The 144,179-nt window shown below is 47.2% G+C and overlaps 1 protein-coding gene and 1 long non-coding RNA gene across 2 annotated transcripts; both read left to right on the top strand.

Annotated features, from left to right (window-relative positions):
* The first annotated feature begins 23,806 nt into the window (after positions 1 to 23,806).
* On the top strand, positions 23,807 to 42,594 carry LOC126522360 (uncharacterized). The gene is made up of 3 exons (XR_007597401.3): positions 23,807 to 24,213; positions 37,326 to 37,458; positions 41,202 to 42,594. It is a non-coding gene; the product is annotated as an uncharacterized lncRNA (long non-coding RNA).
* Positions 42,595 to 71,870: 29,276 nt separating this feature from the next.
* Positions 71,871 to 138,563, top strand: Notum (palmitoleoyl-protein carboxylesterase notum). Its single transcript, XM_050170912.2, has 14 exons — positions 71,871 to 71,999; positions 86,116 to 86,375; positions 100,644 to 100,696; positions 103,210 to 103,305; positions 105,542 to 105,602; positions 106,083 to 106,141; positions 109,927 to 110,029; positions 113,369 to 113,557; positions 114,039 to 114,139; positions 121,389 to 121,527; positions 122,209 to 122,256; positions 123,540 to 123,686; positions 133,325 to 133,479; positions 134,050 to 138,563. The coding sequence occupies exons 2-14, from the start codon at positions 86,131 to 86,133 to the stop codon at positions 134,361 to 134,363; spliced, it is 1,710 nt and encodes a 569-aa protein (XP_050026869.1). The 5' UTR covers positions 71,871 to 71,999; positions 86,116 to 86,130; the 3' UTR covers positions 134,364 to 138,563.
* Positions 138,564 to 144,179: the final 5,616 nt, after the last annotated feature.

Raw genomic sequence — 144,179 nt, 5'->3', positions numbered from 1 at the left:
TCTCGAGCTGGTTGTAAACTTCACTAGTAAGCAGCTATGCCGTCGTCACCTAAAAATCTCGTATGGATTTTTCGTGACAATTGTCCCAGCTGTCTTAGCGCTATTCTGGCGAAATATCATTCTGATTTCGATTCTCCCTTGGAAAAACGACCAAGGAGCCAGTTTAAATGCTCAATAGCCGTACATATGTTCTCGAATGATTTGGGCAATTTTAAAAGGAGACGAAGGCTTTAAGGACTACCCTCATTTTGGCTGGCCTCCAGCCAGCTTATACGTACAAAATTGACAAGAGGATTCGACAAAAAGCCAGAAAGAGACGTCGCCCTACAATTGTCAAGATTTCAGAAGCTGCTAGCGTCAGTTGGAGGTATTTGAGTGAATTTTGTATGTTAAAGTAGGCATGGTAGGCGTAGCCGCGATATTTGTTCATCACCTGCTTACAGAGGACGAAAGAACAAAACAAAGAAAATTTCTTTCGCCTTGTACCAAGACGTGAAAAATCTAATCGAAAGCGACCCGGATCGTCTTTCAAAGATCGTCACGGGAAACAAAATGTGGTGCTTTGGGCAAGACTCTGAAACCAGACGAGTTTAGAGCTAGTTGATGACGCCTTCTTGGTCTTTCGCCAAGAGCGATAAAAATTCAACAAGAGTGCTTAAATGAAGACAATTGTCACCGTTACAGTTGTTGTTGTTGTTGTTCGTTCGTCTGTGGAATCATGCCGCGGGAATTTTCTCCTTGAGAGTCTGTCAATGAAAAAAAAAAATACTTCGAAGTGCTAAGAGGCAGCTTTAACTCGGCGGCTCCTGACTAAATACATGGTAGCAGAGAATTACTTTTTCCGTGGCAACCACTGCCCCAATATTCATGCAGTGATGATCGGGAGTAGCCGCGGTGTCGGTAGCTCCCGAGCTAGATCCCGCTGCACCATGGCTAGCCAGCCTAAATAAACCGTGGCTACGGCGGCTAGCACTTCGTCACGCCTCCCATGATGTGGTAACCCGTACGAGCGAGCCCAGCCATGCAAGCGTCAGAGCACTGACTCTACCAAGGCGAGTGCTGACGTGGCCTCACGCGGTCCGGCAGACGTCCCGCGACTGTAAGGTGTCCGGGAATTCTACATCGACATGGCGGACATCTGAGTCATCCAGCTGGACTGCCATTTCCTTCTCAACAAGGTTCCAGGCTCAGGCTGCGTTCTGGGCTCCGGCTGTTCTCCCCCGGCCCCGACTCCCAACTTCGCGGACTTGCACGCAGCCGTCCTTATTCACTACGTCACGTCAAGCACTCACTCGCAACAGCTCTGGCCATTTGAACTGTCTCGTTATTCCGCGTCTTGTCGTCCCACATCCCCTGCGACCCCCCCCCCCCCCCCCTCCGTGCTGCTCGTCAGCACGCGCCGGCCCCAGCATCAGACCTCTACTCGGTTCGTGAGCCTCCTCCCCAGCTCAAAGGCAGCTGCGCGACGACTCTTTCCAAGGAATTCACTGGGCCAAACGTAAGCGCTTTCGGATATTCTGCGGCCTGCCGCTCTCCTTTCTTGGACGTGCATGCTGTCCGCATTCCGTTGTGGGGCACCTCACTCATCACCGATAAAAAGGCTCCACTGGGCGCAAGTTTCACTCGCGCAGGCACGAAGACGCCACAAGCACAACCTTCGCGATGCATTCAGTGACCACCGCAACCCTGATGCTATCGGTTACCGAGATTTCGCCGGAAGCAGTAGCAGGTGAGCCTTCCGGTGTTCTGTGCTCACACCTTTCTGCGGATACATGGCCTGCCGAAGTTTTGCAGGAGCAGTTCTGCCATCTTGTGCCTTCAACCTCAGAATCACTTCTACGTGAACAGCATGACTGACCAACACCTGCGCTATCTACACGCAAGTCCCGAGCTTCCACGTGGTCTACTTTTGAAGCTCCGACTTCTACAGGCCCGGCCATTGACGAGAACCTGCGGCAGCTCGCGGTTTCGCACTGCGGTATCCCTGTGGCTGCGCCTCGCTCGCTACCTACGCTGCCAGTGCTGCCTGGTACATCTCTCTCGCATTGCGCGAATCGAACATTACCAACGACGACACCATCTGCACACTTTACCTGGACTTGACCATTCGACTTTATTTCAATAGCACTTCGTACTAGGACGGGGGTCCTATAGTGGCGCGACTATCGCCTCCAAAGCAGGCGATGATAGGCTTACGTGCAGGTAGCGCGAGAACAGAACACGCTATAGCGACCTCGACCTGAGCGGCCGCGTTGGCAGCCGCTCCCGAGATCCCGCCGCACCGTGGCTGGGCGGTGTAAATAAACCGTGGCTACTGCGACTACCTCTTCGCGCCGTCTCCCACTTTGATTAGGCAATTCTTACGCTGTATATATATATATATATATATATAATTAGTAAGAGCGTGCGATGCTCTTAGCAACTGAGCTACCGCAGCTCCTTTTTCCCATCGACTTTCTGGAGTATTCTTAACATATATATATATATATATATATATATATATATATATATATATATATATATATATATATATATATATATATATATATATATATATATATATGTATATATATATACATATATATATATATATGTATATATATATATATATATATATATATATATATATATATATACCCATGTTTACTCGCACGCGAATATCCCGAAAGGTCCCAGACTTTGTCTCGAGCCCACGTACGCGTGAGTAAATAAATACTCTGAAATAAGTACTCCAGAGTTCTCCGAATGACTACTCCGGAATCAGCTGTCCCTCCCCTCGTGGCATCGTGGCGTAGCAGTCACAGCATTGCGCACGTGATTGGGAGGTCCGTCGTCACAATCGCGCAGACGTATGTTTATTTATTGTATTTATTTTCGTTCATCTGTAATATTTTCTCGTTTGCCCCCTCTGATTTCTGCAGTCGTTGTTCATTGTGCATGCTTCACCACAGGGCCTAACACGGAAAGTTCCGACCAAGGGAGCGAAGGGCGGTGGGGAGGTGCGGTTAAATTCCGATGCACTGGGGGGAAAGGGACCGATAATATTACTGGCGATACCTTAGAAATGCTTCATGTGGTGTATATGCGGTCAGCGGGCTTCCATATTCACGATTTCGTTTATCTCGAAAATGAATTTATCTTGAGTTTCTTCTTTTCTGGTTTTTTACACCTTCGAATCAGCGGGGAGTTGCGTGCTTATTTAAAACTGCCGCTGAAAGCTATCTTTTTTGCCTAATTTGCATTGTTGCTAACCATATCTTGCATTTCACTGAAAGCTAGGTTTCTTTCATTAATCTGTACCATACTGTTTTCCTTTTGCTGTATTGTGACTTTCTTCTTTTATTCCACTCCGTTCTGAGCCTTAAACATGTTGAAATAATTAAATAAACAAATGGATAAATACCTAAATGAATTATAATTAATTAATTAATTACTATAGTGTGAGCGAACATGAGGGGCGTCGCGCACGCCAGAATCCTAATACAAAGAAGTCAAGGAAGCTGGTTTTCGCATCCTAGATTTTGGAGCAACGCAGCAAACCTGCGCCCTCAGGTGTTGCGAGTGAGGCATTCCTCGCCCCATCTCTGGTAACGCATGCTTAACGCTATAGCTTTTTTTCGTGTTTGCCCGACCCTCGTATAGGCATTCGCGTGTTGGGAGAGAGACCTCTATGTAATTTTGCTTCTTTTTGATGGCGCTTTAGCGGCCGCAGACCATTGAGTAACGACAGGCTGTTATTGAGAATTCGTTTTGTTGTAAAATATCCATTTCCAGGTCACGCATAAGATTAATCCTCGTGGCTGGTGTATAACCGGCGACTCAGGCACTACCAGTAGAGACAATGGCAAAGTAGTGAGTGCTGAAGGCGCACCGCCAAGTGGCAAACCCTATGTTACGCGCGCCGCAGTCACGTGGGCCAGCCACTGAAAACAAAAGAACAACAAAATCCGCTTCGTCATTAGAGACTTCATATGTACTGCTATAATCGCATTTGGAAGGAAGTTTAAGCGGCGGGTAAACAAGGCGCAAAGCACGTCATCCTCTGTAGGGCTTTGGCAGAAGCAGATGTTGAGAAGCAGAAGTCCTCAGAAAAAGTCTCCAGATATCTCTCTTGGGATTTTTGGGTAAAGCAAACGGAGAAGAGAAGCCCTCGTCTGCTTCACCGTGTCATCGGCGGCCGCTGTCACTTGAGTTAAGCGGGAGAGCCAAATGTCAAGGGCAGTGAGAGCCGAACAAGAAAAACGAATGTTGGGGGCACGAGTTTCTTCACAATTGTTCTCAAATTATGCGGTTGGTTCTGAAAAGCAATTAATGGTTTATATCAGACTGTAACGAATCATTGCTTGGCACGGTTATATACGTTCGTTTTGAGCGGCACTTACCATCGGGTTGTTCACTTGTCACTTGTAGCATTGCACATGTGCGTCTCTATCGATTTCCGACACGATACACAAATTTTTCTTTGCCGAAGAGATAGGCACAGTTGCAAAGTCATATTGCAGGCACACAAAGAATCTGGTTCCCTGTGCTAAACTGTCTGGTGGTCTAACAAAAAGTATAAGAAAGGTTTCTGCGTACAATACAGCTTCTGCAGGGAGTACATTCGAGGGTACTAATTATTACACACAGTAAACGCTCATGCGTTTTGAATGATCTGCAAGCTCTCGCCAAACCAGCAGTTGTGCTTTCATGGGTCACATGCCGACTTCACTTTATAATTTACAATGTATGCTTGAAGAAGCAGAAAAGAACATTCGGTGGCTATTACTAATGTAGATCTTTATATAGTGTGCTTGGCACAACTGTATGTGTGCAACTGGATGCAATATTGTGTTCCACAGAATAATATGGTACAGAAAGAAGTTGCCCATCTACTCTGTCGCGCCATGCTCATAAGTGTTTGTTGAAATTCAGAAGCAACGAGAAGGACCGCGAAATGTTGAGAGGGAAGTGCATAACTGCATTTTTTTCTTTCTTTTCTCGCCCTCCGTGCAGCTTTGCAGCGTCAAACGGAACGCAACAAACGTGAAATACGGGATTACAGCCGCACGATTAGAATATGCCGACTCATCCGAGCAGTGCAAGAACGGGACGTTTCCGCTGCTCCGCGCGGTGAAGCAGATCGTGAAGTTCTTCAGCGACAGCTACAGATCAGAGGCGGACTTTGACAAGTGCGTTGCGCTAAAGACGTAACCGCACCTTCGATACTCGTAGATATGGATTTATTAGGCTGTATCATAAAAAGCGAAATACTGCATGATAATGAACTTGTGAGATGTTTGCAATAAATCTGTGATGCATTACCGGGGTCCCTCCTCAACTCACTTGTTTTATGCTCAGCGGCAGCGTCGGTGTCCGAATAGAAGAGGGTCATTCTGCTGGACGACGGTAAGGAACAATCGAAATGCACCATGAGATGTGCCTTCAGGAGGATTAGGTGCAATCGGATGTAGATTTTACTAGGCTAAACTTCGATCTGAAGGAAAAAAAAAAGTGTCCTGATATGTGCGGCCCCGTGTTCACAAATTTTAAGTTGTCACTTTTCTGTGTCTCTTGTCCAGAGCGGACAAGAACTACCTGCTTCGTCGCGTTTAGGGAGATTCTAGAGGATGCAATGTCCAGAGTATACAGGGTGGTTCAGCTTACTTGTACCAAAGTCTAAAATGTGTACGTGTGCATTACTAGGACGCAATTACCTTAGTATTGTCCACTGCCTTCGTGAGCATCTGAAAGTACTTTTGCTATTCATAATTAATATTTCGAAAGCATATTTATCGCCAGCGAACAAGGACAGAAGGGAAACGACACCACAATGCGCCATCAATAACTTGATATTCAGGAAACACCCTCCTGTTTATTTCAGTGTCGTCTGCCTCCTGTCCTTGTTCGCTGGCGCTAAATATGCTTTCCAAGTCAGTTTACCAACACGCCCAACAAATGGCAATCCATAATTAATAGTTCTTAAAGTAAATTTTAAAATATTGCTTTAAACGCAACATATATGCCATGTAAAAAGTTGCGGAGCTTATTGATAAATCTCAAAATAATTTTTTTGTGAAGGTAGCTGCTTTGGCTCAAGTTTTCAGGGCAGCAAACAAGGCGTGCATGATTCGGAAAAAAGTACTGCGAGTCTATCGGCGCTTTCGCGCAGCGACATTTGTGCCCTCAAACATGTTGTCAATGAGTGATCGATTCCGTCAGCAAACGGATCGCATGAAAAGGCCTTAAAGGGCCCCTCACCGGGCCCCGTAGCAAATTTTGGTTATACGCTGGACTTCTTTATGTGTCCTCTAGGGAGCGTTCTCCCGCAAATTTTTTTTTTTCAGATCAGCCCCTTAAGAGCCGAGATAGAAATATTTCAGTGTCGGAAACCCATGATTTCAGGAAGTGAGCTCCACTGCAAAGCGAGGCACTCTCTCCCCTCGCCCCATCTAGCCTCCGCAAGGGAAATTCCTTCCCTGCGTTCTCCCATACCGGACCTCGCAGATCGCGTGACGCATACGTCACGGGCGCAGCCTTCTCTCTTTTTTTTTTCTCCCCGCTTTTTTTTTTTTTTTTTTTGCAGAGCGGCGCACTTCATTTGACGGCGATGCGCGCGAGCTGTTCTCAATGTCTCGCTTTGCGCAGCGCACAGTCTTGCGCGCTGTGCACAGGACACCTGACTAGCGGTATAATTCAGTGCTACAAGAATACTGAGGCTAGACGCAAGCGGATCACAGAGCATGATCCCGTACTGGAACACAGTGAAAAATTACATAGTTTCGGTGTCCCCGCGCGCGACTGCATGACTGGGAACACGGAGACGAACCGAAAGTACATCTCTCTTGCTGCTGTGCGAAGTAAAACAAAAACACGGAGACATTCGGTTTGTGTGTTTTATTATTTTCCTAAGCATGAAGTCGTCTATTCAAGAAAATATTACACAAATGAGAGATGTTGCTAGAATAAGTCTCGGACTAGCGTGTCACCACGAGCGACGTCACAGCGCGAACACGTGTACGTAGGCGCACTAGCACGTGTACGTCATCCTCCGGCTTCAATCGCGGCGGCCGCTAGAGAAGCGAAAACGGCGTTCGATGTGAAATTTCAGACCTTTCCGCGGCGCGTTGCGATGTAATACTTTACAGAGACGATCGTTATCGCCCACTGTATACTCTGCGTTTGTCAGCTCAAGATGGCCAGACCTGGCGAGGGGCCTCCGGTGTACTCCGGTAGCAACTGAATATTGCGCAGCCGTGCATTGCTGCGCAGGCTGTATCTTGAAAGTGGCCTGCGTTGGGCGCAGTGCCTGGGTGCGCCAATGGCTCGCACCTTTGTGTGTGTGCTCTTTTTGTTCTCGCCACTCAGTTTGGTTAAAGCGACAGACACCACGAAAGCCACTTCGCTCGCTGCTGCTGCCGCGCTTCCTCGCGTCAGTGTTTTGACAGCCAGTGTTCGCGGTCATCGACTGTGATGTGTTAAAACGCGCCTGTGCGCATATGGGGGGGGGGGGGGGGGGAGGATTCTACGCCGGCGGCTACTGCGTATGGCGCGATCTGCGATACTGGCAGTCTAGGAGGGCCAATAGCTTCGTGTGCGTCATAGCACCCATACGCTTGCGCGCCACTCACCATCACGAAGTCAAACGTCACCATCACTTTTTTATTTTGCTGCTGCGTATACAAGATTTTACTTCATTTCATTTATTTATAATCTGAAGGCCCGAAGGCATTACCCGCCAAGATAATGAAATCATCAAATGAAGAAAATACAAGCTTCTGCACAATGTAGGCCAACAGATTCAAACCAGCAACTTCTAGTCAAACATTTTGTTGAGAATACCAAATTGAAATATAGGCCTGTGAACTGTCAGCGTGCGCCCCTAGTGTGTCTGTTCAGACAGCATTGAAATGATGGGGTGCACAAGGATTGCGCTACACTTCGTACTTTTAGCCTGAAATTGGCTTTGTAGAATTCCATATGCGCTCTTACCTGGGTTGTTTCTCATAGCAAACTTGTACTGTGGCAACAATAAGTCATATTTATCCCCTAATTTGTACCACTCGCTGGCTTCCAGAACAGTGAAAAGAAAAAGTCATGCCTATATATTATGTCACTTCTGATTACATGTGCAGAAGCTAACATCACCTACAATCGACGACCCCCTATATATTAAATTTCATGGTCTGTCTATGGTTGTGAGGTTGCTGTGTGTTGGACTTGTTTGTATACGAACTCGGATAACACCTTAGCGCCAGCAAACAACAAGGGGGACGTGGACATCATCATGGGCTTCGTTTAAGAGTTTATTCCCCGACAATTTACACGATTGTACACAGCGCACAGCCGTGTTATTCATGGACATTACGTCATACTACTACTTCAAAAAATTCACCGATGATTACGATACTTCCTAAGGCGAAATTTGAGCGCAGTTCTATACATGTTTTTATTTCGCGATATATTGCCTGGCGTGCACAATCTGTGTCGTGCGCCACGACTGTCTCGCTAATCGGGACATCGCGAGAGGCAGCGCGTGGCTGACGCGTGGGCTAGATTCACAGCAGCCGCCGCAGACAGACGTCCGCTCATGCAGCGCTTTGTTTCCAAATGCTTGACGCACGCTACTCTTGATCTACGCGGGAGATTTGGGCACACCATGCTCAGATACACCTTCCTCTATTAATAAAATATTGGATAAACTCCCTACTAAGAATCATCAGATAATGCGTAAGCGCGATTTTCAGTCTCTCATCTCGCACACATGCAACAAACCATTGATTGAGTGGCCGAGTTACGCACACCGCAGCTCACTCTGTCAAGGAAGACGGAATGTACTGCATGTATTGCAATGACCTGTTATAATTGCATACTTTGTGGGCCTAATTAGTCGGAAAATGTCTAATGGGACGAAATTATTGTAATCGTATTTCATTTCAGTTATGATAAAGTAATCAAATATGAATTTTTTCATTACTGGTATTATAACTGATTGGGCTTAGTCAATCTAACCATCCTCAAGTAAGCCTGAATAGGCATCAGTCATCTTACTCCTAATTAATCCTGATTAGCCTTTATACATATGATTTTAGCCAATTGAAATGAGGCCTAAATAATCTTACATCATCTTTATTATTCATAACCATGTTTATTAAATACTGTCTTAATTAAACTTAATTACATTTTGCAGGAACTGTAGTGGACTGCTTTATTTCTGCAGTGACATTATGGCATAAACGACAGTATAGTATACTTGTTGCCTTTCTACTTTCTACCTACTTTCTTTCATTTGCTAACTGTATGATCAGTTACTTGTGGCAACTGTAGGGGCCTGCTTTCTTACTGCACCAACTGCATGGCCGATTGTGTAGTGTACTCACTTGCTGCGTAATGGCCTAATTTCTTTCTAGACTAACTGTATGATGTAGTTACTTGTGGCAACTATAGGGGCTTACTTTTTTCTGCACTGCCTGTATGGTATAGCCTACTGTATGGTATACCTTCCGCGGCAGCTGTAGGGATCAGCTTTCCTTCCGCCCTAACTGTATGATATATTTACTTCTTGTCGCAACCATAGTGGCCTGCTTTATTTCTGCACCGACTGTACGGTATACTTCCCGCGGCAGCTGTAGCAATCAGCTTTCCTTCCGCACTAAGTGTATGATATACTTACTTCTTGTCGCAACCATAGTGGCCTGCTTTATTTCTGCACCGACTGTATGGCATACTTTCCGCGGCAGCTGTAGCGATCAGCTTTCCTTCCGCACTAACTGTAAGATATATTTACCTCTTGTCGCAACCGTAGTGGCCTGCTTTATTTCTGCACCGACTGTGTGGTATACTTTCTGCGGCAGCTGTATCGATCAGCTTTCCTTCCGCACTAAGTGTATGATATACTTACTTCTTGTCGCAACCATAGTGGCCTGCTTTATTTCTGCACCGACTCTATGGTATACTTTCCGCGGCAGCTGTAGCGATCAGCTTTCCTTCCGCACTAACTGTATGATATATTTACTTGTCGCAACCGTAGTGGCCTGCTTTATTTCTGCAGCGACTGTATGGTATACTTTCCGCGGCAGCTGTAGCGATCAGCTTTCCTTCCGCACTAACTGTATGATATATTTACTTCTCGTCGCAACCATAGTCGTCTGCTTTATTTCTGCAGCGACTGTATGGTATACTTTCTGCGGCAGCTGTAGCGATCAGCTTTCCTTCCGCACTAACTGTATGATATATTTACTTCTCGTCGCAACCATAGTGGCCTGCTTTATTTCTGCATCGACTGTATGGTATCCTTTCTGCGGCAACTGTAGTGGCCTACTTTTTTTCTATCCTAACTTTATGATATATTTAATAGCGTGATGGTTTAGTATATAGTTTATGATATAGTTACTTGTTGCTGCAGCTATAGTGGTCCGCATTCTTTCAGCACCGACTCTATGGTATGGCCACTGTATGGCATACCTTTCGCGGCAACAATAGTAGTCGGCTTTCTTTCTGCACGGACTGTATGGTATGGCCGCCTGTATGCTATATTTGTTGCAGTAACTGTAGTGGCCTACTTGCTTTCTGCACTGACATCTTGGCATGGGCACTGTAGGGTATACTTACTTTTGGCGGCAGCTGTAGTAATCAGCTTTATTTCTGCACCCAATGTATGGTACAGCTGATTGTACAGTATGATTGCTGCGGCAACTGCGATGGCCTACTTTCTTTCTACGCTAACTGTAGGATAGGCTGTAGGGTCCTGCTTTCTTTCTGCAGCAACTGTACGGCATGGCCGACTGCATGGTATAAAAATGACGTACAGCGCGAGGGACACGGACTGCGAGAGACGGCATACACAGCGCAGTATATGTCGTCTGTCGCAGTCCTTGTCCTTCGCGCTGTACGTCATTTTTTATCATGAATTACCAACTAGCCCAAGCAACCACCCTAGTTCACTGCATGGTATACTTTCTGAGGCAACTGTAGTGGTCTACTTTCTTTCTACGCTAACTGTATGATACAGTTGCTTGCTGCCACATCTATAGTGATCAGCTTTCAGCACCGATTGTATTGTGTGGCCGATTGTATGGTATACTTGTCGAGGCGACAGTAGAGACCTGTTCAGTTATGTACCGACTGTATGGTACAGCCGATGGTATGGCACACTTGTTGTGGCAACTGTAGTGGTCTACTTTCTTTCTACGCTAACTGTATGGTATAGTTACTTGTTGTGGCAACTCTATGGCATGCTTTCTTACTGCACCTACTTTATGCCGACTGTATGGCATACTTACTAGTTGCGGCAGCTGTAGTGATAAGCTTTATTTCGGCATCGGCTGTACAGTACAGCCTGCTGTATGGTATACTTGCTGTGGCAACTGTAGTGGCCTACTTTCTTTCTAAGCTAACTGTATGATATAGTTACTTGTTGTTGCAACTTTACTGGACTTCTTTATTTCTGAGCAAACTGTATGGTATAGCTGACTGTATGGTATACTTGCTGCGGCAACTATAGCGGCCTACTTTCTATGCTGATTGTAGGAGCCTAATTTCTTTCTGCACCGACTTTATAGTATGGCCGAGTGTATGGTGTGCTTACTTGTTGTGACAGTTACAGTGCTCAGCTTTCTTTCTGCACCGACTGTATGCTATGGCAGACTGTTCGGTATATTTGTTCCGGCATGAGTGCTGGCAGGCTTTCTTTCTGCACAGACTGTGTGACATGGCGACTGTATGCTATACTTGGTGCGACATTTCTAGTAGACTACTTTTTTCTACGTTAACTTATTATATAGTTACTTCCTATGGCAACTGTAGGGCCCGCTTTCTTCCTGCACCGACTTTATGGTATGGCAGAGTGTATGGTATGCTTGCTTGCTGTGGCACTTGTAGTGTTCAGCTGTCTTTCTCCACCGATTGCATTCTATGGCAGACCGTTCGGTATACTTGTTACGGGAGCTGTAGTGGTCTGCTTTATTTCTGCACCGAGAGCACGGTATACTTGTTGCGGCTACTATAGCGGCCTACTTTATTTTATGCTTACTGTATGATATAGTTACTTCTAGTGACAGCTGTAGGGGGTGTTTTCTTAACCGACTTCATGATGTGGCCGACTGTATGGTATACATACTTGTTGCCGCAGCTGTGGCCATGAGCTTTCTTTCAGCCTCGACTGTATGCTATATCCGACTGTATGGTATCCTTGTTACGGCAGCTGTAGTGGCCTACTCTCTTTTATGCTTACTGTGTGATAGAGTTACCATAGGGACTGTTTTCTGAACCGGCTTTATTATGTGGCCGACTGTATGATACACTTACTTGTTGCCGCAGCTGTAGCCATCAGCTTTCTTTCAGCACCAACTGTATGCTATAGCCGACTGTATGGTGTAGTTGTTGCGGCAACTATAGCGGCCTACTTTCTTTTATGCTTACTGTATGATATAGTTACTTCTAGTGACAGCTGTAGAGAGCGTTTTCTTAACCGTTTTCATGATGTGGCCGACTGTATGGTATACATACTTGTTGCCGCAGCTGTAGCCATGAGCTTTCTTTCAGCCTCGACTATACGCTATATCCGACTGTGTGGCATCCTTGTTGCGGTAACTGTAGTGGCCTAGTCTCTTTTATGATTACTGTATGATATAGTTACCATAGGGACTGTTTTCTGAACCGGCTTTATTATGTGGCCGACTGTATGATACACTTACTTGTTGCCGCAGCTGTAGCCATCAGCTTTCTTTCAGCACCAACTGCATGCTATAGCCGACTGTATGGTGTAGTTGTTGCGGCAACTTTAGCGGCCTACTTTATTTTATGCTTACTGTATGATATAGTTACTTCTAGTGACAGCTGTAGGGGGTGTTTTCTTAACCGACTTCATGATGTGGCCGACTGTATGGTATACATACTTGTTGCCGCAGCTGTGGCCATGAGCTTTCTTTCAGCCTCGACTATACGCTATATCCGACTGTGTGGCATCCTTGTTGCGGTAACTGTAGTGGCCTAGTCTCTTTTATGATTACTGTATGATATAGTTACCATAGGGACTGTTTTCTGAACCGGCTTTATTATGTGGCCGACTGTATGATACACTTACTTGTTGCCGCAGCTGTAGCCATCAGCTTTCTTTCAGCACCAACTGCATGCTATAGCCGACTGTATGGTGTAGTTGTTGCGGCAACTTTAGCGGCCTACTTTATTTTATGCTTACTGTATGATATAGTTACTTCTAGTGACAGCTGTAGAGAGCGTTTTCTTAACCGTTTTCATGATGTGGCCGACTGTATGGTATACATACTTGTTGCCGCAGCTGTAGCCATGAGCTTTCTTTCAGCCTCGACTATACGCTATATCCGACTGTGTGGCATCCTTGTTGCGGTAACTGTAGTGGCCTAGTCTCTTTTATGATTACTGTATGATATAGTTACCATAGGGACTGTTTTCTGAACCGGCTTTATTATGTGGCCGACTGTATGATACACTTACTTGTTGCCGCAGCTGTAGCCATCAGCTTTCTTTCAGCACCAACTGCATGCTATAGCCGACTGTATGGTGTAGTTGTTGCGGCAACTTTAGCGGCCTACTTTATTTTATGCTTACTGTATGATATAGTTACTTCTAGTGACAGCTGTAGGGGGTGTTTTCTTAACCGACTTCATGATGTGGCCGACTGTATGGTATACATACTTGTTGCCGCAGCTGTGGCCATGAGCTTTCTTTCAGCCTCGACTGTATGCTATATCCGACTGTATGGTATCCTTGTTACGGCAGCTGTAGTGGCCTACTCTCTTTTATGCTTACTGTGTGATATAGTTACCATAGGGACTGTTTTCTGAACCGGCTTTATTATGTGGCCGACTGTATGATACACTTACTTGTTGCCGCAGCTGTAGCCATCAGCTTTCTTTCAGCACCAACTGTATGCTATAGCCGACTGTATGGTGTAGTTGTTGCGGCAACTATAGCGGCCTACTTTCTTTTATGCTTACTGTATGATATAGTTACTTCTAGTGACAGCTGTAGGGAGCGTTTTCTTAACCGACTTCATGATGTGGCCGACTGTATGGTATACATACTTGTTGCCGCAGCTGTAGCCATCAGCTTTCTTTCAGCACCGACTGTATGCTCTCTCAGCACCGACTGTATGAAAAAAAAATAGTTTGAGTATCTCCAAGTCACGGCAAACAACATTACCTTTGTTCTGTCCAGCTGCGTGGCACTTGCATATTTTTAAATTCTGGCTAAAGTTAGCTGGGACACCCTGTATAGTGTATCGTGTCACAGGTTACAGACGGACGTACCGATTTCCGAGGGAAGTAGCCCTACAATGCTTAGCATTAAAACTACAGCCAACATGTAAACCATGACAGGGTACATTAGCCGTTGTGCTCATAATAATTCCCGACCCGCAGTAGGAAATGGACGGACTAAAATTGTTTAACATAATTTGCAAATACTGTGTAAGTTGTCTTTGTGCACCATTACTTTCGGACTAACTCGTCATGAAGAATACCTTTATGACACTCGCAAACAGTGTTCGTCCGACATGAACTGTGGTCAAGGAAAATCTCCCATTTAAAAGCTCGAAATTTTAAGCTGTTTTCAACCTTCTAAATCCACCCGTTAATAATGCACCTGGAATGGGCGTCCTAGAGCCGTGACAGCTGCTGCGCTGACATGATGTAAATCTATTCATTCGCGGCGTGCGTGACGCTGACAACGACCGTGTACTTCTCTGCGATGAGTTATCTGCGTTCCTTTGCAATCGCTGACTAATTTCCCCGGTAAACCTCGATGCCCGGTAACAGCGCTCGGTAACCGCGCTTCTCTGGGACTGCGTGGATGCATTCGCTTGCAGGCTGCGCCACAGAGATGGGTTTTGTTACATCTACGTTATGGGAAACCACGCACGGACGATATAGCTCGGGAAGTCGATTATGCCGCGCACTCGAGCGCGATGGCCACGATGCGGCGATGGAAGTTGGCGATAGCGGAACGGTTTTCTCCGCGCGTTTTTGGCATTATGAACTACACGTGTATACTACCTCGCCGTTGTTGAAGGCAGTGGGTTTTCCTCGACGATGCTGTGTTGAAAACATGTCGTGCGACCGGTAGTCAGTGCCGATTTCGGTCGATCTGACAAGGTGTCTTGGTGCGCATACTCGTACAACTGGCTCGAATCACGACACTACGTCATTAAATGGGGGACTTCAAACATTGCAGCAAACTTGTTACATATTCAACCCGGAGGGTCACCGGAGGTAATCTCCATTTGTGCTCTTTAGTGAGAACTGCGGCGAAAAGTTTGGTAGGCAATACTTTCGGCTTGTCTAGGAGCGCAGCCATGCGGTGGGAATACGCGACTTAAGCCGTGATACTGCAGCGAGCGAGTGAGTGGCATCTAAGTGGATTGCACCAAATAAGAATGCATTTGAGGTCGTTAAGGTTCAGCCTTAGATGACTTGCCGGAAATTGAGGAACTTTCTGCGGAGGGTGGAGACGCAGTGGAAGCGAAAAAAATAATAATATCATCAACTGTTTCCCTTTCGTTACAAAAAAAGATGAATGGTTAGTAATAAAAAGATCATATTCATGTATACAAAAGTTTCGGCACAGGTGTATATAAAAGCAGCTCGATTAGTTTATCTCACCTTGCGGGGTCACCTAGAAGTAAAAGTATTGGAATGGGGGCTTGAGTAGTTTTCAATGATACAGCAGTTTCAGGATACTCGTCATGGTTACATTGTTCTAGAAACACGCATCGGTGCCTCTGCGGTGAGGGATTCCTTGTGGTGTTATTATGGCCACGGTTTGGCTTCCGATTTTCTCTTCCTGCAGAATAACAACATCATGTTACAGTGCCTGACCCATAGATCCTCTACATCGAGTTCTGGGCGGTCACTCAGAACATTATTTGGCGGATTTTCTGCATAGTCGTGTGGGCAGCTGTGACACAGTGGCGTGCCTCGGCGACCCAACTTCTGTTCTAAACGGCAATGATTGTACATGCTCTGACTGGTAAAAAAGATCGTGACGAAAAGAACTTGGCGAGTTACGATAAGGACAAAATACCACCGGAAAGATACAATACCATCAACTCTGCACAACGTGTGTACAGTGATTGTGTTCACAGACTTGTTCTAGTCAACACAAAGTATACTAAACATTTCTATTTAAACAGATAACACCAAACCGAGGGCCGAATAAGCAAATTGTGAAATTTATTGGTGCGGTAAGTATTACGCGGTAAGTCTTACTCTCTTTCTCGCGGTATCATTTATGGCCAACACCTAGGTCGCGGTAAACATGCGCAGGCGCGCGCGGTCAATCGCCTTTCAAGAAGTCGTCTTCTTTAATGGAAGTGGCGCTGCACAAAGGTGATGAAGAAGCGGATACATGGTTTTTTAATGCGGAGATATATTTCATTGGGATTTCTTCATAGGTTCGGCATCAGGTTTTAGAGCCTCAATGTGGTAGTAACAAATCGAAGTATGTGTACGATGGTGGTAATTAAACCAAGGACCCCCAGTGCAGCAGCCCAATGTTGTAACTGCTAATTAGGCCACTGACGCATTGACAACGCAAGAGCATAACGTTACCAGTCCTCTCCTCGTGCAAGCGAGTGCTTTGGGACACGTGGCGCCTGCGTCCCCTAGCGTAGCAACAATTATAAATAAGTTGGGAGGCGATGGAACCTCCATGCTTAAGTTGATCAAAGAGCGAGTTGTGAATGCGAATGGGGTAGGGTCACATGCCACGGTGCTCTATAGCGCCACTCCTCGCGACAGGGGAGTCCGAGGAGCGTATAATTTTTTTGACTGCACTACCTGCGGGATCGGTCCGAGTTACATTGCGCAGTCTACGAGAACTGCCCACATTTTTATACTGTGCTATCTACGGGATCAACCAACATGCACTATCTACGCGGATGGCCCATGTTTTTAGACGGCACTACCTTCGGCATGGGCCAACGAAGCAGGATAGAAACACATATACCCGATACGTAAAAGTGAAGGAAGCTGCGCTAATAAAGACAGTGACTTTAAGAAGTCGCAGTTTCGCCCGAAAGGATAAGAATTGACAAATGTACCAGACTATTTGAATATTACGCTAAGTAAAGCTCTTACTCGTTTGGACAGTATAAATTCCAGTAAACGTTCGCTAACTAAACAAGCGTAGTGTCACCACCCAAGGACACACATGAAGACATTTGACTCGCTGACTGCAAGTGCTCGGTCACAACGCTGGCGCGATAAGGAACGGTGGCAGCGAGAGTGTGCGGGTTGTTCCAAACTAACGTTCCGTGCTGCCGGGTGCTTTACCATTGCAGTGACGCGCCTACAAAACTCAGCAGGTCACGTGACCTTCTACAATGGGCACGCGGTAAGGCAGCGCCCATCAGGCCACCGGCCTTCTCGGCTCACTTGCCCCTGCGGTACAGCGTTACGGCCGTGGCAGTGCTTTCGAGGCATCGCGGGAGGAATCCCCGAGCTGCCAGCGTTCGCAGCACGGGCTACCGGCTGATAGCGTCCAGCAGCTCCCACGCGATGCTTCTCGCACGTGTGAAACAACTCCTAAAGCAATCAGGCATCGGGCATCGCCACCCGGCTGCTGTATGTGACGTAATAGTGCCGGTACATGGGGCCACGTGACAAACCCTTCTCGAGGAACTCCCTGCACAAGCGAACTATAGATAACGTTTACCTTGTCATTGTATATATGTTCATAGTTTTCTTCTTGACTCTCTCCTCTCTGCTATACGCCCTCCCTGTTCTCCCACTAAGCCCCTGCCCGTTCCACTGCTGGCTGCTGTTCACGTGTCAGCGGACTGCGCTAGACAGTTACTGCGGGCGGCAGTCATTTCCTTCCTTTTCGTAGATGTCGTTATATATTTATTGCTTTAAATAAACAACCAGCTACTACTACCGTCACATGGTAGTCCTTCGCCCTCGTAAGTAATGATGTTGCCGAATAGTCTACTTCATTAGACTTGTGCCAGCTTGTTATAGGAAGAGCTAGAATAAGCAAGTCTGACCTATGCTTTATGATTTCAAGGCCTATGCTTTCGGTTACCGTTCATATATGAGAGCACTTGATAAAGCAAGACAGCCCGCCGTGGTGGCTTAGCGGCGATGGTGTTGCGCTGCTATGCGCCAAGTCGCGGGATCAAATCCAGGCCGCGGCGGCCGCATCTGGTGAGGGTGAAATGGAAACACGCCAGTGCCCCGTGCGTTAAAGGCGCGTTAAAGAACTCCGGGTAGTTAAAGTTAGCCCTCGCGTTGTTATTCTGCCATCTTGCCTGCAGTCGTCTGTCTCTGTATATATTTTCTAAATGCAATTTCCTATCCCATTTGGCTACTCTCAGCCCCGTGGCAATATGATCACGGCCTCCGATAACGGGGGGTGCGCGGTCATTCCAATACAGGCGCACCGATCTTGGAGGCTCCGATATGATGTTTCAAATCGAGACCCCTTCCAAATTCTTCTAGCGATATTTTTTTTTTTCGTGTAACGTGCGCAATTCTGTAGGCCAACATGATCACACAAAGCAGTGTTTGTTGAGTCAAGGTTTAAAAGAACTTACTCAGGTGCGACGATCCAGACATGTTTAAACACAGCTGGCAGCAGCGCATGCAGCTGCATTGGACGTATGATTTCTTATGAAAATAATAAAGACAGGTGCTCTTGCTATACGTGCTTGGGAGAAAAATGTTTGCTTAATTGTAGGCGTGCTATTTTCACTTTAGAAGAATGTGGTTGCGGTTCGTACTTTTCTCAGCCGAAGGTGCGACAGCCGATACGGGAAGTCGTAGCCCTGTAGCAAGAATTTCCAGTTGTTTATTTATTGTTTATTTATTTGTTAATTTGTGTATTTGTTTACTTGCGTGTTTAATTGATTTATTTTTTACATTTCACAATGTTAGGACACTTCGGCGTGCGAAGGTTCGAGCAGCTTGAGGTCGACGAGATGAAAGAGTGGAAGTGTTTAAGCTTTATGATCACTGTGGGGTGAAAAAGACTAACGCATTTGATAATTTAAAAAGATTACTACGTCTGCTTTGCGGTCTCCGTGCAACAGCCGTGTGATCAGGCAGCTTTACTCTGCCGTTTTTAGTCGTTTCCTTGTCTTACCAGCACTAAACATTTGGGCAGGATTACATGTCTGTGTTTTTCAGTGTTATTTCGCTGATTATGCAACGTATCTCGCGGCACACGTGGTTTGTATTTGCGTGAATAACAATGTTGCCGGCTGAGGCACCCATTCTTTCTCTTTGTGGCATTGTTCTTTCGGTAATAAATAAACTGTCACGCGTGGAGGAATGCAGCGTGCATGAAGGTTGGTTTTAAGCAACCGGGGCGGTACTTGCACGTATGAAAAGCAAAAATGCTACTACTACGAGAAGATATAGAATAAAAAAAATAATTGTTCAAAGCACGGCAGTTCGCTAGGACTAACCAGCGCTGTAGAAGTAGAAATACAGCTTTCACTGTCGACGGCATTCAATAAAAATGTCAGTTGGGTCCACAGTACACAACAGTGATTCTCGTAATAGAAAAGGCCAAATGTAATTTCACGATGACAATTAAGCACAACTCACCTTCCTTATTTGTTTTTCTTCGTTTCATTGTATTTATTTCGATAATGTCTGCCAACCATTTGGGTGAGCCAACAGAGATTGCTGCTGTCTTGTTTAATAATTTTCTTAGTCCCTGTGCCGTCTTGCAAGTTGTCGCACTATGTTAAAGCTTAAAAAAAACACTCATTTGAAACATCAGAGTATGTTACGAACTCATTATTTAAAAGTAGCATTTCAACTTTGGCGTAATGTGCATGTTTCAAAAATGCGCTTCCTTATACAGAAGCACTTCCTTCTTCAATCCGAGGCTCAGCATAGGCCAGGGTGATTATTACACATGTTACTTTATCTGTATTACAAGGGCTGTGACCAAACAATGGTTACCTTTTAGTGAGCGACACCATTTTACTTTTGGCCACCGCGATAGTCCTGTGTCTATGGCATTGTGCTACGGAACTCGAGGTCGCGGATTCAGCTCCAACCGCGCGGTGCGTTCCCATAGGGGTGGAATGCGAAAATGCTCGCACACCGTGCGAGCACAGTGCTCATTAAATAATGGTCAAGATTAATGGTCAAGATTAATGGTCAAACGTGGCCACAATTAATCCGGAGCCCCCAACTACGTCGTCTCATAATGTATATCGTGGTTCGGGCACGTAAAATACAAGCCTTAAGCTTTGACGAATAGACTTCGTTCTTAAAGCACCCCTCGCTAGGCCTCATCGGAATTGTCGTTTATATGATGATGATGATTTATTGGTATCTCCTTTGAAAAACCGCGGTGACAAGTATAGTGACCGAGCCTGCTTAATATAATCGGGTTATATTAGGCATTGTGAAGCGCCGTCTAGGGGAACGTTCTACCTAGACAATTTTTTGAAAGTATTTCGTTAACAGAGGAGATAAGAAACAAAATATTGCGTCGTCATGCTGTTGGATGAGGTATCGAACCGAAAACTGAAAACTAAAAGAAAGGTTCATTTGAAATCCATCCCGAACCGGAACCTTACAATTTTCTTTTATTGTCGCTCTAGAACGAAAAATAAAATTTAAAGAGAAAGCTGTTTTCCGTTGCGGTTGGCCCGATGCTCGTAAAAGTTTCATCCACGTATTGCCAGCAATTGTAGCTGAACTATACTAAGTAGTTTGCCCGCCTGAAGTGCGCACCCCAGATCCACACAACCTTGCTGTCATTTTAGGAGCTTCAGCAAAGTCATTGCAATTTCCAGCGTGGCGCGTCGAATGGCCAGCATGTTAGTATTACACTCATCATCATCATCATCAGCCTGGTTATACTCGCGGCTTTTTAAAACAAGCGCCGGTCAACTGGTTGTTTGGGAGTGGGACTGTCATTTATTCGCCGAAGTACAAAAGAAAGCGCATCCCAGCCGATCAGTCGCTTTCGATCACCACTTGTATGCAAACTAAAGTACGTGCCATAGAAATGACGTATTGGTTCTGAAATATTGCATCTGAGGTGCGCCTCTAAAAAAAGAAAAAAACATAGGTGTGATTTCGACCACTCCGGTTTCAACTAATTCAGGTTCTACAACGTGCGTTCAAAGCACAGTATCCGAGCGTTTTCGTCTTTTGGTATTCCATCCTCGTTAGGAGGTGACCACAGCAACGGGCAGTCGAACTCGCGACCTCATGCTTAGCAGCAGATCACCATGCAGCCGCTGTACGACTGCGCTAAATTCACTTGGCGTTATCATATGTTTTTTTAGACAAACATAAAGAGAAGTGTAAAAATATATTATTACGATACGATCGACAGACGCTGAATAGACGAACCGCCGCGGGGAAAGCCGATGAAGCGGCATTACTATTATATACAGTTGCAATTTGCAGCAGCCACTCGGAATATTGTATGCCAAATATGAGCTGCTTTCTTGAGGGTGATTCTTTTAGGAGAAAGAGAATTTATTTGAAAGAAGGCAGAGAGGTAGGCCTGATCTAAAGAGTGCTCAAGTCTGCTACTCTGCTACTCTGCACAGGGGGAGAGGGAAAGGGTACGCTGACATAGAATGATGATGAGGAAAGATGGTGACATATAACAGCGATGCATAACGAACGAAGGCAAAGTTCACCATTCTGATAGTTATCAACAAAGTCAAAATAATGTCACTCAGGAATGTCATCCACCTTCTCGAGCTTGACTGGAGTCACGAATCCAATCGAAACTTCACAAAAACGCTCAACGAAGAAGCTTGCGTGTGGTTTTGTCCTGTTGGAACAACACAAGTGGCAAGGAGGGCATTTGCAGTATGTAAAGAGCAGCGATAAAAGGCTCCAGTGTAGCGATGATTTCTTTCTATTGAGAGTAAGCATTAGGTCAATGCAAAGTATGATTGCATGTTCCTAAGGACATTTAAACGCCATCACTAGACTAACCGTGCAATGAACGTCATGAAATCTTTTTGCATTTAAATTGAAAATTTGTGCAGGCTGATGCCTGCATAATTTACAATTAGACGTTCACACGTTCTCTAATAAATGACAAAACTCGGCTTCTCCTGAAGTTTTCAGATTTCTTCGGTTTTTTTTTTAGAAGTTTCTGGAGAGACTGATATTTTAGGGTTTGAATTTTTTCTTGAGCGCCAGTCACTCTCGTTGAGCAAGTGCCTAGCTGGGCCATTGCCGTAGTTTGCGTGTAATTGAACAAACAAAGTTGGGGGCACTAGGGCCCAACTAACGTCAATGATACGGGCCACTTAATGACACACGCGCATTGTCTTTTTCCGATGACCCAATGTCATTGGCTTACAACTGCTACAATCTTATCGGTAGGCGCAAGACCCGCCTTTGTGTATCGGAACAATGAACGTTCGGTGAGTCATGCATAAATAAGCGACGCACTTGGCCCATAGATCAGATTTCGACGACCGACGACCGCTGTTGTTGTTTGTCGCTTCAACTCCTTACCTCACGCCTTCGACGTGAGGTAAGGAGTTGAAGCGACAAAATGAATAGCATTGGAGCACGATAGTTTTTTCCTTAATTAGGGGTTTTACGTGCCAAAAACCAATTTATGATTATGAGGCGCGCCGTAGTGGAGGACTCTGGAAATTTTGACCACCTGGGTTTCTTTAACGTCCACCTAAATGTAAGTACACGGGTGTTTTCGCATTTCTCCTCCATCGAAATGCGGCCGCCGTAGCCGGGATTCGATCCCGCTACCTCATGCTCAGCAGGCCAACACCATAGCGACTGAGCAACCACGGCGGGTGGAGCAGGATTGTTGCATCAACCGTGGCCCTGAGATGTGTCACATGCAGTTCTTTTTTTTTTTTTTGCGCTTCCAGTCGGTCCCGCTCTGCAACATGACAGCCTGCCGGTTAGCTCAGATGGCAGAAGGACCACCCCAGAAAGGCGTTGGTCTCAGCAGCACTCGACTGCAGGGCGCGAGGTTACGGGCTCGATTTCCAGCCTCGTATGCCGCGTTCCGATGGGGGCGGAATGCAGAAAACGCTCGTGTACCCCGCTTTGGGTGTGCGGTAATGAATTTCGGGCGAGAGAGAGAGAGAGAAAGAGAAATAAAGTTTATTTAAAGAACAGACGACGATGGTCGTCCCCAGGTGGGCGGCGCCCTCAGTCCAGGACGCCGTCGTCCTTCGAATTTCGGGTGACCGAAGTTTATCCGGTGCCTCACATCCCATGACGCAATTTCAAGGTTCCAGCATTGCTCTAAGACGGAAACTCTCCCAATCTATACTGAATTTACAGTGTGACAACTAGTGCACGATTATGCCAAAAACGTTAATGAGAAAGCACGCGTGAATGCTGCAACTCAGTGACAAGTATATTCACACAAGATATTTTTTTTTTGATAAAAGGTAAATTTTCATGTAGCCGCATTCTTATAAATGCTTGCGCATGCTTTATAATATGTTTATAAACAGAAAGGGAGATATAAATATTCATTAAGCAATGCTGAACGCCTATGTCTAACCGTGCAACTCAAGGAGGCAGGGATAGTACACAACATGACGCACGAGAACGCTATTTAAAAGAAAATACATGAAAGAGTACAAACTACAAAATGCAAAAAAAAAAAAACTTTTCGATATGGGGCGCACTGGAGCGCCCTGCCTTTGCCCGCCCATCTCCCCTCTGTTCAACCCTGATTTACGTTTCGCGCGTGCCACATCTTGCTCTGTTCCCAGTTTCTTAAGTGCAAACAACGACCTATCGCGCTGCGGTGTTTTGCCGCGACGCACGCACGCGATCAAAAACTGCGACGCGGCTAAAGGATGTGGACACCGCTGCGAGTCACTGCGTCTTTCGAGGTCGCCGCTTTCGGCGAAGAGCGAAGCACTTCTCGAAAGAGACAGCGGCAGCGGACTGTACGCGGCGGGACAAGCGTGATCAACCGGCCGTGTCCTCCTCGTCGCCGAGTGCCATTGTCGTTCCGGTCGAGTAAAATTGCTTATCTGACGCCCGGCGAAGGCCGCAAATGAGGAAAGCCGGACGCCGCAGCTGACGGCGGAGACTGCACGGACGAAAGAAATCCTGACCGACTGCGCTGCCAGAAGCCAGCGGCCCGTCGTCGTTGTTTACCTCGTGCCGAGAGAACGCCCGCGTCTCAGCGAAGGAACGGCGCATCAAAACTCGCACTGCGCTACGTTCTTTTTCCACGGCTTATTTCTTGGCTTTCGAAGACGCAAAGGTAAGTACAAACCAGTGTGCCAATATGGGCTCGTTGGTAGTTTGTGGTGGCATAGGCTATAGAGGAATGGTGAACGCCGGAACAGGGACACGTAAAGACACAAAATGATGCACCTAGCACTGTGACTCGTTCCGCGTCTTTAAGTGTAAACTAAATTTTCTGGTTTTACAGCCGTAAAGTAACTACGACGTGATTATGAGGCACCATTTAGGGGAGAGACTCCGGACCTTTTTTCTTTCTTTCTTTGGACCCCCAGGCCACGTGCACCCAATGTATTGTATGGTTTACGAGCATTTTAGCATTCGGCCGCCGCGTCCGGGGATCAAACGGCCGACCACGGGTTTAGCACCGCAGCGCCAGAGTTTTGTCACCACGGTGGGCTATGTCTTCATGCGTCCGCGTTACTGTGGGCTCTGTTCTTCTAGATCACAGGCATAAGCCTAAATTTCACGCATTCGTATAGTCTGACTTGTTTGTTTTTTCCGTAATTTTTTTTTCTTAAGAAGATATATTGCGCTTACCATTGCGTCTGTTAAAATTTCGCAGACAGATGGCATTTTATGGTTCAGGTCATTCGCTATAAAATATAGCACTGTCTTTTGTCAAGAATCACGAAACGCGAAGTGGCGTTCTCCTAAGCCTCTAGACGCGCACGACACAAGCAGATGCATGGCTTGTCTTGTCACTGGGTGTTTTTATGTATGGTTTGTTGTTTGCTTGCACAGTTCAATATGTTGCGAAAGCTGACCGCTTGCTCCACTCGCGTGTCCTATTGAACGGATCCAAACATAGTAATTATTCATAGGAGATGCGCAAGAAAAACGGCTAATACGTGCTCCCAGGGGGATATTAGAGAGTTTTAGTATAGCGCGAGCTAGCGTGTAGCGCATGCAGTTCATTGCGTGCGCCCTAGTGCGCATGCGCAGTACGCTAAACGAGAGTGCGTTTTGCGGCCGCGTGTCTCCCGCGGAATTAAGCGGGAGACACTAACGCTCGCAAAGCACCAATGCTAAGAAATAGCGTAGTCGAACATGGCGGTACCCATGGCTCCCGCTTCCCTGTTAATTCTCGTGATGGCTACGCTTTCGCTGTCGTTGATCGCAAGCAGCTATTGAAATGAGCTTTCGCTTCATCTAAACTCACCTGAAACGCTCGTTATGAGCGCATAGCGCGTCCAGTTTTTGAGATCGTTATGCGATTCTGGCGTCCCTGATGAGACACGTCCGCATAGCAACAACAGAATAGTTGCTAGTGGATTGTCTTGGCTCGGATATGTTTCTCACGAGGTACCAGTCGGCGCCCTGTCGTTGTGCGTCTTCTTTACGTTTGGTTTGCGTTACGGTACGTTAAACTAAAAGTCTTGAAGGGGCGGACATGAGGTGATAAACTATATTCTAAAGCTGTCTACTGTCCGAAAATGCTGCTTTGACTGCTCCTAATTAGAGGGCGAGTGAAAAAGCTTTGCAGCTTTGACAACTCGCACGTAGATCGCATGCTAGACCTTTTGCACTTTGCGTCGCGTCGTTGTTTTACGCTATACTAAAACTCTCTCGAATAGCGTCCCGCAAAGGTTTAGCGTGCGGAACACGCTAACGCTAACGCAAGCATTTTACGCTATACTAAAACTCTTTATTAAGGGTTCCAGAGGGGTGTATAGAAAAAAAGATATAGCATTTTGTGTGCATGTGCACAAAAGAGATAGCTTTTGCTTTTTTAGCTCTCTCTCCCGTTTAGCTCTCTCGTTTTAGCTCTCTCGACTGTCGCGACAGCAGCAGTCTATATGCAGATTTTCTTCTTTAATTTTGTTTTTTAACATAGATGCACATACATATATGCAAGTATGTAAAATAATTTCTAAAAAAAATAATGTTCCCTGATCGTAAGTTGTGTTTATTGTACACTTCTGTGAAATTTGTTATATATATATGTATGTGTGTGTATGTATATATATATGTATACATTGCTTTTGCATTCTTATGATATATGCGACTGAGTCTGTGTAAATAATGATATCCAAGATAACAGATTGTAATTGTATACTGGGAGTTATTTGACACAACTGTATTATACCTAGTTTCTATGTAATAACATGAAAATGTCTATGTATTTCTGTTTAAAAATACTCTTATATCCACACTTTATGCGTGATTGTATTGCTACACCAGCCGCTACCGTGCTTGTCTGGGAGACCGGAGCTTTGTCAAGCCGAAGAAATTTCGGCTTTTTTTCCGGCTCTCCCTTTTTCACCTTGTATCCAATGGTGAAAATAAAAAATCATGATGATGATGATGATTACAACATAAGATACACAATTAGAATATTTCCTCAGCCCGCAAAAAGCAATGATGCTTTTGAGCGGGACTGGGGAGTGCGTTAGCCTGTATCACACAGTGTTGTGTCTTACGAAGTAAGGAAACAATAGGGAAACTAGGTACAACAGAAAAATTAAAATTCTTTAGGTGCCACTAACATGTATTCCCAAATCCGCAGACCACTGTACTGCTATACTGTCCCTTAGTTTGGCATAATACAAGCACGGGGTTTCTTTCTTTTCCCCCTTCTTTCATTTCCCTTTTCCTCCACCACTCGGCTAATTTCTTAATGTTGTTGCCGCACAAGCAGTAGTGTTAGCGATGCCATATTTAAGGAGGCAAAATGTTATATGTACAGCACAACACCCCATTTCATCTTATACAATAGTAAAATGTTTTCGAGAAATAATAAAGTCAGAAAATACAGATACAAAAAACACTATACTATATTCTGTTTTGTACAATAGCGAAACGTCGATAGAAAAGGTCCCCTCACATCGTTTTTTCTGACTATTCCTAGTGGTTTGTCAGAACCGTGCGGCATGCAAAAATATTTTATTTTCGTAATGGCGATACGCTGGAAACTTCTGGTGTTTTATTAAAGTAGAACGGTACATAAAATGTTGTCGTTCTCTTACCATAGTTCGCAAACGCCTTAGGCCGAGCAAATGTCTGTCTCGCGCAGTGCCATTTTTTACATTTGTTGTTTTCAAAAGTTTATAAAAATAATGCTTTGTAATTACTACAGAAAGAAAAAAAATGTTTTATATCGATTATACCATGTTCTTCCATCAGATCACTGTGGCTAACATCATTGCTGTTGGGTATATATATTATGTAATTCGTTATTGCTTGTAATATAGTATTTAATACATGGTAGCCTATATGGCGAAGCGCCTGTGTAGGCCTTAACGCGATAAGTTGATACGGTTTCACCCAGAGCCTTATAGGTGATTCTTAAGCTGAGATAACATGCTCATATCATTTTGAACATGACTGCACATAGTACGCGGCGTCATTTAGCTACATACTGTATGTGATGAACAAATGAGAAAGATTAATGAAAAAATATTACCAAGGTATGTTGTTTCGTGGCATACTCCACACTCTGGCAGAAGCACCAAATGCATCGCTCGCTATTTAAGTAGAGATGTTCCGTTGAATTTTTTTTATGAGGGCTATGAAAGAAGATTAACTGTTTTTTTTTCTTTGTTCACAAATATATAGTTCATCTCAAACCATGCCATTATTTTGTATATACCTTGTAGAGGCTGGAGGTGGCGTTGTGACAAGGAATCCACCAAGCCCATCGACGAATACGTCCAGTTGTAGGAGAGAAGGAAAAGGGGTTTAATTGACAGTAGTTACACGGCTGCAGTTACGAAAGCTCGCTCCATGCAGGAGCAAGTTAAACGTCCGAGTTTACACCAGGAAACGTCGGCCCTTCTGCCCGGGAAGCCTCCGCTTTTAATGCCGTCATCATCCCTAGGCGAGTCGACTAGGGAATCTGAAGACTGTCTCGCAGCAAGTCACAATCGTCGGATCCGTTGCGATACCACGCACATACTATCGCAACGCTCCGCAGTAACCCCGCCTCCGAAGCCCGATGGTATGGAATATGTGGCAGGATAACAATCTAGGAATCCACGGTCGGCAACGGGCTTCGGTAGCATTGGACGTTGGGCTTTTTAGTCATTCAGTTCTTGGCCTTTTTCAGTTCATGCTGTCCGGTAGTGGGGGGGGGGGGGGGGGGTGCCCTTTGTGAAACTGTCAGCCGTCGGTGGGTGTCAAAGCTGAGTTGACTTCTTGGTAGGCGCTGATGGATGGGGGGGGGGGGGGGGGTTGCCTTGCGGCAAACGTCTAATTAACGCCTCTGGCCGTGTTGACACGTCAGAACCTTCTTGTCATAAAGTAACACTTTCATTATAACTTTGTAATATCAAAGCAGTACCATCCGTAAATCGCGTGCGGACAAAATGTGAGTGTACACATACACTGCGTCCAGTTATCCATAATTTATCATTGGAGTCTAAGCATATCGAAACTTTCCTAATGAAGCCTACTCTTCTCTTATCTCAAGAAAAGTAACAACAGCATAGTTGCGCCGTGCTGGTTGCCCTCCGACACGGGTGCCGGGTCCAGAAATCAGGGCTTACCAATCGACTGCATTCTATCAGGTCTCTTATTCACCATAGCACGAGCGAACATCGTAGTACTTCAATCACGTATTTGCCACTTCAACGACAGCGCACGAAAAAGATGGCACATCGACGACAACACGAGTCGAACTTCTTGGCTGTCTTGTGGACGTCATACCAGTGAAGGTTTTGCAAATTTTTTTAAGGAATCAGTTCCAAATGGTACAAAACTGGTAGAAATAATACTTTGGAGAGCTTGGACAAGCTTGTACTGATGCGACGTCCGCTCTACAACCAAGAAGTATCATCCGTGTTATCGTCAATATATCGTCATTTTTCTTTGTTTCATTTTAACGACAGTTATGTCTTTCAAGAAGCACCAGGCAACATGGTCAGGAAGAGAGAGATAGAGATGAAGTGGAAAGACAGGGAGGTTAACCAGATATTAGTCTCTGGTTTGCTACCCTATACGCTGGGGTTGGGCGATAGGCGTTAGAAAGAGGACAGATAGGAAAGGGTTAAAAAAGAAAGAAAAGATGCACACACAGATACACACACACAATTGGCGTTCCAATAAGAGAGGTTCACAAAGGCCGGTAGATCACAAGAAGCATATTAGCGCTTGCACGGCCTTCTTCTGTGACGCTGGGTCCTGTCGATGGCGTAGAATACCTTCTTCCGATAGTGGTTGGTCGTCCGGCTGGTCGAGTTCGTGTCGAAGAGATTCCATCTGTGGACTGTACTGCGGGCAGTTGCACAAAATATGGCCAATCATATTTCCCGACCGCAGTGGTCACAGGTTCCGGTGTCGGCCATCCCTATGCGGAACGCATAGGATTTCGTAAAAACAACGCCCAACCACAGTCGACACAAAAGCGTGGAGTCTCCACGGCGAAGCTCTGATGGGACTCGAAGGATTAATGTGGGATCCAGGGAGTGTAGTGGGGAATTACTGAAATGTGGCTGATTCTATGGCCACGTGATGCACTGGCGAGCAAGCAGGCGGAGCTTCTGTGCTGCGTCAGTTCTAAAAAGTGGTATTGGTACGTGGTGGTCCTTAGTATGAGCTGAACAGGCAGCTTGATGGGCCCATTCATTGCCGATAATCCTGCAGTTACTTGGAAGCCATTGGAAAGTTATTTCATGGCCTGCCTCACTTATATGACGCATCGTCTCAGCAATCTGAAATACTAGCTGTTCGTGCGGTGCGCATCGTAAAGGTAACAGTAAAGACTGCAATGCCGCCTTTGAATCGCAGATTGTCCACTTGTGTGGAGCTTCATCCCCGAGGTAATGAAGGGTGGTAAAGAGCGCTGCGAGCTCTGTTGCCATCGATGTCGTCACGTGAGAGTCTTAAATTTGATGGTTTTAACTTTCGCTGGTATCACGATTGCCGCAGCGGAGCTGTTTGACAGGACAGATACATCAATGTAGATATGCGTAGAGTCACGGTAGTTCTCGTAGAAAAGTAGTAACGTGAGCTGTTTAAGGGCTGCTGATGATAGATCACCTTTTTTCGTGATGTCAGGTATTCTGAGGTTGACATTTGGCTGACCGAGGCTTCTAAGGTCTCGCAGCCAGAGTGAAACAAGCTGGCAATGATTCATCGTGTCCGGTTATCGATTGGCTGAAATATGTGCGTGGTCTGTCCGCAAGGAGTCCGGGCACGATGCCTCATAGGGGTCCTCAGAGCTTCAATTTCAATGTGGGTCTTGACAAGGTGGTCTCTAGCGATTGCTATAGTAGCTGCTGTTGATGCTCTCTGAGCGCTTGAGCGTTGATGCACTCTGAGATCCAGAGTGCTTGAGCCTGAAAACTTTGTACAGTGCGTAGATTCGTTTTGCCTGTGTTGGTTATTCTGGCTGCTCAAGAAAGTTCCCTTTGAAGTAATAGGTAAGTTCATGGTAAAGATCGTGTGTGCGTGACACAGACACAGTTCACAGTAAAGAAAATAACAAAAAGAAGCGTGGCTAAGTGTTTTAGTAGAATGCGGATGGTGTCGCCATCGATCTCTCACGATTGATCTGACTCCTATCCTGCGGCTTGTGAGGAAACGCACCCTAGCCGTTTGAGGGCTCGTGCATAAACAAAATTAAACAGCAACAAGGAAGAATGGATAGAAGGATTTTGTGGGCATCCCATTTGAAGAGTACTGGCGCCACTGCCACCGAGCTTGATTTTATTTAAACATTTGGCCCTGCGTAATATTGGCCTTTGAAAGGAAGCTTCACTACGAAGTTCCTATATACGCAAACACATGACAGCGAAAATACTTTACTCGGCAATTATTTCTCGCAATTAAAGGAGCAACTTCAAGTCTACCATTTGTGTGGGTTATAACGTTTATATGTTAAATAATTTCTTAAAGAGACGTAAATGAAAAAAAGAAAGCTTACCAAGAAAACTTAAAACAATAGAAGTCTTTCACGCCCACACATTAGCGAGCTGCGCCACGAATGCACCAAGTAGGTGCCGTCCTTCAATTAACTACTCGCGCAACTTCGGTCACTAAGTGTGAGCCACTGAGTGTGCGGCAAGCGAACGAACAACGCTCAGCGTTCGCAGACACCGAAGCACCACTCTTCTCGTTGGCGGAGCCATGCGCCGACTTTTCGGCAGCGCCTCTAGATGGCGTAGCGTGTCCAGAAAGAAGCCATAGAGTTGTTTCTGGACAACCCGGTTGCCGTATGACGCTTTTCTAAGCCTTCGCACGCACCAGCGCGCCATGAATTTCAGAGTCCACGCTTCGCGGTGGTGGTGGTAGACGGCGCCGTGTGTTCTAAGGGCCTCACTCGTTTCTATGGTGCCAATACGTTGTGTGGCTATATTGGTACAATGCAAAACGCATTACCGTGAGCAATCATCGTGAGATGGGTTCTGCGGAATTTTTCGTGCAATTCGCATTTCTTGGCAGCTTCGTGCAGTTTTCGGGTATCTTTGTTTGTCCTCTGCTAACCTCTTTCACGCCGACTTGGGTCACTGATTGTGTGCCACTGGTGATGTTCTGCTCTTCAATGAACCTCTTTCATGTGAACGTGGGTCTCAGGCTAAGTACCACTTTTAACGCGACAGCGTTAAGGAGCTCGTGTCGCAGAAAAGCCGGTGTCATCGGCGTCGGCGTCAGCGGCGTTGGCCGTGAGCGATAAATCCCAGAAGGCACTTCATAAATAAAAAAGACATCTTGCAAGATGGGCTGGTGGGAATCGAATCAGGGTCTCCGGAGTGTGAGACGGAGACGCTACCACTCGGCCACGAGTTCGTTATTTCAGAACGGGACAAAATCGCCTCTAGTGAATGCGGTGTTGCCTTAGAAACGTGCCGTAGAAAGTTGTACTGCGTTGTATATCGGTAATTATGACCATGTAACTTACAGAAGTCGCAGTTTCATGAGTAGCGAAGTACGTTTCCTCTACATTTCTTCTGCGCTCTGCGCACACGCAGAGCCATCTTGCGGCAAACACAGATGACCCCCTCCTCGCAATGTACGGCACTGCCCCGACACGTAGCGCGCCACTCGCCCCATGATCGCGTCCGCCTTCATGGCGCGTCCGGGCCCGGTTATCTGTGCCGATCGCGACGTTTGGCTGGCGTAGCGCGTTTGAGTAGACGGTGCGAACGCGGTGCGATAACGCTATCGCGTTCCACTCTTGAAGGCGAAGCTTAAGCGTCCTCCAATTTTTTTAATAAACCTCTTAGACACCTGTTGAAGTCGCAGGGTATGACAACTACGTATGCGTCATTCTTGGATGACAAAAATGCTTTCGAAATATATCCGGTGCTTGGTGGACTTAAATATATATTCAGAAATCTTATCTGATTATATATTCAGACACGCGCTACAGTGGACGCTAGGTGGCACGGCGAGTCGAAGGGGAAGCGTGAGATAGGATCCCTATCTGTAGTACTCGCTTTATACGTGACGAGTTTCCATTGTCGCGATGCTGTGCGTCGCTAATTCCCTGAATGCCAATCGCATTAATGTCCACAGTAATCCTGAAATACCTTCCTCCGTATTTTTGTTATTATTACTATTTTCGTATTCCCCACAATATCATCAGAGAACAAAGATCTTTCCATGTTACTGCTTGTCATAATCACTAATACTCAACCGTCAACAGAGTGCAGAGTCATTATGCGGTCTATTTTCATGATCTGAATATTTTTCATAACCCATGGTCATCGTTTTCCGAGTTTTGTGCTGTTGTTTGAGCTTTACACATTAACTACGTTTCTCGCCCTTTTAATGCGAGTAGCATTCCTTGTCTACTTCCGCCGTTTTTAGCCTATCTATCTATCTATCTATCTATCTATCTATCTATCTATCTATCTATCTATCTATCTATCTATCTATCTATCTATCTATCTATCTATCTATCTGTCTGTCTGTCTGTCTGTCTGTCTGTCTGTCTGTCTGTCTGTCTGTCCGTCCGTCCGTCCGTCCGCTTACGCAGACCTAATGGCCCAAGTTGTCTACCTACTTGGGTAACTAGGTATGTGCTCCTGGTCGTGATGCCGTCGTGGTCGTTGTATTGTCGTTATTCCAGCTTCGTCATCTCTCTCTCTCTCCACGCCATCGTCGTCGCGCCTTCTTTCCCGGCCTAGTGGCTGAAGTTGCGTAATAGCGTAGGCCACTAAATGTGCGCTTAAGGTAGAGATGCCGTCGTAGTCTTTTTTGCAACGTCGTCATTCCAACTTTGCCGTCCGACACTCATCATGCCCTGGTCGCCATGCATTCGCGATCACATCGCGTTCGTGATTCTGTCACGGTCTTTCAATCGCCGTCTTTCCAGCTTCGTGATCTGACTGTCGTCATGCTGTCGTCATTAAGCCTTTACTTTCACTCCAACTAAGTGGTGGAAGTTGCTTAATAGCTTGGCAAACTTGACATGTGTTCGGGGTCGTAATGATGTAGCGGTCTGTGCATAGTCGTCTTTCCAGCTTTGTCATCCGAATCTCGTCATGCCGTCATCACGCCATCATTGTCGCACTGTTGTCGTCATGAAGTCATCGTCACGCTGTCGATTTATCATTCTCATCACTTCAGGAACATCGTCATATTGTCACCATACCATCATCGCCATACCGCCTTTGTCCTTCCATGAACATCATTCTTCCTTCATCATCGTATTGCAATTACACTGTCATCATTCAATCGTGATTATGCCGTCTTTGTCATGTCTCCATTGTCAGACCGTCGTCATAATGTAGTCATGTTGGTGCCCTCATCGTCACTCCAGCTTCGTCAACCGACTCTTGCGACGCCGTCGCCTTCATGCCATCGCCGTCATACAGGTTACGTAATACTCTCACGTCATTGTCACCATACCCTCGTCATTATCCCATTGTCATCATGCCATTGTCATGCCATCGTCATCAGGCATTCGTTGTCCCACCTCCGTTGGGATGCAGCCGTGATCATTTCATTGCTCTCATAGCAAGTTCTACATCTGAAGCTCGCCATGCCGTCGTCGTGATGCCATCGTCTTCGCGCTGTCGTTTCATAATCGTCGTCACTTCGGTAATGCCATCCGATCGCCTTGAAGCCGTCATCGTCCTACTGACTTCGTCAAACCACTGACGTCATTCCTTGTTCTTCATTCTATCGTAATCGTACTGTTGTCATTCAATTGTGATTATGCCACCGTTGTCATGCTATAGTAAACGCGTCGTCGGCGTGTCTAAGTAGTGCCATCGTCGTCCTTTCTGATTTTTCATTCGGTTGTCGCTATACCCTCGTCGTCACGGCTCGTCATCATATAATTGTTCTAATGTCTCGTTGACGTCGTAAACACTAAACTGATTTAGTGTTTCTATTTAGTGTCCCTTGAACACTAATGCGACAGGCTCTTAAAGCGCCATTGTAAATAGAATCGCATCACAAGAAGGCATTTTGTTATTGGCTATCCTTTCCAATACTATACTGTCACACATTGTGAGGCACTGTCCTTCTGCGCTGGTTAGTAATATGTTTAGTATGGTCCTATGCAAACACCTACGCCCCGAGTCTCGTTTTTCTTCTAAAGTCAAAGATCTGGCGGTATGTTTACTATCAAAATACGGGGGACGTTGTAGATACCATGGAACAATAGATAACCTCTACATCCCTCAAGTAAATAAAAGTGTACATTTTATATGCGGGGGAGGGGGCATAATTTTAAAGTTTAACGGAATTTTAAAAGGTCTCCTGTTGGAGATAAGGTAATTCTGCTCCTTGAGCGGGATCATTATGAGAGGCGGACGTTACTTGGGTGAGGAAGCAAAACCACCATGCAACTGATTAGCAAAAATGCATTATCTTATTTATTAATTAATTGACGGCACATATGGCAATTAAGACATTGTAGGCAGCGAGTTTGCAAGACGTATCCCCTTGGAACGAATTGCCGTAATGACACCAGTTGGAGGATATGCGCCATTAAGCTCACCGTGAACATGCACTGTAGTTCCAGTTCTTTTTCAAGAAAACGCTATTTTATGCATTGAAGCACAAAAGCAGCCCGGACGCACATGCATTTCATTCCTCACTTTGACAAATGTCTCAAAACTAGTGTCATTCTTGAAATTCATTTCAAGTGCCTGTGCTCACCTACTCGTCTTTTCAATATATCGGTATCCATTTGTGTACGTCGACTAAGCTCACTAACCAAGAAGCTTTCATTGGCTATTTCTATAGCACAGTGGGATTTTTCTTTAAGTTTTACTCCAGAGACAGAAAGCTGATACCAACCTCATTGTGCGTCGCATTGTACTTGTAGTGCATAGTTCATACCTCGTAATATACCGTCATCTCTCTCTCAATTTATTCTCTTGTCTCTGTAATGTGTATAAAGTTAAATGTAATAACCTCGCCCAGCGTGAATGTTTATGAAATACGTGTCTCTAGTACAGGGAACTATATCGTCATTGCCGCTTCTTGGGGAGTACTGGCAAATAGCGGCTTGTATCACGGGAAGCAGCGTGCCACGTGATGTGATGCCGGGATGCCAACCTTAGCCCCTGTCCTGTTATATTCTAAGTGAGCGGTCATTTCATTTTTATTGCACTAATAGGTACATTATAGAGTTGTGTTGGCAATGCCGTACTCGTTCTTTTTTTTGTCATTCTTTCGCCTGCTCCCGGAGAGGGCAACGCGCTATAGCACTCATTGAAACGCTGCTTCCTGCAGCTATGCAAAAAGGTAAGGCGTGCAGACAGGACACAAGAGAAGAGAAGGGGACAGCACGAACGCCGACTATCCACGGAAGGGAGCACTTAGGCGAAAAGAAGAAAGAGGACACAAAACTCATCTGCACAAGCTTCTTTCTTCTTTTCGCCTAAGTGCTCCCTTCAGTTGACAGTCGGCGTTCGTGTTGTCCACTTCTCTTGTGTTCTGTCTGCACGCCTTACATTTTTGCATAATGAATCCTTACCAACTAGCTCAGCTTTCTGTCGTTCTCTCTGCAGCTGACGGCAGGCTGCGACACAAGTTTATGCTTGCGCAGTCACGGCAGCAGCTCGCATCCCCATAAGCGCAAGCAAATTTACACATTTTTCTTAAAAACCAGGCAATTAACTGCGCCAAGTGTTCTACTAAACGAAGTAGAAGCCAAAAAGCGATTGTTCTGCAAGATTTGAGCAAGAACACTGCAGCGGTGTCCGCAAAACCATTTTTCGAACACGCGCAGCGATGTATTCAAGACCATCCATGTATGTATGTATGTATGTATGTATGTATGTATGTATGTATGTATGTATGTATGTATGTATGTATGTATGTATGTATGTATGTATGTATGTATGTATGTATGTATGTATGTATGTATGTAAGTATGTATGTATGCATGTATGTATGTGTGTATGTATGTATTTACAACTTTGTGTTCATTATCAGTAGAGAAAGCCGCTTAACAGCAGCTACAGGCACCTATACGCCTATGTCTTACGGCCAAGAGACGTGAGCGAAGGGAGCTACGTCGCGCCCGCGTTTTGGGTATTGCTCTGAGAACCATGACGCCGGTGCTCCGTTTTCTCATAATGTGGCACTAGATTGAAAGCTACGAGGCCGCCTTTGAAGCAACCACCACCCAGCTACTTTTTCATGCGTTAACATTAGAAAGGCTGGAAGTCGGTCACGGGGTAGAGGTAGAGAGGGAATAGGAGAGCTTAGAATATATATATATATATATATATATATATATATATATATATATATATATATATATATATATATATATATATATATATATATATATATATATATATGTGTGTGTGTGTGTGTGTGTGTGTGTGTGTGTGTGTGTGTGTGTGTGTGTGTGTGTGTGTGTGTAACTGACGGTAGTCATACGAAGGAACATATGTCGAGTGAGCTCCTGAACAATACTTTTCAATTCAGAGTACGCGATATAAATAAAGGATTCGGGACATCAAAGACGTATGGCGTAATGCTGACGCATTTCTCTAGCATTTACCGCTAAATCGCAAGTAAATTTGTTTTCTATCCCTCTCAAGTGATGCGGCGTTTCAGACTACGCTCGAGAGTGGGACACGTGCATAGCATCCCAGACTTGATTGGCTATGCCGTCAGCCGCAGCTTTCACTTGATTTTCATAATATTACGAGAGAAAAAAAATGAAATGTTTTATCAATCTTCACAACTTCTCCGCTTTCCCCGCTGTCCCCACAGAACCAGATCCAGTCTGCACACCGTACAGTGCTGGAAGACCGGAGGCTACAAGGCAAGGCTGTCCGAAGTCCGGCCAACCATCCCGCAAGGTTGATCTCAAAGTGACTATGGCACTTCGAGCAAGGACGACTAGGTAATCTTCCCGGCGATGCTGCCCTTCTAATGGAAACATTATCTGTGCTACTTACAGTATAGATCTGTAGGTAATTTTTGAGCTTGAATTGGCATGCAGCCGCTCTGGATTATTTGCAAAATAAAAGAGCTTATTTTATTTCAGGGCTCTACTCCACACATACAAGCATTTCAATAATTAAATGATTTTTTTATTTCGACAAATTACGAAGTAGAGGCAACGTAGTTTTGCCTGCTTCCTTCCAGAATATATTTCGTCGTCCTAGCAACTACAGAATAATAATAATTTAAGCTGCGTTAAGCGCTTTACACATATTCACCACAATATGAGACCTGCTATGGTCTCAGTAGAGACCGGCAGTATTGCAAATAAAATAAATAAATATTAAAGTACAAGCTTCATTTACACGCACCAGTATAATGACATTTCCCTTCTTAGATCTTGCTGTGAATGAGTGGAACAATCTGCATTACAAACAATGAACAGTTTGTACAAGAGTTAAATAATGCCGAATCAAATAATTAAAACTAATCATGTACCTAGCTATGTTCAGTGGTGAAATACAGGCTTTTATAGTGCGTACTATGGTGTGCTACGTGTCATGCACATGTGTGCATTCCACTTCTTGTATATATTCAGATTTCTTGTTTGTATATTCTATGTACAGTTTGCCTGCGTATAGTGAGCTTGTTATATTTACTGACTTGTACCTATACTTATGCTTTAATCAAACCTCATCTCTCTTGTGTTTTATGTCATATACCTACCTTTGATCAGGTTCTTTCAATGAAGTAATCGCTGTGCCGGCACAGCCTCAGCGCATCAAATAACGAAGTCATCCGTTACCACACAACGAGGCATTCGATTAAGAAAACGCAGCACAACTAGAAAACGAAGCTCAACGAGCTAATCAAGCACATGCACACAAGTCTAGAAGGAAAAGTTCGAAAGTCAAAAGCACCTACAGTTTCTGGGTCTGCATTGGAGCTGCGCGATGGACTAGAGGTGGTGGCGGAGGCAGCGCTCAGAGCGGAGCTGCGACGGAAGAAGACAGCACTGTAAGTCTGCGCTCGTGTGTCTAAGCCTCTTCTTCGTCCTCGTCTTGTGCACAAAAAGCTGCGTTCATGTCCTACCAACATTCCCATACAGTCGTCTTAGTGAAGAAAAAGTCCTCGTCACATCCAGGTGAACACCAGGGATCCAACGATGCAGCAGGAAGCCCGATTTTGACCTCGAGAACGTGGACAGGTAGCCTTGGCATGGTAAAGGTCTCGACGCCGGACAGAAAGTCAAATGAATTCACATCTGCTCCTGGTGCATGGGCTTCATTTCTCCGATGTCGTTCGGCACCTTCCTGCGTGCGATCAGGAGAATGTGGCGATTGTCTCTATAAGGTCTTCCTGGCCAAGAAGGAGCTACGAGGCACGGGCCCGACACCCGACAGCTTCACTCCTGCGCCTGGATCACTGGCGAACTCCTTCCTCCCCGCTGGCTTACTCTTCTCCGTCGCCCCGGATTCATTTTTCTTTTATACGTTGCATATTGCAATCACTCGGTTCAGCCCTTGGGCGCGGCCGGGCAGCCACCATTGACCTTTAGCGCAACCACGTGACGTGACGTCACGACAGCCGGAGGAAAAGCTGGGCCCCAACTCGCGCGGTCGCGCGCGGCCGCAGCCACCACCTGACTCCCGCTCCTCCCGCTAGGGGCGCTGCGCTATGATTGACGTCACGGCATATGTATAAAAGAGCTGCGCTCCTTCGCCGGGACAGTCTTACAGCCAGATGCCGCCCACGGGTAAAGCAGTTCGACAGAGCGCAAAGCGAAAGCTTCAGCGGGCCACGGAGACAGAAGAAGAACGGGAAGAACGACTCGATAAACGGCGCGCTCAGTATGCAGCTCGGCAGCAACGTTCCTCTACTGAAGCAACGCTGGGAGCGAAGGAAGAAGTTATGAGTTTACCCGACAGTGCTTCTACTAGTTCGGAACGGCGGAATGCTACCAAGCGGCAGATGCGTGCACAAGAAACTCCCGAACAGCGACAGCAGCGACTTGAAAAGGAGCGTGCAACCAAGTATTACCGAGAAGATCGAGTGCCGCCAAGCAATACCTCGCCCTCAAAAAAAAGGACCGCGCAATATGCAACGCATTCTTGGCTTAACCAAGCTAAGCCTGGCCATTTTTTCTTTACGCCTTCAGCTCTGCCGTGATTGGCTGAGTGCTTCATGTTTGATTGCATGCCTCGTGCTACCGTCGTTGTAATCGTGAAATTATTTGTTTCAGCGATCTTACAACCCCTGCAGCGTCTCGTCGTCGTCTTCACAGGGCTGACCCATTCCGCTCACGGCATTCACGCACTTGACACGACACCTCTGCCCCTCCCTCCCCCCCCCCCCCTAAGTAATGTTTGTGTAGGTCTTTGGGGTAAATAAAGGAAATGAAATGATAGGAACCTCGAAGGAATCCGTCTATGACGAAACCAAAAACTGAACACCGTCAAACTCGCGTATCCAAACTGTTAAGGTCAGTGCAGACGCCAAAAGATGTAGGCCTCACCGAGGAGTTCTTTGAGCAACGTTCAGCTGCAAATGTTAAAAATAATTTACTTTTTCTAACGGTATTTAGGTTCTCACGGATCCCATTCTTACTTTTATTCACCCCGCACAAGCGCGCACCGTGGAATCCCAGCGCGCACCTTGGAATCCATGTGAAACTGTGGAATCCATGTGAGCTTTCGTGAAACGAATAATCAAATGCTACAACTTTGCCCATTTCCATCATTCATCTTCTGCGTAAAGAAAACTGGCTAGTACTCATAGACTTTCGCACACCCGTGCTGCAGAATGCGGCACATACGGCGATCATCTGAAAGGGGTAGTTGGCATTAGCACGATAGAAGTATACGGGAAATTGTGGCTTAAGATGTATGTCGCACGTTCACAATGTCTCATTGGAATTCTGTGGTCATCTCTGTGTGTGCGTGTGTGTCCGTCGCTGTGCAACTGGAAGAAACTTCTTAGCTCGTTTATCTGTTTATGTATCCCGTAGGGCCTTCCGGTTGTGCCTGAAGAGTCTCGTCGTTTACTGTGTGTACAAATCTTCTAGTGCACTTTGTAGAAACTCGCAACGCATCAGTATTGCTCCGGCTTCCCGACCGGACGGTATTCCAGCTATAGCTTCTGTCACGTGATGAAATTCCGTTAGATTCCATTGTACCAGACAGAGCGTAGCGATCAGATGGGTATAAGTAGCACATCCTGCTTTTAGTGGTGCTTAACTTGAATACATTGCTTCCCAACGCAATTTTTGCGCACATCATTGCGCGTTCTTTTCGAATGCTATTGTTCTCCATTGTACGTATTTCTGAACCATCTGTTGCGCATATATTATTTTCTTCGCAAACAACTTTCCTGGGTGCCGAGGCTATTCATGCGGCACTGTAACGTAGCTTTTCTTTTTCGCCGCCCTTATTTTTCTAGGAACTGCAATAAAAAGATTGATTGATTGATTGATTGATTGATTGATTGATTGATTGATTGATTGATTGATTGATTAATTGATTGATTGATTGATTGATTGATTGATTGATTGATTGATTGATTAATTGATTGATTGATTGATTGATTGATTGATTGATTGATTGATTGATTGATTGATTGATTGATTGATTGATTGATTGATTGATTGATTGATTGATTGATTGATTGATTGATTGATTGATTGATTGATTGATTGAATCGCAGGGGCTCGGCACGGATAGACGAGCCGGGCAGCAGCGGCAACCACGTGAGCGCGCTGACCGAAGAGCGGCCGCGCAGGAGCCTCTCCTTGGCCATCAAGGTGGCTATCGTTATTGCCGTGATCGCCATCAACCTGCTCATCTACGCCAACCTGGAGTATTTCAAGTCGGACATACCATTCAAGGACGACCAATGAACTCTTCCTTCTCGTCACCGCTCTTTCGGTCACTGCTGTTGAGGACTCTATGACGAATCGTTTGAAAGCGAACGCTGTAGAGGCCTGCAGCGTGGTCACACAGGCGTGGCCACAGCATTAAATGAAATACCAATAAAAGTCAAGCAGGGGCGTATTTTCCTGCGTTTAACGCAATGTATACGTTAAAAAAGCGTTCAATATCATCGCACGTTCCGGAAATAGAACAGCTTAGCGACTGACATTACGCAGCTATAGATTACGCGCATGAAGATGAATAATACTTTTTCGTTCACGTTCCCAATGGTGGCTAGAGTATCTATTCTAAAAGGAGAGCCGGCTATCGTGTAGGTGAGCGTATTCTTCATTTGTGCAATTTTAAAACAAAGTGTTGCTCGAGTTGCCAAGACGCTATACTCGCGGACAACTTTCTGGCTATCAAGGGAAAGCTACGGAGGCAAAGCGCGCAAAAGTGAGAGCGCTTCTGCAAAGAGTCCATGTTAGATTAACCTGGGGAAGAGAAAACATAAACACCTTATTAGCAACAGTTAAATAAGGCCAAACACATTACTGAATGTAAAAGCTTACTTATTTTGCGGCTTTTCCCTTCTGCAAACGGCAAACCGTCGCACGGGGAAGCTGCGCCGATTCAGCGTCTGTTCCGAGCAACCAAAAAGCACTGTCAAACGCTGCCGGAGTACTTCGCGCGGTAACCCATGTGTTAAGCTCCGCCCGGTAGCTTTTCCTTCATAGCCACAGAAAGTTATCCGCCAGTATACCAGTACGCTGCGAAAGAGAGAGAGAGAGAAATAAACTTTACTGCTAGACCAGGCTTCTTGAGCACAGAAGTGGGTGGCCCCCTCAGTCCAGGTAGCCATGGCTCGCTGCCGCCGCCCGAGCCCTGTTCACCAACCGTATAGCTGGTTGTCAGGGTCTTGCGTCAGCAGCACGGTTTCCCACTGGTCTTCGAATTCTTCCTCTGAATTCACTTCTTCCTGCATGTTATCGCCTGATGGGGATGGTGACGGTGCTACTTCTCGGTTATTCCTGCCCCCAGTACCATATGTCGCAAAGTGTTGGCTGTGGCCGGAGGGCAGAACTTGCAGTCCGTACAGATGGTGAACCAGCGAAGCTAAAACATGCGCCCCTGTGTTTATGAGTGGGCTAATCCCGGTGGTTCATTAAAGTGTTTCTTAATTATTGGCTACGTCTTTGTGTTTCTTAATGAGGTTACACACACGTTTGGCTGCGAAGGAGACAACGACATCAGTGACGGTATGCCCGCAGTCCGCCGTTGTCGCTTGCGTTCGATGTCTCGAGTTTGCTAGGCAGCGTGTTTAGCAGCATCCACCCGGCATTGCCACTTGCGATTCTTCAAACTTAAATTGCTGCAAAGTTAAATCTGTCCGTCACGTAAGACAATGAATGGATAATACCCCCTTAAGCAATGGCTCATACCCCAGTGAATGTGGCCTCCCCATTACGACGACAGAAGTAAAATTCTGCACTCGAATGACGAGAGGTAACGGAGTCAGCTGTGGTAGAAGACGACGATGCTCGAACCATTACTGATAATGGTAGTTTTGGCGAACGCCGACAACAACGTAACAGGGTCCGCATAAAGAGCTTCTCTAGAAAAAAAAAGTAGGAAAAGTCATTGTCGTGTGCTGCGATTCATGTTTTCTGCGACGTCTTCGGAATCGCCGCCAACGTCGAGTTCACTTTCCCGTAGAATTCAAACGAGTGAAACGTTAGGCCGCATTATATTTCACGTGACCTTGTTTCTACCCAAGGGAAAAAAAACGTTTAGTGCTTATGTGCACACCACAATCATAAACAGCCTGGGGAAATTGTGGAGAGTATAATGTAACAGTTGTTTTTAGTATTCCGCCATTGGCGGCTGCTCGTACCCCGAGTTGAAATAATTGAATTCTGGGATTTTACCGGCCAAAACCAGGATCTGATTGTGAGGCATGCCATGGCGGGGTGGGACTCCGGATTAATTTTGATCACCTGGGGTTCTCGAATGCGCACCAAATGCACAGTACACGGACGTGTTTTCATTTTGGCGCCATCGAATACGGCCGCCATGGCAGGGATTCGATGCCGCAACGTTTTGCTTAGCAGCGTAACGCCAAAGCCTTTGAGGCCCCACGCCGGGTGTGGTTTGCGATAAAGAGGTCATTGTTATTCAGCTACAATTTGTAGCTCCCACTACTGTTGGAAAACGTTCATGAAACGCCCCCGTTTATGGTGCCGCAATAAAACGTTTTGTTGTTGTTCTGCTTCGTTTGTTGAGCTCAGGCTAGTTTTATGCAACTGAATTTCAATGATGCTAGAGTACAAGTAATAGTGCTGACTGTCCGTCTATTGGCATAAAGATCATGAACCTTCAGCCGGTGCAAAAAGCACACTATTTAGCCGCTTGGACCATAAAAATGACATAGTATTAATTCGCCGCGTAAGTAGTGCAACCTGTTCGGCATTTATGACAAATATGAATTCAGACAGCAGAGCTGTCGTGCAAACTGTGGCACAACAATGACATACGCAGTTACATATTAAAAAGTGCGTAGACTGTACAATAATCTACACCCTTAAAAGTGAAAAAGGGTGTAAATGTGTCTATAACTCGCACCCTAAGGGTATCAGTTGTATAAATCATACCACAACTGTGTGAGTTGTAGACACATTTAAACCCTTTTTCATTTCAAGGGTTTAAGTTATTCTACAGTGTAATGTTTTCGCGGCCACAAAATTAGAAACCTGTTACTTCGTGAAATAGCAGGACAGCTTCATTTCTGTTCGCCCTAGGGAATTATTCAGGCAACACGTCCTTTGCTGTGGAAGCGCATGTCTGATATTTCTTTTCTTTTGCTTCTTTTTCCTATTACGACAAAGGCTTGCCCTTAAGGCATAATTCTTGATGTTTATACGTGTATTATGTGCTCCCGATATTGCAATTGATAGCATGGAATATGAAAATAAAAAGAACATTCCATCTTCTCAAACTTTATTGTTCAATTTAATGTCGCATCACAGCACAATGCCTCGCGCGTACCGGAGCAGAAGTAAACGTACGAGTGCGGATCATACTAAACCGGAGAAACGAAGACAGACCTTGGGGGCCCTCTGCCGGCGTGGTCGTGATTGCAGCTTGGGGGCAAGATTTTAGATTTGGCCCTCACCGAAATGCGGCAGCCGCGGAAGGGATTTGATGCGGCGACCTCGCGCCTATAGCAGCGCAATAAGGCCACTAAGGAACCACGGCAGGTGTGCAGGTTAAGGGCATTTCGCTTAGATAGAGACAGACGGGCTGGGAATGGCAGGGAGCTTAAACCGAAAATAGTCTGGATTGCTCCTCTGCACAGGAAGCGGTGTAACGGGTAATGAAAGACGGAACGAATAGCGGATAGATAAAGCAAATACACGAGCAAACGAAACAGAAGTGGTTGGGAAAGTCCGTGAGAGCTATAACCTCTTCTAATAGACCACTCCAATGCGAAAATGTTAAGATTACCTCGTCCGACTTGTGGTGCGAGGACTGTGTGGGACGGCGTTCCAGGATTGCCTGCTCCTAAAGCGGCCGGTCGTCAAGACGCGCCCGCGTGGTCTCGAGTGACTGCCTGTATGGGATGTGCCGCGGACAACGGCAAAGAACATGTGCGATAGTCGCCTCGCTGCCGCAGTGGTCACATGCACCACTACCTTTCCTTCTGATGTGGAAAGCAAACGATTTTGTAAAAGCAAAGCCAAGCCATAGTCGGTAAAGCACCGTTGTCTCGGAGCGGGACGGTCCAGGTGGAGGACGAAGTCGAAGACAAGGGCCAGTCGATGCAGACGTGCGCAGCAAAATAGGTGTGTTCCACAACAATTGTTTGGCCTCATTTCCAAGCCGCTTGGGTTCTGGACACCGCTTGCATGCTTTACCGTTTACCGCTCACCACTTCTTTACCGTGTTGATGTTGTTACTTGGTGCACGTCTGTAGGAGCGCATCGTGTTCTGTGTTAGAGCTGCTGAGGCTTGCAATAACTGATTTTGTTCGTTTTATGCGACCCGTTAAATCGCTCATTTAACGGGCCGCAAAACTAACCAGCTGTCAAGCAGTTCCTATTTTTCGATGCATCTTATGCGTGTCTTCGCGCATGTTGTACTGTTGCTAATTGCTTCATCCAACACTGTTGATTCTTCTTATTTTTGTATTATATTTATTTCAAGCACCTGCAGCGCACGAAGTCATTATTGCAGGGGGGATACACAGGGTTACATATCCTCGGATAAAATACGTAACTGATCAAATGAAAATAACACAATAGAAAGGTTCACGCCGCTATAAGTTCCTCTGAACGATGCTTTAGTGCGAATATCGGCAATTTCTTGCGATAGCTAATTCCACTGGGATGTTTTGTGTGGGGAAAAACGTTTGCTGGGAAAGTATGTTCTACAAATAATTTCTCTTATCTTGAAGAATGGTCACTTCTGTGAGATAACAAATGAGGAGATAAAAGGTAAGTTTCTTTATATATTTTAACCATATACCGAAAGCATTTTTGAAAAACATTTCTAATCTCATGTTTTGTCTGCGTGTGCTAAATAATTCCCTCCTCAAGCTATCCTGAAGTGCAGTAATACTACAAGTGAAGTCATAAGTAATACAGACAATACAGGCTGCGCGGTTTTGTACATGCTCGAGGATATTAGACAGAGTTTTGGTTTTCGGGTCCCAGGCCATACAGGCATACTCTAATATCGGTCTTGCGTTCGAAAATTAAAGTAGTTCTTTCATTTTGGGAGGAGGTAACCGCACGTTGCGTTTAACAAAATTTTGCATTTTACAGGCTTTCGCTGTAACATATTCAACGTGCTCAGTCTAAGCTAAATACGATGAGAAATAAACACCAAGACACTTACACTCAGTTACTCACGGTAGCTGGACATTGTCTAATGTATAATGAAACAGGTATGAATCGTGCTTACGTGTAGAGGAGACGTATTGACACTTACTGGGGTTCAGAGACATTTGCCACCTAACACACCAGCGCGTTATAGAGTCCAAATTGCGTTGCAAGTCCTCGTGGTCAGTGAAGGACCTAATGCAGTTGAACATCTTGAAGGGGCAACGCAATACGACGACCACAGAAGGCCGGAACACACAGGTCAGCGCTGTCCTTTGCGTTCCTGCCTTCTGTCTTCGTCGTATTGCGCTGCCCCTTAAAGATGTTTGACCAGTACTAACTCGCCCAAATGTCGATCCTTCTACCTAATGCAGTGATAAATCACACAATCATCCGCATACAGACGCACTTTGCATGGCACAACCTGAGCAATATCATTGATTTATAACAGAAACAGCAATGACCCCAAAACAGATCTCTGGAGGACTCCCGAGGTAACAGCAATACAATCAGATTGTGAGCCACTAATTACAAGACGTTGCATATGGTCTTGTGGATAACATTTAATCCAATCAAGCAATGAAGGAGAGATACCGAGGGACGATAGCTTATGTAAAAGAAAAACATGGGCAACAGAATCAAATGCCTTTTTGAAACCTATGAATGTACAGTCAGTCTGGACACCAAGATTAAATGAATGAAAAAGATCGTGACTCATTTTAAAGAGCTGTGTCGAACAAGAACTACCAGACCTAAAAACAAGGTGATCTTTGGTAAAAAAAAAAATTATTGCTTTTGAGATGTTCTATTACCGCGCTGTAAACTATGTGCTCCTGTGTTCTTCTACACACATCGGTAGAGAAATTGGCCTGTAGGTGGAGGCAATAATTTTTTGGCCATTTTTATGGATTGGTACCACGTCTGCAACTTTCCACTCCTGAGGTAAACAAAAAGTACTTAACGATTTCTCAAATATTATAACCAGGTAGTAGGCGACTATGTCAGAACAAGCCTTCAACACATAAGAAGGTAAACCATCAGGAGCACTTGGAGAAGAAGCATTTTTATCGTCAAGTAACGTAAGTATACCACCGTGTGTCAAGACCAGTTCCGGCATAGGTTCGAACACATTGTCTGGAAGACGCGGTAATTCTTTATGACAGGGAATTGTGAAAGAAGACTGGAAATAGAGACTGAAGCAAGAAGTTTTATCAAAGTCATCAGTAAGAAGTGTACTGCCGTTTATTAAGCTCGGGATGCCAATTGATTCCTTGCTAATTGTTTTTAAACACTTCCAAGTTTCTATCGGTTTATTTTGTAACTGTGGGCGCTATGCTAAGAAGTATTTTCCTTAGCAAGCTTGTTTTTTACTTTTATATTTTTTTCCGAGGGACTTTAGGATTATAAGAACACGAGGGTTACGCTGCTTTCTATAAGCGTTCCGAAGACGAAGCCTCTTATCAATCAATTGTTTGACCTCCCGAATAACCGAATGCTCATCACTACGTGTTTTGCAGGCAAATGTTTACATGAAACATGTGTGCCAACCGAATGCTTTAGTGTGGAGCAAAATGTATCCCAAAGGATATTACAATCTGCGGACTGAGGTAAGTTACTGACCTCCTGCAGGAATACGGCAAGCTCATTAGATAATGAAACATAATTGGCTTTCTCAAAGCAATATACTTTGTTGGGTGATCATGTGCACATGAGAAGGGGACGATCTCAGTATGCGCTACAATGCAGTCATGGTGACTAATACCAAGAATTACGGCATTGTCAGACACAAGTAATGGCTGGTTTGAAAAAAGCAAATCTAAGACAGAAGAGCTATTCGGACCACACCTAGTAAACTGAGTAACAAACTGATAAATATCATTGATAACTTCCTCGTGGAATGTTATAGAAGCTTTTCCTCTCGCCTTGTTTCTAAGGAGCTTAAAGCAAGCTGCGTTCTGTCGGAGTTATTTCAGGCAAGGTCTCAGTTAACAGCTTTATTTGTTTCGCCCGAGGAGATCTTCGACATTGTGGTTGCTTGGGAAATGTGCTAGAATAGACGTAGGTCAGGGCGATGATTGCTGTTAGCTGCTGCGTATGGTATTGCTGTTCGTGTGTTCGTATTGCTCTGCATATGGTGTGCATATTGTTATGAGCCGAAGACGACGAAGTGTCTTCTTGGCAGAACACTTGTTTTCTGTGCTCTGTGAATTTTTGGTGAAATTTCGCGCCTTGCCTCCCCGTCTTGCGGTCATAGACGCGGTGCATGCCAGAGGCCCGCCTGGCCAGAAGTCATCACGGCCGTCAACCGCAAGGAAGCGAGTTGGCTCCCCCAGTGACACCGAAGACACCGCGCTGTACTCTATGTCGGAAGACAACTCATCCGACAACGGCTTCATACCCGTCCGGAGTAAGAGGTGTGGGGATGCGTGACTCTAGCGCGTCCCCTGATGTTTTTCCCGCATAGCGCGTCTCCTGCAGGGCGGCTTCGCCCGCCGCGTGGCCTGGCGCCCGCGGCGCTCGGAGTGGTTGAAGCGCAGTGCGAGAGATGGCGCTAGTGTTGCGCTGCTAACGCCGCCGACAGGCGAGGTTACTTGGGCGCCGAAAGGAAGGCGCTCGCCCTCTTTGGGTTCGGGAAGCGAGCGGGAGCGGACGTGCCGCCCGAGCGGGCGCCGTTGGATGCTTCTGCGAGACTGTCTCGCGTGGCCGCCTTCGAACGTGGACACCGTTGGCGTGACTGTACACGCGAACGACCAGGCGTTGGGATCCAGCATGGGGCGAACATATTCGCTCGCAATGCGGTCGCGGTAAGTCGGACTTCTAGATTTGTCGCGCGCCCATCGGCATGTTTTGGGGATAGCAACTCGGCTAGCTGGCATTGATCTATGAAAGGTGCAATAAATGCCCTTGTGATTGTTTGCACTACTGTGTTGCCGTTCCTTTGTCCCAAGAGTACGGAGGAGAATCCCATATCTCCCACAGAGGGCGAGGAGAAAACTCGTCAACTCCTGCGAGCACAACGACTATGAAGTCAAGGCGTGCGCGCCGGCCACACGTCGTCATCTTTATGCCGGAAGAACCATCAAGCAACCTACGATTGCTGAACAGGCGAGCCCTATCCATTTTTCTGGAATGTGCCGTGCCGGATCAAATTAAAGACATAAGAATAAATCCACGCAAGAATATACTCGCCATAGACGTATACGACGCGAGTGCGCTTGGAAAACTTCAAGAAATCACGGAGCTAGGTGGAATCAAAATGCGCCCCCTTATCCCCATTGACGACACATACACAGCCGGTGATATATACAACATTAACATTGACATTCCCAATGATGAATTACCTAGCCTCATCAAGGCGGCATGCGAGGGCACGATCATTACGCAAGTGCGCCGCCTTTGGAATACGCGCTGCGTAAAAGTGATATTCAAGAGGGATTGTACCCCATCCAACGTTAAAGTCGGACATTTCCGACATCCGGTTCGACCATTCATCCAGAAGCCACTTCAATGTCATCAATGTTTCAGGCTAGGACACGTCAAGGGCGTGTGTCCCAACTCACTACTGTGTCCCCGTTCCGCTGAACCTCATGCAGAACAGACCTGCGGTGCCACGGTCCTGAAGTGCGCCAACTGTAGCGGCCCCCACGCGGCCTTGTCGAAAGACTGTCCCCGTATCAAGAATGCGGGGACAGTCTTTCGCGCCGTTCTTGAGCGCGCGGTTCTCAAGCAAATGGCCAGAGACAATTCGGCCCACAGGGAGGCAGCCGAAGCAGTCCGGCGTCGGCGTCGACGTCGGCACCATCGTACGTCTTCGAAGAAGGCGCATGCGTGAAGTGACAGTACCCAATCCACTGCGGTTCCAGTTAGTCACGCAGCGAGAAGACCCACCACTTCCACGAAGGAAGCAGAAAAAGACTCTTTCTTTAGAGGAATGGCCTACGCTACCGAGCCGCTGCCTTGCTAAGGAACCTCAGAAGGTCGGGGCCCCACCGGATCCTTCTCCGGCCATGGATGATTCACCTAAAACAGACCGTCAAGTCTTCTCGGTGCTACGTTCTCTCATGGAGGCCATTCGAACGCTTTTAGTGGACACCATCTGCTCTGAAGCGCACTCAAAGTGCTGGACGTCTCTTATTTAATTATTTCACGTACTTTCAAGGCCCGAAGGCGTTACAGAAAGGAGTGGAGTCAAAAGAAGTAATGCAGCAAAAATACAAGCAAAAAGTATTAAAAAAATGTCAAAAAATATTAAAAAAGGCATTGTGAACAGCGGTCTTGAAGTTGGTAGAGTCGGTGATGAGTGAGATTGATGCGGGAAGGCAATTCCAGTCCGTGCTTGTCCTAGGGATGAATGAGTCACTGTACCGGCTTGTACGGCACAATGGCACCCCGACTTTAAGGCTGTGGTCAGTGCGGGCCGAAATATAAGAAGGGTTTCTTTTAAAAGGGGGTTCAAGTGAAAAACTTTGCGAAAAAGGGAGAAGCGAGAATATTTGCGGCGTGACGAAAGATCAGGTAAGTTAAGAGTTCGTTTCATTGAAGAGATACTTCCATAGCGAGAATAATTAGATAAGACAAAGCGTGCACCGCGGTTTTGAATACTTTCAAGAGTAGAAACTAATGAAGAATGAGTCGGATCCCAAATGGCTGAAGCATACTCCAATTTGGAGCGAACTAAAGTTTTGTAAAGAGTTAGCTTCAGGGAAGAATTGGCAGAGCTAAAATTAGGGCGCAAGTAACCAAGCATGCGGTTAACGTTTGTAGTAACATAGTCAATATGCGAGTGCCAAGAAAGGTTATTTGATATGTGAAGGCCGAGATACTTGTAAGAGGTAACTGACGTCACAGGTGCACCATTAATAAAGTACGTGTGCGTGGTAGTGTTGCGAGATATACGCATGGCCTTGCATTTATTGGAATTTAGTTGCATGCACCAAATAGAGCACCACTCAATTACGCGGTTAAGGTCGTCCTGCAGCTCTTGGGAATCTGAAGGATTAATAATTTTACGGTAAAGAACACAGTCATCCGCGAAAAGCTTTATGGAAGAAGAAAGAACGTAGTTTGAAAGATCGTTAATATAGATTAGAAAGAGAAGTGGACCCAGGACTGAGCCTTGAGGAACACCTGCTGGTAAATTAGAAAACCGAGAATTACAGTTATTAGCGTGTACAAACTGCATCCTGTTAGAATTGTTTTATCCACTCGAGCATATTTGCGTCCAAGTTAAGTTCAGTCAGCTTAAGCAGAAGTAAATGATGGGTCAAAGAGTCAAAGGCTTTGGCAAAATCAAGGAATACGCTGTCAATGTCGGTGCCTAGATCAGAAATTGCAAAGAGATGGTTAGTAAATGATACGAGCTGTGTTTCACAGGAAAAGAACTTACGTAAACCATGTTCACAGCGGTTGAAAAATGAGTTTGATTCTAAAACCTCAGCCAAATGTGAATATATTATAGGCTCGAGAATTTTGCATGAAATGCTTGTTAGTGAGATAGGCCTGTAAGTGCTGGGTAAGAGTGTGTTACCTGATTTGTGAACTGGAATCACCTTTCCCACGCACCAGTCGTGTGGAAGAACAGACTGCTGTAATGACTGATTGAAAATGTGCGACAAAATAACAGCAGAAAATACATTAGTACACTTCAAAATTTTTGAATTCAGGCAGTCTGGGCCGGCAGAGGAGGACGTTTTTTGATTGTTAATTAGGCAGCTAACACCAACCCAGTCAATATAGATTGAATCCGTGGGCGAAAAACCAGAACTGGATACAAGCGGTAATCTATGTGACATTGCGGTAACATGGGAAGAAAACACATCATTCAATATATTACAGCATTCTTCAGGAGCAACAGATTCATCATTGGGGTATGTTAATTGGATTATTTTGCTTGGAGTACCGTTAACTATGGTCCAGAATTTTCGAGGATTAGTTCGCAAGATAGACGGAAGTGTAACAGAATAAAAATGGTGTTTCGCACTAGCGGCGGCTGCGTTGTAGTCACTTTCAGTGCGGTAGTAAGCGGACCAAGTAGCGTCACTGCGTGAAGCTTTTGCGCGACAAAACAACCGCTTTTTTTTGTTACGTAGTCGCTTCAAAAAGGGGTTGAACCAAGGGAACCGTGGCTTGCAAGCGACTGTTCTTTGCGGTACGAAACGTTCGATTAGTGACAACAATTTATTTTTGAAAATGCTCCAGTTTTCTTCAACACAATTCTGATCGCAATTAGCGATGTAAGAGGCTGCGAAATTTTCCATTTCAGCGGTAACGGAAGCCAAGTCCGCTTTGCTCTAATCGCGTATCACCTTCGTAGTTTTCTGAACAGGAACCCGTGTGCTGATATGAAAAGTGAGTGCAAGGTGATCACTTAAGCCTTCTAAGTAAAGAATTGGGGAAACTGTGTCAGGGTTCGTAGTGAGAATCAGGTCTAGTATGTTAGATGAAGAGGCAGACACGCGCGTTGGTTTCAGTACAAGCTGGGTGAAGTGGAAGTCCTAACAAGTGTTTATAAACTGGGTACTCTGAGAAGACTGGGACGTTGCCGTGTCGTTATGCCAAATGATATTGGGAAAGCTGAAGTCACCAAGAAGAAAAAGGGGCGCATTAGGGTATCTTACAACTAATTTGTTCAATGCGTCATGAAGGTCATTGCAAAAGGATGTCGAAGCAGTTGGAGGGCGATATCATGTGCAAAAAATGGCATCTCTGTTGTCGAGTACAACACGCACGCAAACAAGTTCAAGTGGTGTTTCTATGGAAACTGAGTTCGAAGTGAGCGTTTCAGTAACTGCAATCAAGACACCTCCACCTGATCGCACACCACGATCGCAGCGATAACATGAATACACTTTCTCACAATAAAATATTTCGCTATTTTTTATCCGAGCAGAGAGCCATGTTTCGGTGAGACATACAATGTCAGCAGCGCATGAATCAATCAGTGAGGACACTGCAGCACGTTTATTTAGCAGACTTCGCACGTTAGTGAAAAAAACTGATATGCTGTTATTACATTGCGCATGCGCTAGCTATGTCGAACCATTTCCTTCGATAGCTTGGCGCGACTGAACTGAAGAGCGTGCTGCACGTGCCATGTCGACTTCACATGCATTGCCAGTGGTAGGACAGTAAATGTAGCACTTCTTGTTCAAAAATAACTTGTTTAGCCGTATTGAGCATGTTTGGCCCGATGCCTTAGCAAAATCAAGTAGCTTTTTCCTGGACTGGCGCGTTGGTCGGCAAAAATCTTCGCCTACAGATAGCCCGGTGGATTTCAGATTAGATTTTAGTGCCAGAATTTTATCCTTTAGTCTCTTTAGTCTTTAGCCTTAAGCCCAGTACTTGCATCGATCAACTAGAAAGATGGCTACCCATACCCCATCCTTCCGGAAAGAAGTCAAGGCAGCGTCCGTCATCCAGTGGAACGCCAGAGGGCTAAAATCACGAATTTCAGATTTTTGTCAGTTTGTGTACACCAATGTGTTTCCACTCATCGTCATTTGTGATCCCTACATGTCGAAACCAATAAGACTGTCAGGGTACGAATTTATCATGTCATCAACAAATGGTGCATGCAGCAAAATCGTCGTATTTGTTCGTCGTGAACTCACCTATGATTTGCAACCAATTGCGCCCCGCGACGACAATCAATATATATGCATCACAGTTAAAAAGAACTAACTCTTGTTTACTCTAATAGGCGTGTCTATATCGCCTTCCAGCAATTTCGATGCTAAATGATTTGCGGATGTCTTGAGTGTTTGTCCCGCCCCATGGGTCATCATAGGAGATTTCGATGCACACCATCCAGCGTGGGGAAGTACAAGGACAAATGCAAAAGGACGAAAATTATCAAGCATTGCCTACAGCTATGGCCCTACTCTCCTGAACGATGGTAGCCCCACCTTTCTTCGAGCTGCCTCGACCTTGCTTTCGTCTCCAACTCTCTCGCCAGATGTGTGAAGTGCTTTCCAGACATTGAGACACGTGGAGCGATTACATTCCCACCTATCTGAACATCAAAGGCTGGTCGTCTAGATCAGACCCACGGAATACCACTCGGACGATTCAATGGGCCAACTTCAAATCTGAGATGGAAGATGCCTGTCGCGAGGGCCTACCCTCTGGGTTAGAACAAGCGATTAAAATTACGATGCAAAACGCCACTCGCATGATGACGATCTCTTCCACGCGAAATGACTTCGACATATAATTAGAGCAACTTCGAGCACTTCGTCGCCGGGCGGAACGTCGATATCGGTGTACAAAATTAATCCATGACCTTAGAGCAGCCAGAAGGATGCAAAAGAAGATTCAGCCTCGTATGGATAGATTAGCGTCGGAACATTGGGCATCGTTTTGCCAGACAATCGACCCCCGCAAGCCACTGTCTCACATTTAGAAAACGGTGCAAGGTCTGCGTTGCCTTCCCGAACGGCGTTTTTCATTCAAAGCGCTAGCGCTTTTCCAAGGGCGGCAGGACATCGATGTCGCAGAAGACTTTTGTGCGCGGATCGCAGGCCAAGCGACTCGTCCAGATCCTCCAGCCAGAGCTGACGTCCCCCATCCGCGTGATTGCCGCATGGACCTTCCTTTTACAATGGAGGAGCTCGAAGCGGCACTAGCTCTCTGCAGGCGCTCATCATCTCCGGGTCCAGATGGTATATCATACCGGGCCTTGTGCTATCTCGGAGAATCCGCACGGATAGAATTGTTGAGCCTTTACTACTCCTCATGGCAGGAGGGAAATGTTCCTGACGAATGGAAAGTAAGCCGCCTGGTGCCACTCTTAAAGCAGGGCAAATCCCCACTAGGGCTCACCTCTTACTGCCCAACAGCGCTGGCCAGCTGTGTAGGAAAGATAATGGAACGGATGATCCTTGACCACCTGGAATGATACCTTGGATACTACAAGATTTATCCGACTTCCATGGCTGGTTTCCGACGTGACCGCTCTTCTATCGACAATGTAGTTGATCTCGTTTCATATGTCCAGCACGAAAGGTCTCGTAAGCGTTTATCTGCAGCTTTATTCTTAGGTGTGAAAGCGGCATACGATAAAGTATTATATGAGGCCATTCTCGACGCTCTTGCGACGGTTTGCCTAGGTGGTCGAGTCTTTTTGTGGATTGCAAGCTACCTATCTGCAAGATCATTCTATGTGTTAACTGACGATTGCCCAACTACGCGACGCTATACCAGGAGGGGCGTTCCTCAAGGCGGTGCTCTCAGCCCGACGCTATTCAACCTAGCTCTTGTTGGACTTGCTGAATACTTGCCAACTACCAAAATTTCAATTTACGCTGACGACATTTGTGTCTGGACCTCGACAGTCACACGTCCTAAGATACGTGCGCGGCTTCAAAGAGCGGCCACTTTGATAGCGAACTACTTGTGTAAACAGGATCTCAGCATATCACCAGAAAAATGCGCACTAGTGGCATTTACTCGCAAACCGATGACGCCTTATGTTATCTCAATCAATGGGCGGACCATATCCTATGTCCAAACCCACAGATTTCTTGGCGTAATTATTGACCGAGACCTATGTTGGAGCCCGCACGTGGCCTACATGAAACGGCGCCTGACAGCAACTTCCCAGTTGTCTAAATACTTGACAGGAAAGACGTGGGGGATGTAAGTAGACGCAATGCTTAAACTCTACAGAGCTCTCTTTCTGGGTTTTTTAAGATATAGTCTACCTGTACTGAACAACACATGCAAGACAAATATTCGTGTTCTGCAGGCAGCACAAGCTCAAGCACTCACAGTCTGCCTTGGTTTGCATAGATGCACGTCAACAGAGGCAACTCTTGTGATTGCTCGGGACCATCAAATGCGAACTTACATTGCGGTGGAAGCCCTCAGAACGCACATCAGACATTTTGCACGTGCCCGCTATCACCACCTTGCAACACTACCTTCAGACAGGCACCAAGCATCATTCTCTAAGACTATCGTCAAGTACATCGACAAACTTCCCTCGGGCTTCACCGCTGCATCTAAACAATCGATACCCGCTTGATGTCTTAGCCCCACAGTCCATCTCAGTGTACCAGGAATCGGGAAAAAGTCTGAACTGTCGTCGCCTGTGCTGAAACAACTGTCTCTGCTTCTTCTGCACGAGAAGTACGCGGACAGTGAACACATTTATACTGATGGTTCCACAAACATCCAGTGTTCGTCCGGTGCTGTGGTTGTTATTACCATCAGCTTTATGACTGACCACCCAACAACATTGACATCTGCTGAACTAGGTGCTTTTCGCACTGCACTTTGTTTCGTCAATCGGGAGCCACCTCGACAATGGTCAGTCTTCAGTGACTCAAAGGCAGCCCTACAATCTGTGTTATCAGCTCTGCGTCGCGGGCCATTCGAACAGCTCGTATTAAATATTAGATGCCTACTCCATACATTACAGGAGAAAGGACACCACGTGATGTTTCAGTGGCTGCCAAGTCACTGCGGCGTCATAGGAAACGAAGAAGCCGATAATGCCACTCGGGCAGCTCTTGAAGACGCACAAGAAGAGGCCATACCACTTTCACGGTCCGACGCAGCTAGCAGACTTCGAGTGCTTGCACAGGAGATCACACTCTATGTATGGCGTACACCACAAAGCCAGACCAACCGGGGCAACCGTCAATACCACCTGCCCTCTTTGATGCATCTCTACATGCCAACTGGACTCCGCCGAAGAGAGGCGACTCTGCTTTATCGCTTATGGCTAGGGGTGGCTTTCGCGAAATCTTACTGATTCCGCATTGGAATGGCCGACAACGCTCTCTGCAATGCCTGTCTTTGCGAGGTGACGATGGAATACATTCTGTGCGACTGTCCTAAATATAATGTTCAGCGACAGTCCCTGGCATCCGTTCTAGCGCACCTTGACACTAGAACATTGTCCCTCGACACGATTTTTTTGGCATGCTGCCGACAGAAGACGTCGCAGCTGAAGGCGACGAAGGGACTACTTCGGTTTTTGAAAGAGACGGGATTGGGCCAGCGGCTGTGGCAGTGATATCATGTACCACGCCAGAGTGATGGACTCTAACGGACAATGTGTGTGTGCTGTGCTACGTGCTCTCTCTCTCTTTCCCTTCCCCATCTTTCATCCCCCCATCCCGCTCCCATGTGTAGGGTAGCAAACCGGTTAAGCTAAACTGGTTAACCTCCCTACCTTTCCTTCTCCACTTTTTCCTTCCTTCCTTGATTGTTAAGTCCAATCGTCCTGCGAATGTAGATGGATATACTGAAATGTAGAGCGGACAAGAAGAGGAAGAAGTAAGGTCTATCGTCCGCAATCTTTGTTGTTGCTACCCCATTTTTAGTCTCCTTGTACATAGTGCAAATTCCATTTTCTGTAGGTCTCCCCGTAACATGGAAGTGCGGGTACATCACGATCCGATCACGGGACTTCGCAGCGGACATCTTGTAGGCGATTCGACCATGTCGACTGAGAGGCCCGCTGCTTCGGCGTCGGCTACCACAACACCGATTGTCTTGACCCAACTCCGAGACCTTGGCTCCTTCTGCGGCACTGACACCATGGACGTCGAAGACCGGCTAATCGAATACGAGCGAGCCAGCAAGAACTATTGATGGGACCCGACTATAATGCTGGCTAACATTATCTATTACCTCCAGGGAACACGTGTTTCGTTCGAACCTCACGAGGAGGAATTGGACAGTTGGAGAACCTGCAAGCAAAAGCTGCAGGAACTCTTTGGGAAGCCCGTTGGGTGCCAGCGAGCCGCCAAGAACGAAGTTTCGTGCCGGTCCAAACATCTACTGAACCGTACGTTGTGTACATTCAAGATGTATTCGCACTCTGCCGGCGTGTCGACGACAAGGTGCCCGGAGCTGATAAAGTCAGCCACATTTTTAAAGACATCACCTGTGACGCCTTTAATTTACTGTTGTATAAGAACTGCTCGACCGTCGAGCACATTTTAAGAGAGTGCCGACGCTTTGAAGAAGGAAAGAGCCGTTGTGCGTAACATCAATCCATTCGACTCCCTAACACTGCCGCTACCTTATCGTGTGAGGACGTCCAGCCGCCTGGTGCGAAACACTTGCTGCGTGTTGTCCGGCGCCAGATTGAGGCTGCGTCGCCGTATAGGTTCCTCAAGCTCGTTCTTTTGATGAGTCCCGCCTGGCAGTATCTTCCATTCAAGCTGTCGCATGCAAAAAAAAAAAAAAAAACTGGCGAACGCCGGCATCTGACCCATCTGTGCTGTAACTAACCATACAGTCAGCAATTACTTTCGACCTCCCCACCCAGAATCGACCTATCTCGGATACCGCGACCCAAACCGGTGGCGCTCACATGACGACTAGCCAGTATGCTTTAACTCCTATGGGATAAATCATATTTACCGCCATTGTCGCTATGGTCGGCTTCCATCTCCACGTCCCACGTACACTTACCGCCAGGAAGAGAGCCGGTCCTCGCCCTCTCACGCCCGCGATGACCCGTCACACTAGAATGTTGCTGCTCTGACTCAACCACCACGACCAGCGCTCGCCGCCCGCACAGAACCGACGTTCTCGCTCAACGATGGCCCGTTGCTCGTCGTCGCCGCATTGGCCAACCGATCCCAAAGTCCTCGGTTTACCCTGGCCACCCGTCAAAATCATTTAGACGTAGAAGTGGACGGCGCGCCTTTTTCGGCGCTCATAGACCCGGGGTGCAAATATTGGTCATGTGTGCTCGCCTTTCTCGTCGTCCCCGCAGCGTCCTGATGCCCGCGGCATCACCTGTCTTTCCTGCTGCCGACAGCAGTGCACCTTGCGTCGTTAGCAATTGTACTGCGCATGTGAGAGTCGCTAGCCACGAGACATCAGTTTTATTCGCCGTTCTGCACCAGTGGCCACACGAAGTCAACCTCGGCCATGACTTCCTGAGTACCCATTCTGCCCTCATACGCTGCTCTTCTGGCTTTCTACAGTTGGAACCCCCTTCTGTGCCCGATCTGACCGAGTCACCATTACATTCATGTGTCGCCGAGCTTATTCGCCTTACACCAGCTACCAGGAAGTATGTCACACTGACCTCAGATCCAGCGGTTTGTGACGACGTCTACGCGATCTCTCCTTCCCTAGACGCTCCCTTTACAAGGCGTGTAGCCCTCCTGCACGCTATTGTGACTGTTTTTGTGAACAGGGCATGTATCCCTATTCTTAACTTTGGGCACACATCACAATTGCTTCCCAAAGATATCACGCTGGGCAGCATGGCGCCTTTGATGCGTACGACGTCCCCCTAGCCCTTACTATTGATGTCCCGCAGACTTCTGGAAACCCTGACACCAGCGCTTCATATGAAATCCGTTTTAACGCAATGATTTCCCCAGAACTTTCGGCTACTCACTCTGATGACCTTCATCGCTTACGGCGACGTTTTCGATTTTGCTTCGGCCCATCTCAGCAAGACCAAAGTCGCGACTCATCGCATTGACACTGGGAATGTCAGTCCCATCCATAGGCGTCTTTAGTGAGTCTCTGCGACTGAACGCCGCGAAATCCAAACGGAAGTCGAGAAAATGCTTACCTAGGACATCATCGAACCATCTAGAGCCCTCGGGCGTCCCCTGTGGGCTTTGTCAGAAAAAAAGGCACCACATCCTGGTTCTACATCGACTATCGGAATCTAAATAACATTACTAAAGAGGACGTGTACCTTTGCCGCGAATTGAAGACGCCCTCAAGTCTTTGCGTGGCGCAATATACTGTTATTCTATAGAACTTCGGTCCGGCTACTGGCAAATAGCCGCTGATGAATAAGACCCGATGGGCACTACCAGTTCGAAGTTGTGCCATTTGGCTTGGGCAATACCACAGCAACGTTCAAACGAATGATGGACTCCCTTCTTCGCGGTTTCAAGTGGTCCACTTGCTTGAACTATCTCGATCACGTCGTCATTTTTTCCCCTACATTCTCCAGTCATCTACATAGATTCTCGGCTATTCTGCGCGTCCTTCGCAACGCAGGTCTTCTACTTAACTCTGCCAAATGCCGCTTCGGCCGCCTAGAGATCACTGTACTTGGTCATCTTGTAGATGCTACAGGTACAAGGCCTGACCCTGCCAAAGTAAGCGCCGTTACCAACTTTGAGACGCCTTGTTCTACTCGGGACATCCGTTTCTTTCTTAGTCCCTGTTCTTATTTTCGACGGTTTCTGAAAGACTTTGCAGAAATAGAAGCATCCATAACCTGCTTTCCTAAGAAAGACTTTTTCCTGGGGTCTTGAACAAGTGGCCGCCTTCTCAGAGCCGATTTGGCATCACCACCAGCGTTGGCTCAATTCGACGAATCTACGGCTACAGAAATCCGTACCGACGCGAGTGGCCACGGCATCGGCGCAGTTCTAGCGCAATGCCAGCATAGTCAGGACTGCGTTATTGCTTATGCCAGTCGCCTTCTTTCCTCTACTGAACGAAACTGTTCGATCACACAGAGTGGTTATCTCACTCTTGTTTGGGCCATCGTCAAAATTCGCCCTTACCTCTGCGGCCAACCCTTCACCGTCATTACTAACCACCATGCTCTCTGCTGGTGCTGTCCTCTCTCAATGATCCCACTGGTCGCCTTGGTCGAGGGCCACTGCGACTTCAAGAATATTCATACACCGTCGTTCACAAATCTGGCCGCTTGCACCAGGATGCCGGCTGCCTCTCCAATACCCCGTAGATCTACCGGACACTGCCGTGAGTGACTCCAGCCCTTCTGTTCTTTCCATCTCTCAACTCTTCAACATCGCTGGCGAAAAGCACCTTGACGCAAGATCACCGGAAATTTTTACTCCCACGCTCCCGATCCTTCTGTCCGCTTTGTTGTACTCCAATATGACACGTTCTATCAGCGCAGTTTACTCCCTGACGGTCCTTACCTGTTGCTTGTCATCCCAGCTCACCTCCGTTACACTGTCCTGGCGCAGCTGCATGACGCACCAACGGCGGGCCATCTCGGCGTGTCACGCACATACGACCGCGCACGTCGCTGCTTTTATTGGCCTGGGATGTCCTGCTCAGTGCGCCGTTACGTGGGCTCGTGCGACCTTTGCCAGCGTCGGAAAATGTCGGCACTGCCATCTGCAGGCCAACTTGAGCCTCTGGACGTTCCGTACGAGCCATTTCGCCGCGTCGGCTTCGATTTACTTGGTCCGTTTCCCTTACCCGCCACTGGCAACAAGCGGGTCGCCGTTGCGACAGATTATGCAACGCGGTTTGCTATTACTTCCCACTAGCTGTGCCACCGACGTTGCAGATTTCTTGCTGCATAACGTCATACTACAACATGGGTCCCTCGACAACTGCTAACTGAGCGGGACACACAGTTCCTGTCTAGGGTGTCGGATGACATTATCAAATTCTGCGCAACGCAACATAAATTGACTACAGCCTACCATCCACAGACGAATGGCTTGACAGAACGCCTGAATTGAACACTTACCGACATGTTCGCCATGTATGTGTCTGACGACCACCAGGAATGGGATGCTGCATCACCCTTTGTGACATTTGCGTACAATTCCAAGCATGAGACCGCTGGTCATTCGCCGTTTTTTCTCTTATACGGTCGCAATCGTACATTACCCATGGACACCCTCGCGCCTTCTTCTAAATGCCCACCCACTGAATATGCTCGAGAGACTATAGGCCTGACCAACCATGGACGTCAAGTTGCTCGCAGTCAATTTTCTGAGTCCCAAATCTACCAGCAGTCTCGCTACAACAGCCACCACAGGACCACCAGCTTTGTCCATGGATCACTCGTGCTCCTATGGTCCCCAGCACAACCTTTGGATTATGCTAAATACTGCTTTTCCAGTACACCGGTCCATATCGCGCGTGCCGCCATGTGACTGATGTCACTTATGAAATCGCTCCACTACTACTTTCGTCATCATCTGCTCTATCCCGCACGGACATTGTCCACGTTGTCGGTGTCAAGCCCTATCATGCCTCGGACACTCCTTGCTGCCTTGTGTGCTAGTTCTTTCATGTAGCTTTGTTCATCTGCACTGAGTCGGTGCTTTCGGCGCAGGAGGGTAGTGTGATGAGCCAATTGTCCTGCGGATGTAGAAAAAGATGCTCAAGTATAGAGTGGACAAGAGGGAGGACGGAAGGAAGGTCTATCGTCGGCCATCTTTGTTGTTGCCACCCCATTTTAGTCTCCTTGTACATAGGGCAAGTAAACCCCATTTTCTGTGGACCTCCCCTTAACAATATTATTCTGAATTGAATTCGTTCTTTAATATCTTTTGCTGCGTACGAATGAAATTCCTACGTCGAAAAGCACTTAACCCAGCCTTGCCGCCAGCGTCTATCCACCTTTGCCGGCCCTGCATGCTTCGCTTTTAAATAAATCGTGCGGCTGCTTTCTTCCGCTACAACTCACAAATACTCGAATGTTCCTAAGACCTTAGTTTTGTACGTTGCGAACAAGTCAGTGAGAAAATTTCAGATTGCGAAAGCAGCAGCGGGAGGGACAGTTCGCCGATGTATGCACCGTAATTGCATCGTCAGTGTACCGTATTATCATATATCGTATCGTCGGTGTTACGTATCATCACGATGCAATGATTATTAAACTACGGCTTATAAGAAACTTGGCACATTTCCTGGCGTCTTTAACTTGACACATTTTTCATACACATTCTTTAGAATACGTATCAACACATTTTATGCTCTGTCAGAGTTAGCGCACACAAGCACACGTGAAATCTTTCTTTTCAATTTGATTACTGAACATGACTATAGTGTTTTACAGTTGATTTCATGGACAACAAATATTTCGGAGTGACTAGCTACCTGAGAAGCGCCGCAGGGACATAAGCCAACATATTCATAGGCAAATGAAAATCTATCTGACCTACAATAATACCTGATATTTGGTCTATGTCTGTGCTGTTTGTTATAAACAAGTCAGGCAGCCTTTCAAAATTCTGGTTAATCCGCGTAGGTGTTGTTATGACATATCTACAATGAAATGACTCAAGCATGAGTTGCAGCTCACGCGCACATCTGGTATTTGGCAAAAGATTTAGCTCGAAGTCACCAACTACAAGATATAAGTCATTAAAACACACGAAACGGAGCAGTATGTCGAAGAAAAAAGAAAGGCACATGTTTGCATTTTGATCTAGTGTGTGGGACATCACGACGAAACCATAATATTTGCAATGCACCCTTAAAACTTCATAGTCTTATGTTACAAGTGAAAACTGCAAGGATCCTGCTGGATCATGCATATGTTACTATAACTGCAACATGCGCCCAACACGACGTAGAGGCGTATTTGAAAAGAAAGTTTGGTTACCGGGAATACCAAGTACGACATCATCATATTTGTATCAGGTATCTGATATCATTATCACGTCAAAGTTAAACGAAAAACAATTAAAAGAACAGTCAGCTCATCATACTGACCGGTGTACTTGTTTATCTTGCTCTAATAACCGCTTTTCGCCGGCTAAAGATATTAAACTTCAACGCTCGGTGAAGGACGCGCCTGCATGTACCGGAAGTCTCGCGAAAAGTACCGACGATACTATCCGTTGTCTGTTGTCAGCGACCCTTGTGTAATCTGACTGTATGCGCTACGCCAGTTGTGCAGTACTTTCTGGAGGGCACGCAGCTACAAGCGGTTACGCTCGAACCATCGTCCAGTTACGTACAAAAGCAGACGCGCTCGACCCGCAGATAAAATTTTCGACGATTGCCGACTGTGCTCGCCTCTGTCGTGGCGCTTTGAGTGTCAATTGTTTTTGTGCGCACATGCTCACCCACTAAAGAGTTAGTTTCCTGATTCACAGTTTTACTACTGTGTTTTTCACCGTCACTACAACGTGACAATATTCTTGCGTCGCAGATTGAGCATTGCAATATAATAATCACCGCCCAAACACTCTGTACAGATGATTAACCAGCGAAGCTGAAACGTACGGGCCCGGTGTTTATTATTGGCTTAATTCTAACAGTAGCAGTGCTATTGGAGGAATTAAAGGGCTGTAAATGGCATATAATAGGGCTCAGTGAAGTTAGGAGGACAAAAGAACCATATACAGTGCTAAAAAGCGGGCACGTTCTGTGCTACCGGGGCTTAGCGGAGAGACGAGAACTAGGAGTCGGATTCCTGGTTAATAAGGATATGACTGGTAAGATACAGGAACTCTATAGCATTAACGAGAGGGCGGCAGGTCTTGTTGTGAAACTTAATAAGAGGTACAAATTGAAGGTCGTACAGGTCTACGCCCTTACATCGAGCCATGATGACCAGGAAGTCGAAAGCTTCTATGCAGACGTGGGATCGGCGATGGGTAAAGTCAAAACAAAATAGCATTTACTGATGGGCGACTTCAATGCCAGGGTAGGCAAGAAGCTGGCTGGAGGGAGGTCAGTGGGGGAATATGGCATAGGCTCTAGGAATAGCAGGGGAGAGTTATTACTATAGTTCCCAGAACAGAATAATATGCGGATAATGAAAACTTTCTTCCGCAAGCAGAATAGCAGAAAGTGGACGTGGAGGAGCCCGAATGGCGAGACTAGAAATGAAGTATACTTCATACTCTGCGCTAACCCTGGCATTATACAAGATGTGGACGTGCTCGGCAAGGTACGCTGCAGTGACCACAGGATTGTAAGAACTTGAATTAGCCTAGACTTGATGTGGGAACGGAAGAAACTGGTACATAAGAAGCCGATCAATTAGTTAGCGGTAAGAGGGAGAATAGAGGCATTCCGGATCAAGCTACAGAACAGGTATTCGGCTAACTCAGGAAGAAGACCTTAGTGTTGAAACAATGAACGACAACCTTATGGGCATCATTAAGGAGTGTGCAATAGAAGTCGGTGCTAACTCCGATAGACAGGATACCAGTAGGTTATCGCAGGAGACGAAAAATCTGATCAAGAAACGCCAATGTATGAAAGCATCTAACCTTACAGCAAGAATGGAACTGGCAGAACTTTCCAAATTTAAATTAAGAATTAAATCATAGGGTTTAATGTGCCAAAGCAAGTTTCTGATTATGAGGCACGCAGTAGTGGAAGACTCCGGAAATTTCGACCACCCAGGTTCTTTAACGTGCACCTAAATCTAAGTACATGGGTGTTTTCGCATTTCGCCCCCATCGAAATGCGGCCGGCGTGGCCGCGATGCGATACCGCGACCTCGTGCTCAGCAGCCCAACACCATGGCCACTGAGCAACTACGGCGGGTGAACTTTCCAAGTTAATCAAGAAGCGTAAGACAGCTGACATAAGGAAGTATAATATGGATAGAATTTAACATGCTTTCAGTAACGGAGGAAGCCTAGAAGCAGTGAAGAAGAAACTAGGAATAGGCAAGGATCAGATGTATGCGTTAAGAGACAAAGCCGGCAATATTATTACTAATATGGATGAGATAGTTCACGTGACTGAGGAGTTCTATAGAGATTTGTACAGTAGTAGTGGCACCCACGATGATAATGGAAGAGAGAATAGTCTAGAGGAAGATGAAATCCTACAAGTAACGCCGCAAGAAGTAAAGAAAGCCTTGGGAGCTATGCAAAGGCGGAAGGCAGCTGGGGAGGATGAGGTAACAGCAGATTTGTTGAAGGGTGGTGGACAGATTGTTCGAGAAAAACTGACCACCCTGTATACGCAATGCCTCATGACTTCGCGCGTACCGGGATCTTGGAAGAACGCTAACATAATCCTAATCCATAAGAAAGGGGACGCCAAAGACTTGAAAAATTAAAGACCGATCAGCTTACTGTCCGTTGCCTACAAAGTATTTACTAAGGTAATCGCAAATAGAATCAGGAACACCTTAGACTTCTGTCAACCAAAGGACCAGGCAGGATTCCGTAAAGGCTACCCAACGATAGACCATATTCACACTATCAATCATGTGATAGAGAAATGTACGGAATATGACCAACCCTTATATACAGCTTTCATTGATTACAAGAAAGCGTTTGATTCAGTCGAAACCTCAGCAGTCATATACGCATTACGGAATCAGGGTGTAGACGAGCCGTATGTAAAATACCGAAAGATTTCTGTAGCAGCTCCACAGCCACCATAGTCCTCCATAAAGAAAGCAATAAAATTCGAATAAAGGAAGGCGTCAGGCCGGGAGATACTATCTCTCCAATGCTATCCACAGCGTGTTTACATGAGGTATTCAGAGATCTGGATTGGGAAGAATTGGGGATAAGAGTTTACGGAGAATACCTTAGTAACATGCGATTCGCGGATGATATTGCTTTGCTTAGTAACTCAGGGGACCAATTGCAATGCATGCTCACTGACCTGGAAAGGCACAACGGTATGGTGGATCTAAAAATTAATCTGCAGAAAACTAAAGTCATGTTTAACAGTCTCGGAAGAGAACAGCAGTTTACGATACGTAGCGAGGCACTGGAAGTAGTAAGGGAATGCATGTGCTTAGAGTAGGTAGTGACCGCGGATACGGATCGTGATACTGTAATAATCAGAAGAATAAGAATAAGAAGAAGGTGCGTTTGGCAGGCATTCTCAGATTATGAACAGCAGCTTGCCATTATCCCTCAAGAGAAAAGTGTATAACAACTATGTCTTACCAGTACTCACGCACGGGGCAGAAACCTGGAGGCTTACGAAAAGAATTCCACTCAATTTGAGGACGACGCAAAAAGCTATGGAAAGAAGAATGAGGGGTGTAACGATAACGGATAAGAAAAGAGCAGATTGGGTGAGGGAACAAACGCGAGTTAGTGACATGTTAGTTTAAATCAAGAAAAAGAAATGGGCATGGGCAGGACATGTAATGAGGAGGGAAGATAACCGATGGTCATTAAGGGTTAAGGACTGGATTCCAAGGGAAGGGAAGCGTAGCAGGGGTCGGCAGAAAGTTAGGTGGGGGGATGAGTTAAGAGGTTTGCAGGGACAACAAGGCCACAATTAGTACATGACCGAGGTAGTTGGAGAAGTATGGGAGGGGCCTTTGCCCTGCAGTGGGTGTAAGCAGGCTGATGATGAATCCCGACGGTCCATTAAACGACGGCTTAGTAGGCTGCCGGATCCTCGGTACGCAGTTGCTGCTTGCGCTCGGCTGCACGGACCTGTTCTTGTGCACGGGCTGCAGCATCGGCACAGCGTAGACGAGCTCGTTCACGGTTCCCTTCGCGGCTTTGCTGACGGAATGCTGCCTGCTCCTCTGGAGTACGTATGACGCCTGGCCTGGCCCTTTCGGAGCCGGAGCCAACTGCTGCGCGCGCGCTCTGCTTCGACGGAGACAACGACGTCACTTCTGGCGCGGCCAGTCGCGCGCCCCTCCTTGTCTTTTTTTTTTAATGCATGCGCATATGGTTGCACGGAGGAGTATTCGGCGCTCGGCTTCGATGGAGAGCAACGACGTCACTACTGACGCGGCCAGTCGCGCGCCCCTCTTTCTATATTTTACGCATGCGCATGGGGCTGCACTGGAGGAGTACTCGGCGCTCGACTTCGACAGAGAGCAACGACGTCACTACTGGCGCGGCCAGTCCCAGAAAAGCCGGTGTCGTCGGCGTGGGCGGCGTAGGCCGTGAGCGAAATATTCCGGAACGCAATACATAAGTAAAAACGACTTGCGAGGTGGGCTGGGTGGGAATCGAACCAGGGTCTCCGGAGTGTGAGAAAGGGACGCTACCACTCAGCCATAAGTGCGATGGTTCAAAGCGGGACAAAAGCGCCTCTAGTGAATGCGGTGTTGTCTTAGAAACGAGCCGTAGAAAGCTATACTGCGGTGTATATCCGTAATTATAAGCATGTAAATTACAGAACGCGTAGTTAAAGGAGTAGCGAAGTACGTTTCCTCTACATTTCTTAAGCGCTTGGCAGACACACAGCGCCATCTTGCGGCAAATACAAGAAAACCCCCTCCTCGCAATGTACGGCGCTGCCCCGACACGTGGCGCGCCACTCGCCCGCTTCTCCCCTTCGTCTCGTTTGAGCGCACTGGGGCCGTGCGGGGACCGGTGCGAGGATGCCCCAATACCCTTGCGTTTAATAAATTTCCTCGCTCTTTCCCCTTCCAACTTCCAGCGTGCGTCACTCGAACCATCGTGTTTAGGCGACGCGGCTCCTCTTTCCGCTCACAGCGCGATTCCTAGGTGCAGCGTCGGATGCGGGACGCCTCTGACGTGATCGCTGCACGGCCGGGCGTCTGCTGGGAAAGCGTCCCCTGGGATGTCTGCCATGCTGCTGGCGAGGAGCCATGCGTCTGCGTGGTGCTCCTGGAACAAAAAATTAGAAAAAGGTGTTGTTGTGGACTTAGAAGTGTTGTATATGAAAACTATGTCTTTGTGTGACTCAAGAGCATGCCGACCGAATGAGTGGGGGGTGCGATAACGGTATCGCTTTCCACTCTTGAAGGCGAAGCTTTAGCGTCCTTCAATTTTTTTTTTTTTCATGCATGCGCATGGGGTTGCACCGGAGGAGTATTCGGCGCTCGGATTCGACGGAAAGCAAAGATGTCACTACTGACGCGGCCGATGGATGGATGCACAAATCGGCTAGCCGTATAAGCTTCGCTATAAATCATGAGATATTCTTCATGGCCTGTTATTTCAGTTCTGTCTGGCATAGTCATCACAAGGTAAAAACAACGAAAGTGAGGGGCTGGCAAGGGCACGATTAGTAAGCCGACGTGTGTTCGATAACTTTTTCCAAGTCCGATTCACATCGGGATGTTGGGATGTTTCCGTCTGACGAGCAAGAACTTTGCCACATTTCACCCAAGTGAAGCGCTACTTCTGTTCTTCTTTGTTATAGTCATTGCGAGAGCTTTTTCGGTCTCGGAAGGAGGTGCTCATTAACAAAAACAGGCTACTTTTTCGCATAACCAATGTCAGACGTAGTAAACCCGGTTCTTCTTACCCTTTCAATGATATCGTCTGGCTTAGCGTGGCTGTTACAAACGACTACAACGCTTGGGACAGATTCAGCACTCCGCACAGGAAGCCACTGGCAAACATCCATTTCGTATTTGTTTATGGACTCACCAATTGCACCTGCCCGCTGTTGTTGCTTAGTGGCTTTGGCGTAGATCTGCTAAGCCCGAGGTCTCGGGATCACAATCCGGCCGTGCCGGCCGCATTTCGATGGGGGCGAAATACAACAACGCTAGTGTACCGTGCATTGGGTGCACGTTAAAGAACCTCAGGGGGTCTAAATGAATCGGGAGTCCCCCACTACAGTGTGCATCATAGTCAGATCGCGGGTTTGGCATGTAATACCCTAGAATGCAAAAAAATGCACCACCCACACTCCCACGTGTCCCTTCAAGGCTCTTGTTTTTATTCTGCGTAATTTCCTTGTGGTCAATGTTCTTATTTCTAGAGTACTTGAACTGTAACAGTCAGTGCATTTTCATTAACATTTTCATGAATGCCTCAAGTTCCTGCAGAAGCATCTCCTGTGTTGCTCTGAGTGAGGCGCTTTCTTTCTTGACTTCATTGCAGTCATCTTTCACAGATTCAAACATTTTCATCATAAGTCCATGCTGTTTTTCATTGAATTGTTCTACGGAGATCGCAATTCAAGACAACCATTTCGCCACTCATCATCAGAGCTGGTTTGGAACACGTAACAGCAGGAAAAATTGGCAGCAGAGGAAGCAGGACACGATTGAAATAGTGGACTAGGAATCAGGAAAGTTCAAACCTGAACAGAGAAGAGGAATCTTTTAGCATCTGTCTTGCACGCGGCCCTGGCTGCCAAACGACCGTCGCAGAGGCCTGACGTTCTTTTATATATTTTTTTTTAGTTGATGGAGGTCGTGGTAAGATGAATTTGCTTAAATTATACGATATGACTACGCCTGTTCACTATTGTAGTTTGGTTTGAAGGACAAAATAAACTAGAACTACGGGGCATGTGAGGCTAAATGTTCACCATCGCGCCTTTTGCACGAGAACCAAGCACAGAACAAGAAGCTTACGCTCAATCCCAGTAGCCAAAAAAGTCAGTGCCCGCATGCAACAACATTAATAACTTTTCCGTGTTCCTGTGTTCAGACGTTAGTACTTTATTCGCAGAAAAGGTGACACCTGCATCAGTGACACCGACATTTTTCTTAGAAGAATTAAATTCGATGCGATGCATAATTCTCTTTTGTTGCATTTGGTGGATTCTTGTCTGCACTGTGCGCATGAATGACAACCTCGCAGAATTTAATTTGACGCGCTGGTTCCCATCGACAATAGTTGTCAGTGAGAACCTGTCCTGTGTCCTTTCCCATCCATGCCAAATTTTCAGGAAAGTTCCCCTTCCGCGATGGCTTAGCCGCTGTGGGGTTGCGCTATAAGCACGAGGCCGTCTACCCCTTTTCTGTATCCCGTTATTTGAGGTGTTTGGTAAAGTATTTGTTCGTACCAACCAGCCCGGCTAGCCACTATACTGAAGTTCATCAAATCCCGGCGGCAGCGGCCCCACTTTGATGGGGCAAGAAACGCCCGTGTCCTGAGCATTTCGAGCACGTTAAAGACCCCCGTTCGTCAAAATTAATCCGGAATGCCCCGCTACGGTATGCTTCATGGTCGGCACGTAAAACCTGAGAATGTAATTGAAAATTTGAGGAACTGCTGCGAAAACTGAGGGTGCGTGGAAATCACCCGTCTTTAGTTTGTGTCCACCTCGACCCGCATTGCCCCTCTCTTTCTTTTCTTTTTTTTTTTTGCCTGCCAAGACTTTTTCTTCGATAGTAGTGGCCGTTCCGCTTATTGCGGAAGCATAGTTTAGTACTACAAGTTAACTGCACATCCATATTTAGCGACCTTTTAAAGGGCATTGCAGGGAAAAATCATCTGGCCCCTCCTCCTTACATTAGGTAATTACTCTTCCAGAGTCCTCAAAAGAGCACTGTTACCGTGAGAAGAGGCTTGCCAAGCCAGAAAAGACGGGAGAACGGCAAGAGGTGCCGACACCGCCATGAAATATGCGCACGAGCCCACCGTGATGTCTGTGATTTTGACGGTAACTTTTCTGGCCTAGTTCGCTTATTGGTTATCGTAAGGGATGGGCTACACTGTATACCAAAGCCTAGAAAGAGTTAATTCAGCAAATGTCAAGAACTTTTTTTTTATTGAGACACGGAGCTCCAAATGCGAAATGGAAAAGAACGACACTGAAATCAGTGACGTCACACTGAACAACTGGTGCTGCAATTCCGGCGCGAAATTCAGGAAAACGAAAGATTTGCGTTCACTTCTTCTAATAATAAACCTATCCTTGTGAAATTAACCAAGCATAGTTTCGAAGGAATCCTTTGTCGCACTAGATTGATTCAGTCTTTCTTCTTGTGTCAGTTTAGAGGGAGGGGTGCTTACTGCGACTTCGGGCACCTTACACGTGCACGAAGTTCGAAGCATGACTTCTACCGCTGTTATCAAACGCTGTGACCGCCTCGGCGTAAAAGAGAGCGCGCTCCGGTTTAACCTGCGGACGGCGACGCCGGTAGGGCGCGCTAGCTGCCTGGGCGGCGCGGCGGCGGCGTCGCGTAGCCGGCTTAGCTCGCTCGGGACACAAACGAGCCGGCATTCGTTGGGGCGCCGCTGACAGAGCGCTCGGCAGGGAGGTGGACGTCGTCGCGTGCCGAGAAGTGGTTGCCGCTTCCAAGGCGGATTTGCGCCCGTCCCAGCTGGAAGCGTTCGACACCGGGCGTCCCTCGGATCGCGCGTCGAACTCTCGCCGCACAGGTGAGCGCCTCGGCGGTGCGCTTTCGCGCGCTGAGGTTAAGCGTCATCGGCGGGAAGTGCTTCCCGCTCTACTTTGCAAGGCTCTGAAGCGATGTGCTGTGGGTGGTAGCATAGCCATCGTGTAGTGCAGTGCCGTGAAACGAGTGAAGTAAGCTAAATGAAGGTAAGGAGTGACTACTGGCACAGGGAAACGGGCAAGGAAAAAGTAACATCAGCAACAATGGCGGCAACGAAAACTAAATACATTATTATTATTATTATTATTATTATTATTATTATTATTATTATTATTATTATTATTATTCTGCAGTTTCACTTGTGGCAAACTGCAAACACGCTCGTGCGCTTAGATTTAGGTGCGCTTTATTAAAGCCTACGTGGTCAAAATTAATCCGAAGACGGCTCCATTACCACGTCCCTCCTAACCAACTCTTCAGTTGCGGGAGGTTAAATCACATAATTCAATTTAATAATGATGTTATTCCGTAATTGCGTAAAAGAAATATACAGTGTGACCTGTCACAACAAAACCTAGAGCCACTGCATGCCTTTATTGGTTGTCATGGGAAGTCCAGTGCACTTGTCCAGTGTAAGTTGATACACTCGCGAGAGAAGTTTCATGTAGTCTAAAAAATGGCAAACACTTCGTCGAAGTTATAATTCCGCATAGTCCTTTGTTAACGTTATCTCTTCTGAAAAATAGTTAAAAAGTGTGTCAAGACGAAGTCCTTCACCGTCATTAAAAGAAATAGGCCGTTCTCTTGATATTATGTTTTCTGCTCTGCTGGAATTTCTGTTCTGCTCGACCCTGCCTCAACTACCGCGCTCAACGTCCCGCAAGGATAATTCCAATCTGGTGTGTGACATTTTTTCCGTCAGGGACGTTGAACTTCCGTTCGTGCATTTGGACCATTCTTTTGGCCGGCGTCCAACGCACTGACAGTTTCAGAGATCTCAACTCCACTCAGAAATGGCGCCCAGCATAGAACGGCTAGAAGAAAAGCGACAATAACTTTAATGTTTAAGTTACGCTCTAAGTACCCGAATTAATAGTCGTTAGACATGCAAGTTCAGTTTATTCTTCGCAGAGGAGCATTTAACACGATGTTGTTTGATGGCCATTGGTTCGAACGAGTCTTTTGGGGCGTTCATTACCTCCAGTCATTTGGGAGGTTGGTTCATTGCCTGCAGTCTAAGAGTAATGAGCAGGTCACAGAGGCCCCTTCTATAACTAGGGATGAAGTTAGAAGGGCCTTGCAAGACATGAAACGGGGAAAAGCGGCAGAAGAAGATGGAATAACAGTCGAGTTAAATCAAGGATGGAGGAGACAATGCTTGAAAAACTGGCGGCCCTTTATACGAACTGTCTGACGACTTCAAGGGTAGCAGAGAACTGGAAGAATGCAAACATCATACTAATCCACAAAAAGGGAGACGTTAAAAAATTGAAAAGTTATAGGCTCATTAACTTACTTCTAGTATTACACAAAATATTCACCAAGATAATTTCCGATAGAATAAGGGCAGCACTGGACTTCAGTCAACCAAGGCAACAGGCTGGCTTCAGGAAGGGATACTCTACAATGGATCACATCCATGTCATCAATCACGTAATTCAGAAATCCGCACAGTACAATGAGGCTCTCCATATGGCTTCCATAGATTACGAAAAGGCATTTGATTCAGTAGAGATAGCAGCAGTCATGAGGCATTACGTAATCAAGGAGTACAGGAGGCCTACGTAACTATCTTGGAAAATATCGACAGGGATTCTACAGCTACCTTAATCCTCCACGAGAAAAGTAGGAAGATACCTATAAAGAAAGGGGTCAGACAAGGAGACATAATCTATCGAACGGTATTCACTGCGTGCTTGGAAGAAGTATTCAAGCTATTAAACTGGGAATGCTTAGGAGTAAGGATCAACGGCAAGTATCTCAGCAACCTTCGGTTTGCATATGACATTGACCTGTTCAGCAACACTGGAGACGAGTTACACCGAATGATTAACGACCTTAACAGAGAATGTGTAAGAGTGTGGTTTAAGATTAATATGCAGAAGACAAAGATAATGATCAATAGCCTAGCAAGGGAACAAGAGTTTAGGATCGTTAGTTAGCTTCTAGAGTCTGTGAAGGAGTACGTTTACCTAGGTCAATTACTCACAGGCGACCCTGATCATGAGAAGGAAATTTACAGAAGAATAAAAATGGGTTGGAGCGCACACGGCAGACATTATCAGATCCTGACTGGAAGCTTACCATTATCGTTGAAGTGTACACTCAGTACATTCTACCGGTGCTAACATATGGGGTAGAAACTTGGAGGCTGACAAAGGCGGAAAACAAGTTAAGGACTGCGCAAAGAGCGATGGAACGAATAATGTTAAGGGTAACGTTAAGAAACAGGATGAGAGCGGTGTGGATCAGAGAGCAAACGGGTATAGCCTATATTCTAATTGACATTAAGAGAAAAAAATGGTGCTGGGAAGGTCACGTAATGCGTAGGTTAAATACCCGCGGACCATTACGGTTACAGAATGGGTGCCAAGAGAAGAAAAGTCGAGTCGAGGATGGCAGAAGACTAGGTTGGGCGATGAAATTACGAAATTTGCGGGTGCTAGTTGGAATCGGTTGGCGTAGAACAGGGGTAAATGGCGATCGCAGGGAGAAGCCTTCGTCATGCAGTGTACATGAAATAGGCTGATGATGGTGATTTGATAGCCGTTTCCGGAACGGTTATTATAGTCGAAGAGCGCAGTAGGCTACAAGAGGACCAGAACGAGTGCGGTCTGTGTTTAACGAGACTGCCGACAGCCCTTAGCCCGGTTCATCAAGGACTAAACAAGTGCAACGTTGCAGGGGACCATAAAAAGCCGAGCGGTACATTGTCAAAGCTAAGGTGTTACCTTTGCCTTCCGCAGCAAGCGCTCTCGCGTAGCTAACCAATCCATATAAATAATCATCAGTCGGGCTCGCGCTTGCACCAACCTCTGTGTAGAATCCTGCTTAATAATTGGCGGACTATATGGATGTCAGAAAGTTAGCTTAGTGTCTTGCAACCGAGTAATATATAACGATATCTCTATCGTCAACCCTTCCGTTAGCGTTAGCCTAGTAATCAGTTCAATTAAGTAGCTTTTGCATACCGTGGACCGCGACCAGCCACCGCGTGGAGCCATGCACCTACGCGAGCACGAGCTCTCTCGCTGCTGTGACTGCTACGGGCCGTAGTAGTGGCTGATGACGTGACGGATTGAGGATAGCGTGTTGAATGCTAGCCTTATCTCGACAGATTAGCCTAGCAATATGTTTGACTCGCTGCTACAGATGTAGCAAATAAGATATGAAAAAGCGTGAGAGAAAGACACACATCTACAAACAAATACGGCAAATGCAATAACACGCGAATTGGAGGTAGTTTGCCCTGTATTTGAAGGCTTGTATCCTTGAGTAAAAGTGTGGAGTTCATCGAAAGGAATTAATGGGCTCCAGCGCAGGCGAACCATGAGTGATGAGATTAGGCAATTTTGTTTTCAGGCAGGATTCGGCTTGGGGCAACATAGCATCACTTAGACGTCTATACTAAAGCGGTCCCTCCTACGGTGAGCACAATTCGGTCGGTGAGGACAATCGAGGCAGACCTTTCGATGACATGTCAAGCTAAAGCAAACTAAATTTCAGAATGCATGTTGCGATAAGCCGAAAAACTAACCATAGCAATAAGTTGAAGTCAGCCAGCAGAGGCGCTATAGTTTCGCTTTCGCGAAAGTGTTTTTTCTGTATGTTTTATTGACCATTTGGGTTCGTTGCAAATGCATTTCAGAGCTGCAGAAGTGTAGTTTAAACAATTGATGTATCGTAGAAGACGATGGTAGAAAGTGTGGAGAAAAGAAGCGCCGCACAAGACAGGGCGGTGAGCTGCACAGGAGCGGAACGCAGCTATGACCTCATACGCGCGCGTCAAGTAGGCGGTAACTCACGCTGCTCCCACCACGTGCGTTCATTAATATTATTTGTGATAACTTGCCAGCGCTGGTACGAGAGCCGCGTTTTGTTGTGCGCGTGTTGTAGAGCGCATCGGTCGTCTGTCGGCCGTCCACTAGGTTAAGTAAGCAGACGACACGCAGTGCTCTGAAAATTGAAGTTTTGTACTTGGATTCTTCTTGCATATGTATAGCGCCCCGAGCTCGTGCTTGGATCAGCAAAAAATGTCCGTGAGAGTGAAACTGAGCTCTCGGTATTCTACTCATTAATCAGACCGCTGAGACCGCGGCAGTTTGTGCAGCAGGGAAGCGACTTCGCTGTCTAGTAAAGAGAACATAACTAAGCGTCCATAGTCTACAGAAATACAATCTATGCGCTCCCAACAACGGCATATTTCGGTATGTCTTCGCTGACGCTTGATCACCCGCCGCGTTACGTGTCTCACTAGCTATGCGTTGAGCTGCTGAACACCAGGTCGCGGATTAGATTATCGAATGTGGCAGTCGCATTTCGATCCGGATCAAATGGGAAAGCGCTCGTTTACTTATAGATATTAGTGCATCTTAATGAACCCGAGATGGGTCAAAGTTAACCCACTGCTCTCCACTACGTCATGTCTCATGATCGCACAGTGCATCTTGCGGACGTCAAAATCTCCGATTCAATTTTTAACAATTAAAGTCGAGGATGATGTGCTCGATGAGGGTTAGTGAGATTCTATCAATGCAACTTAACGCCCCTGCGCCGTGCGCTAGGCCTGCTTGACACAAGCCGTTATCCGTCCCTTAACGGTACTTTCCCGTCAGGAGGAGAGAGCCCTTCCTTGCCGGTTTCCCCTCAAAAACGGGACACCGGCTAAGCTCACGGAGACCCTTAAAGTCGCCGGTGTTCGGTTTTCGAGGTGTAATCGGTGAAAAGGCACCCGCTCCTAGTGGATGCAAGTGCCGTAAAGGTGACGGGACGGATAACGACTGTGTGAGGCATACCTTGGGCACGTTCATAACGGAAGAAGGGTGTACAGTGGATAGAGGGATGGCCGTAGAAAGAAGAGCGACTGTCGTGATAATAAACATGGTGCTGAGAAAAAATCCCGAAGAGTTTCCTCACGAAGACTTCCTCGGATATGAGAACATGTTTTTTTATGCTGCATGTGTTATGCTTCATTATTGGCCATGTGTCACATGCACTGTTTGTCATCATGTGGGCAGGCCTCGTCAGGCAGTTAGCCTTCAGCCTACCCCATGTAGCGGCGACGTGTGCTGGATTCGATGAGTCTTATAGAGGTCAAACTCAATAACTTGAGTAATTTCAAAGCGCAGGTAGTCAATGTTTCTACATAAGGGATATCCAGAGGCATTCAAAGAAATGCCACGGAAGCGCCTGTCACCTCCGGATGTTTTGATTCTCAGTTTAAAGGGAACCTAGAGGGAAAAGGAAGTTTAGCTGAATCACTAAATAAGGCTTGCGCAAACCCGAAATGCCACACTTAGCGTGTGGGGAATCCTGGTAACCCAGAAAAGACCGGCCGCCTTCAACTTCGAGCACTAGCCCGGCGTGACGTCATGAATTTCGCCAGCGACCCCTCGTGCCTATATAAATTTTTTAGCGGTAAATATTGGCGATAGTATAAACTGAAAGAGCCAAATACACAATTTAGTAAGTGTCGATAAACTTTAGTCAGCCACAATGGCCTGAACAAGAGAACATACTTTGATATCTGTGACGTAACAATGTAGTATCAGCACTGAAGTTTCTTCGCAAAATTCGAAACATCAATCAGCTTTGTTAATCGTTTTATCTTCTACCAATAAAGCTATCACGCCGAAAAGTATGTACGCATCATTTTGAAGCAGTACTTTATCAGTTTAAACTGACTCCCTATTTATTTGGAGTACTCCTTTAAGGGTTGTCATCGATGATGTATTGCCGCCTTTGCCTCCTGTGGCCTTCATCCATGACATTTTCTCTTTGCTCATTATATACCAGCTGCCTTTTCTATTGAATCCACTTGGCAATCTTCACCATGCTGAACGATATCCAGCGCAACTATTATGGAACACAGTATTCTTTGTCACTCTGCGATTTCGTGTTTGTTAGTCGAGCGACTCTAATCTGCGAATGCCTCGCAGGATGCGCTTTGTCATTTCAATATCCCTCGCCAATTTAGCCCCGTTTCTGTGCATTCAGCTTGTGCAACATTGAGTTAGCCTTCATTTTGGAAACTTGGCATTCGGTTGGTGATGATATGCATCGTACATAACCGCCAACTGAAAATATCCTTCTCGGTCTCCCGACCTGTCTGGAGTGTGCCGATGACTTCCCTTCCGGATGCGGCCTTCTTCTACTAATACTCACATTCAGTTTTTTTTTTTTTTTTTTGAGGTCCTTGCACATCGAACTGTTGTGATTAGGCCATGTGCAGTTGCCCGTAAAATGAAACAATATTAGCATGAGTGGTCGGCATCCGGGGCGACAATATCGCAACTGATATTAGCGTAGCTCACAAACACGCGGCACTAGTAGACGGCTATTACCACTGTTCAATCCAGAGGTTTCTGGCCACACAGCTTTACGAGTTTACATGATTCCCACGGAATCATGCCGCTCGTTAAAATAACGAGCCCTTGGCAGTCGTAACTGTCCGACTACAAGAACCTGAGAGCGACGAACGGCTCGACACCTCTATGGCTGGTTTGTCGAAAACCTGCAGCATCACGTGTTTCCCTAGCAACACTATGTTGTTGCAAAAGCATGTTTGGTGATTAATGGGAGCCTATTCTACCAGACCCTGTATGCATAAGCGTTTGGCTTTATTAGAATCGCCTGTGTTTTTTCTACGGCTGTCTGCGCTGCTGCTGATTCGGTGGTCATCAAGAACACTTTGTAATAATGCGAAGACGGAGGAGCACCAAACAACTGCACCGCAACACAAGCAGGCGTGTCGTAATATAAGTAATCCTCAATAACAATAACAGCGAAAGTACACGGAACTGACCATAGAAGCTGTCGTAAAATTACGTGGTGCCGTATGATTTTAAATGGCGAAGTAGAATGGCTGAACATAACTTAAATGACAATAACGCGAAACGAAAGTAAACGACATTTCTGAAGCCACATGCATCTCTTACCGTCAAGTATGTTCAAACCACCCAGCGGATCGCCTTATGCAGCAAGCGCGCTTTTCTGTACGACACCCGTGCATCCGTCTTGCCTACTTTCCTCCCCTCTGAGATGCGTCACGGAAAAGGAAACGGGACGTGTAATCTTTCGTTACTTTACGGTCTGCTCACGGTGTCCACCTAATGGATCTTTCTGCGGAACGCAAGGGCCACCTACGGCCGCGCAAGGACTGATTTGTAATTGTTCGCACGCCGTGGAGACGGGCGTTGCCCTTACGCTTTCTTCCTGCGGCGTGCGAGCACCTGCCAGCAATGATATATGACGCAAAATCGGCCAAGTAACTTGTGTCACCGCCTCAACGAAACAAAAATTCTTGTCTGCCTATAGCAGCGGTGGTCGCTCGCGTCTTTGCGATTCACATCTGTCTATTTTTTACGCGCGATACTGCGGTCGGGCTAGCTAGGCTGAGAACTCCCTTGATCGATTTAGTCCACATGACACGGACAACTGATGAATGCTAGGTGGTGGACAAATTTACCGTGCACGACAGCTAAAATTACGCATAATAAGCATGGCAGCGCAATGCGCAGATTTAATACTCTGAAGGTTACGATCTGCACGTTGCTAGGCGTGTGAGGCGAGGAAGATAAATTGGACAAGGCATTCTGTTAGGACCAAAAAAAATTATACCAAATCGGAGCACAGAGACTAGACATATGGAAAGCTCAGTCAAGCACGAGGGGTTCTAAAATAAAGCTAGTCAGTCTCTCAAGATCGCAGGCTGAGACCGAATACTTGCCTTGTTGGTGGTGCCTTTTGCGGTACCACTGTCTCCGGTGAGGCTATGGCCGCCGTGGGAGGAAGGAACGGCAGAACGGGAAGGAAGGGTAGGTGACGCCGGACTTGGCAGATGGCAGTCGACTCCAACGGAAGCTAGCAGCAATCTTGAACGGCCGAAGGCAACAGTCTCGAGAGCAAGGCGGCAGCAAGCTCGCACTGCTCCGACGTCGCGCTTCTGGCGACGACTCGAAGCTCTCTCCGTCCTGTAGACGGGCTCTCGTTCTTGCAAACCTAATGCTTAGCTGCGGGTTCTGCTGTCCCCGTGCGCCTGGTAATGCCCACCCGTTCCAGCGGTGTTCGAACTATGTCGCCTGGCAGGTGTGCACTCGCGCTGCCACCGAGGGATTCTTTAATTCGACTGCCATTACTTGACTACTTCACATGTTTTGAGCCCATCTATCCCGTGTGTCTATCTAACCTCTTAATCCTGGACTCTAGACCATTTTCCGTAAGGAAGATCCTTAGACCCTGACTGTTCGCGTCGATGGCACAGAAGGCCGCGAAAGCGCTCTTGAAATACCTCAAGTCGACAGGTCTTGGGAACCGTGTGTAGACTCGGTCCGAACCTTCCACTGTGCGCCAAACCGTGCTCTCTCTCTCTCCTCTCTCTCTCTTCATCCCCATACACCCTTCCCCCAGTGCATTGTAGCAAACCGGACGCGCGTCTGGTTAACCTCCCTGCCTTTCCTGTCTTCTATTTCTCTCTCTCTCTCTCTCTCTGTCTCTTTCTCTCTTTCTCTCTCTTACTTAGTGACCCAAGTTTCATACCACCTGGGCCACTTGGTATGTCCTCATGATCGTGATGCCGTCATGGCCGTTCCATCGCTGTCGTTTCAGCTTGGTCACCTGACTTTCATGATGCCGTTGTTGACAAGTCTTCTACGTCAACCCAGCGGGCCAAGTTGTCGAATAGCGTTCGCCACTAGATATGTGGCCGTGGTGGAGAAGCCTTGGTGGTCGTCGCGATATTATAATTCTAGGTTTGCCAGTTGCCTCTCTTCATGCCGTCTTCGTCAATCCATTGTCGTCAGGCCATCGTCGTCATAGGTTGCGTGATAAGACTGTCGTTACGAGTCGTCGTGCACTTGTCGTCATCCGAGTGTCCTCAAACCATTGTCATGACGTCGTCGTCACGCGTCGTCCTCATACCTTTGAAGTCATGCCGTCGTCGTCACACTGTTCGTTTACCATTGTCATCACTTCAGTATCATCATCCCATTGTCACCCTGTCGTCGTCATCATACTGCATTCGTCGTTCTATCGACGAATGCAGTTCCTTCTTCGTCATTATGTCGTAATTATGCTGTGGTCTTTCAATCATGATTTTGCAACCGTTGTCGTGCCATTGTCGTCATGATAGCGGCTCTCTGGAGACGGCGCGTCTTCAGAGAGCCGCCATCATTCGTTCGTTGTCACACGGTCATCGCCATGCCGTGATCGTCGTGCCATCGTCGTCATTCCAGCTTCATCATACCTTCGTCGTCACACAGTCGTCGTCATCCAATTGCCCTCACGTGGCTGTCGTCACGCTATCGTCGTAATATCAACAATATCATTTAGGAATGGTCATCTCATTGTCATCGTGCTGCCTTTGTCGTTCAATCGACGTCACTCCTTATTTGTCATTCCATAGTCGCTAATGCACTGGCGCCATACACTCGTCATCCATGTGTTACTATGGCAAGCGAGTGCCATAGCAACATGGGAGGATACCGGAATATGCCACATATGACCAAAGCAACGGAAGTCTCAGTATGGCAATTCTACAGATGTTAATGAAACTTTACTTCAGAAATACGGTCTGTTGCTACTTTGCTAGAATGCTAATCGCATTACCAGCGACAGTCATGATGAGAGGAGTTCTGCTATAATTTTTATTCTCTTACGCTCATTTGTGTCGTATTTTAACTGCGTAGGTATTCATGAAATGTCACAAGGTTTTCGCTTTATTGAATGGGTGTCAGCACTGAAGGGGCCAGCTGGTCAGAGCTAAGATGCGTGGAAACGACGACAGAGTGAGAGGTGACGTGCTCTGCACGATAATGATGTAGCTGGGGACAGAAGAATCACGTGGTACCATTCGCCGATGTCTTAACTTTAAGACTGCCTTCGGTATAACACCGTCCGCATCAGACACGCTGCACAGCAGCTCGATGGTGTCCACTGGCGCAATGTGTACTGGAAGGAAAATCTAGATGGGAGCGTCGCGTGAGCAAATGGAAGCGAGAAAAATTCGGCCTAGCACGTGATCATGCTACGGTAAGCTTTAGTGCTTTCCATTAGCTCGCTGAGCGCACGCTTTTCCGAAAAGACAAAAGATGGTGTGTCAGTATAGCATACCATAGCTACATTCGCGCTTTGCAATGAAGACGACGATAAATGTACAGGATGGATGGATACAACTTTCTTGTATGTCCGGCAAGGTTTAACACGACCCGGGCTCACGTCCCCCACGGGGGAACGTCAAGGCCCTGCCTCAACGCGGTCTCACGGGTTTGCTGGACTGCCCACGTCTGGATTCCGAGGTCTGAGCTGCGCAGAGCGGCGGCCCACCTCGACGACAAGGTCTCCGGAGTAACTGCCATCCCTCCTATGACTAATATGTTGCGATAAAAGACCGAAGTTACACAAACATACTTGGCGAAAACGTCTGCAGGTTGGCAAACACCGTGTGCAAGTGCACAAGGACCTAAACCTACCTGGAACCAGGCATACAACGCGGAGTCTGATGAGTGCAGGCTCACGTGCTGCGGCTAAATAGAGTAAAGGCGTGTTCACACGGGCCTAGCGAGAGGAAGCGGAACGGCAGAAGCGGTCGACGTTCGCGCGCAGGGTGATGCGGCGCCGTTCACGTTACATGTCACCGCTTTCGCCACTTCGATCGCTGCCACCTTCGCTACTTCTACATGCGTGTGTACTGTCTACTGCATTTTCCGTCTAGTGACGGTTATATTTTTACACCCTGTTTCAAGGCTTACAATTTTTCTTGCTACTGGGCTGCGCGCCAAAGATGAATCGAATAAAATTTTGTGGAGTACCGATATTTGTAGCGCGCAAGCGTACCGCCGTTTTCCTACAAACGCTCGTACAAACGCGCGTGCAAAAGCACGGTTGGTGAACACCGCTTATCAGTGACACACGTTCTCAAGTTGCAAAACTCGAAAGCACACGTGTTCCATACTAATCTGAACACATGTAACCTTAATGCCGCCGTACGATTCCCGGTACGTCAAGGCCGCGCGCAAGATCTACCCGCAGACAAAAGAACGAAATGCGACACCCTGGCATTTCGTTCCTTGATGATGGCTCGCAGAAACCACCCACAGACCACACACAACCACGCACTGACCACTGCGACGAACCACTGCTACGAGGACGTGCTGGGCACCATTCGCAATATCCGTCCCGTATAATAAGGATGTTTATTGGCAACCCCTTATAAACAGGGCGGTGGCAAATCGTCACCTAACCTGCTTGATTCAGTCAGGTAACACATCTACATCTATTGCCACTTAGCGTTTTGCCTATCTGATCTCGATGTTGACTTTCGTGTTTAAAACCTCTATCATTATATCGTACCTTTACCTCCGCTTGCAATGACTCCGGTTCTATGAATCTCTTCTCTGCTTTTCTTCCACCAATTGTCTGATTGTCTCTTATGTAGATCGACTGCTGACTGTAGTTAATTCTTCCACCACTTTTGAATCCAAATGCTTCAGGAAGGCGGGCACTCCCTACCAGTCTGGCTGGATGAATATCTTGGCATTGCATTACAATGTGCCGATAGTCATTTCCGGGCTTTGTTTCCAGCACACACGTGCCTCACTTGTGGCGCATATTTGCTCCGGTATGTTTTTGTCCTCAGGCCTCAAATAGCAGGGCACTGCCATATCTTGCTGTCTTTGAAAATCTCCATTCTCTTTTATGTTTCCATCGTGTGCATCCAGTTTATCGTCTCCGTTTGTGTCCCTTTCTATTCATGACTCCTGGTTTTCCAGTTACACTTTCAGTTACCCTGTACATCGTTGCCAACTTTCTTGTCCTCTTTCTTTATTCCGTGTCCGCGTATTCGAGGCAAATATGTTTGAGCATTTGAGCCGGCCACTTCATTTCATGCATGTTCCTTGGTCTTTCTTCAAAAGTTAGCTCGCTCTGCGCTTATGTTTATTTCAGCGCAGCGACCCCTTCCGCCTTGGCATTCTGATTGGCTGCCGCAAGGTGGCTAACTTGTCCGCGCGAAAGGCGCATCTACACTAGCGGCAAGAGGCTACGCGGTTGGCCGCAGGCGGCGGGAAGCGCGTCGCGAAAGCGGCCGAGCGGCAACATTTTCCTCCCGCGGTGCGAATGATTCTCGGAGGATCGCAGCTATCGCACCAATGAGGAGCGGCTGTGTTACACGCGCGGGCAAATGCAGCGAGAAACTACCACCCTCTCTCTCTATCGCTAACCACGCAGCAGTGATTCCATAAACATAATCTACCATGTGCTTGCCACAGCGGTAGAGCCGCCCACAAGTGTGGTCATGCCAGTCCCGGATCGGGTTTTGCCATGAGCGGCTTTCCGCACGCGTTTTACAGCGAAGCTGCTAGCTTCCAGTTGGTCGGGATTTTTCTTGAGCTCGTGCTCATCCAATAACAGTACCGCCACCCTGCTGCCGTGGCCACGCAGCTAGATCTTAAAGGGAAGCTGAAAAAGGGCTTTGTCTTTGAGTTTCCGCGTAGCAGAAGTACGTTTTCTCGTATATTCGAATTACAATGCGAAGCTACCATGTCTGCAGCTTGTGTGTAAGTCGCAGTTAATGAATTTACTGACACAATTTGCTTTCAAGAATTCAATTAATTTAATGAGGCAATTGAAAAAGACGAAAGGGACTTCTTCACGGAAAGTTTGCCGGAGAAGGCTGGCTGAGTGACGTCACGCTACCTCATATTTCTTTCCTGAACCAGTCGATACAGTCGGTGTTATATTATGGTTTGTGTAGGAACTTTTGTAAAACATTCGACAACCCCGCTCAAACGGCACCGCTGGTTAAACACAGGTGCAAAGGCGCGTTCACACTTGGAAGCGTTATATCGCGCACGTAGGATAAATTCCATCGGTGGCAAAATGTGCGCGTGCCTACTGAAGGTGTCGTTCCGCGCGGCGATATGTCCGTCGCCGCCTGCCAACTGTCCCGAGAATAGCGTTCGCCTGAGCTCGTCAGTTGAACGCAGCAAGAAAGATTTCCACCAAAAGGTTACTGTCGTGGCCAGCGAGGGAGACAACACGCAGCCTAGACTGTCAGCTCAACGCACTCAGCGTTTAGTATTCATTTGGAAACTTTTCGTAGCACACGACAACAGATGCATTGCCTTTCTGTGTTTGTGACGCCGAGAATCTGTTTCTCACATTGATAGATCGGTTTTCCGCAGATAAATTTGTCTTTTTCTGTCCGTAGCTTTACCAGTAGTATGCACAGAGCTTAAATACAGATTAAGAGAGCATGTGCGGTAGATGAAACAATATCGCGACGATCGCCTATCGTTGCACTGTGATGATTGTGGCTGGGAGCCACTGTTTAAACAATGCTGTGTATTGTACAGAAATGGGGACAAAGAAACGCAGGAAATCATGGGAGCGATGTTTATCGCAAAAGTCGCGGTATATCGGAGCCCGTCTGTAGATCCAAAATGGCGTATCTGGTCTGCTGATCCGTACGTGCGGCGATATGCCGTGTCCGCTTCCTTGGGTTGCTATTTGTTGTCGTTGAATCGCGCATAAATGCCCCCCTTTTCTAAACAAAACTGTGTTGAAAGTATTGCACCGTCCTTCCACGGTGCACTAACTTCCGGTCCACAGCCCTTCCGTTTTCTGGTAATCCCGCATATTGATTTGCTTGTGACGAGGAACAGTTTTTATTTATTTATTTATTTATTTATTTACTTATTTATTTATTACTTCTCCCCCCCCCCTTACTACCCCTCCGGTTTGACTAAAGTCGGTTTGGGACCGATCGGTGCGACGAAGGCTTATTTCTGTCGAGTGACGTAGATTTTCTGGTTTCTGATCTTGTCGCCGGCAGGAAATCTTTCAGTGTGAACAGAGTAGCGATAAGTAAGGTTGGGGATGAGTCCTACAGCTCATAGACCTTGCTCTTTTCCAAGAAACTCACCTCGTTATTCACATCGCAGGGTTTCTCCGCCGAAATGAATGTGTGCCTGCGTCCGTCCCTGCTTTTGCTGCTGCTGGTCTGGTTGAGCGTAACGGGCCATGGGACGGCGCGGCCTCCGTGGCCTTCCGGCTCAGGAAGCGGCAACGCCGACCGGTCTCAACGGCCCCAGGGTCGGAACCAGCCCTGCCACGGTGGACATGGACGCGAACAACGTGCCAGACTGCGCAGGGTCCTACTGGCCAATGGCACGGCCGTCTGCAATGACGGGTCGCCCGCAGGGTAAGTTATGAGGTTCCGATTTGAACGCAGAGCAGTCGGTGTGCTGAGCAAACAAAGTACACTTTACGTATTATTTCCAAACAGCGAATCCCCGATCAAGCTTGGCGACTGTTCAATGTGGTTTATTGTACCATTGATGGCCTTAGCGAAGAGAGAGAGAGAGATAAATGAGATGCAGAAGGCGGAGAGGTTAACCGGAAGCAAAATATCGAGCTTGCTACCCTGTCTGGGGAAGGGGTAAGGGGAGACATAAAGATGAAGAAGGAAACACAAAGAGAGACAGACAAAACATCACACACATATTGACATAAAAGAACGCGGGAGTGTCACAGTTGTTGAACTAGATAGCTTGACCAGAGGAACTTGACGAGCGCCTTCATGGCGTGCTGTTGTGACGACCACATGCATCAGCCGGCTCTCCAAGATTGTCTGCTCTTAAAGCGGTCGGTCGTTGCGGCGTGCCAAAGCCGTCACGAGCGACAGCTTTTGTTGAGCTGTGGTGAGGACAATAACAGAGAACATGTTCGGTGCTTTGCTCGCTGCCGCAACTGCCAGAGGCAGCACTGTCAGCCATTCAGATGCGGCGAGATAATGCATTCTTGAAAGAAACTCGAAGCTGCCGTCGGCACAGATGGGTCCAGGTGGTGCAGATGAGTGTGCTCCTATAGGATAGAATCACGTTGTCAGTCTATAAGCTGCACAGTGACTGTGACATCGTGAATGATCGTAAACAGCTGGCCTACACAAAGCTTAAACAAAGCCGAAATTACTGTATACGAGAGAAGAAAATCTCCGTCGGGAATATTTCTTATATCTCACCCTCTCAGCCTGTGTTCAAATACTAACTGCCAAATCATGTAAGCCTCCAGCGTTAATTCTGAGTTTAGGCAGGTAATGCCATGGGGTCATGTTGGAAAGCAGATTCCCCACAGGCGTATACTGGCGAATGAGCGCCGTCGAGAATAGCCGACTGGGTCGGGTGTAGCAAGCTCTTGGCGAAGAGGCCATGCGCGCTGTGCATCGGCTCGCACATGCTGCTGAACGCTCGGCGAAACCGCTGACGCTTTTTCGCCCTACAAGTCACGCACCTGATGCAGTTGGTGCTCCTCGAAGAAGAGGTGCAGAGGCACTGCTGCAGCGTGATCTTTTCTTCCGCGACATGCGCGAACCTGCTCGAGTTCTATGATGGCGTATTCCTGCGTGCTTGGCACTGTGTGCATCAAGATGGAACCGCCCGGACTGAGCACAAACGGCCGGCTTAACACAATATGGCCGTACAGTTGGTTCTGCTTGTGTGTGTGGCCTCTTATGCTTAACCACCGGGAATTGCCCCCACAGGACGGGGTGCACAGTATATAGTGGCAAGTGTGGCTGGCTCGGCCGCATGGGATATCGCGAGTCATGTCGCTTTTCCGCATGCCAACTGTTATTCCCGTTCAGCGTTCACTGGTGAGTGTCTCTGCATGTGTACAAATTAAGAAATCTTTCATGGTGCTGTGGGGCAGGTGACCGAGGCACCAAGAGACGCGCTCGGCGCAGCCAATGACACAAATGCTCTATTATTCAACGCGCGACTTTTTCCTGTAGCTTGCACCGCTATAAGCATACTTCTGGTGAATGCACTCTAACAAAAGGGCGGAGGTTTTCCACGTGGGATTAATGTTTGAGAAAATCCTGGTCAGGTGTGTCTGCTCCCTCCCCCTTCACCTTACTAGGGCGGAGGAAGTTGTGCTTAGGAGGCTTCGGGCCGGGGTGGCCCTTACACCGGCTGTTATCTCAAGGTGGAACTGGTCGCATTTACCACTCGGTGCTACGTGTCCATACTGCTCCGTTCCTGTGATGGAAGCAAATGCATACCACCTAATATGGACTTGTACTGGTTTAAAATCGGAACGCTCGCGTCTCCTACTGCAAGCCGGCCTCCGCTACAGTGTGACAGCCGGCTATGACCGCTGGATACATGACAACAGATTCCACAAAACACTGCTTCAATTCATATACAACACAGGCCTCACAGCACACATATAATACACATATACGCACCAAGAATTATGCCTTAAGGGCAAGTCTTTATTGCAATAAAGAAAGGTATCGCTGTTAAGTTATTTAAGACTAGAGTATGCGTCTAGCAAGCTTGCTTTGTCAAACAACATGCAGACAAGTGGCAAAGATCGGCGCTGGTGTAAACTTCATAGGAGTAATTAGACTAGTATTTTCGTGGGTGACTGGTGGGCTACGAAGCTGATGTCTGTGAATAGGTAACAATGTCCTAATGTCGGTTAACGGAGCTAACATGTACCGACGGGGCCACACCGTCATGCACAGAACCTGTAGAATTCGATCCCCATGCATTATTGCGCGGTAGTGCGCTTGCAGTCGGCGTACCAGTTGGCGTACCTTCGGCGAATGCAAAGGTGTCGCGTCCGAAGTGCCTAGCTCGCCGGAACCATATTCGCAGTCCGCAATAACCTCCTATAATGCCTAATGCCGGTGAAGATCTCGACAGCCATGACATAAATAAGTGTGAAATCGGCTCTGTTCCTGCTGTAATGTGAAACCCCAAATTAAGCTTGAGACGCGGACAGTATTGCTACATGCGTGTGGTATTGAATTGTTTGAACGAGGCGCGTGGGCGCCATCACTCGAGAAAAGAGCAGGAAGAAAGATCTGGGCTCGCGCTGTGAATCTAACTGGTCAGCGCTGCAACCGCTGTTGTAAATATAACCTGTAAATAGTTGCTCTTCTTACTGACTCGTCGTTCACGTAACATTGTGGTGGAGGTGCATCAATGAAAACGCGCTCACAGACGCTTTCGCTGTAGCCCTCTTTGTACTATAGAAGCCGCCCACTTGTGAAGCGGGACGACATTTTGTGCGCAGTCATGGGAATGTGAAAGGTAGAAAACGCGAGATGACACATGGTTGCTTTCAGGACAACCGGAAAAAAAGTCAGGCTTGTCGTCGCAAATGTAAATGCTTTGTGAGCACATACCTGCGTATGCCGTGTTCCTTGAACTTTCTGAAGCCTTGCTGCCACAGCTTTCTGACGTGGCGCTGCAGTTCGAGGACAAAGAACGTGTGTCGGTGAACGCTTTTGACACAATTCTCTTAAGAAAGGTTCACATCCTAATGCGTCCGAATGAGATACAGACAGGGATCATTTGATGAGCATAAGTGAAGAACATCTGCCATTTACGTTAGGCAATACTTTTTTGCGATGTTTATTGCATGCAGCCATGACATAATCCTGCCCGACGAAAGCGCAACCTATGGCCCTGTCCAGTTTCGTCATTATGTGCGGCCAAGTTTCTTGTAGACCAACCGTGACAAACTTCCGTTTGACTTTGACGTTTACGGTAAATCGCTTTTGTCTTTCTTCTTCGAAATCACTCAGACTACATCTTAAAGACCCTGATAAGACTACCAGATATTCGCTTTAAGCGTGCTATCGGGTCACTTGCCGTGGTGCTGTGTCCGCTATAGATGGTCGAAATTCTTGCTAAATGCGATGGTCTATCGAACCTAATGTTTATTCAGTCCGTTTTGCTTAAGGTAAATCTTTTTACCGTTGAGAACTTGGAACATTCTGTCCATGCTGCAAGTGCATTTACGCTGGCTGTTACACAAGAGTGCCATACATGCGCATTTTTTATCCCGCTTCCTGAACCCCATAAATGCAGCACACGCTCTCTCTCACGATGGCACGCTGCATGATCGACTCAGAGATTGTGGGGCAATCAAGTTGATGCAGTGTGTCGCAATGACTGACTCTTGACAATACTGGAGTCCCTGCACACTGTTCTTTAAATGATTGCGTGTAGTTAACGCCATGCGATATAGCACTAACTGTATCAACTTAAGTTGACCTTAAAATGAATTTCTAGCACCTGATCGGTAGTGCTGATGTATACCCGCATACACGCCGTGGTTTCTCAGTGGCTATGGCGTTGGGCTGCTGAGCACGAGGATCGAATCCCGGCCATGGCGGCCGCATTTCGATGGAGGCGAAACGCGAAAACACCCGTGTACTTATATTTAGGTGGGCGTTAAAGAACCCCAGGCGGTCGAAATTTCCGGAATCCTACACTACGGTGTGCCTCATAATCTGAAACTGGTTCTGGCACGTAAAACCCCGTAACTTAATTTTTAATACCCGCATGCTTCGACGAGTGGTGATAACTGCTGCCGCTTCTGAAGCTACATGAAAGGACGAAGGTTTCGCATGTCGAGGAAAAAAAAAAACAAGGGCCATCCGCTGACATGCGTATATTATGTTGCTTCAAGAAATCGCGTTCATCAGGCATCTGTTAGTGAACAGGAGAAGGTGGGAACTTCCGATAGCTTCCCGAACGTCGGTAGGTCTCGCCTTGTGTATTTACCATAGAAGCGCGGGGACCCCATTTGCCCAGCCACCTTTCGTGCTTTTGTTACTAGTAATTGAATTCAGGACTTCATCCTGGCTTTGGCCAAATTTACTTATAATTGAGTCGAGAAGTTAATCCTGGCTATAGTAATCAGCGTGTTTCAGTGGCAAGTTACTGAATGGGAAAAGCAAAACTTACATCGTACGTACTGGCTCTCATTTTCGCTCAGGCCCTCCACTGGTTGATAATCACTTTGTAGTCCTCCAATGTTGTCATCGCCTATTGTATCGCTTCCCTTACAAAACGCCACCGTAATTAGCTGTCAGATGCAAAAGTTATTTTTCCAGCCTTGACAAGTGCAAGCGAAAGAGAAAAGGAGCAGACAGGTGTCATAACTCTTGACTTGTGACCCGCCGTGGTTGCTTAGCGGGTTTGGTGTTGCGCTGCTAAGCACGCGGTCGCGGGCTAAAATCCCGGGCCCCGCGACCGCATTTCGATGTAGGCGAAATGCAAAAACACCCGTGTACTTAGATTCAGGTGCGCGGTAAAGAACCCCTGCAGGTGGTCAAAATTAATCCAGAGTCCGCCACTACGGCGTGCCCCACAATCAGATCGCAGTTGTGGCACGTAAAACTCCATAATTTAGTTTTAATTTTAATCCTTGACTTGTGTAGCGCACTCAACCAGCTACTCGTTCGGTGTGCTTCATTCAACTTGTGCATTCGCCTTTCTTTCGCTGGCTTTGGTGCAGCGTGTATCAGCTGTAGCGGTGCCTCTCTCGGCCTTCCTCCTCCCTATGCAACAGCGGTCTAGACCGCGAGGAATGTTATCCAGGTGAGCATGTACGTTTCGGGGAGCAGTTGGCTCCCAAGAATCAGACAGGCCTGAGGTCATCTTTCGAGGAAAAGAACGTATTGCCCTGTACTCCTCGATCACGTGGCCAGCGCCATCTACCGCGCGCGACGCTCGCCGCTTGGGTGCCGACCCACCCTCCGTGTTTACGGGGAGCACTCTGACGCTCCTTTAATAGCGGCGGCGTTCAAAGTGGCGGCCCGCTCGAGGGAAAGTAAACATGCGCCAAGGGGACACCGGCGGCATGATGCGACACAGGAGGAGCGCAGCGCCATCCGAGTTGCTTTGGGCGGACGGGCCGAACCAGAGAGAGAGAGAGGGGAGGGAGGGTAATGTCGTGCGACTGTGACTAGCGCCGCCCCCTCCTTCTCTTTGGGAGTCTCGCCCTCTCGCGAAACTGCCAATTAGGCTGCGGTACGTGCGTGCCCTTTGTGCGGTTACCGGGTGCCGCAGTCAAAACAGGCTACGAGCGGCGGCGCGCAGTTCCCAGCGGCGAAGCACGCGAGCGATAACAGAGAAGTGGAACAACGCCATTGCCTTTATCTAACTCGCTCGCAGCGCCAACTCATTTACGCTATTTGCTTAGCGCGTAATGGTGGGGAAGTTCTTTGACCTTCGTGCGTTCTTACAGCGTAGTTTAGGACCGGCAGAAAGCGTTAAATTGGCAGCCCTTTCTGGTGCGCTTTCGCGTAGTGCCCCTTCAACTGGTTCACGATGGTTTAACTGCTTGGAGAAGCCTGTGCTCCATCTTCGCGCTGCGCACACTTTAAGTGTCGGAAAATTACGTCGCCAGCTGTGCTTCGAACTTCTCTTTTTTTTTTTTTTTAATTGTTTCGGCCGCACAATTTCGGTTTCGCGTGCTCAGAAGTTGTCAGGCCACATGGGTCTATCCATAGAAACGTTCATTCGAGGTATACTTTTCCTGTTAAAACGTCGGCCTTAATCTTTCGGGAGCTGATCTTAAAAGACACATCGATATGATAGTGGGAGAGAATCGGGATCTCGGTTTCTTTAGAAGGTATCACTCTGAGCTCATCTGTTTTTGCTCACAACACCTTGAGCATCGGGATTAACTTCAAGCCAGGCCGAAGCAGAAAGGCCAGAACCTTTCTACGCAAATCTGTTTCCTGGCTTGGCAGGATGTACGAAAGAACAACATGTTCGCGAACCATCGGTCAAACTACGAAACAGAGCTGTCTTCTTTCATATGCTCAAGTGTAATAAATTGCGACATTGGGACAATGCTACTGAGACAAGGACTGAACTCGCTCAGTTTCCTTATATGACTCATCAATAGGACAAAAACTCCAAAGTTGTTCAGCCACCACACCTAGTCAACGTATTACACCTTCCAGTGGCCTACCGCTGCATCTAGAAGAGTATTTGTGAAAGTATGTACCATGAAGCACGAGAAGTCATTGGGAAGTTGAAGGAGCCTGTGGGTATAGGACTTCTGTTAGAGGTGCCCTGGGAGAGTATTTTACGTAGGTACCTCTCGGGAAGCGTTTGCTATGAGCAACATATGTCAATTTTCCCGTTCCCCTGGACTACACCCCAAACAAGAAACAGCCTTGATGACACTCCGATTTTTCGACACCGAATGCTTTAAATTAAACGTGACATTGGCATCCTCCTCCTAGATTTATGCTCGCCTCCCTCTTCCTTTCCTTTTTCTTCTTTGTAGAGTCAACTGTGTAAAAAGCAGCCTAACTGCTAGCATTACAACAAGAAATACTATGTGTATTTTCCCTTGGAGTTATGCATCGTAGATTGACGCCTCATTGGCCTATGACACGCAGTGATGCCAAAGTAAGGGTGTTACATAACTCACTAAAAAGATCGAAAAACTTGAGAGGTTCAAGGAGCATCAAAACGTTCGAGCGCAGCTTGCACGATGCAAACTGTATACAATGTCTGGGCATAAATTCACTCTGGCATTGTGCTCCGGAATGTTTCACGAAAGCAGCAGCCAGCAAATCCTAAATGTGGACGCCGCGATACCGAAGTTGCGTTTCGAGTACCGGCCATTCTCACCAACTACGGGCATGGTGAATCTCGCTCAGAGCTATTGCAAGCGAGTCCGCTGAAACGCGGCTTGAAGTGACGACGAAATTCATCGTTCGAATACGGCACAAAGCGATGCCGGGGCAGTAGACGCGCAATATACGTGCTCTAAATGATGTCGGAATCAAGGGAGATGTACTTGGCCGCGAACGTTCGAGCGTGTCCATTTTCGTCCTTTCTCTAGATCCGATACTACGTTGAAGCATGGCGTTAATTTGAGATGCCCCAAGCGCGTGGCGTTCTTGGAGGAGTCGCATAAAGCGCTTTTCTCGGCTGCTCATACGCGACTACGCGCCCGCGCTGCGGGCGTCTTCGCCGAGATGGCACCCACGGCACACGCGGCCAGAGCGGGCGAGCCGCGTAGCGGGACCTCGCGTGGCTGCCGAGGAAAGGCGGCCGGCCCGGGGAGCGGCGCGCTGGCGTCGCCGGGGTGTGCGGAGCACCCAAGGCCGGTGGCGGCGGCGCACTTCAAAGGCGGCGGCGCCGATCAAAGGGAGCCGCCGCTCGCGCTTCAAAGGGGACCGCCGGCGACCGCGCGCACTCATCTCTTTGCTCGGCCGCCCGACGAGACAATGGGCCTAATGGAGTGGCCGCCGCTGCTGCCTGCAGCCGCACCTGCCGCGAACACCCCCCCCCCTCCTCCCCCCCGCGACTGAGGAAGGAGCGGGAGGCTCGTACTCCTCACAATGCTCGAGACTTCGATATGGGTGGGAGGGGGGGCTGAGGGGTGCCGAAGACGAGAGTGGCCCTTGGGTCGCCCACCACTGCCGCGCTAGGTGGCGCGGCAGGGATTCCTTCGCGCGCCGCACTGAAAACCACGCTGCCCGAGCCACTGCCTCACTGCAAGAGGAGTGTGTACACACACACACACACACACACACACACACACACACACACACACACACACACACACACACTGGCCTTGCGTTCACACATTACGAATTAGAGGCGAGAAGGAGAGAGACGCTTGCGGCAAGTCCGTTCGCGAAGACTAGTCTTTGGTGCGCCGGTTTGTCCCGCGGTCAAATGCGTTTACCAGCGGGCAGGTAGGCTGGGCTTTATGCGTAGTGAACACTGCAGCCTCGCTTTCACGGCGTGCGTTTGAATGACAGGACAGTGGCGCTGGCTCGAAAGCTGTTGCGGTATGAGTGGTCTTTTAGGTTCAGGAACGTTCCCTGCTCATGCAGGTTCAGAATGTTGAGCTCTGTGCATGGACTCGTGCACACTCCTGATCAGCTTAGTCATTTTGGTTTTGCAGCCTAATTTTGACACAAACTATTCACGATCTTGGAGAGCGCTTACCACGTTGCCGCTCCAATGCCTCTTCTTCAAGGCAGTGTTCTTCCGTAAGAAAAAGGCTAAGTACGCACTCTAAGCGTGTTTCTGTAACAGTTAGCATCGTGTAGCTTGAAATGCGTACCTGCTAAAGTATTCTCGGATCATCACCATCTTCTCATTTCCGTAGACACACGTATAGGTGACGCCTTTCCTGCAGCATTCGTGTTTTTAACGCACTCCCTTTCCCTTGTTTTCACATTTTTCTTTAGTAGCATTAATCTACCCCATCTCCCCTTTTGGCATTTTGATCTCTTTTTATTTTACTTCCCAAAAATTTTTTCTACAGACAGACAGACAATGCAGATTTTTTTCTTTCGAGACCCAGATTTTCTGTCATATATCGTCACAGAAAACAGACAAAAAAAACGGAATCAATTTTCTCTATCATTGATTTCTTTCAACGTCATTGTCTGCGTTTCCCTGCTGCCGAAGCGTGCGATGAAAGGGACATCTTGCGGAATGGGGGAAGGAGGTGTGGGGGAGGGGGCAGCGCGGCACCTTTATGCATTGTCTGTGTAGCACTCATTTCCACAGCGTGTCACTTTACCACTTGGCGTCATCTTTACGTTTCCTTTTGTCGCAACATCTACACAAACGCGCCCGCGCAAGCAGGCTTGCACTGATACATTCAAAGGGTACACTGACGTTCTCCAATTCAGTTCGTATACTTCGTGCAACTCTCGCACGTGCTTTCGGTAAACGCATTGAGCTTCGGCATTGCTGGACGACTGTACTGCCGAGCCATCCCTGTCCTTTGGACGCTTACAGTTGCAGGACAGCGTTCGGGTGCTATCTCTTCTAGTGCACCCTCTCTGCACGAGATCTGCTCTGCTTTCATGCTCTATTTGGCGAAAGTGACGCCAGTGTATTCGTTATTGTCAGTTTGTTCAATGGAGTTCTAACAGACATCTTTTGCCTCAGGAGCGCGTGCTCCTCAGTTGTTCTGTATGGACATGGATGTGGTTCTGTACAGCCATGGATGTGGTTGATAATTGTGGAGGCTGTTCGACGCGGCGTCACTTTAATTCCGGCTGCAGAGTTCTACTTTGGTCTTTAGATTTGTCCTGTTGCTCTCCTTTCCTCTTTCCTTTTTCCTCCCCTCCTTCCTATCTTCCATTTCTGTGTTGCTGTCACCTCCCTTCAGAAGAGTAGGCAGGCGTTGTGCCCCTTCCGGTGGCAGTTGCCAGCCTGCTCCTCGCTTTCCCTTTCCTGATACCTGTGTATATGTGTATATGTGTTCAAAACAAATAAAAATATGGACAGGTGTATCTCTGTCCGAGCATTAATGGGAAGAATCGCGGACAACGTACTTCAGTGCGGGTTTAAAGAGCGCGCGCGCGTTTTAAAGGACGCACGGGCGAACCGTTTCGAACCGCAGCACCTCGAGAGACTGAGATCGACGCGATGCGTTGTGTGAGTTTTAGGCTCATGCTCCTAAAGGACTTTTGGCGAAGTCCACAGAAGTCACCAATCGGGATGCTTATGTGGAGCACGATGGGAAAAAAAAGGCTACTCTTCGGCCGCAATGCCCGGCTGCTAATTTCAGAATCCATGATCTCTCGCGAGTGCCGTCAGAAAACGATTAGCTAGGGTTTGCGTCTTCAACGGACCACCATGACGGGGCGTCGTTGTGGAGTACAACTGCTTTCCCTGAAATCAAGGGAACGTCGCCGTAGCCACTGTAGCTTTTAATTCGTGTTCGCGTGTGGGGACTTCATATCGTACGCAACGGCGGGCCCAAGGGCCGGGAGATGCACCCGAACCTGGTCGCCTGATTTTGCGGTGGCTCTTTAGCAGCAAAAGCCCAATGTCTTGGCTACTAAGGTGCATGGAATATGAACGCGTCAGGGCATACAGCGTTTCGGAGATAAGCCCGTTCAACTTTAGCGTAGCGAATTCGTGACGCTTCACGAAATAAGAACGAAACCTAGTTACATATGGCTTTGTCGCTGCCAGCAGCACCGTCTCTCTCTATCTCGCTGGACTGCAGTGCACCAGCGTGGATGTGGTTTGGTGTATGCATGAAGGAATGCTTAGCTCCTTCAACATTCGGCTGACAAATCAGCTTTCTGTCTCGCTAATTTGTCTTAATCGGTCGTTGGCTGTCAAGCCACGCGATTTCTTAACAGTGATGTTGAAACAAAGCTTCATGCGTGCCCTCTCTGACTATTTCTGGTCCAGATATTTCTGTTGGAATCGTAATGTTTTGCAGCGAGTAATTGGCAATCGGCAGAAACAAACAGTGAAACTAACCTAGATTGCGTTCTAGACAGGTGTCTGGACCCCTGTACGACTGCGCGCTGTAGTGCAATGCATTCCGCTAGCCAGCACTAGCCATGGCTAGTGCTGTTTCATATTTTTCACAAATTTCAATTTTCTCTGCCAACTGCGCGCGTCAAACGCGTCTAATTGGATGAGAACATCGCTGTCAACAGGCGCATCTTAAAGTAATGAGAGGCAATAGTACTACTGCTTTCACATTCCACTATTCAAGCACAGTGCATCGTTCTGACGGGGCTCAGTGCTTTAGGGTAGTTCAGTTGTACAGCATACTACTCCGCTTGCGGACGACACAAAGGGAAGGAAGCACACTCGGAAAGTGTGTGTGGATCGTGCTCCTTTCCGCTTCTTTATGTTGTGCTGAAAGTAATGTTCATAGTGGTATGTTCTAAAAGCTGACCTTCTAGGACATAACCCCATGCTTCTTATATATTGCATCTGAGAACCCAGCCAACTCTCTGATACTTCGCCGGATACACATACGCGGGATAATACACCAGATGGTGTAGTATCCTCTGTTGCTCAGTTTTCGATGAGTGGCGTTTTTGTAATTACTCGCTTGTCCGAATACGGTTCGGTGACCGTGGAAAGCCCGCACGCTTCTGTCCCATAGTGTTTCGGACCAGCTGTAAAACCGCGCGCACACTAGCAACAAGATGCGCAGCATCCTTCATCAACACTGCAACGTTGCGAGTGCTACACTCAAGACAGTCCAAATTTGATTGCGCTAAAAAACTCCAGTGCACTGCCGTCCATGTCAAGAGCCCATCGATTCTTCCCCCTGGCTCCTGCTTGGAGCTTTTGCCAACGCAAGCGCAAGCGAGTAGCGTGCGCAGCGTCCGGCATGTCACGTGCTGAGATCTCCCTCTGCGTATTCGGTGACGAGTAAAGATACAAAAAGAAAAGTAGGCCCCTCGAGTGGTGAATGAAGAGCAAAAACTCGGTGGAATGCGGTGAGACTTACGCGATCTCCTCCCATAGCTGCTGCCGTTTTCGTGCGGCTCCTCAGTGCTGGCTTTCTTCACGGGCAGTAAATCACCGTAAATCGGCAATGATCTGACTCTGCGGGGCGCGGAAGGACGAGCTTCTTTTTTTTTTTTTTCCTCGCCCTCCTTGCCCACACCAACTTTGCCACCCCTCCACCGCGCAGCATATCCCGTTTCTGCCCACCTTCAACGAGCAATTCCCTTCCCCCGCCCTCTCTCAAAACTGCTTCACAAGTAAGCGGGGTTGTTGTGGGTGGGAGAGGGCGAAGGCGGTGAGATGCTTCGGAGCCGCGCTGCGCTCGTGCCGTGCCCGGGCGGCACTTTTGCGAGCTGACGCGATGCGGCAGCGAGAGCGGAAGGGCGCTGCGATTCCGATCTGGCGCTGCTCGGCCATCGGAGACGAGAACTGGGCGAACGCGGCAAAGCTCGAGAGAGGGCGGCGGACGGACAGTGCGCCCTGTTTGCGCGGCGGCTCGTTTGACTCAGGGCGCCGGCCGAAGGCCATAGATCTTGCGAGTCGCCTTAACGACAGGCCTCGCTACATCCAGGAATGCGAATCCCTTCTTGCGATGCCCCCCCCCCCCCCCCCTTCATCCCCACCCCTCCGCCATCTTCACCCACCCGCCTCCTCCTTCGGTCTGCCACGATGTGCGGCCTGCAACTCTTGTGTAATGCGTGTATGGCACAACAAGTGAATACATAAACAAGTAAAACAGAAGGAGATGGACTGTTAGGGATGCTCTTCTTGCCGCTTCGGCAAACCAGGGGTCCTGCAGCTGGCGGCTTTTCGCATGCGCGTGGCTTTTTTTTCTGCGGCCGTCTTCGAAGATCCTAATCCGTCATGAAGCCATATACTGACCAGTGCGTCATGATCGCGCATATGTCAGGCGCTGCGGACTCGCGAAGCTCTGCACTGTGCCCCGTTCGGGAACCGCGCACGTACGGGCAAGTGCTACATGTTGCCGCACCATCGAAGGACTGCACGCCATCTAATGCCGTAGTGCAGCTCAGGGCGCCGAAAACTGTCTGTCGACCTACGGACGATACACCAACGCCTGTGCCAGAAGTTTCGGGCTTGTGCATACGCTGCGAAGGAGGCGTTCGCAACGTACTTTGCACCTCGCGTTGGCCCTTCCGTTTAGAGCAGCACGCCAAGTTTACCAATTGCATCTACAACGCAAGCTTGTTCTTTTAGGTCTGGTTTCGTTTCTCTAGATCCGAAAGTGCGATGATGTCGCCTCATGTTCGCTCATGCGTGCTGACAGAGTCATACTTGAATTCGAGCGTGCTTGGGCCGTTTATCGTGCAAGAGTTTGTCGTGTGCCGTTTACCGCCTCATGTTCTGCCTTAAATACGAAAAAGTATCCGTGTCTTCCAAACATTAATTTTCGTAATCAAGATATTCGTTGGCGGTGCCATTGGAACCAGCGTCTCATCGTTAGCCCCTGAAGACGCGGCGGCAGAGTACTTCGCTTTCATTCGAACACATCGGTTTCTTTTTTTTTAATCTCACTGCGCTAGCGTTCGAACATTCTGAGACATGCGAGCAAGGTCATTAAACCAAGCATCGATAGCACTACATCGTCCTTCGTAGCTCGAGTATGTTTGTGTCTATGCGTATCTTTTTCTCTGTCTTTCGGTAAGTGTTGATTGATATTGACAGTGTTTGATAGATTTCAGGTATGAGGTCCTTACGGCTGCGAGAATTTTTTCTTCTGCATATATAACAATTTGCTAAAGTTTCGCACTTGCACGGGTTGCTCGAAATTTGTGTTCTTTTGGTGCAATGAGCGTGCAAGCTCTTTAGCAACAGACAAAATATTGAGATCACATGACCACTGAACGGTGCTACAATTGTGTTCTGCCAGCGCGCGTGCTCAACGCGAGTGGGCCAGCCTTCGAAACTGCTTACTTTGCTTCCATGTTGACCTCGCCTCTGCAGTAAAACCGCATAGATAACCAATGACGTGTTTTCATTTTATTTCGATGGATTTCTATCAAAATAAAGTGCACGAAAAGTAGCGTGCAACCTGCCGGAACACCTTCGCAACAACGTTGCCTTCCTAGCTCAATAACTTGTCATATTGCAGACGGACGCAGCTGGAACAGATCTCCTGTAGATGATGTGCTAAAGGCTTTTTTATTCTTTTTGATGCGACAAGCAGCAAAGTGATAATACAGCTATAAAAAAAACTTCCTAGTAGTCTACGAGCGCCACTACCGTGGAATCTCAGAATCGAAAGCGCTACTGTTCCGACATGGGGCCTTGTAAAATTAGTTCCACGTTCGTTCAAAGTCGAATTTTGATATGTATAAGTGTATGTATATAATGACGGCTTGCTGCGCCTTGCTCACTTATATTCACTTCACCGCTTTCTCTCGCAGGTACTACATCCGGAAAAGGCCTGGAAATCGGCGTTGGATTCTCTTCCTCGAAGGTATATTGAAAAGCTTGCTTTCTTTAACATTCGCATGGCATTGTGATCTACGCTTGTTACAGTAAGCTGAAACTGGAGATATCATGTCCTTTAATTATTTTCAGCATGCGGGTCATTATGGCTCACTTGCTTTGGTAGTCACTGATCTTTTAACGAGAATAATTTTTTGCCTCATACCAAACACTTTGCCTTTGGCCAGTACGTACTGTTGTGACAGGGGGTCCGAAGATGTCTAATCTAGTTTCATCGTGGAGGAGTATAAGTGAACGTGGGGCTGGGCCCAATATCCAGCACGTTTTACAAACCAGTTTACATTTACAAATTTACCAGAAAATGCAAAGTAGTGCAGGAAAAGTTTATGAAGAAGTTGTAGCAGCCGATCACTCCAGGTGTCCGTCGCTCTTTTTATGCCCTGCGTGGTCATTTATCACTCATTTCCACCAATACGGCGTTAGGAGACTGATGACATCAGGTCCCACCAATCCGGAGGTCTGTTGCCCTTTCCCTCCTAAGGGAGCCTTGTCGGAAATGCACGCACATCACGGGGCACAAACGGGGAAAGTGGGATCGTACACTGACTCCGCTCGTCCACTGACGCCGTCACCGGAGTGGACATGCCAATTTCAACGGTTGACAAGTGATCGCCGTATTCTTGCACTATTTGCCAAAGCCTCTCCTGACCGAGGTGCTTCCGTGCTGGCTATAAATAATCCGTTTTGAGAACCATTTTGACGAGGCCGTCGGCTCGTTCCCCACAATCACGCTAGCCGTGACCGGAGGTCGTCGCGTGGTGAACGGCCGATGACAACAGTACTGATACAGCAGTGTTGGTTGGGGCCTTCTGTGGTCGTGCAACAAGAACCCATGTTCGAAGGAGAAATCAGGACGGCGCTGCCGAATCGCTTGACGGAAGCTTTTTAGCACGTCCCTGCGAGTTTTTGGTTTATGTCCTTCAGCTGGCGAAAGCCTACAGTATCAAACAATTCTACCAACATTCTCTTTGTTTATGATGGCAGTCGTTTCAATTGTTTGGAGGGAGGGGAACCAAGAAACCGCCATTCAGCTATGTATCACTTCGTTTGAAAGGCATACGTAGTACCAAGCTTCATCTTCATCAGAGATGCTCAATATAAATGTTGGAATACTTCTGGCACTTTCCAAAAGTTCAGCAGCAATTGTTTGTCTGGTTTATTTTTGTTCGTATGCCAGTGCGAGGGACGACTTTTGTATTGAGCTTGCGTTTCCCTAAATCGTTGCTTGAGATCTAGTGAAACTGTACACTTTCAGATCTTCTGATATACGCACAGTGGCGCGGTGATTTTTCGGCAGTAGCTGCCCTACGTTTCACATCTGCAGCGGTATGTCACGTTAGAGGGCGGCCAATTGCGGAATCGTCTTCCATCGAATCTCTGCCCTACCAAACCTTTTTGTGTCGTTCACATGCGCGGCTTCTAGATAGTGTTCAGTCAATAAACCTGCAAGGCCATGTTCGATGTCTCACTAAAAAGCTTCCTGCAGATTACGGCAGAACTTTTATTCTCTGCACCCGTCTGTGTTCATGACGTCACTCATGTTGTCCAATGAAATGCGCAGACAGACCTAATAGTGGTTTGCTAAACAAGCCCTGCGATTTTACGTAGTCACCCTTACAAGGAAATGAGTCATTTGAAAGCATACGAAGCGATAGCAAACCACCAATTATTTTAGTTTAAATATCTTAGAAACGGAATTAACAGTCGGTCTCGGAACTTTTCTAACAGAATGTATACCTGCACCACGAGACCAGCAGTGTCTCGATATTGAGAGCGCGGTGATACCTGCCGGCAACCATCGCATTCACCGATTACCGCAGGTCATGGGATTCGTGTATATATATACATATATAAGTTCTTGTCTTCTCGCCGTATTACTGAATGCATTACAACACTGCAAACTCCGTCCTTTTTTGTTTTTGCCTAGGCGCCAAACATTCAAATTCAATCGCGCAGAAGTGCTAAATGGCTCATAAATATATCTTGCATTTCAACGAGGAGGGTCGTTGTAACGTGTAAGTGCGCCTGTGCTGAATGCGTCAGGTGAGCTATCGCAAATTCTAGAGAAATACCAAATCTTGGATATACGGTGCATACCGCGTTTGCTAGCGGAATGATCAGCGTCATCCCCATGGGTCTATATTGTTTGCTTGCCCCTGTCTTCCTTATTTGACCCTGCCCCGGTGTCTGATCGATCGATGGTATTCTGATCGTAAGCACGAGGTCGCTGCTTCGAGCGCCGGCCCTGGAGGCATGCGAAACCGTTCATGTACCGTTGTTTTTTGTCCTCGTTTAAGAACATCACGGGGTCAAAATGAATCAACAACACTCAACTCTAGCGCATCCATAGGTCAGGTTTCTTTTTTTTCAGGGTTTAGAGGGGAATGATTTAATTACTGACAGATTGACGTTAAAAAAGAATCTCGTATTGTTATTTTAGTTCATGGATACTTAGAGCGTCTTGGTTCAATGTTCGTGCAGGGGGCTGGCACTGCTACGACGATAAAAGCTGCGCGGGCCGCTGGATGCGCACCCGCCAACTCATGTCATCTCTACAGTGGCCAGATAGCCGCCAGGGTAAGTCGCAGTGCTTGCCGTTATGCGGTAATATATTTTTTTTACATTGGCTTCTCACCTAGTTCCTGCTAAGTTTTGAAAAGGAAACATACATTGGCGCACGTACGAATCGCATGGATCGAGGAACATTTCAATAAACTAGGCGCACCGTGCAAGGACCATATCCTGGATTCGTACTAATTAATTTTGGTCAGTATTGCGCTACTGCTATCCCAGTTAAAGTATGAAAGTGCCCGGCCACGGCTGCCGCATTTCGATGCGGGTGAAATGCGAAAACACCGGTGTACTTAGTTTTAGGCGCACGTTCAAGAACCCCGGGTGGTCCAAATTTCCGGAGTCCCCCATTACGGCGTGCCTCATAATCATATCGTGGTTTTGGCGCGTAAAACCCCAAAAGTTAAAGTATGGAAGTGTCGAACTCAAGAAATCACATAGAATTCGCTTAACTTTCAAAATTGATCAACCCGAAGAAAGTGAGGGATATCGGAAATTACAACGTGGGTAAACATTGAGGAAGCCGTAAAAAAATGAACGCAGCATGAAATCAGTGACATGAAAATTTGGCGTCCGCAGCGATGGCTTAGCGGCTTTGGTGTTGCGCTGCCAAGCACGATGTCGCGAGATGGAATCCAGGTCGCTGCGACCGGGGTTTCATGAGGGTGAAATGTAAGAACGCCCGTGTCCCGTGCATTGGGGTTACGTTGAAGAGGATCAAACTAAATCTGGAGTCTCACACTCATAATCATATATCGCCTCATAATAAAATCGTGGTTATAGCACCTAGGACCCTAGAATTGATTTCACGAAAGCTTGGCATAGGACAAGGCAAGATATATACACTGGAAGGCAAGCAGGGTAATGTCATCAGCAATTTGGATCATGTCGTAAAAGCTGCAGAACAATTCTATACTGACCTGTAAGCAGCACGAAAGGATGGAATAACGGTAGATTTATTCAAAGCTAGCGGAGATATACAAGAAAGAGTTGCGGCCCTTTATACGCAATGCCTTATGACTTCAAGTGTACGAAAGAGCTCCAAGAATGCCAAAATTATACTGATTCATAAGAAGGAAGACGTTAAAAAACTGAAGAATTATAGGCTTATTAGCTTGCTTTCAGTATTGCATGAAATATTCACCAAGATAATTTCCAATATAATCAGGGCGACACTTGATATCAATCAACCAAGGGAACAGGTTGGCTTCAGGAATGGGATAGTTCAGAAAGGGAGGCGTTGGCAATACATTTGACAGGAAGACAGAATAAATTGACGGCAGAAGAACAGATTTCTTCGGTTAAAGCAACTCTAGTGATACCCTCATTTATCAGAACCACGGCCACTTGATGAGAAAAAAAAGCTGCTACCTTCCGCGTCAGACGAGCTGCAAAAGGGGTGAGCGTAAGCATGGCCTCCGAGATTGCGCGCACTCGCAGCTTTGGCCCCAGCCGTCCTATTCGGTGCGCTCACCAGCAAAAAAACGCACTGCGGCGCGTGTCCGGCCACCCGTGGACGGCGCTGTGAGCTGAGGGCTTTAGCGCATGCGGAGGCGGCTGTCGAAAGGAGGCCACAACTCGCTGTTTTCGATAAACGCGGCAGACCATATCTTTCTTTCTTTTTTATCCAGCGGCCATGATGAGGACAAAATCGAAAGTATGTCGTCGTCCCAGGTACCGCGGACGTTTCAATGCCAATTGCGAAGTTATAACTGATTAGGCTGGCTCATGTTTAACAAAAGAAGGTTGCGTATCAGCTCAATATAAAGATCTACGTAGATCTTTAGGTAAACTTTCGTTAAAGTTCGACGTTCTTACATATTCGGTGGTAGAAAGGGGCCAGAAAACCGTGCTGAGAACTTCGATCTTTTCCAGCTGTCGAAGACGTGATGTCGGTCTCACTAGGCCACCTGCTGAAGCCCACAATCTTGGTTGCGTCTAAACATTGAACTATGGATAACGCTACATCAGTGCAACAGAAATAGGCAGAGTCCTCAATATGGTTGCTTCTCCCGAATAGCGTTGGTAAACGAGCCGTAGCGCTATCTCAAAATGATCCGGATGAGGTGTCTTAAAACAATGGCACTCGAAATATTTGCCACAAAAATCCGCGCCCTCAGACCCGAAAGCAAGGTGTGTGAACATTACGTCCATGCCCGTTGAACGTTGCACTCGAATGACTTGCTGTGAATAGAAAATCGCAACGACTAAAGTATACGTTATCCTCGTTCTTATCTTTCAGTTGGTGGTATACTGTCAGCAAACAGAGAAGAAAACCAATACTGGTGGAATGCAAACCACGTGTGAGTTCTTATTTATGCTTACTTTCTGACAATAGCAGCTGCATTGTCCTGTGGAATTTTACACATTGTATGTGCCGTGAATAAACTCAGGAAGCGCAAGCAAGCATGAATGACAGAGCAGTCCCAGTTCAGTTTTTCGTACGATGTTTTACAGTTGAAGCGATAAATGAGGGTGTTTTATGACAGAAGTACGACTCTGTTATCAATTCATCTGAGGGCGATTCATAGTACTTAGTATATTTATTTCTTCTGTGATAATTAGCACAGACGAAATAAACAAATAAGCAATTATCAAACTACTTGCATTACAAAATTCTTCGGAGTAATCAAAGGTCATTAAAGACAATATGCAGTTGGCCACATCCCGCTACAGTGTGGCACTTCAAAATTTCAGTTAAACAGTGTAGATGTTGGACACTGTACATATTCCTTGCGCTGAACCAGCAAGCGAGTTTAAACATTTGCTTATTATTTTGACAGATTGGTGCCTTACTGTTCCAGCGATGCATGGAGCGGAGCGACAAATGGAAAAACTGACAGTAAGTTCTTTAGTGCAGTGCCTGTGCTGCCATAGTTAGGGTTCAATACATTCGCATGCTGGCGCATTTATGTATTTCATGGGTGCTACAACGTGATGCTATTTCAAACTTTTCTATCCCAATTCTGCAATCAGCTCTCCACGATTGGTCAGAAAAATTTGAGGGCACCCCCCACTTCGCCTGTCTGTCACGCGACGTCACGAAAACCGCGATAGCCCCCCTATCTGATATGACGTGTACACAGTGATCACGCATTATTATACCGAACAAGAGACAAATAGTTCTTTCTCATTTCTGATTTCTTAATTCATTCTGACGCCTTTTCGTCGTTTGCCCTCAGTTATTGGGCAAAAGATTTCGTGCTGTGCCCACTTCGCCTGCCTGTCACGCCACGTCACAAAACCACGAAAACTCATCGCGTCAAAGTAACGTGTAGACATTAAAGATGCATTAGTATGCCGAACAAAACTCAACTTTTTCTGAATAGCTGTATACTGCTCTGTTCCGAAAGGATAGAAGATGGCTGCGCGCTGATCGCCCAGACACTAGCTACTAGGAGCTGCCTAATGAACATTGGAGTCAGGACATTGGAACAAAACATATTGGAACAGTTTTACGTTATAGGGTCCCATGACAGTAAAACGAACTATGTAAATCGCTTTTCTATAAGAATACTCTGCTGTTGACGATGTGGCATTTTAAATATGTGTACTTTTCTAGTAGAAAGAGGTGGAAGCCGGCTACAGGGTCTTGATGTAGAGCGCCTCCTCGGCTGCGGAAAGTGTGGGTCCAGTTCCCACCGCCGCCGGGCACCCACTCATTCAAACTGGCTCAAACGTACCCTGGCCTCGCATTCATTTTTCTTTAGGGGAGATACGCTTGGGAAAGGAAAATTCACGTCAAAACGTTTGAGAGCACAAAGCAGGATTGGGCCGCTCCCTTGGCGGCAATTTTCGATATGGCTTCCCCAATGGCACCTATTGAGGCAGGGACACGTTAGGGTTGGGGATAAACGTACCTTTCCAAGCGTTGAGTAACGGCCGAGCACTAGGCCGGAAGCACGCTTGTACCTATTTTACCGGTATGTACCCGGTAGCAGCACCTGACTCCCACAGTCATAGCGGATGCTCTGCGGTTGGATAAGAGGCGACCAGAGATCATTCTCTCATATGAAATCTCTAGTGGGCCCGTTTTCGACATGTGAACCCCAATAAGAAGCCGAGCATCAGACCAGGAGACACCTCTACCCATAGAAAAGAACTGATGGGTTTCCTCCGGCACCCGGATTAGAACTGAGTACCTTCCGCCAGCGAGGCGGACGCTCTATCGCTAGGCCTTGTTGAAGAGCATCCGCCGAGGCTGTGAGGCGCAAGTGATGCCGCCAGGTACTATACCGGTAAAATTGCAAAAGCGCACTTCCGGCCTGGCGCTCGGTCTTTGTGGAACCTCAACACTTCGAAAGAGGCGTTTGCCTCCAATCCGAAGACCTCCCCACATCAATTGCGGCATTTCTGGCACCACATGGGAAACTGCCTCTATGGTCCAAACCTCCTTTGTTTCTGCTCACGAGAGTTTCTGCGCTAATTTATGGCGCGGGCTGCCTTCCCAAGCGCATCACGACAGAAGAAAGCTGAAGGTGAGGCCGGCGTACGGCTTGTGCTCATTTGAACCAGTGGGCACTCGGTGACGTGCCCCTACTCTGCACCTCACTTACCCATAATAGGTTTGTTGCCGCAGTAATTCGGCAATGTGATAGGCAACTCCCATAGCACATTTTGTCCCGCGACACAATGCGTATGTGTTCTCAAAGTGTAAAACATGACTTGCTTAAGTTGCGCAAAGCGTGCGTGCTTTGCATATTTCCTGGTGTCTTGGTTGGTCAGTGTTTTCCTTGACTACAAACATAAAATAAATACCTAAAGATTCCCATCTATCCAAAATGGCGTGCTTTCTTGCATGGCAATTGCTAAAAATTTATTAATGTTATTTACGTGCCATCAAGTGAACAGTATAAGTTGCCATTTATGCTTCGTTGTTTTACACTAGATTCCTTCAACTGTTCCTACTTGAAATCATGCGATGAAATCAACGTACGAGCAAAGTAGGGGTCACATTGGCTGTTTTCTTTAAATTAAAGTAATCGGTTTTAGGTTAGAGCTGTGGTGGCAAAATGAACTTTCGTACTACGAATGAGTCGAATCGCTACAATGTGTTACTACTATGGTAGCTTCGGTTATCTACTAGTACTAAAGCACGTTAGTATCAATGATCTATTGCTTTTTTAAACATCTTGCGTGAAAAGCTGCGAGTTCAGGTATTCTGTACAGGCTGTGCATTCGTGCACCAGCGCTCACGTGTACATAAAAACGACTAGACATTGTCTATGATCGATATTGAGCATGTTTAAGCTCACTTCACTCTTTTTCATTCTTAATCCCCGGAAACTTCTCTCTGCTTTTATTAAATAGGCTCTGTGTAACCAGTGATCACATCTTCAAACGTTTTGAGAAACTATGCCTAGCGAGTGTCATTTTTGTATAGTAAATGTATCAGTAATATTTTGAAGGCTCTGCTCTCAAAAACGCGCGACGGGTGCATGACGTGCATCTCAGTAGGCGGAGCGTCAGCACTTCAAGAAAGGCAAACAAAAGCAACCTTGAAAAATTGCTCGTGCGATGATTCAACGATGATTTCATTTATTCTGCACCATAAATCGACCCAGGATATCTATGATACTTGCCTTTTCTTTGGTTTTTAATGGTTTTCGTGTACCTGGGCCACGTAACATGCGAGTCATGTTCAGAGATGCCACCAGCTTATTAATGTTTCTGCTTTTTTTACATAGGGTTGGGAAGCTCCAACTAAGGTGATTCGGCGTATGTTTTTCAAGGTAGGATAAGCATTCTGTTTTGAATCCTTTTGCAGCTCTCACAATGCCGTACAGCAACCAGTTTTGTTTCGTTGTGTCATTATGCATATGAACAGTATGTTGCGGCGCTACGTAAAGATATGTTGCCGCCGTAGTTAACATACCTAGCTCACTCAAATGCTGCATAATGCAATTCGGGCTGCGCAACAGGTGAAAAAGAGTGCCACTACGGCTATTACTGCAATTTCTGTGTTCTGTTAGGTTATTCTGGTATTTGCCTCCGGTCATATGCCACTACATGCCCTACATTGCTATTACGTTGGTTTTGAAAGTCAGTGTACATGTGTTTCAAGCACGAAGTGCTACGCGGGATAGAATGCTATAGCAATCTGGAGGGCTTCTTACGGACAGTAGGTCACTAAAGCACCGCTACGTGTTATCGTCGCTACAACTTTGCGGCTGGCGTAGAGAATTTCATGCTTTTGTTGAAAATTCTGAAATGACAGGTACCACCGTAAATCGTTTATTTTGTCCCATGTATTCGAATCAAAATGTCAATGTTTGATGGTGTGAAGAAAACGCTCGAAAATTATTCGCGCTTTACGTGCATCAAAGCACGAGCTATTTATTAGATTAGGTGTTCTAGAGATAGCACTACAATCCGTCATCGTAGAATGTTATAAAAGTCGTACTACTAGACATCATACGGTGTTGGTCAAGGCTGTTGATGAGGCAACAGTAGTAGTCCAAATGACAGTAGTTTTTCACAAAAGTGAAGTAATAGCGGACATTTTCAGGACTTGATAATTGTTTATACGAGCTTTTTGTGTACTTGACAAGGAGCTGAATGTGTGCTTTGGCAAATAACCAGCATTCAAATTGTCCATTTAATAATTACTTTGCCTTTTAATTACAGCCGGCTATGCCTTTATGGGGTCTCTCATTCTGCAGTCTGTCGTCCGCGAATTGCTTGGACGAGGACTTTATGAAGGCAAATTGCTGCTGCTCGCCGGAAGCAGGTAGGGATAGCAGCACCTATATACGCCAAACGGAGGTGCTCCTCTCAATACTATTTCACAACGTAACTTTTGAGTTACTTGTACCATAATCTAATGATATTGTACCTACTTATGTCAATCACTTTCATAAGTTATTAAATCCAGAATGACACCATTTATGCTAAATTTTTGGACCTTATGAAGTGCGGCAAGCTTTGACTAATTGTAACACAGTGGTGATTTGAGCGCGTTGGAACAGTCCAGTCAGGATGACGACCAGAGCTCTACACAAGACAACAGACAAAAAGCAAGCAAGTAACGAGGACACTGCGTCATTGTTACCATCTTGGTTTTTTGTCTCTTGTTTCGCATAGCGCGCTGCATGGTCACCATTAGGAGCAATTCTAGATACTTCAAACGATGCAAGGCAAAACTAGCCGCATGAACTGTGGAATCCTGCATCCGTAAAGCATCGTTCCATTCTTGCACTGCTGTTACGTGTCAGTTTCATGACGAGTTTAGCTGTTTCTCTCGCAAGTCAAAGCAGCTGCCCCGATAAGCGCAAGCACCTTTGTGACACAAAGTCACGCAATCGTTCGACTTCGCATTCTCCGCACTGCTCATGCAGTAGCTTTGTAGGGAGGCGGCGCGAAGAGGTAGCCGTCGCTGCCAGGGTTTATTTAAGTCGGCCAACCATGGCGCCGCGGGATTCCAGGAGCGGCCGACACCGTGGCCGCTCAGGTCGATCGCGCTAGCTCGTTCTGTTCTCACGCTACGTGCACGCGAGCCCTCTTCTTTTCCGGCTTTGGAGGCGGTAGTCGCGACGCTACAGGGCCTCTCTTCTGTTGGGAAGCGCGATTGAAATAAAGACCAATGGTAAAATCCAGGTAAAGGAGTCCAGGTAGAGGAGTCCAGGTAAAGTGTGCAGATGGTGTCATTGTTGGTAGTGTCGAGTTTGCGTAGTCCGGGAGAGATGTACCAGGCAGCACCGGCAGCATAGGTTCTGAGCGAGGCGCAGCCACAGTGATACCGCATTGCGAAATCGTGACCTGCCGCAGGTTCTCATAGATGCTCGAGCATGTAGAAGTCTGATCTCTCAAGGTAGACGATCTGGCGACTCGGGACTTGCGTAGAGAGAGTGAAAGGGTTGGGCACTCACGATATAGACTTAAACGTGACTCTCGAGCTGAAGAAACCAGATGGTACAACTGCTCCTGCAAAATGTTTGTAGACCATGCATCCGCGGAAGGTGTATTCACAGAAGATCGGAAAGCTCGCCTGCTGCTGCTTGCGGTGAAATCCTGAATGCCAATAACATCAGGGTTGCGGTGGTCGCTGAAGGCATCACAAAGGTTGTGCTTGTGTTATCGCCATGCCTGCAAGGGTGAAATTTGCGCCTAGTCGAGCCGGTGGCAGAGCTTCTCAATGGGTGATGAGTGACGTGCCCCGGAACGGAAAGCGGTCAGCTTGTGGAAACCTCGAAGGAAGGAGAGCGACGGGCCGTAGAGTAGCTGAAAGCGCTCGCGTTTGGCCCAGTGATCTCCTTAGAAAGAGTCGTCGCGCAGCTGCCTTTGAGCTCGGGTGGAGGCTTAGGGACCGAGTAGAGGCTTGATGCTGGGTCCGGCGCATGCTGATGATCGGCAAGGGTGGACGCAGGCGATGTGGGCCGACAAGACGCGGAACGACGCGACAGTTCAAATGGCGAGGGCTGTTATGAGGGAGCGCTCGGGGTAACGTAGTGAGGAAGGACGACTGCCCGCAAGTCCACGTAGACGTTGGGGCCGGGAGGTGACAGCCGGTGCCTGAAATCTTGTTGAGAAGGAAATAGCGGTCCGCCTGGACGAACCAGATGTCCGGCATGTCAATGTAAAATTCCCGGACACCTTACAATCGTGGCACGTCTGCCAGACCGCGTGAGGCTACGTCACTACTCGCCTTGGTAGTGTCGGTGCGGTGCGCTGACGCCGGAATGGCTGGGATCGGTCGTACACAGTCACCAATTTGCGGGAGGTGGCACGAAGAGGCTGCCGCCGTAGGCATCGTTTATTTAGACCGGCCTGCCATGGCGGCGGGATCTTGGGAGCTGCCGACACTGTGGTCGCTCAGGGCGAGCGCGCTAGTGTGTCCTATTCTCGCGCTATCTTAACGCGAGCCCTCTTTTTCTTCGCCGGCTTTGGAGGCGATAGTGGCGCAGCTAAAAATTCAATATGTATGGACCTTCTTACAAATCACTTGAGCAGAGAAATGATATACTATTTCCCAGCTCCCCTCTGTTTGCACTTTTCTGGGGAATAATTAACAAGATAATGAAGTTAACAGGCAAAAAAGCAAACCGTATACGAAGGTGTATGAACATATTAACGAACCAATTCATCCACACCGGTGGTGTTTTTGTAGAAAAAATCACCTCTCTTTGTTTCAATCGAAACAAAATTTTCTCCTGCTCACATGCCACTGATGGCCTAAACTCAATCTGCCTTGATCGGTATTCTGCATAAACATTCTATGCCACATGAACATCTGTAAACCCACATGTAAACAGGTAGTAGAACAAGTAGTACAGCGTCAATATGATCTGGGGCAAAAGTTATCAGTAAAATTAAAACTGCTGGGTTTTCTCTATACATATTTAGTGTTTCCTTATAGTATCAGCTTAGCAAAACTTGATAGCCATGTGGTAAATTGCTAAATGGCGATTGCTGCTTTTGATAGCGTGACTATTGTCTTCGGCCGACAAGATAATAGCTGTCGTACTATTCATTCAGCCATCGGATTTTGTTAAACTCGTTAAACTTGCACTATTAAAATTGGGCTCTCAGTTTGAGTAGTTTGCTTCTCATAATACTGCACAATTCATTACGTACCAAGCGGCTGGCTCTTTCCTGTCTGTTTTCTCACGTAAATTGCTTGAAGAAGTACATACATTAAGATGCTGTCGGCTCCACGTTTTTCTTAAATGAATGAAAACGACATTGTGAGAGGTAAACGAGCTAGCTTTTAGTTTTCACCCTACTATATACTTTACAGTGTACATGCTTTTGGTGCTCGTTTAATTGCTATTTTAAGCAGCCAATTAGGTGATGAGATTTACGATTTCACTTAGTGCCTGTGCAGTGTTTTCTAAAGCGTATGTTTCTTTGAGTGAGCAATGTAACAGAACCGAGGAACCCGACATGTACTCTTCCTGTGATTCTTTTGGCTCCTGAACACTGGACAAGCTATAAGCTCTGTAATGAAACCTGGATGATCTCGTGTTCACTTTCTCATCTACTTTCGGTGAAAACTTGTAGAGGAAACCGGCTTCGTATGTCTTGCGCAACACCAGGCACGTGAATCCACCATTTTCGTTTGCCTGTGCAGTGCTGGTGGCGCAGGCGTTCTGCTGAACGTGGACAGGATCGCCGATCTGCTGGCGTCCCTCGGCTCAAAAGTCAAAGTCCGCGGTGTGGTAGACTCGGGATGGTTTCTCGATAACGATCCCTTCGAAGCAAGGGAATGCCTGGAACCTCACTCATGCGCACCTGTGGAAACTATCAAGCGTGGCATCAGGTGAGCACCCATGGCAGCGTCAAATTCCACTAGACTGCGCTTTCCTCAGGCACCTTGTATCTCTATGTAACAAGACGTAAATTTTCAGGAACAGTTTATGCCATTGAATCTGTACAGTATTTACACGATGCGTAGGCGTCATTCTATGTAGAAGCAGGTGTGTGTTGCTTCGGCATGTTGCATAATTCGATCACGAAAAACAACATGCTATTCATTTGCAAATAATCGCTAGGTCGTAGGTTGAATTCTCGGCACAGCCACCTCACTTTCCCGCGGCGGAATGTAAAATCAAGAAATTACAAAACGTGCCTTAAAGGGAATTTCAAGGTGTCTCGTGTTCTCAGAAGTAATTAGTGGCCCGCACTTATATTTTCTCTCATACCATACAATGTTGATTAGCGGCATCAAACCTCGTCATTGTGCGACTGAAGCGAATCGTGCCGCCAATGATCAGATTATCTCTTTCTTTTCTCTTTTTCAGGTTGTGGAACGGCCAAGTTCCAGACCGCTGTAGGCCACTATACTCCGATTATGAACAATGGAGATGCTATTTTGGCTACAGGATATACCCTACTTTGAAAGGTTGGTATTTTTGTCTCCCGAGACGCTGATAACTTGCTGTTATATTGAACTTCGGAGGAACATGTGCGAAAATGTTTACAACCAATTCGCCAAATATCTCATTACATAAGCGCATAGGTGCAACCTTGCCTTTCAGGGTAAAACAATAAGCATCAACACGCAAGACTGCAGCACCCTACCTCATGGCTACAGTTCTATTATTTATAGTTGTATTATTCCCTATGAAGCAGAGTTACGTTAGCGACCGCTATCTTATGTTGCAGTGTTTAGCAGCCAGACAAAACGCTACCAGAACACTATACCGTGCTTAACACTCCAAGGTTATTACATAGTAAGGTACAGTTGTCACTAATTGTTTTGTCATATATATTTCAACGTCTTGAAAACAGCGTTTAATTGGAATATAGTGCAGTCAATCAAACATTTTTAGCTTTCCTTTAGACTTGGGCATTCCTGATTGGTGCAGTCTATGTAACGTTTATAGAAAAAAAAGATGTCGTACAAATTATTTTAGGTCTGTGAAAAGTTTTTGAATGTTGCCGACAGTAAGTTTAAGGCCATAAATTCAGAAGCTGTCTGTAAGGACTTTCTAGAATTCACAGGGAAACATTCCTAGCCTATTGACACGCTGGCAAAATTTCATGGGAAACAGGAAACGGAACTACCTTTCGCTTGACGATGATTTTGGCGTTCTTGTTGGTTTTCCCCACTAATACTTGCAGAGTATTTTGTTTAATTTCGCCAACGTAAATTTAGAAGAAGCTTGAAATCACCATCTCTGTACTAAATTTTTCGGCAGGCGTACCAGTATACTACAGAGAAATATATTACGTTTGTGCGTGTCGCTAGTTGCCACGCCTCATATGGGTAGTTTTGGTTTGTTAAATTATAGCACCAGCGAAAATTGTATGAGTTGAAACTGTATTGCGAATAGTATGCCAAGACTGTTCTCACATATGTGAACAGGACGAACGCAAAGCCATGTTATCGGTTGCGCTGAAATAAACACAATTATGACGCGGAGTCCTTCGAGTTGGCTTCTCTGCTAAGCAATTGTGCTTTCAGTGGCAGTACTACGTGGATAACGGTGCGAGTGGTGTACAGATAATAGTTGCGAGAGCCGCATACAGGAACACTAGTATATTTCCGGCTACATGCTTGTGATGCTCAGCGTTGACAGATATTCAGGACTTTGTTGCCATTTTAGTTCCGCTGCTAGAGAGCAACGGGTAACAGAATTCGTTGCTAGGTTAGTTAGGGCCCTATAACGTAAAACTATTCCAACATGTTTTTCTTCCAATCTTCTGACGTCAAATTTGCGTAACTGTGGACGCAAGCTTCGCGCGGTCACCCGCAAGGTTGTCAAGAACAATCAAACGTTCCCCTCGTTCATAGGAGGTCACTTTTGTTTGCTTGAAAATCGAATAACATTGCCTACACTGAGCGGCTCGTCTTATCTAATTGGCTGACAAGATGTGAAGAGCACGCTCAAGTGGAGAGGGATTCGATGGGCCCGACCTACTGCACTGAAAATCGATAACCGGATGAATAGGGTGGTGCCGACGTCTGCGAGTGGTCCGCTTTCCCTCACTTAGCTTGCGGTGGCTAGACGAAAATCGTGGCGGCATGCAACGGACGCTTAAGAATTACGCTAAAAAGAATCCTCAGCAATGAAGAATTGGCAGAACGAGGTCGTACACGTGCCGAAAGTGCTCTAAAACGTTATTCGGCCATGCAGAAAGATTTATTATACACAAATAAACCCATGCTCTCTGGCAGGCGCGAGTAACCAGAATTCAGAAAAGCATTCAGTTCTGTTCGGCATATTACTGCATCTTTAACGTTGACACGTCACTTTAATGCGGTGAATCTTTACGCTTTTGTAACGTCGCATGACAAGCAGGTGAAGTGGGTGCAGCCCAAAATCTTTTGACCAATAGCGGAGGGATAATGGAGAAAAGGCGTCGAATCAGAAATAACTATTTTTATTTTGTTCGGTCAAATCATGCGTAATGAGTGTCCACACGTCATATCAGATGGGGAGCTATCGCGGTTCTCGTGACGTCGCGTGACAGACAGGTGAAGGGGGGGGGGGGGGGCGTCGAAAAATGTTGATGACCAATCGTGTAGGGCTGATTGCAGAATTGGAATAGAAAAGCTTGTTATAGTTTTACATTATAGCGCCCTCGCTTCATGCTAACAAATGAATACTGGAAAGCGCAGTTTCAAAACGTGACAAAAGAAGACATGGACGCATGGGACCTTTTTTTTTTATTTTAGCTGCGAGTAGCGCTTGTCCCGTGCGTCAATGTTTTCTTTTGTTCCGTCTTGAAACTGCGCTTACAAGTATTCATTTGTTAGCTATCGGTTTGTCCGCCTATTTCATTATTCTTGCTGGTCATTAGACAGTTCTAGGTTTTGTGCACCCAGAATTAGGGAACGTGGACAGCCGGGCGCACGAAAAACGCAAGACAGTAGTAGGGGCGATCTCCACCACTGCAAAAGCTGGCGCCACCGTCGGCGTGACGTGGCATGAGGGATCACGAGGACACAGCGGGCATGTCGGCTGCTTCGGAAGCGCCGAAGCAAGCTGAAAACGAAAGTTTAAACACCCACCTGTGCTGCGGTTCTGATTAAGCGGTGAGGATTTCCCGCCTTGGGTCTCTCCTTGACAACATTTGAAAGCACTATAATAGGTAGTGGCCGCCTTTGGAGGCGTGCAACATGGTAGGCTACTGCTCGGTGCTGCATTGCCGGACGTACGCAACGGAGCAGTAGGATGAGAAGCTGCGGGAAGCTAGGCTCGCGAAACTTAGAACCGGCAGACAGCCATCGGCTACAACTCGAGTGTGCAGCAAGCACAGACGCGAGGGAGATTTCTAACATGGCGTCGGGGCTGCGATGTTCAGTGAGTAGCAGAAAGCGCGCTCTGAGACGCTCGGTCCGCGCGCACTGCCCGGCTAATGTCATTAAGTTTTGGCCTATGAACTTGTTGATGCTAGATACTAGCAAGTTCACAGTAATGGAAAGGGAATCATAAAAAGCACATAAAAAGAGGCATGACATATGATCAGGCTTGTATAGCACCAAGGAAATGTACTGAAATAAATAAACAAAGCAGCGGGTAATTGCTCGCTAGGAAGACCGATAAACATACAGTTCGAGGCAACTTGAGAAATAATGGTATTTAAACGTCCAAGACCTTAGAAAAAACAAGAAGATTCAATCATCGTGACGGGACATCCCAATTGCAAGTCGTCCTGGTAGGTCTCGAAGTCCGTAGTTATAACGAAAATTATTTTTGAACAGCTCTGATAGTTTCCGCGCAACACTGGTTGCTTGTGTGCTGTCAAATGTTCATACGCTGCGGCCTAAAGCTCGGAGCACGATGCGAAAACGCGCTCACATCCAGAGGGAAACATTGTGCGCGTACATGGATGCAGGCGCGCAGTCGGTCATGCGAAGACGTGCGATCGCTGCGTTGTGGCCTCATTCTGTTCATCATCATCATCATCATCATCATCATCATCATCAGCCTGGTTATGCCCACTGCAGGGTAAAGGCCTCTCCCATACTTCTCCAACTACCCCGGTCATGTACTAATTGTGTCCATGTTGTCCCTGCAAACTTCTTAATCTCATCCGCCCACCTAACTTTCTGCCGCCCTCTGCTACGTTTTCCTTCCCTTGGAATCCATTCCGTAACTCTTACGGAATGTTATACTGTTATATTCTGTTATACTCCATTTAGTTATACAGACAGCCCACTATGAGAACATATATCACATAGTTTGCTCACAGCGTTTACCTACCTTTCAAGCAAGAAGCCGGTTTGGGAAACTCCTTCCCGGCGACCGCGCGCAGGGGCGTTCACTGAATGTATTTGGTAAAGACAGCGTCTGTAAACCATTCTGTGGTTTCAGTTTGCCAAAAATTATTATTTCGACAGGTAAAACTTCCCTCGTTTTGAGAGTACTTACAGAAATGCCCTGGAGGGCTGCCACGTGGTGTTCTTAGTGAGCGCCGTAAGCAAAACTTGCTAGGAGCGCGCCCCGTGATCCCTCAGACTATGCAAGGGCGCCGCTTCCGACAGATGGCGACTCCGTAAGTCCTCGCCCCCAGTACCAAGTGAAGCGAATTGAGCACAAAAAATCTCAAGCAGGGCGTGGGGCTTTGGGTACGCAAAGAAGCGTGTGTGCGTTATTTCCTAAGCTCCCTTTATGTTAGTCTGGTCACGCCATTCTGCTTTTCGACTGACAAGCCCGGCGTCTAGTGGTTGTGTTCTTCCACAGCTCGCACTAGGCGTATGGCGGAAAGCGACGCAAAACATTAAGCGCCGCAGTGGATTTTGTGGGTTACAGCATTTCGACTTTGAATTAGGGCTATGCAACAACGTGTTCAAATTGCTTGAAAAGTGTGACAGAAATGCGTACAACTGGCAAATATAGCCACATTTTCATAGACTTGTTTTAACTATAGGAGCAGGACACCGCGTTTCGACGGCTGCAAGACGAGGACTTAAAACAGACCGATATGTGCAGTTTCACGATAATCGTGAGGGGCGAAAGCTTCCAGTAAAATAGCAGCTCGAAGAGTCGACAAGTCCGATGAATTCTGAATTAACTTTAGTCGTATTGATCTCTAAGTGCATTCAATGGCAGTGATTGATAAAATAGTGACACGAAGCATATTCTGTGTGGAGAGAGTGGGGCGAAAAATGGCCGTGAATGCCGCTAAAGGAATAATCCCTGCGTCGCTAACCGTGTTAACGGCTAGCTGTTCGTGAGGGTCTCGGACGTCGAAGCATGATAGGCGCAATCTACTTTTATAAAATATCAGGCAGATGAACAATTGGATCCAAATTCGAAACTTTCCTCGCAATTTGTGAAGCGGTTTCTGAGCGAGTTATGTTCTGCGCCATGTTACCTGAAGTAGGAGTTGAAACGTTGTATATGCCTCTACAGTTCTGTAGTTGCGTTGGAGAGATCACGTGCTGTTTAGCATGAAGAACAAATGTGCGACGATTACGACACTACCTAATGCGAAATTTGAGCGCAGCTGTGTACGTGTTGTCGTTTCGCGACATATTGAAGCAAAGAATTCGAGGCCGAAGTCACCGCACCGACTTTACAGTGGGCCAGTGCCGTCAGCGCCTTGGCAGAGCGAGGGGCAGTATGGGAACGCTGACATGGTGAGTAGCATCACAGCCAGCCGCGGAAGACGACGGCGGTGAACGCGCGAGCAGTGGCATGAGTGCGTTCGCGTGGTTAAGCAGAGGGATGGCGACGCTCCACGCACAAACAGCCATCTATGAACTGCGCTCTAAAATAAACATTTAGGAGATGAAACTGCATTCTGCAGCATCGTCACAGCTTCGCTGTAGCAGTCGCCTACCATACAGGCCTTTAATATAACTGCATTGAATTCTAGGCAAGTGCAAGAGCTGCAAGTGCAAATTGAAAGCTGCGATCTATTACGCTCTACCTTAGGGATAAGTGAGAGCACTACCGAAATATTTAGTACGACTAATTGCAGAACAATGCACCAAAACAGGTTTTCCTACCTGCGGGTTATAAAGAAACTGTTTGATACATAACTATCTTGCTCTGCTGATCTACGAAACACATCCACACCTAATGTGTCTTTATGTGTAACGATAAGTTTATTATTTATGATGTTCTATTTGAGTGATGGCTTTGAGTACACGCAAGAAGATGTAATGTGGAGCAGGCTGCGCACCGATGCCGTGGGGTTGTCGCAAAAACGAAATCTAAGGAAGGGTTATTGTCAATAAAAGAATATAGTTCATTGTACGAACGCCAGTGCAACGCAAACAAAGATACGAGAAAGTGCACAGGAAGAGCGCTGTCACGCGAAATATATGTTAACTATTTGCTGCATGTGCACCGGAATAAAAAGAATTCCGAGGACAACCAAGCACTTCTTATGAGTTCTGAATGCGAAAGCATTAACGTCTAATTGAACTCCACTGAGTGGTCCTTCGAGTTTTTCTGCGGGCTATGTTATCGAGTTTTGCAGATCCGCTGCCGTCTCACTGCATCGCATCGACGCATCTGCACTTTGCATTTCTGTGCTAACTGTTCACTATACGTTCCTTGGGGCCCATCACCGCCACTCGCCGCCGACTCCGCTCGATGTTTTCGAGCCAACAGACGCTGGCGTTCGTAGTCGCACTTCACTGCATATCGAAGACGTTCTGCGTCGCGTTGCCCTAGCTGCGCCGTCGAGGTGCGCAGGTGACGTGGCGTCGCGGTGATGCCCTCTCCCTTCAAACTCCTGGTGCTCTAGGGCGGCAGCAGGCGTTCCGATTCTCCCGCTCTGCTCCGTCGAAGCGCACTCATGGCATGGCGCCCCAGCCAAAGGGAATTTTGAAGCGCCGTGTCGCTGCTGCAGACGACGTCGACTTTTTCGCTCAGGGAGTCATTTTATGCTTTAGCATCAAAACGAATGCTGATCCCACGTATAGCGCGGATCACGGCTAAGCGAGGCATTTTTCAGGTACCTGATTCTCGAGTATGACTGAAGCTTCGCAAAATACCACCAAATGGTGCAACGCGTCTGCTTAAGAAATCAAGACATTGCAGGCATAGCCAGCGCTACAAGGTAGATAGAGACAATGGCAAGGGGATCGCACGATGGCTATGATGGCAACGACGATGGCATTACTCCGTTATCGCACAGCGGAAATGTAACGTTACAGCCTATTTCGATACCACTTTGGCTGATCCCGAATTTCGTGCACTGAGCAAACTGCCTGGATTTCAAAGGCGGTGCACTGTCACTGGTGCCGTGGATGCCTTTGGTGCCTAAAGGGTACGCTGGTTTGATTGCAACCTCGGACATGTAATGTTTTGGTTGAACAAGCCACAAACGAGGCGAGGCAGGAACCTACCTACCTACCGCTAGGTGCATTCTAAAAGGCAAAAAAATATCAAGGAATGGTAAAAAAAATGGACTCAAATAAGGAAAATGAACTTGGTCATGAGGTATTGGTGGGTGAGTCGGTTGGCAATTATCATTTCAAAGGCAGCGAGCTTACTTTCTGAGAGAGTGACGAACACTAAATCACGCAAACACAGCGCTCGTGTTCGTGCGATTTACTGTTCGTCTATGTCTGTTAAAAACTAAGAACCTGTGGCGAGCCTACCTTAGTACAAACCTTACTTTTACAGAACTTTGACCAGAAGTCAGAAATGACACGTTTCTCTCTTGTCGTATTCCTTTTGCAGCACCAACATTTGTATTTCAGTGGGTGTTTGACGAAGCACAGATGGCTGTCAACAATGTCGCTGCCCCTTCAAGCAAGGCCCACTGGGACTACATTCATGCCTTGGGCAGCAAGCTTCGTAGCACTCTCATGAACGTGACGTAAGCTCAACTTCATTATGTTTCACATATGAACACCATGCCCTGAAACAATATGCTGGGTGCTCAGCTGTAATGCACAGAGTTTAAAGAAAAACACGGGTTGTTCTACATGAATAACACCAAGTGAGGGTTGTTCAGGGCCTTGTAGAGGAACCGGCAATAATTATTATTCCTTGGAATATAATTATTTATTGACAACAAGTTATCTAATTTTGTAATAGTTATGACAGGGAAAATTGTAGTCCACACGGATGTAGCACGAAGCTAGAAATGAAACTCATACGGGTTTCTCAGAAAGACTGTTGCTCTAATTGTCAAGATGTCAATTACGCGGTGGCAGAGGATCATAAGACACGTCAAAATGATGTGTTTCCAGCAACGTACACATCGCGTGTTTACTTCTTCCGGCAAATAGAGAGCCCGCAAATAGCACCGCACGGTATAGCAGCGCATGGTATAGCAGCGTCCTCAAACAGTCTCAGTGGGAAAGCGTTGCTTTAAAATTGCTTAAAAGTCAATGCTTAACAAAGATGACGTTTGAGAGTCATTCATATTATGTCTAGTAACAAGCCGTAACTTACAATGCCTGTTCATTTGACTCGTACCTCAATGAACAATCATAGTTACCTACCACATTTTCCAACTGGTCATGAAAATGTAGCAATCCTACTCTCTTTTCAGGGCTTTATTCGCACCGTCTTGTATTTCACACGAGATTCTCACTAAAAGGTAAGTTTATTCCCCTCGTCAGGGTGCATTTAGTTCCGAAAACATATAGACGACACTTTAGTAGAACTCAATCTAAATTTCATTGAAAGCGCCTGTTGATTACCCTCGCCCTCGTCACATTCTTCGCGTATTTCCCGAACACCAATGTTCACTTCTTTGCAACTGGAAATTAAAACGCACAGCTGAGTTTATGGTGAAGGACCCATTTGAGGCCTTTAAAAAGAATTATGGGGTTTTACGTACCAAAACCGTGATATAATTATGTGGCACGCCTTAGTGGGGACTCCGGAAATTTGGACCACCTGGGGTTCTTGAACGTGCACCTAAACCTAACTAAAAGGGGTGTTTTCGCATTTCGCCACCATCGAAATGCGAAAACACCCGTTCACTTAGATTTAGGTGCACCTTTAAAGACCATAATGGAATGGATTTAGATGAACTATATTCAGGAGTATCTGAGTAGTATTGAGAAAGGGCACAGTTTATTTTTACAGAGAAGCGTTTAGGGGAGTTCCTGAGCGATTTTCGTGCGATGGATTGGTGGTCTCAAATGGTAATCGAGTAATATACTTAGCAACGCCCCGAATTTGCTTTGAAGCGCAGTTATCGATGATTATAATAAAAACGTCCTCTTGTGTATACTTCATCCGGTAGATGAAACCTTTTTTCTGCTGCCTATTTTAGGCAGTAATCCGTCGTTTTTGTTTCTCACGTCGGGTATTGCCTGCTCCACGTTGTGGGTCAGCTAGGAATTTGTATGGTTGTGGCGGTGAAAGGCTGACCCCGTGGTTACTGCAAAGCTCTAAATCAAGAAGCAATCAGAAGCACAGCATATATGCTACGAATTGGCCGTTTGATCAGGACGTCGGTAATGAAGAATCAGTAAAAACAGCAAGCAGCGTAGAGCTACGAGGTTGTTCGAACACACCGCCAATCGCCGGCGTCGGTATAGAGCCGGCGCAGAATGAAGAATCACGTGACGGATATGACGCAGACTAGAGGAGCACCAAGCTCCGGCATAGCGAAGCATATGAAAAGCCCCATGAATAGCGAGGGAATGACAGCCTACGTACTGGAGCGTTTGCGATGTAGGCTAAATTTCGGACAGCGGAAAAAAGGACCCCTAGTCTAACGAAAGCACTGAACCCCGTGAAGTCGCTTATAAAGTTTTGCTATCTTAAATATATGTGTTGCTTAGATTGACACACATCAGCCAATGATCTCTTTTTTATGACGACTCGCTCGTTGCCCATTTGACCATCGCATTTTCATTTTTTTTTCAGAAACTGGCAGGCGATTGAAATCTGCGGAATATCTCTGCCCCAGGCCCTGCGCTGCTGGGAACTACAGAAACATGAACACAACCACCATGAGCACCACTCGAATCACAACCTTTATGACCGGCTCCCGGCTAGGGAGAATGAGACGAGGTGAGAGAGTGCCCTGTGTACACGACCTCGCGGTTCAACATCTTGTAGTTCACGAGGGCATATACGCCGAATCCAAAATTAGCGCTAAGTTCAGTATCTCAAGGAATTTTTCACCCCGCAAACACAATATGGCCTAGCTGGTAACCTTTTATTCCACCACCAATCATGCAAACTCTAATAAGGTTCATATACCATGTTCTCCATGTAACTTGTGACCGAATATAAATATCTGCAAATGCCACTTAGCCGGACAGAACCAAGGTAACGTTGTCTGCGGTCGCTTGTATCCAGTCAAGTTATTCTTGTGTTCCGCCTAATTATATAATTAGATATCTTGAATTAACATCTCAAATATTCAGAGCAAAAGTGTCGCGCAGCACTTTATTGTGTTTCGCGGGCTTTCCTTCAGGCTTGGTAAAAACGTTTATGTAGCGCTTGTTGAGCAACAGAAAGCTCGAACGGTAATTTTTTACGATGGCCTGCCATTTTCTCATTGACACTCGCTATAAATATACTAGGCATATTCGAAAAGAAGGTGCGTTTGGTCATAAAAAAGCATATTCGTTAGTAAGAGTATTGATGGTTCTAGCTTCACACAAACCTACTTCACTTTTCTACATAATTGCCGTTAAATTCTAAGGAATTTTCGTAACGCTGCACTAGCTTTATTAATCCGTCTGCACAGAAGTTCGCTACCTGGAATTCGAGCCAGTTGACAACGGCTGTCTTGAGTTCCTTGTCACCTTCAAACTGTTGTCCACCAAGCCACTGTTTCAGTTGCAAAAAGTGGAAATAGTCGCTATTTGCAAGTTCAGGACTCTAGGGCGGGTGATCAAGAAGTGCTGTGCCAAAATCTTGAATATTCACTCCTGGTTAGGGTAGCGGTGTGAGGACACGCGTTGTCATGAAGGAGGACTGTTCCGCACGAAAGTTTCCCGTTCCGTTGATTTTCAATCGCGCGTCTCAGTTTGATGAGCGTTTCGCAGTACACGTCTGCTGTAATTGTTGTGACACATTCCATGAAATCAACCAAAAGAACGACCTTTTCGTCCCAGAAAATGGTAGCCATCATTTACCGACTAGAGTAAGAAAATTGTTCGACTTTTTATGTTTATGGCGTAGGTGGATGGGACTACTGTATTGACTGTTACTTTGCTTATGCGTTGGTGTAAGTCTCGTCACCCGTAGCAATGTAGTAACACAAGTCATGTCCGTCTTGTCGATGGCGGTGCAAGAACTATCATTCACATGACATTCTTTGCTCTTTGTGTTGGTGAGTAAGCATTTTCGTTGCCCACATTGCACAAAACTTGCGATATGCGAGCTTTTCTGTTAGTGTAAATTGTGGGGCGACTGAAAGGAAGGAATTTATTAGCCATAGCACTAAGCGTCAGTCGTCGATCAAATACGAGTTCTTTCGTTTCACGTGTTGAACAATTTCCTTGGTCTGGATGCTGGGCTCACGACTCCGCTCTTCAGCATGCACATTTGTGCGGCCATCTCTGAGGTGTCGACACCACTGTCTAAGCTTGCATTTACTAAAGTGCGTTAACTAAGCACAACCCTCGATGAATTTGGGCAGCTGACGATCCCTCTGCACACAAAAACGGAATCACAGTACACACTGCGCAACTGGCGGGATCAAAGATTTTCGCAGACATTGTTTTCTGCTTTCGCCGACAAGCAGATGACTACTCAATTAAAACAATAACTTCAGTGCCTTCGGAAGCAAACAGATGGCGCTGTATGTGCACGACTTTGTTCTGAACCTTGTTGGAATCGTACCGCTGGCACGAGTTGTTGGGGTCTCGGTGCTGACGCCCGTTATTGCCAATGGGTCGCAAGCCCCAAGGGTAGCGTTGGCCTGGCGGCCTGGGGCACTGGAAGCATCCGAAGGTCCCGGCAAAGCATGAGAAGACTGGTAACAGAACAACTTGTTTATTCTAACATAGCAAAAGAGCGGCCGGTCAGTTCGACCGAAGTGGAGAGACGGGAGAGCACGTAACTCAACAGTACAAATCGGAGCCTCTCCCTGGCGTCCGGGGGCAGCTGCTCTTATACTCCCGGCGTCGCGGTCCAAAAGGGAAGGAGGGAAGGTCACGGGATGAAGGTCCCGGGACGGCGCAGCAGGAGCCCACGACGGCGCGAACTGTCGGGCCGAGAGACCTGCTGAACCGAGTGTAGTGACGCATCGCCAACCGCCCACACGACGGCGCGAACTGTTGAGCCGAGAGACCTCCAGGCTCCTCATTCGGGGAACTCCGCTCCCCGGCTGCCGCGCTTTGACAAGCGAGGGCACACACACACACACGCACACGCACACACGAAGACACGTGGCACTGAAACACGCCTGGACACGCTTGGCGGGTAGGCGTCGCGGCGGCGTCGGACGGGCCAAAATGTCCGCCGCTTTGAACAAAGCCCCGGCGTCCGTTGCATCCGCGCCGGCATTACCGCGCGTTGTAGGCGAAACGTAACAGACCGCCCCGCCGGGGGAAGGAGATCCCGATGGTCAGGGGACTGCATCCGCTGTCCGGAGGGATGTCGCTCGATGATGCTCATAACCGAAGTCGGGCGTCCTTTGGCGTTTCTTGAGCGCAGCGCACAGAGAAGCCCTCGTTCTCACGTTCAGGTGCACACAGGACACTGCAAAGTGACTTCGGGAGAGTTGACATTCTTGTTCTCGTTTCCGGCAAGCGTTAGAACCACGCCAAAAGTCAACCGCTCAGTCAGCAAGCACGGCACAACCCTCACTAAGCCCTGCCAGGCTCTTCCCCCTTTTATACTGCTGCCTAGTTCCTTACAGTAGTTTAGCAGCACTCAGAACGCGTCCACAAATCGGAAAAATTGCACTAAAAAGCACATCATCACTTTGAAACACTACACAAAAGCAATAAGTTAAAAATCCTGCCTCAGGAAGAAAAACATCAGTAACAAGCAATTTTGAGGCTGATTCCCACGTTAGGGCTTCGACTTAAGTCATCGGCGTTACCGTTGAGACTCCCCTTTTTGTAACGCACCTCAAAGGAATATTGTTGCAAAGCGAGGCTCCAGCGCAGGAGGCGGCCATTTTTGGGAGAGATGGTCTGCAGCCATTGGAGAGGGCAGTGATCCGTTTCAATGATAAACCTCGAGCCAGCTAGGTAACATGACAATTTCTGAACGGCCCACACGATACACGCACACTCTTTCTCGGTGGCGCTATACGCCTGCTCACGACTCGTCAGCTTACGACTAGCATACAGGACGGGGTGTTCTACTTCTCCATTTTCCCGTTGGCACAGTACAACGCCCATGCCTCGCTCACTAGCATCACACTGAACAACGAACCCTTTTGTGTAGTCGGGCGATCGTAGCACAGGCTGGCTTGTTAGGGCGCTCTTTAGGGCGCTAAAAGCTCTTTCCTTTGTCTCGTCCCAGACGACTGTTTGCGGCTCTGTCTTTCTTAGAGCATCCGTCAAGGGAGCCGCGATATCAGAGTACCTGGGAATGTACCTCTGATAATAGCCGGCGACACCTAAGAACGACCGAATATCGGTCTTCGTGCGCGGTTGCGGGAAGTCTCGCACAGCGGCCACTTTTATTTCAGAGGGGCGGCGACGACCCCGACCAATCACGTGTCCGAGGTAGACAACCTCGGCCTGTGCTAACTGGCACTTGGGAGCCTTGACTGTCAAGCCCGCATCGCGCAGGCGGGTTAGCACTGCCCGCAAGTGCGCCATATGTTCCGGCCAGGATGCGGAGAATATCGCTACGTCGTCTAGATACGGTAAAGCGAATTCTTGCTGTCCCCGCAACACTTTATCCATGAGGCTTGAAAAGCAGTATGGCGCGTTCTTCAAACCAAAACTCAAAACTTTAGGACGGAATGTCCCCATTGGTGAAATGAACGCCGCATACCTACTAGCCTCTTCTGTAAGTGGAACCTGCCAATAACCCCTGACAAGATCTAGGGTGGAAATAAACTGAGCGCTACTCACTCTCTCAAGGCGCTCCTCGATGTTAGGGATCGGATAAATTTGATCCTTAGTGATGGAATTAAGCCTGCGGTAGTCGACGCAAGGACGAGGTTCCTTGCCCGGTACCTCAACTAAAATCAAAGGGGAGGTATAATCATTCTCACCCGCTTCAATAACACCGAGCTGTAGCATTTTCTTTACCTCAGCCTCCATAATATCGTTCTGGCGGGGTGACACCCGGTACGCCTTGGATCGTACTGGCTCTGGGGAGGTAAGTTCTATGTCATGAGTAAGGACAGAAGTCCTACCAGGCCTCTCAGAGAACAGACCTTGAAACTCTTGTAAGAGCTGGTGTAGTTCTGTTTTCTGCTCAGGCGACAGCGATGCTTTACTTATTAAGTCACTAATGACTTGATCGGTGTCTTTCCTGTTCGTCACTGAGCCTAGTCCCGGAAGCTCGACCGGAAGCTCTTCTAACTTTCCCGCATCGGGAATTTCCTCTCCAGTATCTGGTGCCTTTAACGCTACAGGCTCAATTTTATCCCGTTCGGGCGTGCTCTGAATACCAGCTTGCTGCGCCTCTGACCCTTTCTCATCGTTCAACAACGTCGGCCCCGCAACTACCGCCTTTGCAGCGAGCTCCCGAACCTTCGATCTGGTTAGGGCCTGAACGCTAGCCTCACCAAACAAAAGCCCCTTCTCGCGCAGGAGGTGATCGGACCTGTTCGAAAATAGGTACGGGTACTGGGGGGGCAGCATAGATGACACTGCGGCCTCCGTCTCAAGTGCTCCGAAAGGTCCTTCAATAAGCACTTTTGCTACCGGCAGACACACGCTATGAGCTTCCACTGCTTGCTTGATCCATGCGCACTCGCCCGTGAACATATCGGGTTCTACGTAAGAGGGGTGAACTACATCCATTGTAGCTGCGGAATCGCGAAGCACTCGGCACTCTTTCCCGTTCACGAGGAGGTCTCGCATGTAAGGCTCGAGAAGCTTCATGTTCTCGTCAGTGCTGCATATAGACAAAAACACGACTTGTGTTTTTGTTTCTGGACACTGCGCCGAAAAGTGACCCGGCTTCTGGCACGTATAACAAACGCGCGCTTGCCTCATCTCGAACCGCTTTCTGCGTTCGGCTTCGGTTGCCGCCGTCTCCTTACGTTCGGTCGGACTGCTTTCACTCGCATCCGCACTACGTGTGTCCCCCTTTGCTCTCATGGGCGTGAACTTTGGCCTCTCAAACTTGGAGCCAAATTCACCCTTTTGACCGTCCTTAGCTCCACGAGCCCGACGCGTCACAAACTCCTCGGCTAACTCAGCGGCTCTAGCCACCGTACTAACGTCTGGCCTATCCAAGACCCAGTACCGCACGTTCTCAGGTAACCGACTATAAAACTGTTCTAGCCCGAAACACTGCAGAACTTTCTCGTGGTCACCAAACGCTTTCTCTTCTTTGAGCCACTCCTGCATGTTTGACATAAGCCTGTACGCAAACTCTGTATATGACTCACTTCTGCCTTTCTCATTTTCCCGAAACTTCCGACGGAACGCCTCCGCTGACAGCCGGTACTTTTTTAGCAGACTCGATTTCACTTTGTCGAAATCCTCTGCCTCCTCTCTCTCTAAGCGAGCGACTACGTCGGCCGCCTCGCCGGGTAGCAAAGTGAGCAAGCGCTGTGGCCACGTTTCCCGAGAGAACCCCTGCTTCTCGCACGTTCGCTCAAAGTTAACCAGGAACAAACCAATGTCCTCTCCAAGCTTAAACGGCCGCATCAGGTCAGTCATTTTGAACAATACTCGTTCTCCTGCACCGTGTGCCTGACTTCCATTACGAGCGCGTTCCATCTCTACCTCGAGACGCTTCATTTCCAAAGCGTGTTCGCGCTCTTCTTTTTCTTTCTGTTCTTTTCGTTCACGCTCATCTTTCTCTTTCTGTTCTTTAAGTTCACGCTCCCTCTCCTCAATGGTCTCAAGGCATTCCGACAGCTCGTCATCCTCAGCTTCTAACTCAAGAATAGCCCTTAGCATTTCTGGTTTTCTGAGTTTGTCTGAGACATCCAGACCCAACTCTCTTGCAAGCTCCAGCAATATCGGTTTGCGCAACGACTTCAAATCCATGGCTGCTCTGAATGCTGCTTTCTCTACTGCCTACTATTGTCTTGCCGCAAACTAACCCGGTAGCAACGACAACCACAATTACCAGCTCTGTTTCTAACACTAACAAAAGCCTGGCAAAACTCAGAAGAAGAAAGTCCCGCACTCACCAAACCTTGCAGCCAAGACTTCAGCGCAGTCGTTCCGCTGCAGGCAACCAGTCATCACACAGGGCTCGTTGCGCTGCTCCCGGATGGTCGTTGTGCTGCTCAGCATACAGTCAACCGCATCTCTTCGCTGCTGGCCTCCGTTGTCGCGATCCCACCGCTGCCACCAGATGTTGGAATCGTACCGCTGGCACGAGTTGTTGGGGTCTCGGTGCTGACGCCCGTTATTGCCAATGGGTCGCAAGCCCCAAGGGTAGCGTTGGCCTGGCGGCCTGGGGCACTGGAAGCATCCGAAGGTCCCGGCAAAGCATGAGAAGACTGGTAACAGAACAACTTGTTTATTCTAACATAGCAAAAGAGCGGCCGGTCAGTTCGACCGAAGTGGAGAGACGGGAGAGCACGTAACTCAACAGTACAAATCGGAGCCTCTCCCTGGCGTCCGGGGGCAGCTGCTCTTATACTCCCGGCGTCGCGGTCCAAAAGGGAAGGAGGGAAGGTCACGGGATGAAGGTCCCGGGACGGCGCAGCAGGAGCCCACGACGGCGCGAACTGTCGGGCCGAGAGACCTGCTGAACCGAGTGTAGTGACGCATCGCCAACCGCCCACACGACGGCGCGAACTGTTGAGCCGAGAGACCTCCAGGCTCCTCATTCGGGGAACTCCGCTCCCCGGCTGCCGCGCTTTGACAAGCGAGGGCACACACACACACACGCACACGCACACACGAAGACACGTGGCACTGAAACACGCCTGGACACGCTTGGCGGGTAGGCGTCGCGGCGGCGTCGGACGGGCCAAAATGTCCGCCGCTTTGAACAAAGCCCCGGCGTCCGTTGCATCCGCGCCGGCATTACCGCGCGTTGTAGGCGAAACGTAACAACCTCGAATAAATTCAGTATAAGCCATGGCCCCCCGGGCGTGTCAAATACGCCTTGTAATATTTGAGGAGTTGAATAATTAATAATAATTAATAATATAACTAGGTGAGAGAGAAAAAGATATTCTGACTTGCCCCGGGCGACGGCAAACATCATTATATTGGGTATGTGCAGCAATGTGATACTCGCATATTTTTGTGTACTTTCGGCGCAAGTTACGTAGAACACATGGCATTTGCACAAGGACGTTACCACTCCGAGCTTCTTTTTGAAAGTCTACCTTATCTGATACCTCTGTTGCGTGATCGGCGTCATTATAAAAAGAAATAATAAAAGCAAGCTCGTTAGCATTAGTACAGTTTTCACATTCCCATTGCAAAGGGCGCTTGTGTTAACGTTAAACGTTAACACAAGTTTTACACCGCCACTGGCATGTGGTTTCGTTTTGCTTGTTGAGATCGATTACTCTAAAAGGTAGACATATCTTCAGTGGAAAATGAAAATTCATAAACGTCTAATTACCGAAATGCTGCTAATGAACTTTTGAACGAATTACATCACTGCACATATTGCTCCTTGCGATTTGTAGTCATTCTGTTGGCAAGTAATATAACGAATTCAATGAAGCGCCAGTTTCAAGATTTGCGTTCCCAAGGTGCGCGATCAAGTGCATGGGTGTTGGATATACTTTTGAACTTGAATGAATGAAAAGGCGCTTTCCTTAAAAAATCGAAGCAAGTGGAGAAACAGTGAAATTTTACCCAATATTGACCGCACTTATTTTCAAAAATGGTGCCAGTTTCCAAATTCCTTCAAAGTTCACTATGCTATTTACTAGAACTATCATGTCACTTTGAATTTTGTGCGGTGTTCCACGTGCATTTCCGACACTGCAATATTTCTACTTCATATGTATATATATATTATGAACCGTTTAATTCAGCCTAGCTCCACCTACGACGAAGCAGAACAACCTGTGCGGCTAATGATGATTATTGCAGATGAGGAATTGGTACAAGGGATGATAATATGTAGATATAAAGAAGAGTCAGTCAGGGGTCGCGCTCTCAATATATATATATATATATATAAGCTGTACTAGGTCACATATAAGATAGGCAAAGAAAAATTTGCTTCAAGGAATTGACAGTCACTTTAGCATACGCAAAAGAGGTTGAAGATGAAAGCCTGCGTGCTCAGGAGATATTCATGAAATTATTTTCCGTTCTCATTCGAATGCATTGTTACTTCTCATTACTTGTTTTCTCTCACCAAAGGTCGTAGGTTTGAGTGCCTTAATTTACGCTACCTTAATTGACTGTTCCTTAATTATATTCGCCCTAATTAACACCAAAGGTCGTGGGTTCGACTCCCACCAAATGTATTGGGTTCGAGTGTCTTAATTAACTCTATAATAATTAAATGTGCCTTCATTAACTTCACCTTAAGACAAAGGTCGTGGGTTCGACTTCCACATAAGCTCGGGGGTTCGACTCCCGCCGAAGGTCATGGGTTCCAGTGCCTGAATTAACTATATCTTAATTACGTCTGCTTCTTAAAATTTTTTTGCATGATGAGAGGCATCGGAGCCAGCTGTAACCTCGAGCAGTGGCATGAGCGCGTGTTTGCGTGAGGTAAACTTGCATGACTTTTTGTACCACACGCCGCGTTTTCCAGACTATCGGGGGTCTGTGGTACTTAAGGCTTTTACCTTAAAATACATCGCTAATGTAAGGTTCACACTGTTGCGCTCAAGTTCTTTTGGCTGCTGACAAATAGGACATTCATATGTTATCACTATCTTTGTGAAGCATTCCGGATGGACGTTCTGGTCAAAGTTCGTCTCGTATCCTTTATAGTTATCCAGGAATAATTGAAATGGGAAGTGAGGCGGCAAATGTCTAGAAACGTTGCATAACGCCGGTTTCCTAAAGTTAGCTTTTCCGTAATAGAGTAATGTTACGCGGTCAAACATACGCAATGTATTTTCTTGAAGCATATCAATCGTGGAAATGGGCCACTGTCACAGGACACAGTATGTGTTCCTTAACAATATTGCGTGCAGTCGCCGACTCCGGTCACAGTACCAGCACCGAGACACTTAATAACTGTACTGGCAGCAATTGAAGGCTGTTACTGACGTGGATTTCGCGATTTATCCCCTTGTTTTATGCGACCTTAGCATTAAGAAAGTAATGTTTTGTTTACCAACCCGTAGTTCATGCGGTTCAAGTTCTTCGGAATGTTGAAATATTTCTACAATAACAGCTACGTGTCCTCTCTGTATCCCGTCCAACTGATTTCGTCATAGGCAAGTCAAAACGTTCTTTTGCTCCACCACATTACATTGTGGATGCTTCACCGCGTGACAGCTTTGTTTGGCGGCGAAGTCTACTATAGGAACCAAGCGCTATGATATTCTTTTGACTCTTGTCCGTGCCGTGAGTCCTTACTACACTCATTAAAACAGAGTATTTCAGCCTACACTGTCAATAATTTTCCTGTGCTTATATCGGACGTGCATTCTTTCGTTACAGCTTTCTACACAGAAACCTTGGAGACGTATCTGCGACAGTAACGACGAACGGCCATGCACAAAAAACTAAAACACGACGTCGAAACATGAAGACAAGACGAAAGAACTGCAGGCACAACAGAAAGGGCCTGAAAAAAGCAAGGAAAGGAGAATATTGTAAGTGGACAACGTATTCATTCTTTCTACTGAGTCAATCTTTCTGTAGTACCTCGCTGGTTATTTCGCTAGATCTTTGTCTTAAAACAACATAATTCACCTATATATCTCATCTTATTCTTCGTTTCAGAGCACCCAGAACAAATTCACCAATCAGTCAACCAGTTTTTTACATTTAACTATGCAGGACGACCAAGGAACATTACGAAAGAAAAGTGCTCGCGTTCACTTGTTTTCTTTATATGAGTATAAAATGGATGCTCGCACCACCATCGCACTTCCATTCCCGCTGGTGCTCTTTGTATTGCCACAGCTGTAGGTCCCAAACAACTTTCCGGCCCAGGTTCATTGCCTAGTTTTATTCATTAGCACACTCGGTAAATACAGCAAGAAGTAACCTTCGAAAAAAGGCCATCAGGCAGGACTATCCCTTGGTTTACAAGAAAGCATGAGCGCCCGCTGTCTACCGTATGCCATCCTGCTAGAAAAAAATAACGCATGCTTCCACCGGTCGCAATCTGTAGCCCGCATCACCGCCACTTTGCTTAATGGCGTCTTCCTCTTTTGCAGCAGCCACGTCAGGGCCTCTGAGGCCCGAGGAGCCAAGGCGTAGGTCTCGCGAGCGACCCGGCAGCCGGCACGCCCAGCACCGTTGGCGGCTGCACGAAGACCTCTGTCAACACTGGCTCATGGACAGCTGCGCGTGGCCACAGTGCAACCGCCGCTGCCCGCGCATGCTGGACCCGATGACCGGCCGCGAGCTACGGTTCTCCGACCTTCTGCGCTCCTTCGGCCTCGACGTGGCCGCCGTCGCCGCCGCTCTGGGGCTCGACCAGGCGGCGCTGGCAGCCATGGAGCCGGACGCTCTGCTGCACGCCGACTGATCGCACGGGCCAATCGGAAGGGTCCGCGCTCTAGAGGCGTAGCTAGTGTTGCGCTTTTGAAGAGCACGGAAGCGGCGCGCACGATGAGAGTCATTTCGTAGTGCGCTGACTGAAGACAACTTGCTTTTGAGCATGCGCTGCGAAACAGGTTGCCCGTCGCTGTTCGCACGTTTCACTGTTCAAGAACTGTGTGCCAACAGATTGGCACTGCCACTGCTCACCTCGCTTGCGTAGCCTTAAGGCCCTTCGTTTGGCATCGTTAAACCCACGGCGGGGAGCGGAGTCATCAGAATATGCTGTGCTGTATTCCGCACTGAGATTAGCGCCACCAGCGGCGACATGTTGATCTGTCAGCGCATGCTCGGAACAACCGATCTTTGCCAACCGGCTTCCAGTAAACAGCGCAGCCTGTCTTGCGCTATGAACGAAGGCAACAGAAGCTGAGCTGAGGGCTGGTCATTTACGATATGGCGGATTATTTCCCAGCTTCCGGTGTTAACTGTTACAGCCGTGCTAGATCGTCAGGAGGCCTTCCAGTTGGACCATCGTTTGGAGTGAGTTTTGCTATTGGATTTGGTGTTGCGTCTCTTGTTTGACGGATTGGCGTGGGAGAAATGTGATGGTGCCTCTTTATAGAAGCAATATCGCGCTCCTCGGGGTTTGTTAGCTGTGTCAAGAGCGTTCAGTGGCTGACGAGCGCTAAGTGGATCTAATTGACTGACCGACATGCTTTCAGGTTGGAAAGACGCAACAGGTATGGCTCCAACGGGCGGCCGACTTCCGTAGACTTCTATGCACTGTCTTTCCCTCACCAATGACGCAGTTGTGTGGCAAGAGCTGCCATGTGGTGACAGATTTCTTGACTAGGATGAAAGGCGACGTGCTTATATAGCGTAGTCAAGGGGCTTGTATGAAACTTGTATCTATAATTCTCGATGTATTTCTAAATGATTTAGACAACGTGAAAGACGACAAGTAAGAATAGAAGGATAGATAAGCACTTAGCAATCGGGCTTGTCTGGCGTCCTTATACAATTTTTTTTCGTGATCTTCTGTTGATAACATGTCGTATGAGCACTGGCCTGCCCAAGTTGTCATTTTCATATCCCAATGTCCAAGACTCCTGATCCATGTTCTCGTGGTACGTCTTTCAGATAAGTTTCGGTACCACTGCGCTTGAGCAAGGCTGACTCTAATGTCTGCGTTAATGCTTGCTATCTTTCGCAAGGGCTTTTGATGGTGACGAGCATTCTTGCTCTCGCCTTCCACTACTCGGCAGGTAGCAGCAGCAGTATTTCTCAGAGCTGTCGGAACTTCATTTGCACATCTCATAGATAGGGGCACGAAAGGTTGTGGTAAGACCACGTTTTGTAAACCTCCGATGATCTTTCTAGACATCTCGTGTAAAAAAAAAGGCAACTGAGGCTCAATTTTTGATCACTTGTCTTGCAGCCATCAAGTAAACATGGGAGACCATGCCGTTATGATGGTGCCCTATTCGTTAATGTCCCGCATTCGAAGCTTCATTTCGAATAGTCCAATTAGTTTTGGCTTTCACATACCAGCTTAAATTGATATTTCCTGCTTTTGCGTTAATTTTTATTTTTACAGTGAGATCTGCTTGACGCATGGTAGCCAGCACTTTTACAGTCTGCTATTTGCTATGTTCTTGACCAATGTCCGCATTTATGCTGCCAACTTGTCCAAGACCGTATTTCACAAAGTTATGACTGCCGACACTGCACTGATGCTTTGAGTCACAGAGTGAATGCGGTCGATTAATGTTAAAAAAAAACAGCCTGTAGCCTATAAATTGCACCGCGAAGGCAGACTGCCGTTTTATGTGGCGAACTGCAAGGCGTTGTACTTGAAACCGTCGTCTTGTTCGTTTTCGCTTAGATGTAGTAAATTGTGAAGATGAAGCAACGCCAACCACGTTATGTACTTCCCATTCATGGTTGAGTCTTGACAGTGCTTGCAGCACGTGAAGGACAGTATGTCGATTCGTGGAGTGATCGCTCGCTTCTATGATGCATGTATGCGTATTGTAATGAAGTGGACGTGCATCCATACTGCCTCAAGTCTGACTATCAGGGCATTAGACGAGGACAGTCCGCCATTTTAACGGAAAATCCTCACCGCCAAAAGGTATGCACTTCGGCCGCTTCATCTATGTCAGCTGGCACTGTTACGCCTCTGTAAGCTCAACGTCGGAAGAAACCGAATCCGCGTATTGGAACACTGTTTCAGCTAGGACGCAGGAGTGCTACATGAAGAACGGCAGGAATCCATTCCATCATTTATTTCTTTACGATTTTTTTATTATACGTGCGGAAAAGCCATAAATAAGTGTAAATCCTGATGCGCACGCTGACCGCACCGGTCTCGTTACACAGTAGCAATGCCTTTTCCAGCTGTTGTTTTTCCTGAACGCAAAGCTGGCGAGGGTACTACCGTAGGTCACGCTACCTATTTTATTTGAAGTGGGAAATGCGCCATTTTCTCTCGACTTAGGTTGTAAACCTATGATGTTTGTCATCACGTTTTAACAGAGCCTTTGAGAACATTTTGACGCGTCATTTTTTGGGAAAGTTAGGGCGAAATACGTTAATCAAAGGTCGTTAACATTCGTTCCGTAGTATGCATGCCAGTATCTGGCGTTTTATGAAGCACTCAGAAATGCATTTTATGTGCACGACACTTCCAAGATGCTCAAAGTAAAAGCGTCTGCTCTAAATCATGTCTATGAAGCAACGGTATGTTTGTTTTGTATGTTATTCTAGTCGCTTCTTGAAAAACTTTAATATTTTTTTTTTATTTACAGTGCACCGTTCGGCGTTAATTTTATTTTTCACCGCGCTCTGGCGTTTAGATTTTTGTGGTATATTGTAGCCGATGTCTCTAGGAAGCTGACTAAGGCTTCCAAATGGAATTTCTGTGCTTTGTATGGACCCTACAGTACTAAGTTCTGAAAAAAAGAGGGCACCGTTAGAGATACTCATTGACTTGATTCAATTTTCAGCAGTTCATTTCCAGTGCAGTGTCATGAAACTTCTTTTTCCATGTTTTTCTCGAGGATATACTTTCTGATGCAAGAGATTTCAGTAAGGCCTCAGACCTCGGGCGAAGTTCGAGATGCAAACAAAAGTGTGATGCACTTTTTTTTTATTCCTAAGTAGATTTTGTTGTGTATGCTTTTTCTTTTTTTCGCGTCTTACAATGGTCATACGGGTTCTATTGAGAGGGCTACTGAACGGTTGAAGGGCTACCCAACGCAGTGCTGTCCACTCAACAAATCAATTTTACCCTCCAATCGCGCTGCGTTTTTGTAACCTTCCATAAAACCTAGCAGCGAGTCATGCATGTACACGCAAACAGCCAAGTCGTGCCTACAATGAATTTTGCCTGTATTTTGGCAGCGAATTCGCTCACAGAACATGCTGCTTGACGTTTAACACACAACAAACATGCTGATCACTTTCGTGTTCGAAAAATTCATCTGTCTACCCCAGCGATTGCGTTATCTGCCGGTACTGTCTAATGCAATGTAGTTAAATGGCTATTTCTCTTGAAGCATGCAATTTCTTCCAAACGAAAGCATCGAAAATGCTCAAATAGTGCCGGTGGCGTTGTTGCGTTCTTGGCCAGCACATCACACAATGTAATGTGAAGTGAAGCTGTCGCGACATTTTTATTGCAGATGGGGTAAATTACCGCAAGAGCAGCGAAAAGATAACAATTTGATCATTAATTCGCCCGTGGCCGACTTTGAACTCGCAAGAACTTGAAATTCATTATGCCGTAGTTTTTGAGATGCAGCACTTCCGTTGTCCTGTTTCATTTATTGCAGTTCACCCAGGAAGCAATATGCGTATATTTATCACGTCGACGCGCGCCCCTCTTGTAAAATTCACTGCCGTTCTGAATGGAAACGGTGCGAGCCATAATTTATGCATGTAAAATATGGCAGCATGTAAACTATGTGCACCATTTACATATATGGCTGCCAGTTGATCTTTTTTGTCTGTCTGCGTTGTCTTGTGCTATGTTTTAGAATGTATGGAACAAAACGGGTATAAAGAACAGCTGTATGCATTTTATGCCCTTTTTACACCTTTACAACTCAGGGTTGCATTGTGGTCGTGTATAACTGCCTTGTAGATAAATTTGTACTAATAAAATAGCAGTATTGTAGATAAAGTGCACTGTTTCAAAGTATGTTGTCTTCTCATTTTTATGGCTTAGCAAAGCAAACACTGAAATTTCTGGTGTACACAATAAGAGTTTTATCTCCGGGTTGCAATAGCAAGCCCCTTTTATAATGTCATTCCAATTTAGCGTATTGACCTATTCCTCTCATATCATCGCCTAGATATTGTGACGGCCATCCCCCTCTGTGGAAATGTAGCTTTTAGACATTTATACACCCAATTATTTGTGGGCCTTTTCGCATTCATGTTACCCCCCGCCCATATTACTGTGATGTTCATCACCCCATTGTCGAAGATTTCTCCCCATTTTCTCAAACAAAATTGTCACTCTTCGACCATATCTGGCCTTTGCATCATAATAAATACTTACGTGATGATTTTAATTCTGCGTACCATGAAATATGGTATTACCATTACAGAGAATGGCTCGTTTTCCGACCAACAATTTTTTTGCAATATGCGAAGGGTAATCGAGGCTGCCAGCGTCCGATAAAATTTTCCGTTATATGCATTTTCCGGCTTTATCACAATTCCATTCGATGTCATGTTAAAATGTCAAGTGACACGTTTCTGTCCGACCATGAAGCCAGGTGATCTATACTAGGCGGGTTATTTCGCTGATACTAACGCTTTTGCGTGATTTTGGGTGACTCAGCACCTTCCGTGGTCAAGCGCGTTCCTTGCACGGCGCCAAGCACGCTGACCTGGCATTCTGCACGCTTTCTGATTTCGCGCCATACACACCGACCGGAGCTGTTAGTTCCGGAAAATGTCAGGCTTTCCGAAATAAAATCCGAAACCATTCAATGGAAAAGGAGTTACTACGAAATGGTATGCCTGACTGGACTTCTGCTCCGTGATATACGCGATAAGGAGTGCTATTTATCCTGGAGCAACCAGTTAGTTAGGTCTTGTTTTCTGCAATGTATATAAACGGCGTGTACAACCTGGTAAATGAGCAGAGTGGGATTTGAGTTGTGCACGTCGCGCCAAGGCGGAAGGGAAGCGTTAACCAAGGTGAGTTAAGGAGAGCGTGCGCCGTGTTTTGCGAAGCGAAAATGAGCAAACGTTGCTGCAGTAACACCCAAAGAAGGCGCATGCTACCTGTAATTGAAGATCTGACATTGAAAAAACACCGATATTCGTTATAACCATTTCAACGCGAAAGCTTTAAGGGTCCCGTGTCGCAGATAATCCGGCGTCGGCGTTTTGGCAAAAATTATGTTGAACTACGCATACCCAACCACGCAGGCCCCCTATGTAGCGCAAGGAAGTTAGTGAACTAATTGAATTTCTCATGATAAAATACAGTTGCGGAAGGATGAAAGAAGAGAGAGGAAGAAGAAGATTGCGAGACGCTGGCTGCTGCGTGTTAGTGGTCAGCCACCTTGTCTACGCTGACTCATTCTGCATATATATTGTAAGTACAGTCTTCATATATTCCTAACATCACCGTAACATATTGATGAGAGGTGCGGGGTACTATGGCTGGAAACGGAGCTCCGCAGTGGACGTCGCATCACCGTCCCACCATGAATGGCGTTGAGCACGCGGGATTGACGTCGTTGCCGCCTCCAACGTCACCCTGCATCCTTCAGTCGAAGGCAAACTGTAGAATCTGAAGCATCGAGGTCTAAGACTTCACGAATTGCTCTAGCGGGAAGGAAACGATCCTGGGCCACGGCTGCGAGGATTAACGCATCTTCATCCTCCGTCGTAGATCTTGGTGGTGGCTCCGGGGGCCATTGCGGATGCGTCCTTCATGCTTAAAAGCCTGGATTGTTCTATGCACGGTCTTCAATGGCCTGTTAACCAATGCTCCGATGTGATGTTGCGTATACCCTTTAAATGCAAGATGCACAATTTCACGCCTCTGCTCCTCGGGAACCCTAGCCATGGCAGTATGCCGTCACCTGTGGGACGTTCAGAAACAGCATCTGTATTTATATATTTGCTTATAGTATGGTGGGTGTTGGTGTGATCTTTATCGTAAAACGTGCGGCAGCCGGCGCGCAACATAGCAGACGACGAAGGCGCTTTCCATTACGCGATGCGCGCGGTGGTAAAATATTCAAGCCGCAAACGCACTGCGCATGTGCAGAACTTTGCGTTCGCATCGGCAGGCGTCGCTGATAGCACCGTGCCGCACACGCTCCCGAGTTTACGCTAAGCGTGCTCACGACTATGCGTAAAGGGTGTTGCCGGTCATGGTCTGTGAATTTTTGAAGCGCAGTGAAAATGCGCAGATTTGTTTTCACAAAAGCCGCGCTGACCGGCTTCGTGGTCCAACATGAGGAGTAACTTTCAACGCTACAGCCCAAAACTCAGGCGGCATGACTTTGGCAACAGTATCGCGATGCTAAAACACGTTTGGATTCGTTAATGGGATTGCTATGGTGTGAATGTGCACGTATCCCGGTGTAGTCGCAACTTGTTACACGCCGGAGGCGAGAAATGTAAACAAGAGAGCAGTATATCGCCGGACAAAATGGCGGACTAAAGCCAATTTGCGGCGTCACGGAGGCTGTCACGGAAACAGTGACATCAGGGCCTTTCCCAAGTGTTTTCCTTCCTTCATGGTTCGCATGCACCAGCGCTCCGCGTTTCTCGTCCCCGAGTACACGCGCGGACCTCTCGACAGCGCCACTAGAGGGCGCAGCGCTTCCTGAAAGAAGTGGGAGAGCGGAGACCGGTCGCCCCGTGACGCGTTTCTCAGCGTTCGCACGCATCGGTGCGCTATGCATTTCTGAGACAACGCGCAGGCTTCGCGGAGGCGCTGCTAGATGACGGCGAATGCATTTAGAGAATAAAGCCCCTCAATCTCCCAAAGTAGCGCCATCCACTTCCCTCCTCCTCCGCTCGGCGCGGCCTTGACGGTGGCGCCGCCGGTGGTGGGCCTGCCGTAGCAGACGACGGCTAACACGCTACGGGAGGAAATCCGCAGAAAAGTTCGTTCGAGCCCTGTGGAGCAGTTTTTTCAAGCGAGATCTTTCTTCGTCAGTCGGTAACTGGCCTTTAAAATTTCCTGTTGGAATTGCGGAACAAATAGAGAAAAGCACCATTATTCAAGGCGTATTTAAGGCGTAAAGCGCGCGACGTTGAGAGTTCGTGTTGGTGAAACACGACGCAAGCACGTGGTGTACTCAAACACGCGCGTAATTACCAAAGTTTCAGGTGTTGACAGCGTGAAAGTATGTGTACGTGGTTTCGTAGGTTCATTTACGTACCTGCAGGATACTTTTGTTCGGCCGGCGCGTGAGAGATTGCTGACCGGCTGTGTGCGGTCAGCAATGCCTGGCAACAGGGCCGTTTTTTTCATTGCGGGGTGCTTCGGTAATCGTGACGATATATTGTTTTTTTTTACAAGTACTGCTCCAGGAGGGCACATGTAATGGCTAACGGAGGCCTCTGAAGAGCACGTGACATTTCAATAATGCAGGCGTCGCAGGGAGTGTTCGCATACAAAATTGGCTGTCCACGATCTTATACCCCCTTGGCATGCACAAGCTTCGGCGAGCCCCATCCAGCCCTGGTTCAAGCTTTGGTGTTCCCGGTGCCGCTTTGTTGCCCTCGAGGCGCCGTCAATAATACGAAATAATGACAAGGTGTTACAACTAGTAAACAAAATTTATTGAAGAAATACAATCGCGCCGAGGCGCCAACTTCTAAAGCAGCGCTAGCGCGCCCGCGCGAGTATTATGAAACGCCAACGAGGGATTTACCGGCCCACGTACGACTCTACGATCAAAGTGCACGTTAAACATCCCCAGGCGAGCTAGATAAAGTTATCCGGAGCCATCCACTACGACCTGCATCCTAGCTTTAGTCGCTTCGGAACGTTAAAAACGTTAATCACCACAAACCAAATCAATACATGCGGGCGTGCATTCGAAGCTAAAAGACTGCATCGAAGTCATATCGAGCCTTGCAAAAGCGTCGAGAATGTGCTAACTTCTGGTGGAGCTCAAGACACACCCTGAATAAAGTCGCTTTTATGTCACAGGCCAGCTGCAGATGCGTGCATTTCACCGCAAGACGAAACTACATGAAACAAAGAGAGCACATTCGAAAAAAAAAATTCAAACAACGCGCTAAAAACCACGCAGAGCATGAACACACACTTTTTCGCAGCGGAAGGCGTGAACTAGGCTCGAAATAAGAGGTCAGTAGCCGTGACCCTTACTTCACTAAGCCGTGCGTTCTTTGACACTTCCTCGAAGTAAGCCCGCCCGATCCTGCGAAACCACTCTTCTTTTTGCGTTGCGCCCGCCGGACGGCAAAGCAAAAAGCTTTTTGCCCTCGCTGTGTCTGTTGCGGCAACCAAAGGTGCAGCAGCATGGCATCGCAATTAAGTTCTCGGGCCTACACATTCTATTACGCTAACGCACTCCGTCAGTCCGCCGGCCGTACTTTCGTCGCGCAGGCCCAACAATGGAGGTCGGCGCGCGCTAGAAAGAAAAAAAATATACAAAAGCGCGGCGCCTGCTTCCACGTGACACAGATTGGCCAATTGGGGAGCGGAGGAGGCTGGGGCTACAGGATGCGTGGAGGAGGACGCGCCAGGGTGAGATCTAATAGCGCTACTTTTGAAAAATTGAGGGGCTTTATTAGAGAAGCGCAAAAGAGGAATGCTGCTGCACTACACGCCTCATACAAAACTTGTTTCGACGGTGGCGTTACGTTGTGTCGCTATATTGATTCAGTGCTAAACGCGTTGTCGTCGGCAGTCATAGTGCGATGGGTTCTCTCGATTTTTAAAGCGAAAGCTTTACTAACCTCGTCGAGCCTGGTTTCGCCGTCGCCATGAATTGCACCTTAATTTGACCGCAGCTGCGCCGTATCCTTGTCAACGCATCAAGTGACCCACCGCGCCGAGCTTCGCCACCGGCTTGGCGCAAGCGATTTCTGCATCTGGGTCGCCACCTGACCACGTGGCTCGCCGCGCGCCTGGCTAAAAGGAGCGCCACGCTCGCCTAGTCAGTGCTAGCTTGACCATGGGTGAGAGCGAGGCGGGGTCATCTTCTGTGAGCGTTGCGCGGGAGCAGGGGAGGCTTTGAGGCGTCGTCGCCAAGCGGCATCAGCCAAGTGCCACGCCAGCTGCTTCACTGAAGAGGGTTCGGAATGCAACAGGCGTCGCACCGTCGAGCTTCGACGCTGCGCATGTTCGTGGCGTCTCTGCATGTCTAGCACTTGCGCTTTCACTAAGGCACAATAGGCCTCGCACCCTCGAACGACGTGTGCGTACCCAAGCCTAATCACTGTCATGTATAGCCACCGACCTAGGCACAGCCGTCATACCTCCTGGCTTAACGATGATTGTATACATAAGTATGCTAATTACCGCTAAATCAAAATTTGACTAAGCGAAAGCAAGGCTTACGTAGGCTAAACCAAGCTTTCCCTTTATCAAGGGCCGCAGCCAGTTTTTTTTTTTTTTCAGTTTTCGTATCAAAAGCGTCTACTTTTGCGGGTCTCCTGAGGCATCAACTCCTATTTCGAACATAATTGTGCGAGGCGGCTGCGCTATTGCGGGCGAGCTCCACCACTCGAAAAGCTGGCGCTGCCGTCGGCGTGACGTGATATGAGGGATCCCGTGGACACAGCG

This window comes from Dermacentor andersoni, chromosome 6, assembly GCF_023375885.2.
Source record: "Dermacentor andersoni chromosome 6, qqDerAnde1_hic_scaffold, whole genome shotgun sequence".
Classification (NCBI taxonomy): domain Eukaryota; kingdom Metazoa; phylum Arthropoda; class Arachnida; order Ixodida; family Ixodidae; genus Dermacentor; species Dermacentor andersoni.
The sequence above is the reverse complement of the archived record's forward strand: the minus strand, read 5'-3'. Positions and strand labels throughout refer to the sequence as shown.

Excerpts from the sequence above, each read along its gene's own strand:
- Notum (XM_050170912.2), top strand. The coding sequence starts at position 86,131 with ATGAATGTGTGCCTGCGTCCGTCCCTGCTTTTGCTGCTGCTGGTCTGG. Across the intron at positions 86,376-100,643 it reads AATGACGGGTCGCCCGCAGG|GTACTACATCCGGAAAAGGC; the intron begins GTAAGTTATGAG and ends TTTCTCTCGCAG. Across the intron at positions 106,142-109,926 it reads GACAAATGGAAAAACTGACA|CCGGCTATGCCTTTATGGGG; the intron begins GTAAGTTCTTTA and ends TTTTAATTACAG.